This window comes from Nomascus leucogenys, chromosome 1a, assembly GCF_006542625.1.
Source record: "Nomascus leucogenys isolate Asia chromosome 1a, Asia_NLE_v1, whole genome shotgun sequence".
NCBI classification, from domain to species: domain Eukaryota; kingdom Metazoa; phylum Chordata; class Mammalia; order Primates; family Hylobatidae; genus Nomascus; species Nomascus leucogenys.
The window spans coordinates 53,627,849-53,772,027 of NC_044381.1; positions in this window are offsets into that span (position 1 = coordinate 53,627,849).

Below are 144,179 nucleotides of genomic sequence, written 5' to 3' on the forward strand. Positions count from 1 at the left end.
ATTGGACTAATGTGACCTGGGATGGCTAGTTCCTCTGTCAAACAATATATATTTTTTTTATTTCCAGATGCAAATGTAATTCTTTTCAGAAGGAAGATGCCTTTAACAAAAGTCAATTTATCTCTTCAATTTTTATATACAATGTCCAGCATTCAATCAAAACTACTCAGTGTATGAGAAGACAAGACAGTGTGATTGAAAATCCAGAAAAAAAGATCCCAGAAGAACAGACCTATAAGGATTCTAATCAAATAGAGATAACAGACAGAAACTTTAAAATAGCTGTGCTTAATATGTTCAAGAATAGCAAAGTAAAGAGAATTTCAGTGGAGAATTAAAAACTATTGAATAAAAAGATTCTCTGTAAAATAAATTGCTTTCTTCTATATTGTGTAATTTTGTATGACTTTCAGAATCCTTGGAATTAATCATGTCAGTGGCTAAGACACCAATTAACCCAAACTTAATGACCTTACTATGTTTTTCATCACAGTATCTGTTTTCCTAGACATTTTAAAATTTGGAGGATCAAAAATTTCTTTAACAATATTAATTTCATAGTTTCCAAAGATTATGGTTTTTTCTGATCACATTATAGTTTGGAAACACTGTTTTACTCTTCTTGATAAGTGACTCATTTCATCCAATTTTTGGTCTCTCCCTTCTTATAGCTACATAATTTTCAACTTGATTCCCTTCATACTGAAAACATCTTCTAACAATTTCCTAATTATAAGTATTATGAATATAGATGAATAGCTACAGAAAAAGAGCTATATAATGCCTGAACTACAGAGAATATACCATTAAACTATAAAAACTGAGAATTTAATGACAGAATAAGGAAGTGTTGAAAGCCATAAAATTACATGAAAATAAATTAAAAATTAAAATCAAGCTTACTGTTTCTTTTATTTAGAGAACAGCAGCTGCTTCTGCGTTATTTTTATTTGAAAAGTTTTATTCTGTATTGATATATCAGCTGTCTCTATATATGTATGCATACATACACATTCATCATATTTACAAACCATGGAATATATAAAAAATAGCAGGCTAAATTGACATAAATTTTGTGTTCTAAAATATCTCCCTTGGCCCAAAATTAAAAATGGAGAATTTCCTCCAAGAAAAACAAATTCTAAAATTATGAAGTTATGACATGTTTGAAAGTACAAGTTTTCTTTTTTGAAACAACTTAAATGGGTACCCTTTAGTCATAATCATATTTGAAAGAAAGCAACCTTTGATAAGAATTGTATGTTAAAAGGTTGACCAGGAGAATTCTGCTGCTTCTTGATGCTGTAGCTTATAGCATACCAGTTCTCCCACTGAGAAAAACTTTTAAAGCCCTCAAAATACAAAACATCTGTTTGTAGACATCAGCATGCTACTGTGACAAAAAGGACTGAAGGACCCAGATTATATACCAAAGGAAAGCTCGTTGAAATGAGCTCAAATTCTGCCTGTTGATATATCCTACAGCACTTGTTGAGCCCTGGCATGGGATTATGGCCTAGGAAGGAAGGCAAAGTTTAGTTGCTAAGACATGGGAGTGCTTTAGGCAGTCTCATGAGCATGGGAAGACAGAACTTGAAGTTCAAGGCTGCCAAAGCAGCCAGATATTAAGGATCCGAAATGTAGGACAGAGAGGCTGAGCAGGGAGGCTCACGCCTGTAATCCCAGCACTTTGGTAGTCCGAGGTGGGCAAATCACTCAAGGCCAGGAGTTTGAGCCCAGCCTGGGCAACATGGGGAAACCCTGTCTCTGCTAAAAATACAAAAATTAGCCAGGTGTGGTGGCACAAGCCTATAATCCCAGCTGCATGGGAGGCTGAGGCACGAAAATTGCTTGAACCTGTGAGACAGAGGTTGCAGTGAGCCGAGATAGCACCACTGCACTCCAGCCTGGGTAACAGAGCAAGACTCTGTCTCAAAAAAAAAAAAAAAGGATAGAATTGAGGTATAGAGAACTAAGATTAATATACTAATATTTGGGACTCATTTTCTTCTTGAGTCACTTGCTTAATCTAAGAAAGACAAAAGGCTAAAATGTTAAGATTAAGATGGCTGAAAGGCATAAGAAAACATTATCCCTTTTTGCTAGGGAGGAAAAATTAAAGTTCATGACATGCAAAGTTGGAAAGGGCTTAGGAAGCTCCAGGCTGTGAATTGAATCCACTGAAGGTGGATGAGTGGAAGAAAACCAGAAGTAGAATGATCCTTACAAAGATTGCAAACCAGCTTTGAGTCAGGACAGTCTGAAACTTAGATTGAGTTGATCTGACTTTCTGCTGTCTGCCACAAGAAAGGATGAATCCACTCTGGAGGAAGACATTATTCAAAGCCTCTACAATTTTTCATTATAATGTTCAATATTTAATCAGAATTACCAGCATACCAAGAAATAAGATGAAGAGACAATAGAAACAACACAAACAAATCCAAAGGAGACCTAGATATTGATATAATCAGAAATGGATTTTTAAATAAGTAAGTTATACATTTCAGAAAATAGAGAATAATGTGAAATACCTCAGAAAAGAACTTTAATATAAGAAAAAGAGTTTAATGGATGTTAAAGAAATGAAAAATATGGTAACAGCAAATAGGAACTCAATACAGTTGGCCCACCATATCCATGGATTCTGCATCATGAATCCAACCAACCACAGATCAAAAATATTTGAAAAAAATAAAAAATAACAATACAACAACATAATCCAAATAAAATATGCAGCATATCAACTATTTACATGGCATTTACATTTGATTAGGTATTATAAGTAATCGAGAGATAATTTAAAGTATGCAAGAGGATGTGCATAGTCTATAGGCAAATACTGTGCCATTTTATATAAGGGACTTAAACATCTGTGGATTTTGGTATCCACGGGAGGTCCTGTAAGCAATTTCCTGTGGATACTTAGGGATGACTGTACATGGTTATAAAAGGAAATTGATCAGAGTTAAAGAGGGATTTAGTGAGCTGAAGAAAGTCAGTAGAAAATATCTAGACTGAAGCACGGAAACAAAATATATGGAAAGTACAGAAAATAGCATTAGAGATGTATAGAACCTTATGCAAAGGGTGAATATGAAGGAACTTGGAGACCCAGAATGGAAAGAGAAAGACAACAAGTTAGAAGAGGTAGCTCAAGTGGTGGTGGCTGAAAATTTCCAAATAGGTAGGAAACATCAAACCCTAGATTCTAAAAGTTCTATAAATATTAATCACCGAGAAAATCACACCTGGGCATACTGAAGCTGCTGAAAACTGGACACATGCAAAAATCTCAAAGGCACCCAGAAGAAAAAAAAACTGTATCACCATCAAAGGAGCAAAAATACAACAACAACAACAACAAAAAAGGAGCTAACTTGTATTTATTTATTTATTTATTTTATTATTATTATACTTTAAGTTTTAGGGTACATGTGCACAATGTACAGGTTTGTTACATATGTATCCATGTGCCATGCTGGTGTGCTGCACCTATTAACTCGTCATTCAGCATTAGGTATGTCTCCTAATGCTGACCCTCCCCCCTCCCCCACCCCACAACAGTCCCTGGAGTGTGATGTTCCCCTTCCTGTGTCCATGTGTTCTCATTGTTCAATTCCCACCTATGAGTGAGAACATGCAGTGTTTGGCTTTTTGTCCTTGCGATAGTTTACTGAGAATGATGGTTTCCAGTTTCATCCATGTCCCTACAAAGGACATGAACTCATCATTTTTTATGGCTGCATAGTATTCCATGGTGAATATGTGCCACATTTTCTTAATCCAGTCTATCGTTGTTGGACATTTGGGTTGGTTCCAAGTCTTTGCTATTGTGAATGGTGCCGCAATAAACACACGTGTGCATGTGTCTTTATAGCAGCATGATTTATAGTCCTTTGGGTATATCCCCAGTAATGGGATGGCTGGGTCAAATGGTATTTCTAGTTCTAGATCCCTAAGGAATCGCCACACTGACTTCCACAATGGTTGAACTAGTTTACAGTCCCACCAACAGTGTAAAAGTGTTCCTACTTCTCCACATCCTCTCCAGCACCTGTTGTTTCCTGACTTTTTAATGATTGCCATTCTAACTGGTGTGAGATGGTATCTCATTGTGATTTTGATTTGCATTTCTCTGATGGCCAGTGATGATGAGCATTTTTTCATGTGTTTTTTGGCTGCATACATGTCTTCTTTTGAGAAGTGTCTGTTCATGTCCTTCGCCCACTTTTTGATGGGGTTGTTTGTTTGTTTCTTGTAAATTTGTTTGAGTTCATTGTAGATTCTGGATATTAGCCCTTTGTCAGATGTAAAGGAGCTAAATTTTAAATGGTAGAACTCAGAATAAAAAGGAATGATATCTTTAATGTGCTAAATGAAAATAACTACCAACCCCAAATTTCACATGCATCTAGTGAAATGTCATTTAAAAGTACAGGCCAGAAGGACATTTGGCATGTGAAGTAAGTAAAGGACCTCCAAAAATCCTTTCCTTCATAAAACCAACAAGAACATTGGCAAAAAAAAAAAAAAAAGTCAAAATCAACTTTTTCAGAACTCTAGAAATTAACTTCAGACTTACAAAAATTGAGGAATGTTTACTCAAAAAACAAAGCTGAATGTTAGTAAAAATAACTACTTTTTGGTATTTAATTTGACCTATTCTCAACTGCCCACTTCTGTGATAGCCTTGAAAATCAACAGCTGGCAATTACTGTGAAAACCAACATTCTAGCAGCCAATGGAGGGGTTGGAATGGGGTGGAAGCTCTTTCACTGCCCTGTTCTCAGGGAATTGTCATTATTTGACATGTATGGCAATCCTATGGAAAACTTTACTTGCAAGGCTTATCTTTAACCTAATTAAGAGCTTACTTAGTGTAAACACACCCCCACACCCTCTGTACCCACAATCTAAACACTTGTTAAAAACAATCAGTGGCAGCTGCCTGTAGCTGTAACAATTGGGCAAACAACAAGCAAAACAAAAACCTTAAAAAAAAAGAAAAGAAAAATCTGGGGTAAATATGTCCATAGAGAACTTTAAAAAGATCTGACATATTCCTGGTAATTGAGAAGGCTACATGCATACTTAGGGCAGTGTGTATACACAGAGCTATGCATGGGTACAGGAAATGCCAGTGAAGACCCTAAGCTCTCACGTGTAGCTAATCTTGAGTTTCTGCACAAACAGGAAATGAAGGCTAAAGAAGAATTGTAAATTGCCTAGTTGAGTGTGAAGTTATGCCCCAACGTAGACATAGAGCCCATCAGCAAAGATTGGGAGACATTTTGGTTTCAGGCATTTAAGGATATCTCTGTCCAGTCATTACCTGATTATTAAGCTAACTCAACAGAGATATCAGTGGCCACACATGACTGATGATACAGACTTAACAGACTTAGTTTAGGAAAGTTACTAAAGAAAAAAGCAGCAGAAACAAAAATAAACAATAGCAATGAACTCCAGAGATGGAGGAAAAATTTTATTTTCAGAGTTACATTAACTTATGTTAATATTAAAATATTAATAGAATTATAGTAATTAGAATGAGCAATTTTTGACAAAATTAAGAGAGATACAAAAGTAAGAAAGTAAGAAAGTATGGCTTATACAGAGAAGGAAAAAATTAATCAATAGAAACTGTCCCTGAGGAAGAACAAACATTAGACTTACTAGGCAAATACTTTAATTCAGCTACTTTAAATATGTTAAAAGAATTAAATAAGACCATTTTATGAACTAAAGAAGAGTATTAAAATAATTTCTCACCAAAGAGAATATTAGTAAATAAGGAGAAATTACAAAAATAGAACAGAATAGAAATTCTGGAGTTAAAAAGAATAATAACCAAAATAAAAATTTTACTAGATGGGCTCAATAGCAAATTTGAGCCAGCAGAAGAAAGAATGAGCATACACAAAAACAAACCAATTGAAATTATCCAGTTTGAAGAACAAAAAGAAAAGGAAAGATGGAAAATGAACAGAGCCTCAGGGACCTGTGGGATATCACTAAGGATATCAACATACACAAAATGGGAGTCCCAATAAGAGGGGAGAGAGAAAGGGGGCAGAAAAGTGTTTGAAGAAATAGTGTCCAAAAACTTCTCAAATTTCTTATAAGACACAAATCTTCATATCTAAGAAATTCCACAAATTTCAAGTAGGATAAATTCAAAGACATTCACCCCTGGACACATCATTTGAACTGTCAAAAGAAAAAGACAAATAGAGAATCTTGAGCAGCCAAAGGGAAGTGACACATCATGTACAGTTAACTTCATAATGATTTACAGCTGATTTTTCATGAGAAACCATGAAGATCAGCAGTCAACAGCAAGGCAAATTGAAAGTGCTGAAATAAGTCAGCTCTTAATCAAGAACTCTACATCCAGAAAAATACTCTTTAAAAATGACAGAGACATTAAGAGAGTCTTGCATAAACAAAAACTGAGGTATTCTTCATTGGGATGCCTATCCTACAAGAAATCCTAAAGAGAGAATTTGAGGGTGAAATGAGAAAATACTGGAGAAAAACTCAAATACACATGAAGAATTAAGAGGACTCGTAAAGGTAACTGCATTGGTAAATGTAAAAGACAGGATACATCTTTTTTTTTTATTTGTCAATATTTTGGTCCCCTTTGATTTAAAAGACAACTACATAAAGAAAAATAGAATAAATCTGTGTGAATGGGCATATACAAAGATTTAGTTAGTATCATAATAGCATAAAGAAAATGAGAAACAAGGAAGCTACCTACATAGGAACAAAAACTGAATAATATTGGAATTAAGTTGATAATATTTCACACTAGATTTGTGTAAGTTGATAATTGGAAACCACAGTGTGACTATTAAAAATATATTTCAAAAATGCGTAGAAAACCCAAGAAAATCAAAATTATACACTAGAAAATATCTATTGACAAAACAGATGGCAATAATGGAGAGATTGAGAACCAAAGTAAGTATAAAGAATGTGGAAAACAAGTAGCAAAATGGCAGATGTAAATTCTACTTATCAATATTTACTTTAAATATAAATGAATACTTCAATAACAAGGAAGATACTAGACAAAAAGATAAAAGAATGACATGATACCTTTATATGCTGTCTATAGGAGATACACCTTAATTTTAAAAAGCACAAATAGATTGAAATTAAAGGATGGAAAAGGGTATGCCAAGCAAATAGTAGCAAAAACAGAGTTGAAATGGCTACAGTAACATAAAACAAAATAGACTATAAGGAAAAAGTTGTTACTAGGGACGAGGAAGGATATATTACAATGAGAAAAGAATCATTCCATCAAGAAGCTATAACAAGTATAAGTATGTATGGGACTTACTTGCCATTTGGGATTAACAACATAGTTCCAAAATACATGTAGCAAAACATGACAGAACTGAAGAGAGAGATAGATGAAGATTTCAATACTCCATTTTCAATAATGGATAGAACAACCACACAGATGATCAGTAAGGACACAAAGGACTTGAACAACATCATAAACTAATTTGGACTAACAAATGTCTATAGAACATTCTACCCAATAAGAGCAGAATATGCATTCCTTTTAAGTGCACATGGAACATTCTCTAGAATAGATCATATGTTATATGGTCCCAATATATAATAAAACAATATCAATATTTTTAATTGAAATGATACAAAATATATTTCCTAAAATATATTTCATAACCACAATGGAGTGAAATTAGAAAGTGATAACACAAGGAAATTTAGGAAATACATAAATATATGTATTTTCAATGACACACTCCTAAATAGCCAATGAGTGAAAGAAGCTATTATAAAGAAAATTAGAGAATACTTTGAGATGAATGGAAACGAAAGTACACCATACCAAATTTATAGGATGCAGTGTAAAGAGTGAAAAGAGAGAAATGTATGTCTATGAACACCTACATTAAAAAGGAGAATAATTTTAAATCAATATGTATGTATATATCCATCTTAATAAACTAGAAAAAGAAGAGTAAATTAAACTCAAAACAAGCAGAAGGATGAAAATAAAGATTTGAGGGAAATAAATGATTAGAGAATACAAAGACAACAGAAAAAAACAAATATAACCAAAATTGGTTATTGAAAACATAGACAAAAATTGACAAAATTTTAGCTAGACCAACCAAAAAGGGTATGGGGAAGAGAGGAAATTAAAATTACTAAAATCAGAAATGAAAGAGGAGGCAACACTATTAAGCTTACAGAACATATTTCAAAAGCTTATAGAGAAATACTGTGAACAATGATATGCCAACAAATTAGATAACCTAGAGGAAATAGACAAACTCATAGAAAACAAATTATTGAAGCTGATTCAAAAGGACAGAAAATCTGAATGGACAGTGATATTTAGTTTTATGTGTCAACTTGACTGGGCCACGGGGTGCCTAGATATTTGGTCAAACATTATTCTGGGTGTTTCTGTGAGGATAGCCTTGGATGAGATTAATATTTAAATTGTAGACTGAGTAAAGCCGACTACCCTTCCTAATGTAAATGGCCCTCATCCAATAAGTTGAAGGCCTGAAGAGAACAAATGAACAAAATACTAACGCTCTCCTGAGTAAGAAAGAATTCTCCTGCCTGATGGCCTTTAAGGTAGTATATCAGCTTTTCCTGGTTCTATAGCAGCTTCCAGACTTTGGACATGAACTGGGACATCTGCTCTGCAGATTTTGGACCTGCCAGCCTCCATAATCATGTGAGCCAATTTCTTATAATAAATTACACACACACACACACACACACACACACACACGATGGAGATATATATATATCCATCTTGTTTCTGCTACTGCAGAAAACCCTTACTAATGCATAGGCCTATAACAAATAAAGATATTTAGTTAGTAATAAAAAAAACTTCCCACGAAAAAAATCTGAGGTTCAGATGGCTTCACTGGTGAATTCTACCAAATGTTTGCATCAAAGGGCACTATCAAAAGTGTGATAAGACAATGAATAGAATAGAAAAAGAAATTGCAAATTATATGTCCAATAAGACTAGTAGTCAGAATATCTAAAGAACTCTCACAACTCAACAATAAGAAAATAACCTAATTTAAAAATGAGCAAAAGACCTGCGCAGATACATCACCAAAGAAGATACACAAATGGGCAAAATGGAGATAGAAATACTCTGAACATTATTAGTCTTTAGGGAATGCAAATCAAAGTCACAAAGAGATACCACTTCACAGCACTAGGAGGGCCATAATTTAAATAAAAAGGAAAAGAGTAAGTGTTCACTAGAATGTAGAGAAATTAGAATATTTGTAAATTACTAGTGAGAATTTAAAATGGTAAAGCTTGGCTGGGTGTGGTGGCTCAGGCCTGTAATCCCAGCACTTTGGGAAGATGAGGTGGGCAGATCGCTTGACGTCAGGAGTTCAAGACCAGCCTGGCCAACATGATAAAACCCTCTGTCTACTAAAAATACAAATATTAGCCAGCATGGCGGTGCATGCCTGTAGTCCCAGCTACTCAGGAGGTTGAGGCAGGAAAATTGCTTGAACCTGGGAGGCGGAGGTTGCAGTAAGCCAAGATCATACCACTGCACTCTAGCGTGGGTGACAGAACAAGACTCCATCTCAAAAAATAAAAATAAAAATAAAAATAAAATAACGAGGTATAGCTGCTGTGGAAAACAATTTGGAGGTTCCTCAAAAACCTCAATATAAAATTAACATATGACTCAGCAATTCCACTCTTAGCTATATATTCTAAAGAAGTAAAAACAGGTACTCAAACAAATACTTGTACACAAATGTTCATAGCAGCATTGTTTATAACAGGCAAAGTGTGAAAACAACCTAAATACCTATCAGCTGATGAATAGATAACCAAAGATGATATATCCATATATATACATATAATGATATATTATTCAGCCATCAAAAGAAGTGAAGTACTACATCCAAAAGAAAGGAAATCAACATATCAAAGCAATACCTGCACTTCTGTGTTTGTTGCAGTACTATTCACAATAGCCAAGATATGAATTCAACCGAAGTGTCCATCACAGATGAATGAATAAATAAAATGTGGTGTATATATACACAATGGGATATTATTCAGCCATGAAAAGAATGAAAGACCGTCATTTGCAGCAACAGGGATAGAACTGGAGGTCATTATGTTAAGTGAAATAAGTCAAACACAGAAAGAAATATAGCAAGTTCTCACTCATACATGGAGCTAAAAATGTGGATCTCCTGCTAGTAGAGAGTAGAATGGTGGTTACCAGAGGCTGGGAAGGAAAGGAGGAAGGGGAATGAAAAGAGCTTGGTTAAGGGTACAAAAATGCAAGAAGTTCTAGTATTTGACAGTACAGCAGGAAAATTATAATTAACAATAATTTATTGCATATTTCATAATAGCTAGAAGAGAAGAATTATAAGGTGTCCAACACAAAGAAAAGATAAGTGTTTGATGTAATAGAGATCCCAATTACCATGATTTGATCATTACATATTGTACACAGATATGAAAATATCACATGTACCCCCAAAATATGTACAACTATTGTACATCAATTTAAAAAATAAAACAAAAAATGAACAAAATGCCTGAAACGGTGGTTTAAAAGACACTGTTTATCAACCAGTGAAGGACAGTAATACCCAAGACATGTTAAAAAAAATGACATGAGCCCAACTATTGCCTCATGTTACTGCTTTGAGGGAGCTTCTCAGCTGTGTTGTGGTAAGGACTTGGGAAAATCTTCTGAATTAAAAAGGCAGAACTAAGAGTCTGAAGAACAAAGTGGTTCAATATCATTAAGTCATTCTCCACACTCAGTGATGAGAAAGAGAGAGCAGCATGCCAGTCCCATCCAGACATAATTGCTTTGTTTTGTCATTAGTCCATGGAGACATGGCTCATAAAACTACAGGAACAATCCAGAAGAAAAAAAAAAAAGACACAAGGAGAAGACCTTCAACTCTTTCATTGTATTCCTGACTGCAAAAACACAAGGTACTTTGCATGACATGGCCATCTTACAACAAGTTCAAGAATGAAGGGCTACTCATTAGAGATGAAGGAGATAATGTGTACAAGTAGTTTGAACCACCCCATGTGGACCATAATCTGCACTTCCTGTGATTTCTTCTTATGTGTGGCTGATAAACTTATGACATTATGAAATGGTTTTGAAAAAGAAAGAAATGAAGTACTGATACTTGCTACAACGTGGGTGAATCTTAAAAACATTATGCTAAGTGAAAGAGCCAGCCACATAGGACCACTTACTGTATGACTCCTTTAATATGAAACATCTAGAAGAGACAAGTCTATAGAGAGAGGAGATTTCTGGTTTTCTAGGGCTGGAGACTATGAGAAGATTTGGAAGTGACATCTAAAGTTTTGTGGGGCTTCTTCTCATGGTAATGAAATAACTCTAACATTTATTGTGATGATGGATGCAAAGCTGTGTCAATCCACTAAAAGCCCCTGAGTTGTATATAATATAAATGGGGGATTTGTATGGTATGTGAATTATATCTCAATAAAGCTGTTTTTAAAAACTTGTGAGATTCTATTAAAGCTGTAATAGCTTTATATGCATATATGAAAAATAAGTTAAATGATTTAAGATCATCTTCACAAAATGGTCTAAAAATTCACTTCATAAAAGGGAATAGGCAAATGGATAATAACTATGATAAATTTCTCAAAATAATTAGAGAAATGCAAATTTAAAATGCAAGCTATTACTACATACCCATCATAATAGCTAAAATGTTAAAAACACTGTCAAGTCAAAATTCTGGCCAAGTCCTATGATTACTTCATAATAACTAGAACGCTGATATAATGCTGGAGGGATTATAAACTGAACATTTTTCTTTGGAAAACTCTTTGGCAATAACTAATAGAGCTGAATCTGTGCAGACTTCTGATGTAAAAATTCCACTACTTAGAGGTATTGTGAACAGAAATGTATACATATAAAATAATTAGACCAGTCCAAAGTGAGGAACATTATGCTAAGTAAATACCCGGGACTCTTCAAAAATATTAACGTCAAAAAAGACAAGAAAAGGTTAAGGAATTTCTTTTGATTAGAGGAGATTAAAATAACCTGGCACCTGAATACAAGATTCTTAACTCTAGATCTTAAAATAATAACCATTGCTTTTAAAATGGCAGCCATAAAACACATTATTAGTATAAACAGAGAAGTCTCAATATTGATGATATATTATTAAATAATAGTATTCTATCAAAGTTACATTTCCTGAGTGTGATAATTGTACTTATATAGAAAAAAAATGCCCTTGTTTTTAAGAGATAACTCAATAAAGTACTCAGAGGTGAAAGAAATAGAAACAAAGAGAAAATGTGATAAAATGTTAATAATTGGTAAAAGTATATGAATGGCATAGGGTATACATTGTACCATTTCTCAACGTTTTTTTTAACTTTTATTCTTTCCAAAATAAAAGACTGAGGAAAAATTTTAAAACTCCATATACATGTACACCAAAAAATGCCTGCACAATATTCATAGTAGTAATATTTTAATAGTCAAAAATGTAAAAGTCCCTGACATTCACTGTTAGTAGAATGAATAAATAAATTGTTACAATGAAATATTTTACAGCAATGGGAATGGATGAATTTGTGCTAGAGAACATAACATGAATATTTTTCATGAACATAATAGAGACAGTAAGAAGCCAGACACAACAAATGGAATAGAGAATTTGATTACATAAAGTTCATAAACAGGAAACACTGATGCAGACAGACATTAGGACTGTGGCTACCTTTGCAGGTATAGTGGCTGGGATGGTGCAAGAGGAGGCTTCTGGGGTGTTGATAATATTTTTAATCTGAGTCATATTTATAAAGTTATATGCACTTTATAAAGTTATACTCACTTTATAAAGTTGTATTCATCAATCCATACATTTACGAGTTATGCATCTTTCTACATGTAGGTTATTCTTCAATAGATTTTTTTTTAATTCGATGGTTTAAAAATTATGAGTAAGAATCCAATATAAAGTTGTTGATGTTTCCCCAAAATATCTTCAAATCTCAATTGAAAAGTACTGTAATTTGTCAGGCACTGTGCTAGTTATATTCACATATTATCATTTACATTTTTATCCCAGTTCTGTGAAGAAATCAGTCTGGATGCTTTATGCCAATGAGAAAACAGAAACTCACAAAGGTATTGGCTCAAGATTCATCCCCAAGTCATAGAGCTTTAATTTCAATGACTTCTATTCCTCTTTACAGAGCCTTACATATTATAAGTTACAATTAACTTTGAAAATTACCGTAACAATAAAACATAAAATTTATTCTCACCACTTATCTAAAACCACCCTGCTAGCAACTCTCTACTAACTAGGTCTTCTGTCTATTGTGACAAAGCCAACAAGCTGTCACCTAAATCACTTTGCTTATTTGTGTTATTATTTAGTCTGTGCTTGTCAGTGACAGCAACTAAATACATCACCAGCTTGGAAGAACAAGTTAAAGAAATTATGGAGATTATTGACTAACCAGAGACAAAATGAAAATTGGTCGATGCAGAAAGAGACTTAAACTATGGATTCTAAGGTTAAATGTTTCCTTAAAAAGCCTTGGCCACAGCACTGCAAAGTTAATCAGAAAAGTTTTACACTTTGCAATCAATAGTGCTTCCTAGTTAAAAGGAGTATTAAAGAAAGAAAGAAAAAGGTGCTCAAATTTGTCCAGGTAAAATAACACAAACTTCAAAATGCTGAGTGGGATCTTTTCTCTTCAGGTGGAACATTGCCATATTATAAAAGGCTTCTGCCTCACATCTGACATTCTACTTGTTAATATTCAAAATAAGTATCAAATAAAATGTGTTAAATGGGCAAAGCAAACTTCTCCACACTACTCCTTTCCTCTAACATAATAGCTTTTACTCCAAATAGCCAGTATTCTTTCCTCTTCTCTATCTCCTTGTGCTCTTGAAAATGATCTGAAATTAGGCATTTATACCTCAGAAAGAGCACATTTACGCTTTTGGAGTCAGATGCCCCGACATACAGCCTTTTTTCCCCTCAGTGAAAACATCTTCCAGCAGCTCTTTGTGTAGACAGAAATAGAACGCTGCCTTAATGCATATCATAAGTAGCACCATTTGACAAAGGTGAGCAGAACAGCCCCTGGCCTGGAGAGGAGCAACATTAGTTTGAATTACCAAACAAAAGCATGCATTGTGAAATGATGGCATCTGAGGAAGGGAAAAAAATGTCAAAGGAGCTCAGTGGTGCTTCCAGGACAGAAGAGAGTTATATTCAGCAAATCTCTCTTCTCTCTAGGATGTAGAGTGAAGGAGATAGCGTAGGACTGTCAAAGCTCAACAAATCTCCAGTGGAAAGGCATGAGAACATCAAAATGAAGCCACTAAGTAAATTGCATGTATTGAGAAACATGATCCCAATGGCCTTCTTCCTCATCATTGCTGCAACCTGAACATTCTACATCTGCTAGAAGAAGCTACCTATGACAGTGACTAGTCAATTCCAGACATGACATGTGGACATGACCTTCAGAGACCAGCTCCACAATTGTGAACAGTGCTGACTTGCCAAGACTCTAATTCAGGATCCAGAGAGTGTGGCTGCTCTTCTAGTCACTGCGTAGCTTCACTGCAGAGGCCCTGCTATCTGCCGTAGGTAACTCAGTCTCCTTTCCACCCCATCCAGTTGCCTCTTCCCGAGGCACGGGCATACCCAGTGTGTTTGCTGAACATGAAGGACAAGCAGTAGAGAGGGACGATAAGAGATGACAAAAGCAACAAGTAAGAGCCAGATCTTGTATGACTTTGTAGTTACAGTATGAATTTCAGCTTTTATTTTGAGTGAGGTGGGAAGCCACTGGCAGTCTGTGTATAGAAGTGACATCATCTAATTTATATTTTAACAGGATTATTCTAGCAGCTGGGCTGAGAATAAATGACAGAGGAAATAGTGGAAGCAGAAATACCAGTTTAAAAAGTAATGACTAATAGAGGGAAAATATGATGGTAGTTTGGAATAAAGTGCATGCACTGAAGGTGCCAAAACCAATATTTATATACTTCAATGACTGCAGCTTTTTTAGTATATTATAATATCTGCTCTCTATTCTTACTTTAAATTCTTTCTAGATTTCTGCTGATGCTTTTTTCTTTCAGATAAACTTAGAAGTTCACCAAGCAATTTCAAACACACAAAAAAATCGTATCTGTACTTCAATTAGAATGATCATAAATTTGATCCATTTGGGAAGAACATTCATCTTTACAATACTGAGGCATCTTATTCAAAACAATTTTCCATCTTAATTTGTGTCAATAAAAATTATATTTTAAAACAAGTCATACATATTTTAGTTGAGTTTATACATGAAGCATATTGATTATTGTATAGTGCATTACATACACAGCTCACTAAATTTTTCTTACTAGTTTTAATAGTTTTAAGGTCAATTCTCTAGGCAAATATGGATTATCTGAAAATAGTAATGCTTTCAACTGTTTTTACAACACGAAGGTGACTCCTACTATTGACTAATAGACAAAGAGCATTTAAAAGTTACGATAAGTATGTTTAAGGACTGGAAAAGTGATCTTAACAAATGAAAAGATGGAAGATATCAGCAGAGAATTAAATACTGTTAAAAACAACTAAATGCAATCTGGAACTAAAATGTGTAATCTTAAAACGAAAAACTTATTGGATAGGCAAAGCACATTGAAAACAGAAGAATGGATCAGTGAACTTAAAGGCAAAACAGTAAAAACTATCCTAGCCAAAGGAAAGAAGAAAGGTGAATTAAATAAAATAAACATAGTTTAACGACTTATGAGCTAGTATTAAGTAGTATAAGACATGTGTAATTGAAGTCCCAAAAGGAGAGAAGAGAGAAAACATGAAAAAAAATTGGAACATTGCTTTAAAAATGTCAAATTTTGTTCCAAAAATATAAACAAAAAGATTTAACAATCTCAGACATCCCAAAGAAGGATAAAACAAAGAAAATCATAACCAAGCACAGCAAAGTCAAACTGAAAAAAATCAAAGAAAAGTCCTGGTGTAGTGACTCACGCCTATAATCCCAGCACTTTAGGAGGACGAGGTGGGTGGATCACGAGGTCAGGAGTTCAAGACCAGCCCAGCAAACATGCTGAAACCCCATCTCTACTAAAGATACCAAAAATCAGCCAGAGCCAGGCTTGGTGGTGCACGCCTGTAATGCCAGCTACTAGGGAGGCTGAGACAGGAGAATCGCTTGAGCCTGGGAGGCGGAGGTTGCAGTGAGCCAAGTTCACGCCATTGCACTCCAGCCTGGGTGACAGGGTGAGACTCTGTCTAAAAAAAAAAAAAAATCAAAGAAAACAAATCTTGAAAGCAACCATAGGAAAAAGACAGATTCTGTACATGGAACTATATGAAGAACTGCTAATGTCTCATTAGAAGCAATGGAAGCCAGAATATGGTGAAACAATGTCTTCAAAATGCTGGAATTAGAAAAAAAAAAACTGTCTCAAGAAAACAAGAAGGCTGGGAAAAAATATTTGCAAAAGACATATCTAATAAAGCACTGTTATCCAAAATATACAATGAACTCTTATAACTCAGCAATAAGAAAATAATCACCCCAATTTAAAAATGGGCAAAAGACCTGCACAACTCATTGACAATGATAAACAGATAGCAAATAAGCATATGAAAAGATGCTCAACATTATGTCATTAGGGAACTGCAAATTAAAACAACAGTAAGATACTACTACACACTTATTATGATGGCCAAAACTTAAAACACTGACAACACCAAATGCTAGAAAGGATATGGAACAATGGGGACTCTCATTAATTGCTGGTGGGAATGCAAAGTGGTAAGCTGCTTTGAAAGCTAGTTTGGAAGTCTCCTACAAAACTGAACATACTTTTAAAATATGACTCAGCAATCACATTCCTTGGTTTACCCATAGGAGTTGATCAATCGAATGGAAAGCTGTTTTTAGACAGTTTTAAAGATGAATAAAATACAGAAAATACTGATAAACAAAGTCAACCTTGGAGACTGAAAGTTCCAAAGTCTGCTCAATGCATGAAGGATGCTGACAGGGAAGGCAGAAGAAAAATAATGAGCCGTGATCTTTTTATTTATGCATTATGTTTTATAGGCAACTTGTTTGTGTCATGGTTTGTCTTCAGAGGCTGTTAGCATAGCGTCTTTATCTTTGGAAGTCTGAAATTTTACCACAAGGTATACCTAGATGCAGATTTTTCTTTGTTTTCATTGATTTTGGTAGGCACTTGGGAAGCACTTTTATCCCAAAGTTCTATGTTTTATTTTATCTTTATCAAGTTTTTTCAATATTATGTGTTTATTTCCTGTCTTCCAGTTACTGTTCTCTCCTTTTGTAATTCTTATGAAAAGAATATTCTAAATTCTATATCTATGATTCCTATATTTTAACTATGTTTTCAAAGTTCTTATTCTTTTGCTCTTTGGTGATCAGTGTTGGACAATTCTCTGGCTCAATATTTCTGTTCAACGATTTACTCCTCTGCTGCCTCCATTCTGCTACTGAGAATTGAGCTTCTGTTTACATCCATAATTATATTTTTTACATTCTAGTTTTTCCTTTTTCATGAAAAATTATTCTTTCCTCCAGATGAAATATGCTTTATTTTATCTATGTATATTAGTTATATTTATTTTATGTTTACTATACTACTTTCTATTTTATGGTATTCATTTTCCCTAAATATGAGTGGTGTGAATGTGTGTGTGCACATGGGGGTCTTTGCTAATTTTCAATCTGATATTCCATGTTCACCTGTTGATGGGGGTGTGTGTGTGTGTGTCTTTGTGTTTTAAGGTATTCTTCAGCCAGTGTTAGGGGAGTGAGTGATTTATTCAAATAGTCATACCCACTTGACTTTGTCACTTCATTATTCTTTAAATTACCTAATCCACTGATGACTCTTCTGTGTTTCCCATAGCTACATATTATTGTAATTCTAAAATATCCCTCTTTCACAATTTCTAGAGATGTTTTTGAAAATGAGTATGCAGATACACATACCTAGTCTTGCAGTTTAATCCATTTCTTGTATATAATGTTGTAACAGTAAATTTATTCCAATATGCAAGACTCATATTTATTAAGTGTGTATAATGCATAGAGAGTTTTTTGCTGGTTAGTAGGAAATATAAAATATAGAAAGAATTCAGAAAAAAAGAATTCACAGTGTAGGGAGATGGACAAACATGTAAACAGATCATTATAACATAAAATGGCATGTATGAAGATAATAGAAATATGTAGAAAGCATATCGTGTGGGCCAACCGTGTGTCAAGGGAAGGGGTGGGAACAGTTTGGTGGCAAGGAGTATTTTATTACTAACATTGCTTAATGGTGATGATTAAAGCAAACCAACAGTTTTATTATTTTTAAAAACTTTTCACAAACAGTAACAAAAACAAGACTTCTAGCCTGCACAGGTGACAGATCACTCCCACTGTTCCTCCTTGTTGTGCCAACTGTGGAGGCTCAAAAAGGCCAGTGATGTGCTGCTCTGCTGGGCCTCATCACTTTAGAATTGAAAATCTTTATAAGTTGGCATGTTAGAAAACATGAGGTTTGAGAGGAGGTGATAAGACACAAGAATCTTTGTAAAAGCTAGACACGAAAGCTCTTATTGGTGTTTTGGGTACTGAGGATGACGGTGTGGACAGAGTCTAGAGTGACTCTTAGGCTTTTGATTGGCAAGACAAGTAAAAAAGGAAGGGGAGGTTTAGTGGGATGAAGCATGCAATGAATACGAGATACCCACAGAGCACTCAAGAAAGTAAACTAATAGCTCCTTCTAGAAACAGATTCTGAATTTCAAGAAGGAGATCTGGGTTAAAACACAAATGTTGTTTTAGTAACATGTTAACAAGTGATGCCCAGGTGTTCTAATGCGAGGGGAATAACATGAATTGCTTGTTTAAAATGTGGATTCTAAGGCCCTCTCCATTTAGAAACTTTCATTCAGTCAGACACAGATGGGACACAAATATCTGCAATTTTTAAAAGGCGAGTTGATCCTGTAAAGGTGGCCCTCTGACAACACTTTAGAAAATTCTGCTATAAATACATCAAATCAATGGCCTTGTCTAAAAAGACCCTCTTCTACATGGCACCAGAAATGCAATAAAATTTGTCAACCCCATGAATAGTTATCAACTTAATCTAGCTCCCACAAATTTTCGCCAATCCATTAGTTGTCTCCTTTTTTATACCAGTATTTATAACATTTTGGTACTATTTTAGAAAAAAAAATAGTGAATATGCTTATCACATGGTATCTTTTCAAGAAAATAGAATGTGCAAATACATATTTACATAATTGATATTATTCACGGGCTAAATATTTGCACACTTTAAATAAGGTCAAAGTGAAAAATGCAAGTTATCGACAGTTAGAGAGACCAGTATAGTTACCTTACTTTTATACAAACAGAAAAGAGCTGAGCTCACAAGGATATATTTGAAAACGTGAAGGAAACACTTTGGAAAATTTGGGAGAGGAAATGAGGATTTTAGGGACAGTGACTTAAAAGGATGGGCAGGATTGGAAGTGAGAATGCCAGTATTTTAGCTTTTCTATGTGTTGCTATAAATTCTTTGCAGGAAGAATTTGAATTGCCTATAAATAAAATAACTTATGCCCTCTCATTTCCCTCTGCAAATATCTATAATGTCTCTATGATGAGTGATCCCAGAGTTGCTGCTACACAGAAGGAAAGAGATGAATATTGCCACTGACAAGAATTGATACACTGTTTTTATTTTCTCAGACATCTATTAAAATTATCAATGGATCAATTTATTTTCTGTAGATTCAAAAAAGTAATGTTAAGTAGCAGGCTCTGGAAGCTGTGGGAATCTTTTCCATTTATTATTTCTGCATTACCTGGGAAAATATATTCCTTTGTTGTATTAAATTGTGGTACTGGAGTTAAGTCTTTCAATTGAAAAGAAAACAAGAATGCTGGAGAAGGAGCTTGGGAAAGTATTTCAACAAGTTATTTACATATTTTTCAAAGCAATTGCCAATGTCTGGCAAAGGAGGGCAAAAGTATTTTTATGTATTCTGGAGGGATTAATGGGAGGCTTTATATGTTACATATCAAACCTATCTCATATAAAATACATAGCACTATTTTAAGAAGTTCAAAAGGGTTCTTTCTGGCTGCATAAATAAAACTAGAACTTGCAGGAAATACAATATGCTCATCCATTATCTGAATGTTGCTTTGTTTTGTTTTTGTTTTGTTTTGTTTACAAGACAACTGTTTCTGCTTCTTGTCTCTTCAACTAAAATAATTTATAGGCAAATTGAAGTTGGACAAATGGAACCATATCACTGAAGTTGATGTACAGTGTCCATGAGGAAAACTTCACAAAACTAGAAAATGTAGTTCTGAGAATAGAAGACTACAAAGGTTGTCTCTCAAATACTTTTAGGGAGCGGAATAGAGGTAATGCCTTAGTGATTTATCTATTCTTGATTTAAATTCAAGGAAATGGACCAAATAGAAATGAGGGCCCACAGTTATGCATGTGGAATGATTTAGTAATAAAATGATTGATAGATATTCAAATATTTTATCAAGGGAAGTTATTAAAAATAGGACAAATCACAAACTCTGCATTACCCATTGTTAAAGCCTAAGGAGTAATTTTTTAGAGGCAGAAAAAAACTCGATTACCTGCTATATTTTTCCTAGACCTAAAATTTTATTATTATTTATAGCAGTTTTTCATGTACAGAAAATATTAATGTTTGTTCCAGAGGTCTTTCCTGACTCCAACCCTATAGCAGGTCGCAGGCCACATGCCCTTCCATCACCATGATTTTTAAATTCGTTTGGCCTCATTCATTATGTACAGTCCATAGTCAGGTGCCATTGATTCACCCTGCAGAGACTTTGTCTTTTCCAGTTCTCCCTCTCTACTCTACAGACAATTTCTCATCCCACCTTCTGTGTTCTCCCCTTTGGAGACATCAACATTGCTTTCCTACTCTACAGGCTACTTCCAGCTGGCAATGGTATTAACATTCTTCCAGTCACTTGAAAATGAAATACGAATTAGTTTTGACATCTTCCTTCCTTTCTTTCCACCTCCATATATCACCAGAGGCCAGGTCAATTCTTTCTTCCTCATGTGCCTTCAATCTTCTATTTGCCATTTTCTCTGTGTACAAGCTGAACTTCTGTTCCTCTAACATGGACTTTCTTAAAATTGTTTTATGGTTCACAGCTTTCTTAAAATTGTTTAATGGTTCATGACTTAAGTCTCATTAAAATAAGCACCATTAAAATCTATCTTATATCACGTAAACAATGGTCTACTTACTTCAAACTGTGTGTGATGGTTAAAAAAAAATCACAGGATCCCTAAATAATTTAAATAATAAAATAGTCAAAAATGAGCTTAAGGTCAGGCTTTCTAGCTTCCAGTCTTGTTTCTGCCACAAACCTGCATTGTGATCTTGGATTTTGTGTACTAATTTGTGCTATGAGCAGGTTAATAAGCTTCAAGGACCCCCTTTCTCTTAAAGTCTAGAATCCTCTGATAAATTTCTTTGAAATGAGATCCATTAACTACTGAGACTTGCTCTTCCTGGCTCTTTTTGTGTGGCAACTATCTTAGTCCATGTGTATTGCTATAAAGAAATACCTGAGACTGGTTTTTACAAAGAAAAAAGATTTATTTGGCTCATAATTCGGCTTGCTGGGCGATTGGCCATCTGGTGAAAGCCTCAGGCTGCTTCCACTCATGGCAGATGGTGAAGGGAAAGCCAGCATGTGCAGAGATCACATGGCCAGAGAGAGAATAAGAGATGGGAGAGGTGCCAGGCTCTTTTTCGTAATCAGCTCTCACAGAAACTAATAGAGCAAGAACTCTTTACCACCAGGACAGCAGGACAGCACCAAGCAATTCGTGAAGGATCCGTCCTTGTGGCCCAAACACCTCCCATTAGGCTCCACCTCTAACATTGGGGATCAACTTTCAACATGAGGTTTTGGGGGGATAAATATCCAAACCATAGCAGCAACTATGTCCCATGTCTTCTGGCCCCATTTCCTTCTAGGACCAATAATTTTTCTCAGCTTCCACCTTAGAGGTCTTCCTTCATTTACTTTGGTGTTCTTGTTGTATTGTATTTCTCTTGTATTTTCTCTTCCTAGATTATGCATACTCACACTGGATTTGGATTTTTCTAATATCCTGCACATTTACCCATCAGAACATTTATCATGGGGTGTTGGGACTATGTTTTTCTCATGCATATTTCCAGTGCCTGACCTAGGGCCTGACACATAAAGATGGCTCATTAATTTCTTCATGGCAACTAAGCCGAGAAGGTAAACACTATGGCACCACAAATGATTGCATCACTTGGGCATTGTCAGTTCAAATGGATCCATGGCAATTCTACTACAATACAAGCAGAAAGCTGGTGCTTCTTTCTCATGGTCCTTTTTTTCCAATGAAACTGTCCCCAAGGTTTGATTTTAAGTGATTGTTCTTCTTCTCTTTCCTCTCCAAAGCGACATGATAGCAAAAATATTATTTGGGGCACCAAAGGAGGACATCAAATCTAACAAGCAGAAAACAGTAAATATTCTCAGGCTTATCACTTACTTTGGTCTTTCTGCATGTTTTATGTAATCAGATTTTTTAAACAAGCCTTAAGTAGATGTAAATTCTAGGCCTCTAGATTTTTGGTTGACATGGGTAATAAGAGAAAGTTCTACATTTTATTGACTGATTATATTACATTATGAGAATAAATACAGGGTAATTCTGAAAGTTTGGTCTCTTGCTTCCTCTGAGCTATTAGTTTTATCATTTTGATATAAAGAAATATAGACGGTTGGGGTTTGAAAGAACCTTAAGAATCCTGTAGTATGACCTCACCTAAGCTGGGTTACCCAGAACACTTGATTTGCAAGATTTGATAGGTGTTCTGAGAAAAATTTTTAAAGATTCGAGAAGAAACAAAAAGAAATGAAAGTTCTGTGAGTAACAATATTTGGGAAATGCCAAGTTTTTAACATCAGACTTGTTTTTCTTGTATTTTTAATGCTTTAATATGATAATATTCCTAATGAATTTTCAAGACTATACCAGGATATTATATAACATATCCCCAATGTTTTGATTATTGAAATATTTCTTAGTGAAATGCATATGAATATCCTTCAGATGAGTTTACTGAAAAACATGTTTGGAAATTCTGAGACCCAAAAGATTATAGCTTATCTATAAATACAGATGATTAGTGAGTCCTAGAACCAGAAGCAGAACACTTAGAACCTCTCTTTCATTCTCTTTCCATGACATCATGTATTCTGATACCAATCTATACTGCTTTCCCACATTTTATGCTACTTTAGATAAAAGGACAGCACCTAAGAACAAAAATTACTCAGTAACAATAATCATATTTAGACAGTATTTTAAAAATTTTGACCCATTCCTAGTGCCAGTACTATTACCTAAAAAAGCAAAAATTGCTACTCATTTAAAAGTCTTAAAGATTTCTGGCAAATTATTTATAACATTGGGAAAAAACATAAAAATAAGTCTGAGTAATATTTTATATGTGTGTATATATATGTACTTATACATGGTGTTTATAAACTGCCCCATTTTTAGTTTTTAAATAGATACAAATTATTGATTTTTAAATAAATATGTCAATTAAAATAGTTTCCATTATATAAGCAAATCAGAATCTGTGGTAGACTCTAATCTCACACAGATTTATCATTTTTATTGTGCTGTGCAGAATAAATCAATTAATTTACATTTTTAAAAATATTCTTTGGAGACAAAATATCAGACTAGTCAACTTTTCAGTTCAACAATGACATGTGGTTTGATGTATCTTGCTAGTCTAAATTTGAATTTGCATTAAATTTTCCAAATAGGAATGTTTTTTTAAATGGAGTTATGATGGCTTATCACCAGGAATTAAATAAATAAATAAAACTACACATTGTTTTAGCAATGGCAAAATGCTTAAAGGTCACCATTAACAAATAGGAAAAACATGTCGCATAGTTCAAGAGAAATGGAAACAAATTTGACCATAAAAATGACTTCTGCTCTTGTATGTCTGCAGAAATCTGGAAGACAAGTCAAGTCAAGACACCCGCTTAGCTTTTGACTCCACTAAGTATAGAAGACAGTTTATGTGAACACTGTTGGTAACTCCTCCATATTTAAGTAAAGAAAATACAATGTAAGAAAAATAGACTTATAGAATCCTATGCCTGAAATAAATGTAGAAAGGACATTTTCTGTTCTGAAAATAATTCTCTCCAATAAAGTAAAAATACCAATACCTATCGAAATACGTTTGGACAAATATTTGATTTAGAAAAAAAAAAAGAAAATACCCCTTTCTTGCTTTGGAATCTTACTAGGCCCAGATATATATATATATATTCTGGCATATAAAATCCCAAACAGACAAACTCATCCAAATAGAGTGGGGTGGATTTGGGGTATGGAGGAGAAGAGTCCTTTCTAGGAGTGGTATCATCAAATGTCATGCATCACTCATATGTTCACTCACCTGAGGATTAGGCTTTGAACATCTAGGTGCCCAGTCTGAAATCTTACATTGAACAGATATTTACTGAAAAAGCAGTGCCAAACATTATTCTAGGTATTGGAGATTCAGTAGAGAAGTAAACAAGTATGGTCCCTGTTTCAGAAGCTCACAATTTACCAGGAGAGATATTCCATAAACAATATCACACAATGGAAGTGCCATGAAGAAAATAAAAAAGAATGATGCAATTGGTGGTTGGAAAGGGACAGTCTGAAGAGACAGCATCTGAAATGACAACTAGATGACAAGAAAAATCCATCCATAAAAGGTTCTGAAGGAAAGATATTCCAGGCAAAAAAGGATGGCAGATGCAAAAGATCTAAGGCAGGAGCGAACTTGATGTGCTTGTTGGAGAGATAAAGGGCTATGGGTTGGAAACACTCAGGAGGCAAGAGGGGCTGTAGGATCAGCGGGTGAGACAGGCAGGACCAGATCATGCAGGGCTTTAAGCAATGAGATTTTATTCTATGTGTCTGAGAAGGTATTGGATGGTTTTATGCAGAGGAGTGGCATGATCAGATTTACATTCTAAAGAAGACTGCTTCCACTCCTGTTTGGGGAATCACCTGTAGTGAGAAAAAGAAGGAAGGAAAACAGTTAGCAAGCCAGTGGCTTAATCCATTTGCAATGGTGGCTTACAGACTTAGACTAAGGTGTTAATAGTAAAAATGGGGGAGAATAAGATAGATTCCAGATATGTTTTAGAGATTGAATTGCCTTGACATGCTGATAGAATCCATTTTGGAGAAAGTAAAAGAGAAAAATAAGAAACGTCTTCTAGCTATTTGGCTTGAACAATTGAGTAAAAGCGGGTGGGAGGGTGCCTTTACTGATACAGGAAGTCCTGGAAAAGGAACGGATGTGTGTGCGTTCGCACATGTGTGTGCGCGCGCGCGTTGATGGAGATGGGCCGTTTATCAAGACTTTTGAAAATATGTTTAAGATGCCTATCAACATTTAAAAGAAGATGTCAAGTAGCACGTAGATCTAGGAGCCCAGAATTTATGAGAGAAATCTGGTTTGGAGATATGAATTTGGAAGTTATTATCATATAGATAGATATTTAAAGTTACAGACCTAAAAGCATTCATCCAAGGAAAGCACGAAGGCAAGAGGGCTCACTCCAAAGTCCTAGAGCACCAAAACATTTGAGCAGTCAGGAAGGTGAGGAGAAACCAACACCGAAGTCTAAGAAAAAAATAGCACTGTGTGCCCATCTGTGATCACGAATGGAAAGTGTGACCAGTCAACAGAGAGGGTATTTCTCTTCAGCGGTGTTCACAACATGAGTTTTTGTCTTTTGAATGCAGTCCCCTAGGTCCTCTGTGGGGTAAATGATCTAGGATTTCAGCTTAATACACAGCTCTGGAATAAAGAGGCCCTATGGCTAGAAATCTATGGACCAGTCTAACAAGACTAGATGATTTGGACCCATTTTTATGTTCACTTGAGGAAAAACACCAAGAGTGGCTGATCCCCATGAAGGGGAGGAGAAGGGAGAGAAAGAAAGGGAGAAAGGATGAAGCTCAAGGTTAGAAGGCCTTGCTGGACTGACATTTTTAATGACACTTGGCTTTTCCCCTCCTGTGCCTTACTCTATAGCTTCCCTTCAGCAGATTGCCTTCAGACATAGTAAGCCATGCAAAGGACCCTTTCTGTTACAAAGGTAATAGCCATTTTCATGTGATCTGTTGTTGTGTTTTTAAGTTCTCGTGTCCTTGAATCAATTTTCTAATAACTAATTAGCATCCCTTTCAAAGTTCAGAAGCCTTGGAAAGGGCAGGCTATAGTGAAGTAGCTAATTTCTGTCTTCTGATTTTCAGTCCACACATCTGCTACTTTGCAATCTATAAGATTTCATGCAGTCCAGCTAAGACGTGATTTAACTAACAAGTATTCAAGCATAAAGTATGGTTTACTTCTGTTCTCAGCTATGACATTTGAGGAAGAGTGTATGATTAGAATCTTATGATCATACTGATGCTGGATTAATTCTCTACAACTATTTATTGAGGTAAAGGTTTATGAAAATAATCCATTAGCTTTGGCTGTCTCCCTTTTCTTTAAGGTTCTTTGGAGGGCTGTCATGAATATTAATGCTTGTTGTTACCACTCAATTCTTCTTCCTGTACCATTTCCTTCTCTGCAGCACCCTTTTTGAAATTCACAAGGCAGCCGCCTCTCACCAAATTCACCTAGAAAAACTGTAATTCTCAGAGCAACATAAATGTTCTGTTTAATTAAATGTTCTTATTAACAAGGGGTTAACCCAAAACAAAGCAAATAAAATGATGAAATGCTCACCATTCCTATTTAAAACAATAATCCACACAGTGATAGTACTGGCTACCTGAGGAAAGCCTTGGTGTTTGACACTAAACAACACAGAGGGCAGAGGAAGAAAAGCTCAGTCTCCAGACAAGCCAGCCTTTGGTGTTGGAGCAGACAGGAATGATAACATAACTCCACCTAACAGAATACCCCGCCAGAATAGTTTGAATATTTAGGAGTTTGTTTTTCTCACATCACAGGAGGCCAAGCGATAGGTACTTGCTGTTCTCAGTTCTGGATCCAGGTCTGCAGAGATCTTGCAGCTTCCATTTTGCCCTTTGGACCCTGGCCATCATGTAAAGACCTGCTATCCTGCTGGAGGAGAGGCCATGTGAAGAGAGTCCCCTGGAGGATGAGAGAGAAGCCAGGTAGAGAAGACTGAAGAGCCGCAGCCAGCAACCAGCACTGAATCCTAGACATGTGAGTGAGGCCATCTTGGATCTTCAAGCCCAGGTGAGCTGCTTTGGTTCACACCATGTGAAGCAGAAATGAGCCAGCCCCCACTGCTCCCAGCCATGATTCCTCACTCAGAATTATAGCAATAAAATAGTTATTGTTTTAGGCTACTAAATTTTCGGGTAGTTCATTATGCAGTAATAGAAAACAGAAACAGAACGTTAAGCAAGTTCTTATAGTGATATATTTCCCCTAGTAGAGCTCAGTCCTTTATAGAACTCTTTTTCTAACTTTTTACATCAATGATGTCCCTTTAGATTGTTGTATTTAGTGTTATCAGGCTCTACCAGTTGCTAGAAAATCAATGTGTATGTGTAAGTTTGCACACAATGCATATATATTCTTTGAATAAAGACCAAATACCTACTGATCTACCAATGAATGTTAATAGTAAGGAAAGAAAAATGACAAAATCCATGTATTTATTTCATTTTTATCTATTTTCCTAGTCTTGGAAACAAATTATTTACTTAAGAATTACAATCTTGTTTATATTAATAGTAACATTTGGCATGTTTCTTTGAAACTCCCCTTCCTAACCTCTGTTCGGCATGACATAGCACTCTATAAATAACACTAATGTTCACAATCAGGTTTTCATCCTCTACTTGAACTTTTTCAACCTGTTTTCAAGCCACTGGTTAATGTCATTTAATTTTTTTGAATAATATCAGGTAGATAGTACAGGTTTTATTAGCTCTATTTCACATATAAAACAACTAAGACATTGACCATTGCATAAAAAATCTAAGCATATGTAGCAATATAGCAACAAGACTCACTAGAGAAAAGTTAGTCAAAACTTTCCTTCAGATATTCCTCTTTTAGTGTGATGTTCTTTGCAAACCATAATTAAGAAACTTATGACATCTAAGAGTGCTGATATTTCATGGTGCTCTCTGTGCGTCCATGAGAATTTAATTTTTTAAAGAACCTTCAAAAAGAAGTATACGATTAATTTACCTCAATGGGAAATACTATAAAAGCAGGTATCTTACAGCTCAACACTCAGGGCCTATCATTGTTTTAGAAGCAAACAAAATCAGCTCAGCCTTACAAAAAGCTTTCCAAAACCATTAGGCCTGCCAAAATGCTCAGCAGCCTTCTATCAGCAAATTCCTATTTTACCGATTTATACTTATCTAATCTACACTTTCATTTTGTCCCACCACATATTCATAAACTGAGAGAGAACACTCTGACCCCAAGACAAATACAACTCTGACAAAGATTTCCACCTCCCCCGGCCCACCCCCAACAAATAAAGAAAGAGAAACAGGGTCTCTATTAAATTTCCGGTTGGCCCATTGCCTTCTTCTTATGAGGCCCACCCTGGTCACATGATGCAGAAGAAGGAATACATAAACGTTCAGCTTTCATTTTACAACTATGGAGAAGAACCATAGCCTTGCATTTTGTAACCAGATGTAATTAAGAAGATTGCTGCTCAAATGTAAAACTGAAGCTTGTTTTTTCACATCTTTATTAGTCATATGAAAGAAAATGATTAGGTTTGCTTTGATTTCATTTAGGCGCTGGGAACACCGACTAGTGTTTTTTTCAAGGCTGCCAACGTTTAAACCTTCCAAGCAATTTTGGATTCAACAACTGAACACATTAAACAGCTAATGTATAACACACTATGTCCTCAGTCGAAAACCCACAGCAACTCTAAAACATTTTAAGCCATAGCTTTTGTCATGAAACTATTGTAAATCTATGTTCAAAATCTTGTTTAAATTTTGTTTAAACCTTTCTGCAAGAGGATGCCCTTTGAGAAATAATTTCTGGAAGTGTTTATATCAGAGGCACTTATTAAAGTCTGAACTGCAGTTATTGCTAGGGATTTAGTGAGGCTAATCACTTTATTTCAGTTTTGGAGTCAATATTCCTTGATTCACTAACTAGAGTGCTAAGTGGAGAAATAAGTCATCTGATTAAAGAGAATGAAAAAAGAGATTCTTAAGTTTTCAGTAGAATGACTTTTCTCCTTTTCTCCTTCCTCTTTTCTTCTTTTCCTTGTTCTCTGCCAATTTGTGCCACGCGGTTCAGACAAAAGTGCCTAGGAGGAAATCTACATGAAAAGGATGATCATAAGATTGATTTCTCAGAAGAATGACAGAATGTTGATCATTGATGTCGACTGAAGCGTTCGTGGTGGGGGGGTTCCTTATACTAATTTCCTATCTTGTATATTTTTGAAAAATTGTATAATGAAAAGTAAAAAATATTTTCTTAAGCAAAAATCAGTAACCAATTAACCAAAGCAGTTAACATAGTTAATGATTTCTGAGTAACAGAATTAATGCTAAATTTTCTACTGCCTACTTCAAAAAGCAGACACTAAATTTTAACGTTCCCTGCTCTGTACTGTCAAAAGCCCTAAGATGTTTTAATGTGAAAAGGACTTTAAGATTTGGTAAACTTAGGCTATTTAAAGGATAATTTGGCTCCAAAAGCATAAGTTAAAGCTTTTTCATATAGGTGATAAAGAACATTTGTGTTTGTTTTTTTAGATTACCTTTTTAGTTTTATCGGCAAATAAAATGCTAATTTCTGTGTTTCAGTTATCTATTGCTGCATAACAAACTACCCCCAAACTTAATGATTTAAAATAACAGCCCTTTCATTTGCTTGTGCATCTGTAGAGCAGGAATTTGCATAGCAAGAGTGTCTCTGCTCCACGAAAGCTGGAGTCTTAGCTGGGATGACGCAGATGGCTGGGAACCTGGTGGACAGCTCCGCTGGGGTCACAGGTCTGGGGCGTTTCTTCTTCCTGTTGGCAGGGCTTTAAGTACTTCTCCCCATGGCCTTGCCAAATATATAACTGGACATAGCCATAGCCCGGTGGTCTCAGGAGTGGTTGGATTTCTTACATGGCAGCAGACTTCCCAAGGGAAAAAGAGGAAGCTGTCAGGCTTCAAACAGACAGCTCAGGACTGTTACACTATGGATTCCTGCTGCATTGTATCGATCAAAGCAAATCACAAGGGCCTACCCAGTTTTCATGGAAGGAGAACTAGATGAATCAGGACTCCTTACCTTAGTGGGGGTAAGGAAGGTATAGGATTGTGGGCAGCCATTTTTGAAGACTATCACGTAGTGGCTTTAAAAGAGCTTTATATTTGGATGTATCTTGGACGTTGAATTTAAAGCACATTGGAAAATACCATCACCTAGTGGCAAAATGTCCTTAGTTTTGGCAGATATCGAAAAGGGGAAAAGGACTTTAGGATAGTGAAATGGAAAATATCTTCAGTACCCTTTCTCACAAATTAAATAAAAATTACTAGTACAGTAAAGGCACAGAATTTAAGTCACATTACAATGCAGATGTGGGGGGAAATGTGATTTCTTTATTCAGTCTCTAACCTGGATTTGTTCCCCCAAATGACTATACACTGGTGAGTAGGAGAAAAAATATATTGAGTATGCATTGTAGCTTAAAGCAATGATCTGTAACCTAAACAGTCCACTAGGTAATGTTCAGCCTTTCCTTGGGAAAGGTTCTGGATGGTATTCCCTGGACAACTTGGTCCCCCCCTTACTCCTGCTGGCTACAGATCCTAACTGCTGAGTTGTCCACGTGGACCAGTGATCCCCACCCATCCCAGCCTGTCTTGCACAATCAATCCCATTGCACAGCAAACTCCACAGCAATCCCATGATCATTTAATACAGCACTCATGCCACTTGAGAACTGATGGCTGCCAGGAAAGCCTATCCCAGAGCCTCTCTGCCTGATTACCCTCTATGCAGAAAAGAGTCACAGCAAGCCTGAGACTGCTATCCTTAGGCCTGCTTACAAGGCTATCCCATGGCTAGTGTCTAGGACTTGGATTTTGGGAGGATTTCCACCATATTAACTAATAAGAATGGATCACTGTCTCTCAACTATTGTGCAAACAGTGTGGTTTTTGCTGAAGACCTGTTTTCCTTCTGGGAGCCTGGAATTTGGCACCTGCCAGGAAGACGATACCTTCATGATCAGCTCCCAGTAAAAACTCAGGGTACTGAGTTTCTAATGAGCTTCCTGGTAAACAACATTTTACACGTGTTGTCACACCTCGTTGCCATGAGAATCAAGTACATCCAATGAGAGTCCACCAAGAGAGATTCTTGGAAGCTTGGGTCTGGTTCCACCAAACTTTGTTCCAGGCCCTTTTTCTCTTTGCTGATTTTACTCTGTATCCTTTCACTGTAATAAACCATAACCATGAGTACAACCACAAGCTGAGCCCTGTGAGTCCTCCTAGCAAATCCCTGAACCTGGAAGTGGTCTTGGGGACCCTCAGCACATTCTCTGCCACCATGAGACTTTGATATGGTGGCATCTCAGATTCAGAATGCATGGTATAGCCTACAAGATAAGGTTGGAGGAAAGCCAGAAAAGATGAAACTCAGAACTCATTATCTTCACTTCTTTCTTCTTTCTCTCTTTCTTCTCCTTCCTACCATTGCCTGAGTCTGGAAGGGGGATCACATTATTTACACCGCCACTATATCAAAATTTACTCCCTAAGGCAGGTAAGCCTGTCAACGACATCAGGGGCTAGAGAAGTAGCTTCTCTAGGCTGGAATAGAAAGTCTTCTTTCAGGTCAATAGCCTGTCTTACAGGTTTTTTTCTCACTGCATAGTCGTCATAGGTTGCATATTGAATATCATCCGTCATGTTCTATCCACAGTCCCTGTGCAGACGCATGCTTTGGGTGGAATGAATTAAGAGCTTATAACTGCAAAAGTAAAGGACTAAAGCACAATAAAACATTTCAAAATATGACCTCCATTATATTAACTTAAAGTTAATTGCTTTTGTTCATATTAAGGTAAATAAAACTTTAGTATGAACAAAAAAAAACTAAATGTGTGTGCATATACTATATATATATGTGTGTGCATATGTATGTATATGTATGTATATATATATATATATATGCATACACACATTTCACCTTAAGTTAATAATATATGGTTTTCTTCAGTTTTCATGTGTTTGTTTGCAAAACTAATTGAGGTTTTGCCATTATTTTAATGTCAAAAACCACAATTGCTTTTGCACCAGCCTAATAATTTTACTTCATAAATTTTATCTTTTGTTTTTCAATATAGAAAAGAGATTCACCTAATCAGAGCAAACCCACTGGCAAATTTTCTCTTGTAAAGCAATTTTAAATAAAATACTAAATTTAGAATATCACTAAAAGGCAATGTTTAATATTATACGCAATCCAACAAGTTTTTAATATATTGAGTCAAAAGTAAATTTTACCGATGATCCAAAAATAATCATCAGGCTGAGTCATCCGTTTTACCTGGGACAGCCATGAACATGAAGAAAAGGACATTAAAATAAAGCAACTAGTGATGAGAACATTCCCGTAATGGCGAGTGCCATGTCCCCGGGAGAGCACATATCCTTGTAATAACCCCTTCTTCAAACTCAGTCTCTCCTTACCTTCTTTGCTTCCAAAACAACCTTCTCCCCTGCATACTAAATAAGGAGATAAATGCACTCAAGCAAGCAAGAATTACCTGGATTCCACGAGGTGAAAAATAGCGTGATGAGGGTCTTTTGGAAGAGGGTAGTTGTTCTCATGCAGCATAGTCTGATTTTAGTATCACCTGCTTTCATTTGGAATTAAGGAGAATCCAAAAATAAATGAACTGGCTCAGAACCACTTGATGAAAATAGTGTTGAAAGGCCCTGTCTCCAGCTGGCCACCACGCTGCAGAACCATGGCTGGGGTCCCCACCTCCCTCCTATTTCCCTTCCTATGTGAGAGCAGCTCATTCCTGCTGCCAGTGCATATTTAACATGAAATTCCTCAAGTACCACTGCAAAGCATCCAGCAAACACATCACCTCTAAAGTTAGTCTTACATATGTAGCCAGAGACATGGATAAATATAGAGACCTAGAAATACATACAGAATGCCAGAAAAGCGTGCTCTGGGCCAGAAACATATTGTGAATATGCAAATATCTCAGTGTCTGATACTGACGCTCTGCCCTTTAGCACTTGCCTAACTCCATCTTTCTCTCTTTTTCTCTTTGCACCATGTCCCCCCTCCACCAGTATCTTCCCATCTGTTTATTTTTTCCAAAGTTTCGTTTTAAAAAATATGGTATCACCGCTTAAAAATAAGAAAAATATGGTGCCACAAATACGGCTGCCAGGTGTAACATATGATGCTGCTTCTGGGAGTTGGGGAACAAAATGTATAAAGGAGGCTGCATTCAAATTTTCTTCCAAAGGTTACCGGAAATGGATTTTATCCATTTTATCTGAACTCTGTTCGTTCCTGGTTAGATTTCAGGTCTGCTTTGTACTTTAAAGAAATTGTATAATCCAGGCCTTGTCATCAGCTTTCTTAATTTATTTCCCTGAAATGACAGGCCTGGCAGAGGCAAGCCTGCCTCTCAAATGTCTGGATTACAGTGTAGCTATGGAAACAGGTGTTAAAGGGGCATGGATGTTAAGTTATGCTGGTACTTTGCACATCGCGTTCTATGCGGACAGCATGTTATTTTACATGCTGACCCATGCAACTGCATCCCTGTGCTTGATTTACAGGAGACCATCACAAAGGAGATCTGCCTCGAGGAAACTATCAGACTGGCCCAGGATGGAGAATGACGACAGCAATTTGCTCTGTTCTCTAAAGCTCTGATTCAAGTTCTCTAGTCTGCCGAAAATAAATAAATAAAAATTTTGACATGAAAGAGATGAACAAATAAATAAAATTAAAGGAGAGGTAGGGAAATCAGAATCCATTTTTATTCTATGGGGTAATTTTCCTTTTCTTGTCTAAAAGGAAGAAAAATGAGAAGAATATTTTAAGAAACAATCCTGCTCTAATTCATATACCCTCTCTATAACTTTCATGAGTATCCCTGTTCACGGTATTAAAGACCTCGTGAATCTCGGCATCATTATATAGAAGTAGCTGTTTTCAATAACTTGCTAAAAACAATGCTCTGCATTAATCTGATCTACTCAGAAAGAAAAAGAAGCAAAGGAACGAATAGGTCTGGAGGAGCCACTGTGTGCTGGCCTAGTGATCAGACATGAGTTATTGTATTTCATTTCATCTTTACAAACAGCACTGCAGGGGAGGTATAATCCTTGTTTTATGGGAAAGGAAACTGAGACTCAGAGAGGTTAAGTAATATGCTCAAGGCCTCAAGGTTACAAGTGCAACAGCCAGAATTCAATCTGAGGTTTGTCGACAAAGCCCATGTTCTTTCCGCTAATCAACCTAGGCAGCAAGTTTAGGGCATGTAAGGGCAAACTGGCATGCCCTCTCCCTGGCATGCTTCCCCTCACTTCAGCTGGTTTCAGAAGACAAGGCGTCACATCTCAGGCTGGGTAACGATAATTAGGTGTGGTCCCTTGGCACTCAAATTATGTTGGCCTGGCTCCAACTTCTATCCATATTAGCATTACTCAATTGAAATTGTATCCAACCCTCAATGAGTTATTAAATCAAAGTCCAATTTAAATTGATATTGACAAACTATACTTTCAAAAAGCAGGGGCATAAAACCTAATGGATCCTATCTGTTTTCTTTATAAATACTTGTTGTGATTTTTGATGCATCATTGATCTTCTGACAGGCAAAAACAAGAATAAGAGCAGAGGTATTCATAAACCCACATGTATATGAAATTAAAAAAAATTAAATTTATGCTTCTGAAAAGGTGTGGTGAGATACATTTGCATTCACCTTAATGTGATCATTTACATGCAAAAAAATGTCTAATATAGATGAAGCTAACTGATTTACAGGTGTCTATCCATGTCTATCTGATAAGCAGATAAAAAGAGGCTCAAATAAAACAACCCAAAAGAATAAAGAAAGTTGTTGTGAACTGGCTATTGAAACTAGCAGCAACTGGAAAGTTAGAGCAAATTCTGCTTTGCTACCATTGGTGTACTTTTAGTTTCTTTTGAAAATCTATAATAATTCATAGGAAAGATGTAAAGCAACATTACCAATAATAGATTTTGGCCTCAAGTTCCAATATTCAAATTGTGCATCTCTCAATCTTGAGGAGTTGTTGCCACAATCTAGGCAATGACAAACCAGTTCAAAGATGCAGCTGTACGTCTTCAGTGAGATCAATCTTCCCCTTCCCCGGAGTAGGGGTGTTTTTAAAGAGGCTAACCAGCAAAACTGAAAGAGTGGTGTTGATCAAAGTCAGAGGAAATGCATCTCAGTTTTCTAAATAGGGAGCCTCCTTCAGTGTATTATTTGAGATTCAGTTTCTATTGATTGGGATACAGGGGAACATTTAAGAAGCATATGCGTTATACGTTGAAGGAGAAATGGAAATTCATTTCATTGTAATGACGTGGCTGGTGTTGAAGGACTAGTTCTTACAGGGTCTGCTTTGTAGAATAGGAACTTGGTGGAACAGAGAAGGAGAATTTGGGCAGGACTCACAGCACCTGACACAATTCAAACCACCTTCTGAGACACAGAGGAAGAGTAACTAATACTCTGTATATGCATTATCCTCTTGGACATTTAAAATACCATGGAAAATTGGTCTTATTATTCCTATTGTTAAGTGGTGATGTCAGGATTTGAACCCAGGGATACCTGCTACCCCCTGGGCTCCTGCTTTGCTTTAAGACTATAGGGATTATCTCTCCTGCCTTGCCTGAATTGTGGTCATGCCAAGCCTTTCCTTGAGAGTTTAATTAGTCAAATGCAACAATTAGCCCAGATTCTAAGTCCACAGCACTCAAAATTAGCAGAAATCTATAGTCGGTCACTCCTTGGGTAGCCTATTTTCTACCATTCATCAACTAGAAATATATTCCAACTTGATAAATAGGATTTTCTTTTCCTTTTCACCTCTGCTTTGAAATAGCCCTTTTACATCCATTTAGGAAACAATGATCTTGGAGGCAGTGGACACAACAAGCTTTTCCTTTGAGGTTCAGAGGGATTTATTTGTAAACATCCATTCATTCAACATTATTTGAACACCTACCAATATGGTTTGGCTGTGTCCTCACCCAAATCTCATCTTGAATTCCCACCTGTTGTGGGAGGGACCCCGTGGGAGGTAATTTAATCATGGGGGCAGGTCTTTCCTGTGCTGGTCTCATGATAGTGAATAAGTCTCATGAGATCTGATGGTTTTGTAAAGAGGAGTTCCCCTGCACAAGTTCTCTCTTTGCCTCCTGCCATCCATGTAAGAAATGACTTGCTCCACCTTGTCTTCTGCCATGATTGTGAAGCCTCTCCAGCCATGTGGAACTGTAAGTCCATTAAACCTCTTTCTTTTGTAAATTGCCCAGTCTTGGGTATGTCTTTATCAGCAGTGTGAAAATGGACTAATACACCTACTATGTGTTCAGTATGTCTAGTATTGTGGAATGCAAATGATTTTAAGTAATTTACAGTCTAGTTGAAAAGGCAAGCCAGTTATTATCTGGACAGTACAATAACAGAGGCATGCACAGAATATTTTGACAATAGGAGAAAGGGGCAGATAAGTCAATATTCAAAGATGGGGAAAGGTGGATGAGAGCATTAAAGAAGGTTTCTTGGGGGAAGTCACATGTAATTCATAAGTAGGGGTTCTTTCTGTAGGTTAATAATTGCATAAACTGTGTTCACGATTCAGCTCCAAATTATACTGTCCCATCATATTAGCATAAGAACAAGTACTCCGAGGTTGTATTCTTTTTTTTTTCAGTCTCCAGTTTATGGGAAAATAAGTTAGATTTATAGGAAACTTTACTTGTACACACTCACAGTCACATGCACACGCACACACCCTAGGTGGAACAATGTGCTGTTGCAATTGCTTCAGTCCCACACCAGCTTACATAGGGTACTGGGTGGATGAGCATCCACTTCACCCAATGTTGCTTACAGTAAGGATCAAGTGGTGTATGTTTAAATTAGGCAAGGGAACATGGGTCTGCAACTGACCAAAGTCAGAGAAACCATAGATAAGCATCATACCTAGAAGTTCTGTTGAATGCAGAGTTAAATTAACTCTTGTGTACATAACTTCAAGTCTTTTTCCCCAAGTCCTAACCTTTGGTCTGTTAACTTTCTAACATTTCTCTCCAGACCATCCCTGCAAAATACAGCTGGCTGGACCATGGTTGGGCTTCACCTGTAAATTAGCATTCATTCAGATATCGTTTTATCTGAGTAAGCTTTTTGTTTTGTCTCATAATAACAGCTTTTTCATAAAGTATGGCCCCAATGCCCAGACAACCAGAAAAGGTACAGTTTGGCATGTATGGACTTTCTCTGCAGTTTGATTAAATCCCGAGTGAATTCTTGGCTTACCTCATTTCCTTGCTAACAAGAATGCAAACATTCTCTGGTCTTTCCTCCTTATTTTATCTGTTTCCCCAAAGGTCCTGGTGACTAGCACATGTTCCCGAGAGGTACTGATTTCACACATTCCACTGGGCTGTATTACCCTGAAATATTTCCCCCTTTTCATGCTACAAATACTCCACCCCATCCGTACAAGCCACTCAACATATGTAGGTGTTCATATATCAGTAAGTAATGGATACAGGATATATATGCCTCTGTATACTAGGTTATGACAAACCTATTTACAATTATAATCCCCTTGCCATTTGGTATCTGAAAATCTGTTGGTGTCTAGAATAAATTTTCATTCAATGCACTGATACATATAATTGGTATACGGGCCAACAAGTTGTGTCTTTTTCACATATCTTAAAAAGTAAATATCTTGTGATACTTTTGATAGCATTTAAATTTATATGCTCCCTCTTTTTTATTCTTAAAAATAATGTTCTCTGGAATGATTTCCACTGACTGAAGATGTGAGTTCACAGGAAAAGATGATCTTAAACTCAGCCAGGACACAGAACTGTTAGGTTCTGTTCCCTGGATTCTTTTTCGTATTTTAAATTGGCTGCACTGGATTTAGTAGCCTGACTTATGGAGTGCTTTCTATTTATCCCCTACCTTTCAATCCCCCTAAGGTGCAACCGTGCAAACCTTGTCCTTTATACGGAAAAACACTTTGCTGTCCTGGTCAAATGGAAGGCTGCAGTGCATACTTTGGATGGCTGAAATTTTCTCTTAAATGAAATATAGGAGCCATAACTCAGTTTCTGTGGCAATGAACCATAGAGGCCATTCATCAGGATGTGGCAGACATTTATCTCCTCAAATACTCCAAGGCAGATGGAAATAGCATCTAGCCTCCTGTCAGAATAAATAACCCAAACATTGCCCCCTTCCCGAAAAGACCCAAACAGATCAGCAGCCATAGATCAGCAGGAGGCAAAACCAAACCAGTCAGCTGTAAACCTTTGCTCCACTCCCACCTCTTCTTCACGGACATGGCAGTCTCATTTCACAATGGGTGGGCGTTTTACAGCCAAGGCCTTTGTTCTGACCCTCTTAGTAAGAAGTCCAAAGCTAATGTGTTGTTTTTTACTGTGAAGTTCCCATCTTTCCCTCTTTTGACTTTATTGGAAAGAAAGGACTTTTTTCATTTTCCAACCTAAATACAAACATTTAAAAATGATCTCCTCCAGGGAATAGTTTGGCACAGCAAGCTTTTTTCCCCTATTTTGAAGCAAATTAGGCCTGTAGACTTAAAAATGTTTAAGTAATAAATCCCATGTTATGAGTATTTTACCACAATTTTTAGAAATTAAAAATTTTAAACAAAGATATTAAATTAGTCTTAAAGAAACTCAAGAATAGATAAAATTAATAAGGTTTTAAAATACTCATTTTTCTTAATTTTATCATATTTATAATATATTTAAGTCTTCTGGAAGACAAGCAGAATGTTAACTAGCTTTTTCCCCTGTAATGCTGGCCTTACATTAAAATTGTTTATTAAATTTCTGAGACACTCAAAGCTCCATGGTGAGGCTTTCATTTACAAAGTTTACGAGCAGGGCCAACCCCATACCCTGAAAAGCCTAACCTCAGCCTAAACACACTAGCCTAAGAATTCTACCCAGTTTTTCCTTGCTCCACTCACAAAGAGAATTTCTGACTTAAATGTTGTACTTTTTAACTTTTTTTTTTACAAAAGTTAAAAAGAACTGATTGGATTTCTAATGTCTTAGCTGATACATTTTTAAAACTGAAAAGTCTCAAGCAACGAAGACACTTGTTTTGCTTTGTTTTTTGTAAAAATATGGCTTTTTCCCCAAAAGTTCTCCCTACCCCTTTTTAAGTAGCCCCATCATTGTTCCTGAGGGATTATAAACTTTTTAAGAAAAGAACTCGATGGCATAGCCTCTGTAAGTCCACCTTACATAGCACACTGCCATGTCTTCATTTAGACATTCAAAGTGCTAATTGCATTGACTTGAACTGGCAGGACAATACAACGCTCCTTAACACAAATATTTTGGAAATGACAAAAGTAAAAACATTGTCTTCAATGAACTGGTGGTGTCCATTCAATAGCCAAACACCATTCCTGAAAAGGGAAGCATGCAGAAAGATAGGCAGAGGGTTTTGTCTGTTCTAGGCTCAGCTGCTTGGCCAGTAGTAGAAAATTTTTGGCTTTAATGTCAAGCCACACTTGAGCATCTCCTTGTAAAGGGAATTTAGGAGTACAAAAAACAGCTTAAGCACATTTTCTACAAGTGAAGTGGAAGAACATCTGTAGGTACCCAACTATGAAATTAAGGAACCTCAGATTGTTCCCTTGGAGAGTAGACCCTAGGACATTCACTGAATATTCTCAGCAATCTGTGATTTTTACCCAATGTTAAATACACACATGCAGACACAAAGGTTCTGAGAAAAGCAGAACCTTTAATTAGAGTTTGAAATCTAAATAAGCGTTAGCAGCTGGATTTCTTCTGAAGAGCTAAATAATTCCTGAATATGATATGAAAATGGAAAACCCTTCAATGGTTCTCCAATACCTGTAAGATGAGGTCCAAACTTAAGGCTTTAATTAGTGTCCACCTCTCTAGCCTCTTAATTGCAATTCCTTCAATCTATAGCCAGGCTTGTTACTTTCCATGGAAGCCATATTCTCACACTCTATGCCTTTGCCTAAGCTGCCCTATCTATATTGAGTATTTTTCTCAATACTGTCCTCCTGGCAAATGCCTATACACAACTTCACACACTCAGGCCGCTGGTGATTCCTTCCCTGGCACTACCTGGGGAGACTCACAGGACCCCTGCTTTCTCCCTCTGGCCTCTGTCATGTTGCAGCCAGAGCACCTGCCATGTTACAATGTTTGAATCACTCTCTCTATATTATATTGGGTCTACAATGCAGAGAGTCTATTTCTTGCTTATCTGTATATATGCAGAAAAAAAAAGGGAGGACAGAAGCTGCAAAGCAAGGAAGGAAGGAGGAAAAAGAAGATTCACACACACTGGTGCTAAAAAACAGTAGGGCATTCATTCATTCACTCACTCATTCTTTCATTCACCCGAGGGACCTGGATGTAGGATGGTGATCAGAGGAATTGAGAGAAAATGCTAGCTGGTGTCTTAAAGCCTAAAGATAAGATAAAGTCAGTGAACCAGTAGTATGAAAGTCAAAATCAAGCTCAAAATCCAGAAGCCAGGAAGATGGTAAAGTTGAGACAGAGCAGAGGGGTTGAAGAGCAGAGCATCCTGCCCTCTTCGGAGGGGACAGGTGTGGTTTCTAGTCTGTGACAGTCTCCACCATTCCTTAATACTTCATTTAGCTAGACTCATTCCATTATATTACCAATCTAGATTCTGTAGGTATTTTGGTTGTGGACCTGTGACCTAGCTTATTACTGACAATGTTTTTAAACTACAGAGCCATAAAGCCTTTAGTAATATCTCTAGCTTCATTAATCAAACCAGGCTTTCTAATAGTTGCTTGAGGGCAAGGAGCACTTGATGGCAAATGAGTAACAAAATACACAAACATACAACACACACACACACACACACATCCCCACCCTCACCATCACCACCCACCGCGACCACAAGAACAAAACACACCAGCCCTTTTCTCTCATGATGCTAATTTTCCTCAACCTGCTTCCTCCAAAGAAAACTTTCTAATTTTGTAGGCTTTACAAAGCTCCTGTACAATACTAGAAATAACTTTTTTTTTTCCGTTCTCTCCTAATAAGAATTATGACCTCATGATTCAACACTAAAGTACAGCTGCTATCACAGGAGGGTTGTTCATTTTCCAGCAAAGCTGAAAGGTGGCTGTGTTTAGTTCATAATATTTTTTTTTTAATGAGGTGGTGTCTATGTTTGCTCCTTGAGAGGCAGGGCTGGAGGAGAGGTGGCAGGGAGCAGGAAGTCCTTGAAATCAATTGGCTCTGTGGAAAACTAAGGGTCTAAGATATCCTTCATTTGCTCTAACCATAATCCATTGGACTTGCATTTCATGCTCTATCAAATCAAACCTTCCCCAAGGAAAACCTGATTCTTTTAGGCTCAGCCTGTGCTCTGAGAGCACAAGCCACATGGCCTTCTTCAATAAGTCCCCATTACGCCGACTGCATTGGTTTCGGAGCCAAATCTCAAGGGCTCCAAAGATGGATCATTCAATCTTCTGAGTAATCAATCCCAAGAGCTTGCTGCTCCGGCCCGCTTGGCTCAGCTACAGGAGCAGCCGGCCTCGTGGCCAGTGCAGTATCGGGCCTGGGGAAGTGGCAGCAAATGCATAGCCTCCTCTTTAAAAAGCCTATACACGAATACTTGGAAAGGGCAGGAGGAAGGTGCGAAAACAGAAGCAGGGATAGGTGTAGGAGGGTGGGAGATTCGATCCTAAACAGACTTAACTTAAGAAGAAAAAAAAAGGTTTACCTGATCCTGTGCAAAAACCTCACGCCCCGCAGTGCCCTTCGGGAAACTCGAACCACCCAACTCTGTTGTCACATACTGAACCCACACCCAGAGTGTTAAGTATCACTGGCGCTCAGACAGAAAAATATCATCATTCCTCCTCCTGGCTGGTGTCTTTAAATAGCTCCTCTTATTTACGGTGTACTTAGTGTTAATGTCCTTCAGTTGCTCTATTTTCAAGGATGGAAAAGCTGTTGCTAAGCATTTCTAAATGACAGCCCCAGGGTTCATTAAAAATATGGCAAACATTTGCTAAGCTCATTAAGTGCAATTTTTTTGTGTGTGTATCAGATTCCTCCTCTGCATGTTCTGCGTGACCAAACATCTATTAACCCTAATCCCATTGATGAGTCTGATACATTCAAACCGGCAATTAGACAAAACAAAAGGGATATTTATGGAGAGACTCCTAAATGGGCTTTCATACTGGTCTAAGCTGTTTCAAAACGACAGTTTAATTCCCCTCTGTTAATCCCTCGCTTCCAGAGCACTCCCTTTGTTTGATTATAGGCTGTCAGGTTTAGGAATTCTGATTGAATCAAAATTCGAAGCAAACTAGAAACACATAATAATTACACTATTTAAGCACTGTTGCCTACTGTATAAGCAAATGAAATGCTCCACAAATGAAGACTCCTCGGCACAAAGGGTTTCTAAAATGTACTGCTTGCACAATTAGAGGCCATAGAATGTGAATTAGGTGGTTGTTTTCCACGATCCTTTTAAAAATGCTCTAGTTGATGAATCTGGTGGTAAAAACACCATGCATTATACCTGTTGACTAGGCAAAAATATTTTAAGACAGGCTCCCTCTGCCCTTCCTCCACGCCACCCCTTCACCTCTCTCCCGCCTCCCCCGCCGCAGCTGTGGACTGGTCTGACCCACAGTGGTTAATCTGAGCACCAGCTCTCATTTGGCCATTCCAGCTTTCCATTAACTCAGGGCCACGGTGGTGTTATTATTAGAGGCGGAAAGGATTCCGCATCACTTACATGGTGTAAAGCTGGACAAATAAACAAGTACTGACTGTGGATGTCTCCCAGTCGCACCGGGCCTCAAATTTTGAATGCACTCTTTCAAATAGCAAAATGACCCTTCTCTAGCTTGTAAAACCTCTCTTTGTTTTCCCTTAAAGAAAAGGAAACTCACCAAGAGGAGTGGACTTTTGACAGAGTTCCCCCGCAGTAACATCATTTTCAAGTGGCTCTTGACCAGCTGAGCTTTTTTCAAAGTGTAACTTTTATAGCCACAAAGGATCATGTCTTATTTAGGTTCATTAAATTTCCTCTTACTTTGCAAAGGGCTGACCAAACTCACAGCTGCCGAGAGAGAGAAGCCAACCCTTCATCATTCTTCAAGTTGATTCAGCACTGATCAGGGCTCTATTTTGAAAGCCCTACCCAGAATTGGAAATCATAATTTAGTCTCTGTTGGATGAAACAAACAAACAAACAAAAATAATTTTCCTGTTTGGGTTAGAAATGCATCTTTTGTGTTTTGTTACTGGCAAAAGTTCGGGTGTTGCCATTGTTAGCATGGCAACAAGATACAAAGTGATTTACAAAAGTACTGCCTGAGTGAGGCAAGGGTGCCGGGACTCGCAGGGCTGGGTGAGAAACATTACCTAAGAAATAAAGATAGGATGAATAAGAGTTCAACTGCCAGATTGTCTGTTGTCGACAGAGGCATTCCCCCCGCCCCCGCTCCCTGCCCCCGCCGCTCCCTGCCCAGGAGCTACACTTCCCAGCATTCCTTACCACTAGGATTCCAGGTCAGATGCTTCCAAGGAAGGGATCTTACCAGGATTTGGAAGGGGAAGAGAAAGAGAAGCCACTCTTCTCCAGCAGTAGCTGGGACAGGACTTGCAAGTCCCAGTATACTATCGAAAATTACTATGAGGCTGCCCAAGATTCCCTCTGCTTCCTGCACTTCCAGATTCTTGAACAGGCAGTTTCTGCCTGACCTTGGCTCCTAACCCTCCTCATGGATGTGCGAGCCTCTAATTACCCACGTTAAAATACTTCCAGCTTCACATACCTGGCTGAAACCTGACTGATGCAGGTAATAGGTGCCTGGAACCGGGGAAGACAGCAGAGTTGACTAAAGCCAGACCACTTTGAAAACGGGATCTGAAGCTTAGTGTGGGGAGCATGCCATTTCATTCGTGCATGCAAGCCTCTTTTCAACAAATTTTTACAGGGGGCACCTACAGTATCCTAAACCTTCTGGTAGAAACTAGTGATAGAGCTATGTACCCTAATCCAGAGATCTTATAGTGTAATACAATAAGGGAGTGAGAAAAGGAGCCGCAGCTGCCATTTATGGGGAGATTGATAAAGAAAAACAATACTAATGAATTTAGCAATAACAACAACAACAACAACAAAAGGCTAGTTGGGAACCAAGCTATGTAATCTTTCTAACCTTGTAGCTTTGAGGCAATCAAATCAGTTTACTCTCTGAGTGTCCACTTCCCAGTTCCTGTCTTCTTTCATACATGATTGTTATGAAATTAGAGATAACAAAGGTAAAGTATCCAGCACAGTAGCCAAAGCACAGTAGTCAGCCAGCAAATGGTCCTTGTACCTTTTTTTCCTCACTAGGTACTAAGCTTCTAAAGGCAGTTGCCAGGTTTTACTGTCTTGGTGTCCCAAGTATTTACTTTGCACAGTGTCTTAGGTTTAAAAGATGTTCAATAACTCATGAGTGAATGATGAATGTTGGAATAAATGAATACTTGAATAAACTGTGTGGTACATAATACATGCTTGGTAATTGAGCTGTTCATGTTATAATTGAGTATAATTAGTATCCTGTAAATATGTACAAAGCCCAGTGGGAACAAAGGAGAAAGAAGTCTTGGATGAGTCAGGAAAGGAAAGGAGTATTAAAAGCTGAGACTTGACCCAAAAGTCCTATCATTTGGACAAATGATGGCACAATACAGCCAGTTGAAAAGGGTGCCCAGTGTGCTGACACAATCGTCTTACCTAGGCATCTCCGGGACTCTCGCTCTGAATGATGGCCAAGGCTTCCCCACTGCAGCCAGGGTGAGCCTTCTGTGACCTGTTGAGTTAACTCTGAGCTCTGTGATTCTATGAGTTCTTGGGTAGGGAAACCCACACATCGCCCAAGAATGCCCCATGAGTGACACAGGCTCTCATTTCTGCTGAAGGAAACGAATTCAGAAAGAAAATGATAATCTACAAGGAGTAACACCCACACAGTTATCACTCAAATGATCCCAAAAGGCTCTGAATCTGATTGGAGCAGTGCTTCATAAACTTCCTTTCAAGGGGTTTCTTTGTCATCTTAGTAATTATGAAAGACTTTTATAGTCTGATTAAATATGCTCAATCTCCGTTCAATTTTATACTTATTTTTAAACTTTACCCATTGTTTCTTTTTTTCTAACGTTTTTGCCTATGCATTTTTAATTTAATGTAGTTTCTCCTTTTGCCTCCTTGCTACCTCCTTCTCCCCATGTCCCCTCCCCAAATGTCAATAGCAATGTTCCAGAATCATTTCTGGGTGGCCTCATTCTTTATTCGTGATACATTTTTCCTGATCTTCTTGTAGAAGAGTCTCAGATCAGTGATGGCTGTAGGCCTTGCTACTTTCTCTGCTCATTCAATCATTTAGTCATTTATTCATTCATTCATAAATAGCTACGGAGCATCTACTATGTGCCCAGCAGTGCTCTGGGCACTGAGAACAGGTCAGACAGGTTCATGCTCATGGAATTTAGCTTCTGGTAGGAGAACACAGGTGCCCCCTGGATATATGGTAAAATAAGTAAAGGGAATAAATAAAATCTGACACTGAGGACCCTCACTTTCCCTTTTCAACAACCATTTTGTCCTGTGTTGCTTCTTTTACTCTGCTCACTGACAAAACTTCTTTCTGCTGGATTTCCCACAGCTGCCTGGTCTTCATTGGAGGCCCCCAGTCAAGCAGACTCACTCTGTGTTTAGACCTAAACCATTTTACTCAAACAAAGTCAATCTATCTTATATCCTAATGCTTCTCAAATTAGGATATGAGCATGGTAAACCAGGAATTTGCAAAACCACTGGAAAAATCCAATGCAGCTTCCTGGAACATCAAGTCTGCTGGAGGATAAAGAGGAATATAACAGAGCATAGAATATATAATTTACATGAGAGTTTTAGATAAAACAGAAGGAAAGAGGGACTTGCTTATGGTCAATTGCCTTTTACTGTTCTTCAGAGTTCTAAGAGACAGACAAACGAGAAGAGAAAGGGAAAACAAGGCAGAGACAGGAGTGAGTTGAGTCGGAGGTGCACATTCAGAAGTATGACGTCAGGAAACCCCTGAGAATGGTGCTGGATGCTGCTTCCATAGGGCCCAGGTCTCCAGCTGCTCTCCTGCTGAAAACTCTGCAAAGCCTTACCCTGGCAATCAGGAAGACACCCCTACCCAACCCCCACCTGGCACCATCTGTCCTTGCCCAGCTCTCAAAGATCACCCAATACCTTTTTTCTCTTCCTTCCTATGTACAATCATTTGGTTCCTTCTTGAGGGTTTTTGCACTAGCTGCCACCTTTGCTTGCAATGCTCCTACACTCCACCCTCTCCCATATCTTATCTTCACAGGGTTAGAAGCTTCTTTCCTTCTTGTCATTGTCTCTTTACTAAATGGCACCTTCTCAGAGAAGTCTTCTTTGACAACATGTGATCCAAGTAGAAGGGGCCTTCCTGTCAATTGTTCCAATGTCCCCGTTTCTATTCTCTGTATAGTACTTCTCACTATTTAAAATGACCTTATTTGTGTATTTGTATGCTTAATGTCTGTCTTGCCCAACCTGGATCACAAGTCCCCTGAAAGCAGAGATCTTGCCTGTCTTATTTCCTGACGTATCAATTCTCAAAGGTGTCAGGGATATAGTAGACATGCCATTAATACTTGTTTTGTGATTGAAGATTGAAATAACACCTTGCATAAGCCTTTTCTGAAAGAAAATGATGGGAGTGGTGTTTTAAGGAGAGGAGAAAGGCCGGGAGTGGTGGCTCACACCTGTGATCCCAACACTTTGGGACGCCAAGGCAGGCGGATCACCTGAGGTCAGGAATTTGAGACCAGCCCGGCCAATGTGGTGAAACTCCGTCTCTACTAAAAATACAAAAATTAGCTATGCATGGTGGTAGGTGCCTGTAATCCCAGCTACTCAGGAGGCTGAGGTAGGAGAATTGCTTGAACTGGGAGGTGGAGGTTTTAGTGAGCAGAGATTGTGCCATTGCACTTCAGACTGGGCAACAAGAGTGAAACTCTATCTCAAAATAAAAAAGGAGAAAAAATTGTACAAACGAGAGTGGTCTCTCTTTATAGTTTGTCATAGAGCTACATCAACAGAGCCACTGAAATGGGCAACTGATCATACCCACTAATTCCCAAGAATGGTTTATGTATTCAGCCAGTTTTTTCATTTAGATTTATTATTCCAGACATTGTGTAAGCACTGAAGACCTAGAGATGAATGCTGCATTACTGATATCTTTGAGAAAGTAGGGAGAGGGTTACTAAGAGGATAGAAAGTGCTTTGATGGAGGTGTGTACAAATTATTTTGAGCAGAAGAGACCAACCAAGTCTTATCTAGAAGAGTTACAGAAACAGTACTCACATACGATCTGGGTTTTGGAACGTAAGAAGAAACTTTACAAGCAGAGAGAAAAGGAAAGTTCAGGCTAGGTAGAGGGGCAGCAGCATACACAGTAAGTTGAAGCTGTAAAACGTTCTTCTTTACAATCAGGAAAAAGGTGGTGCCCATATGGTGGGAAGTCAGGGAATTAGAGACAGGTAGAAGGAGACGGGCCTGTGAACAGCTTTTGCTATCGAACTACACGATTGAGACCATCCTGTGGCCGCTAAGGAGTTAGGGAGAGATTTAAGGATAATGGAGGCAGTGCAAAGAATGCATGTCCAGTAGCCATGGCAGAAGACCATAAGGCTACTGCATGAACACAGGCAAGAGATCATCAAGGCAGTGCACTGGGGTGAAGAATATTAAGCCAGAGGTAGGAGCGACAAGACTCACTTACAAATTAGATGTGTGTGGTGAGGAAGTGAGAGAAACCATGGACAAATAAGGAAATTCTTAACAAGTGCATGGCAGGAACAGTAGGAGAGAGACAGGTTTGAAGGGAAGTCTCTCAAATCTTCATACGGTTTAATGCGCAACTCAGTCCAGCAGCCCTGGCATTTTATTGGTTGTTAAAGACCGCTAAGCCTTAGCCAGTGGGAATTTAAAGGCCGAGATAAAAGCATTGTGACAGGCCAGCAGGAGAGGTGTTTTTAAGAAGAGTGTCTGTCCCAGAGTCCTCTCTCTGGTCACCCACAAAGACCACTGCCTTCATTAACGGAACATGGGCCATGCCTGCTGCCAGCCACCACTAACAACCCCCTACATCCCCATTGTCATACATTATAAGTTATTTCAATCCATCTAACATAATGAGACCACTTTGCAATTCCATTACGATTTGCTCTCAAGTTTAAAAGCTATAGCCAAACCACAATGAAGGAAAAGCATTAAGGAAGTGCTGTGCCATCCTTTGGGGTTCCACATGCTTCCTGGGCAGCCAAGCCAACATTTTGAGCATATAGAACTCTTAGAGGGTATTTGCCAATCTCTTTTTCCAAGAGTATTAGTAAATATCTATAGCTCCCTGTTGGATACCAAATGCAGCTGCCACACTCCGTGTTGGTGCCAGCAAAGTACTTCACATAGATAGACAGCTTTCTGAGGCTGCTTTATTTCTTGTCAGCTTTTCAAAACTCACTCCAACAGAAATCTTTTGTATTTAAGCTAGTGGCCACAAAACCAGAATGTGTCTTCTGGTCAAATGTGCTTTTTATACGTCATGCCACGTTTCTTCTCCCTAATTTTTTTTCTTTTTTAAGATGGAAAAAAATCGCAGTGGACTCTTTCAGATACTACTTTCATTATGGCCACAAACTTCCTCACAGAAGCATATCTGTTCACATGGAGCCTCCTTGTGCCCAGAGAAATGCCATTCACAATTCAATAAATGTATCAGCCTCATCGCCTTTGAATACAGGCTTCCTTGGTTTAAATTTTCTGTGAAACCACTGACACATTGTCAGAGTCTGATTAGTTAAATGAACCAATAAATTTCTTCTTTTTTTTCAGCAACACTTTGTGTAGTCCAGTTCTCAGCCTCTCCAGGGTAATGTTTGTACAGTTGTGAAAGCGGAGCCTAGAGCATTAGCCCCACACCTTCTTCCACCACCATATTGAAACTAAAGGTTATAGGTTTCCAGATCAAAGCTCTGAATTGGCATGAAGCCTAGCTAATTACTCTGCTGGCACTGAGCCCCTTGGGAGATCAGATAGGCCTCCCTCACCTTCAATACAGCTCAGTAATGGGGAATTAAATACTGGATAAGAAACTGAGAGGAATAATTCACTGCAGACAGAGCTCAACAGAAGTATCTGTTGGAGGACAAGGGCCCCTTGGCACCATATCTGAGGCTCACAAATGACAAAGCAGATGTGAAACACTATTGGGGGCAAATGGATTGGGAAAGACCTAAGAGAACTTTCCCATCAGGCTAACCCTCCCTGAGAGATGGTATAATCCAGAGAATGGAGAAAATATCCTCCAGCCAGAAAACTAGCAAATCAAAATATGCAAATCTGTGTGTTTGAGTCATAACATTCCCTTTAAAAAATGATTTTGAAGAGCATCTCTATAACTTGTTTGGCTAGTCCTTAAAGAAAAACCTCAAATATACAATAAAATAAATATCTGCTCACATTTTCTAACAAACAACACATTGTGTTAAGCACCATGAAGTCTTGAAAAATCAAAAACTTGTGGTCCCTGCCCATCAGAGCTTCACAGTCTGTGGAGACAGTCACTCCATGAATGTATGCAGAGGTCTTTAGAAGGAAAAGAGATAGTAAAAATAGGTGAGGACAGCAGGGATCTAGGTGTTATGGAAGAGGAGAGACTGGACTTGAGCCCTGAATAACAATTTGAACTTCAATTAACAAGGTAGGGAAATGGAAGGAAATTGTCCCTTCTTTACTGAAGGAACAGTAAAAGCAGAAGAAGACATTTGTAAAAGTTCAGGGCATGTTGAAGGAATAGCAAGTAGAGTTGATATATGGAATACATGATGTATGGTTGAACCCTGTGGAGGGGTGAAAAATGAGAAATATGAAAGGTCAGCATTAAAGTCTGAGGTTTGAGGGTTTACTCCTCTGTTCGGTGAACAACCATTGAATGATGTGGATGAAGGGAGATGTGTGGCCACATTCCAGTCATAGGATAATAATGGGAAGCAGTGTGCATGTTGGATTGGAGGAGTGAGGTATTAGAGACAGGGAATCTTGTTATGAGGCTACTATAATATTCCAAGCATGAGGCAACAGAAGTAGCTGATGGTAATGGGAGAGGGGAATGGTGGTATATGTGGTAGGCTAAACAATGGCCCTCCAGAGATGTTCATATTCTAATCTCCAGAACCTGTTACTTTTCATGGCAAATAGGACTTTGCATATGTGATTAAATTAAGGACCTTGAGAAGCAAGGGTTACTCTGGATTATCAGGGTGGGTATAATCTAAACACAAGAGTCCTTATAGGAGGGACCCCGAAGGAACAGAGTGAGAAAGCGAGAATGCAAAGATGGAAGCAGAGGTCAGAGAGGAGAGAAGATGTTACCCTGATAGCTTTGAAGATGGAGGAAGGGGCCATGAGCCAAGGAAGGCAAGTGGTCTCTGGAAGCTATGAGGCAAGGAAATGGATTCTCTCCTAGAGGTTCCAGAAGGAACTCAGCCCTGCCGATACCTTGATTTGAGACGAGTGCCTATTTTGCACTGTGACCTTCAGAAATGGAAGATAATAAACTGGGGTATTTTTAAGCTACTAAGTTTGTGGTAATTAGTACAGCAGTAATAGGAAACTAATACAATGTGACACACATTTCCCAGGTAGTATTGATATTACACACCCACTGATTAAATTGGGAGAAGAAGAAGAAAAAATTGCAAGTGGCGGCCAGGCTCGGTGGCTCACACCTATAATTCCAGTACTTTGGGAGGCCGAGACGGGTGGATCACGAGGTCAGGAGATCGAGACCATCCTGGCTAACACGGTGAAACCCCGTCTCTACTAAAAATGCAAAAAAATTAGCCGGGTGTAGTGGCGGGCCCCTGTAGTCCCAGCTACTTGAGAGGCTGAGGCAGGAGAATGGCGTGAACCTGGGAGGTAGAGCTTGCAGTGAGCCGAGATTGCACCACTGCACTTCAACCTGGGTGACAGAGCGAGACTCCGTCTCAAAAAAAAAAAAAAAATTGCAAGTGACTTAGTGAAATCATTGATAAATTAATTCACCATTAACAGAAACATTGGGCAGAAGACAGCATGTTGAAAGAGGATGAAATTCAAAGGGGAAGAAGATAGATAAAACAAGGGAGTTAGAATAGGACCTTTGAGAAGGGGACATCAGTCCTTTAGATGTCCTTTAGAATGAGGTTGACAGATGTCTCAAAGAAAGGGAGGTAAGGGAACATTATAATGTCCTGGATGTCACTCTATGCCTTACTATAATAGGCAATTCACATTATTCATCTTATTAAAGAGCTTATAATTAGGCACTTCTGGATCTTATAAAACTTATGCCAGGACCATTCATAGCTTGATTTTAGGTAGGTCTCTCCTCATACCATGTGTCCCTTTGCTAGAAGACCTGTTCTGATTTATATTAACCCTGTTATATGTATTACTTAGAGTTTAATTTCCCCTTGGTTGTGAGTGAATCAAGTTCACCAGAAAGAACTCACGACAACCACTTGGTAGTTCTATTTAAATCCATCTTCTCTCCAAACTCTCCACTATGCCAGGTCCAGCCCTCCTGACACCTGTTCCTTCTTACTTGGATGTTCCCATAGGAATTTTCAATACCTCTCCCTTTCATTAGGTACAGCAGCATCCCAACTCTGAGACCTGGGCATCAGTTGGCACTCAGGGCTGTGGACTCTCTGCCTCATTTCCAATAGCTTTCCCAAGAACTTCTCAAACAAAGACATTCTCTTATTCTAATGAAGTGTAAGAAAATAATGTTTACTTCATAGTGTTACACATGTATTTGTAATACATGACTTCAAATTTTTGTGCAACAAGGTAACATGCAAATAAATAAACACTGTCCTGCCTTGACAAGTCAGTGCCCAGAACTTTCAAGTGTCTCTTAGAGCAAAAATTACTTGCCCAGTGATCAGAAAATATTCAACTCTTTCCTTTCTCTTCAGTTGGGAATGCAATTAAGCAAACTTTAGAAACCGCACACCATTCCAAAATTGAAGATAATAGGTCATTTGTTCATATCTTTGAAAAACCTTCCTTCCAAATTTTACCCAACTGTCTACACTGGCTTAGCAACTGTCTTCCTTGTGGTGGACTAGCTGGGAACAGCTGCCTTATCCAACTGGCATGCTAAGCACAATGACAAGAGCTTGGGAGCTATTTGGGAACCTATGAAAATGATAGACACTTGAGAAAAAGTTATTGCTTCTAAAATAGAAAAAAAAGACTGAAATTCAAAATTAATAAAGGTTTAATTAAATGTCTATATTACACTCTTCAGATTTACCAACCATTAAATTTGATACTGATAAAATTTCACTACAACTTGAAAACAATCAGCATACATTTTCTCACATAGGGAGAATTTTGAATGCACAATGATTTCAGAGAAGTCACAGCAAATCGTAAAATAAATGAGTTATTTGATGTCAAATAATTTTGAAAGTCAGTTATAAAAATCTTGTCACTTTACAAGAAAATTTATATTTCATTTTGGATGTGGGTATATATTAATATTTGATGTTGTGTGATATAGAAACTCCAAAATACCATTTCTAGTGGTTTATGAAGACTAAAATGGCCCTGACTGAAGGTATTCTATGAAAGATCCTCTCTACTTCATCCTCTCTGCTAGTGATGTTTCTAAGCATTGCGCACCATTCATTCGCTCACTCAGACTTGCCGATGCCTTATTGAAAACTCTTGAATCTTTCGCTTGCCCTCTGCCTGCTCCTAAGAATATATCTCTTCATTCATTTATTCAGCCTTGCTCTGATCTTCTGAGGCATCTTGAAGTCTTTTTTGAAAGTGCCTGCGATACATAACAGGCTGTACTCTGGACTCTTCAAAAGAACTTGACAAAGGCTTTGTGGTTGCTGTAGAGTTCCAGAACTATTCTCCTGTTATCTTCTCTCTCAAGCTATAGATGCAGTCTGTACGTAGTGACACAAAGGTACAATGTCATTTATAATCTGAACTCAGAATCTAGCACATTCCATTATCATCAGCACCAGCAGAACTACTCAAGGAAGAATTCATCTCTAGCCCTAAGCTTCCATTGAGTGGCTCCATGCTCCAAATCCCCTGTCCTTTTGGAATCTTGTGGCTTCTCTCTATGCCAATTCCCTATTCTGTGTGACTTTCTAAATCTCTCCACTCTTCCTGGGTTCCAGCAGAGTGGCCCAACCAGAGTTGGGAAGCCAGACTCTTTCTACATGTATAGCTGTACGCCAAGTAGTTCTTGAACTAACTGCCCCAGTTCCCTAGAAAAAAGGCAGGCTTCAGGCAACACCAAAATAACCTATCTCCTATATTTAGAAAAATCCTGAGAAGACTACAACTTTCCACAAGAAACTCTGAGGAAAACTCCTGCCCTTTAAACAGAGGGAGAAAAAGAGAGATGCCCAGGATTCAGAAAGTCTACACCCTCACTCCACCATTTAGCTTTGGATACTACAATCATCAAATTCTCCTAAATATATTGAAACTTTCTTTTGTCTAAAAGCCCACAGAGGAGCAGAATGTATGGTTTGTAAATGGACCCATTTAGTGCAGTTTAGGCTTTTGAACAATCCCTCACATCCTAGGGCCTCCACAAGTAAGTAAAGCACCTAGTATATTACTTGCTCCCATTCCAGACATCCTGGAACCCAGAAATGCATTTCATTTGGGATTTATTGGTAAGCTTTGCAGCATCCCTGAATCAGCCTTAGTTTTGTTGCTGCTTTTATTCTGCTGGCTTGCTGGCCTCAAGCACTTGAGAGAGGAAAGGTTAAGTCACAGTATCACAGCAGCCTGGGCATTTGGCTTTCTAGTCTAGTCACTCATTTGCACCGGTTTCTATAAGGTGACTGGCAAGTCTTCTTATAACTCCATCTAATTTCTCTTCCTTCCCAGATTCTCAACATCAAAAACAACAGAACCTTTCCCCTTCTAAATCGATCTTCATTTTCATAACCTGCGCTACATTCCTAAGGTGGTTAGAAATGTCTGTTTCTATCAGAGGTTTAATATTACAGTTGAGGGCTTGTCAGGTTGTTAAAATGCAGAGCGTTTGTTCACTAATTCAGCTGGGGAACCCTTGCCAACAGGACTGAGGAGACAGTCGCCTTCGGACTCCTGGACTAGCATCGCAGGTCTTTCTGTCTGTGAAGGGGTTTGAATTAGCAGGCCTCGTGCGTAGTTATTTCTGTGCAGAATGCCTACTCTAGAGATGTTAAACTCATGTGAGATGGAAGAAAGAGTCGCTCTCCTAGTCTTTCCTTCTCCTCCCTTTGGTCTCCACTTCGCATACTGGGGAAAGAGAAAAGGGGAAAGGAGGCGGCTCTGTTGATCTCCTAAGGCTGATCAATTTGCACAGAGAAACATCAAACAGCTGTTACACGTGACTCACTCATTTAAAGGCAGTAATTTATAAATTAGGTAAAAATATATGTGTGAAGAAAGGGAGTGGTATACTATGGAACATTTTACCATGAATGAGGCAATTATCAGCACCTCTAGAAATGACCTCCAGTGTTCCTCACTTATATGGCAAGACTGCTGAAGCAACCACTGCCTCCCGGTTGCATAATCTTGGCGAACCACAGGAGAAGTAATTACTTAGGGTACTTAGGGGTCTCATTCTTCCACCACTATTGATATGGATGCTTGTATCAAGCTTGAGGAATGTTTTCATGAGCATTCTATATTCTTTATAGTCTCATCTCTTCTTTAAACATTTGAAAGCTTATGCACCCACTTTGTGCAGGCAATCTATTCATCCCTATAAGGCTTTTTTCAGAGTGAGAGTAGTATAAGTGAGTGGATAATACAAAATATGCCACTAATTTTATGCGATGTTATATTTAGAAATATAGGCAGACTCTCCAAATTATAGTAATTTGCATTAAAATGTGAAATGGGTCTTTGTTTAAAGAGTTTTTGTGCTCTTTTCACAGAAAATCTTTAGTGCTTATTTAAATAGTTAAATTGCAAAACTTTTAGAGATTCCTCCTAATATCACCAAAAGATTTTAACAACATCTTAAAGCATCCTAAAACCATCACCAAACTGTTAATGTAGTGCCCCAAGGCCTAAGCCAATAGTGTGCTTTTTTAACTCATTTTGTAAATTCTGATATTATAGACTAAAAAGAAAAGAAGATGCATTTAGAACTTGAATTACACAACAAAACAATTGACGTTTTCAACTTGTGAATTTCATAATAAAGGAATTCTTATGGGAAAATAAAATTACAGCATTGTGGCAGGTGTTGTAAAAGAAATTTTAGCTTTATACCCAAAGTTTGGAAATAACATCTTTCTAAAATCATAAGTGCAGAAATAACATGCTACAAAGGAAGAGAAAAAATAGTAGAATTTATTTGGGATGTTTTTCTCCCAGTGGTGGAGCAGAAACAAAATAGCTACATTAAAAGCAAGCTGGTCCTAGCCAGTCGTGCCTCCAGTCCCAGAGGCCTTCAGGCTCAGCAATTCCAGAGGACTTGGTAGATTTTCCCACTGGCTTGCTGAGTCTAACACTAGCATGAGTATCCTTCAACTTGCATAACTCTCATTTAAATGCATATCCTATTACAATGGAACAGCAAGTTTCTACATCTTGACCAGGCTGGCATTTTGTTCCTAAGAAAAACAGAACAAAACAGTTTACAAAGGGGCCACTGCTGTTAAACTGACTCTGGCTAAAACCACAAGCAGCTTGTGAAGAACCAAGCAGATGATTTGCCTGGGTTTCTTAAGCGTGTGTCAGCACCAATCTGTAAAGAACTTGGGGCCAAAATGAAGGAGGGATGAATGTCAGCCCCTTGTCCATGACACCTTATACAAAAGAGGAGCCCCTGTATCAACCTTTGCTGTTGCCTTGAGAAAAATTAAATTGCTCTGAAGAATTCTTTCAAAATTAGTCTTCAAATTTTCAGGTTCATTGCAAACATTGAATAACATTTTCTGTAGCATTTGTTTTTTGCTATTTGCCAAGCATTCAGGTTGAACTAGCATTTATTGAGCACTGTTATGTGCTAGCAGCTTCGCAAATATTATCTTGTGTCATCAGCAAATAAAACTATAAAATAGGTACTCATATTCCTGCTGTGTACATGAAATATAGAATTTCAAAAAGATTAAATGACCTGCCCAAAGTTCACTACCAGTAAATGATGGGAGCAGGGTGGATCCCTTGTCCTTAAGGTCAAGTCTTATGTCCTTTCATCTACAGCCCCACTAACTACCTCTGGAAATCAGTGTACCATAACATATTAAGCTGCATCAGCAATATTTGAGTCCCAACAGCCCTGCAGGCTATAAAATGTCTTGAATTTTTACAAGATTTTTTTCCCCAGAGCTTCCATGGATCTCTTGTGCTGTCACAGAAAACATGAAAAAGCCTCAGATTAGAATTCCAGCTGTGGCACTAACCATCCATGGGACCTTGCACAAGTACTTATCTTTTACGTACTTCAGTTCAGTCATCTGCAAATTGGGCATAATGATTGTGACTCGATGGGATTCTCGATTCTCTTCGCCTGTCTGTTCTTTTCCATTCTGTACGTATCCATGTTAGGCTGTGTAAGGCAGCAAATATTACTCAGAAAGAGATTTGTTTGATTTGTGCTTAAGAAAGCAAGGATCCCTCTTATTATAACAAATCATCTGGGAAAATATTATGAGACAATACAGAAATTTGGGCAGTAACTTCATTTTTAATAATATGAAAAGAATTATAGTTAAAATTTTTAGTATGTGATGGATTGCATCAGTGTCAATTTCCTTGTTGTGATATTGGACCACAGTTAAGCAAAATGCTCTCACTGGGAAAAGCTGGGAAAAAGAAATCCAAAGAGGATTTAAAGAAATAATCAGTATAAATGTCTATTAAACTACTGAACCCTGTACCATAATCCTAAAAATAATTCATCTTTGATCTGTGTTCCCATTTTTGTGAATCAATTACAAGCAAACCATTATTACATATATACACATATACATTTATGAGAAATGTATATAATACAAATATACAATCTGTAAGCACTTGCAAGTGTGTCAAAATGAAAAGAAAAATAAGTGGTATGAAAATAAAAACATATCCAAAATCTTATTGGTAGTACAATTAGAAATGTTGAAAGGTGGGCATATAAAAGTATTTCAACAACTTATTGCAAAGAATTCAGGGAAAATGAAATGAGACCTGCAGGCTCAGTCATGAAGTAATGCTGACCCTTCAGTCCCAAGAGAAAGAAAACAAAAAAAGTTTAAAGACCAGGCTCGAACTAAATGCTTTCTCAGTCCTTTCATGTAAAATATTTTTTCTTACATGGAATTTCATTTACATAAAATTATCCTCATTTTATCCTCACAACACCATAAGGTAAATACTATTAGAGCTACACTCATTTCACAGATGAATAAACTGAGGCATCAAAAGGAGAATCAGCTGGCCCAACATTACAAAGATAGTAAGTGATCGAGAAAGGATTCAAATCCAGGCAGTCTGATTTCAGAACCTGCACTACCAGTCAAGGCAGCCAATATAGGTAAAAGATTTGCTTGTTTCGTAAACACTCCTCTCTTGTATTTGAAAGACCTAAAGCCTCCTCCTACAATGCACACAAGGATGTTGCACTGTAATTTAAACTAGAATCCATTTATCAAATGAAGTAGAAATTTCCAACGGGAAGATGAAGCACACGTACAATTAAGGACTGTGTCTCCCAAATCAATAAGAATTGATTGAAAAATAAGCAATTGCCCTTTATCTGTTACAGTCAACTGCCATCCCTCTTTTTCTAAATGGTAAGAAGAAATGTAGATTGAGCTCAGTGGTTTCTCAGAAAATAGACACATTTCCAATGTGGATTGGGATGATGAAAATTCGGGCAACCTACTTTATTTGAATGCTGAAGGTCTCTAAGTTTCCATTGCAGAGAAAGTTAGATAAAGCCTTTCCAGAGGGAGGGAGAGAAAAAATTCCTAGCTTCTAACATTGACTCACCCCATTTCCTCTGCCTAGATCCTAAACAGGAGGGTGAAGTATGTTGAGTCTGCATCCAAAAATGGTAGAGAACTAAGTCCTCTATCTTTTCTGCAGTGCCTCACATGGGGCCCTGACTATTTATGTGTTGTAGGAATACTTGGTTTTGCTATATTTCTTGTTCCAGAGCTCTCCTTTTTTAGGAGGCTATAGGAGAAATCATGCCTTACTCAGGTAGAAAGTTCCCCAGCTGGATATTCTCTCCTCCTTCCCGTCATTAAAAACCTGCTCACAGGAAATTTTCTGATTGAGCCATTTATCCTAGACTATAACCAACCAATCACCTTTATTATTGCCTTGTTCACAGTGTTTACACTTTTCAGTCATTCATCAGTCAACAAACCTTTATCAAGTATATACTCTATGCTAGGCTCTGTTATGTATACAGACTGGAATTTAGACCAAACAACAAATCTATAATTGTGGTATTTTGTTTTCAGTGATTTAGTCAAGATTTTCAGTAGGAAATATCCAAAATATATTGAGCTAACTTGAATAAATAATAATAGAATTTATTAGAGAATGTATTATTATATAGAAAAAAATGTTATGAAACCTGAGAAAGGAAATGCGACCAAGGCCTTGGAGAGTCCAAAATGAGGAAACTATCAACAATAGGCAGCCATTTTCTCCATTCTCCCTCTTTAGGACAGGCTATCCTGCCCCTTGTTTCTGTCCCCCTAAGTCTGCATTCTTCTTTTGGCAAATTGGCTTTCTCTATTTCTCCATGCCTACGTTTGTCCATAGCTCCAGAAGTTTAGGTTCTTAGAAAAAATAATCTGCTTTCTCCAAACGGGTTAGGTGTATACACCCAATGAGCAGGGTCAGGGGTGTGGAATCATTGGTACAAACAGGGCCACAAGGTCTCACATGGGTGAGGCTGGTGGCAAGCAAGCTGTAAGAGAAGGAGGTATGGCTCACATCTGTGATGTACATTCAGGGAGCAAAACCCTTCCTAGAGTCCACAGAAAGACTTGTATGAGAAGATTCATAGCAGCTTTACTCATAATAGGCAACAATTAGAAATGTCCTGGTATTCACCAATTGGAAAATGGGTAAACAGTGTTATGTCTGTGCAATGGAATTTTATTCAATAATTAAAGGGAATGAACTACTGATAATAACAATGTGATGAAGCTTGAAAACATGTTGAGTGAAAGGAACCCTACAAAAGAGTATCTAATTTATGATTCTACTTATATCAACTTCTAGTAGAGAGAAATCTAGTCTACAGGGAGGTGGGCACAGTGGTTACTTAGAAAGAAAGAAGAATTAGGTAATTTCTTTTTTTTTTTTTCTTAACCTGCACAGGGGTACCTGAGCAGGTTTGCTATATGGGTAAACTGCATGTCACGGCAGTTTGGTGTATAGATTATTTCATCGTCTAGGTAATACGCATAGTACCTAATAGGTATTTTTTAGCCATTGTGGAAAGCCACGTGGAGATTCCTCAAAGAACCAGAAACAGAATTACCATTTGACCCAATAATTCCATCATTGCATATATACCCAAAAGAATATAAATCTCTGTACTATAAAGATGTATTAGGGAACTTCACAGGCTGATGACGATAATGTTGTATTTCATTAGAGGGATTTGATTTATACAGGTATATGCATTTATCCAAACTCCTTTAATGGCACACTTAAGATTTGTTCATTTCATATTATTTAATTATACCTCAAAAATGAACTATAAACAAATATTGAACTCTAGATAACTATATACAAGCTGAAGTGTTTTGGGGTGTAGTGTACGTATGTCGGCAGCATACTTTGTCATATCAACAAAGGATAAGATGATTGATGGTTAGATAGCTATATTATAAAGGAAATACAGAAAAAATGCAAATTGTAGAATCCATATTAGTGTCTACTGTATAATTCTTTCAACATTTTGTATAATAGTAAACTTGGCAGAAAAAGCTAAAAGATTTCCAATTTAAAATATTATCCAAAACAGGAGACAACTGTAAAGAGCTCTCAATGTTCAAACCTGGGTCAATTTGAGTCACAAAATATTTAATGATTATAAATGAATATTCATGAGTATATACTGACATAAATAAATAGTTTCATAATTAAAGGGAGGAGAAGTGCAAGCTCTTGCCACAGCAAAATACCAATGAACAAAAGTAGATATGGTGATGGAAATAAAAAATTACCAATTTAGTAAACACCACAGTAATAGTTGTGAACAAGAATAATCAACAGGTGTTAAAATTGGTGTCAGTACCATCATCAATGAATGATAAAATTAGTGGGCAAAAATGGGAAACAGGATCAAAGAGAACAGGAAAAAGAAAAATTATCAACCCCTTACACAGCCTACTCCAACAGTTCACCAAAACGCCCAAGAAAATAATAGATAAAAACAGCACACTGAAAACTAAGGCTGACATCCTCCCTAAACGCTTGTTCTGAAGACTGAGTATGATGATGCATGCGAGGTGTTTATCTTAATGTCTGACCAACGGTAATAGAGAAAGTAGTAGTACTCATAATAATCATAAAAAAAAATAAAAGCTAACATGCAGTGCTTACCATGCAGGAGACACCAGACATGGATTATCATGTTTAGTTATGATAACAACTCTATGGAGAAAGGTACACTCCATAAATGCTGACATTCAAAAATGCTAATGTATTTCCAGCAACTGAGCAAAAAAATTAATGGAGGCAGGGAACACGACTTTCTTGTTTAGGTATGTGTTACCAGGATGAAGTACAGTGCCTTGCACATAACAATGATCCAATACATATATACGTGTTGAATAAACTAATCAATACATAAAGTAAAAAAAAAAATGTGCTCTCCCCACCCTTTGCATCATGGCTAAGCAGTTCTGCTCACCCCTCAAAATATAGGGGGATAATTTTCACCCTCCCACAATTGACTGGCAATGTGTATTAATCTTTTAAAGAATGTAGTCATCTCTGTGTTGTTAGCAGTTTGCTTTTCTCCTTGCCTCATTTTTTTTTAATATCTACCCAGAAACCACTGGTCTCAGAAAACAAGAGCTAGAGAAACATGGAGGAGAATAATGCCATATTGCTCTGTGGGAAGTATAGCCACCCAAAGTAAATTGTTGTGAATAGAAATAGGAAGAAATCTGGATGCAGTTCATCTTAAGGAAGTCTATTTTGTATACACCGTATTACCTGGAATCTCAAGAAACTGAGCAGTGATCCAGAACAGGAGAGCATTTCACTTTTTTCAACAGAGCAACACCAGATTAGAGCATGCTCAGCTTTATAATTTAAGCTAGAATTCTACAGGTATTTCCATCTGTGGATGTAGAAAGGGGTCACAATCAGTGCCCAAGGAAGGCAGAAGTAAATCAAAGTAATTTCAAATGGACTGAAGGCTGGTTAACTGTGTGGATCAAACACACCACACTTGAGGATATGTAAGGAGAGGAAAGACAAAATTGGGCCTATTCAAAACAAAAAGTACTGAAAAATAAGGAAAAGGTAATTTTGTACTAAACAAATTTCTGAAAATGATTCACTATAGGAACCAGAAGAAAATGCTGCAAAGCGTTTGGCAATGTAATGTAGTCAGGCCTCAGAAGAGATTTGAATTGCAAATCCTCAAAACCAAAGCAGTTGGTCTCTGCCTCTCTCTCTATGCAGCAGCATATACTTCTTTCCACTTTTCTTTTTATACCTACTTTATTTTCTTTTTCCCTTGTTACTTTCTGCTCTATGAAACTTGGGCATATAATGAAAAGGCACCAATGGGCTGAAATGTAATTATAGTAGATGAAATGCATAGATTACAAGCTAAGATAAAATGTTACATAAGAAAGTGTTGCATGTAAACACACTTTAGACCAGAAAAATTTTTAATGTTGATGATAAAGAGAATGGCATTATAGATAATCAAAAAAATCAAGGTAGAAGAAAAACATAAGAAACACTCTAAAGTTATAGGGTGTAAAAGAGAAGAAAATCTTTGAAAGAACATGACAGATAAGGAAATAAGACAATGGGGATCAAACCTATTAATTATGTATGTTCCCAAGGGGAAAAAAGTGAATGACTGGAATAGAAGCAGAAATAATAGATGAAGAATGTGTTCCATCACTAACCATCATTGAAAAAATGGTTGAATATACTTATCAAAAGTGTCAAGATCATAAGACACAGTAACAAAGTGGAGGATATTAAGACAGCATGAAAATTAAATGCACTGGATACTGAAAGAGGAAAAAAAATGGAACAACTGATGAAATCCAAATAAAGTGTATAGTTAATTAATAATACTGCATTAATGATAATTTTTAAATTTTGACAAATATATCATGGTTGTATAAGATGTCAACATTAGGTAAATTTGAATAAAGAGGATATAGGACCTCTCTGTACTACTTTTGCAATGCTTCTGTAAATCTAATATTATTTCAAAATAAACTTTGGGTTTTTTTTGAGACAGAGTCTCACTCTGTTTCCCAGGCTGGAGTACAGTGGTGCAATCATAGCTCACTGAACTCTTGGGCTCAAGCCATCCTCCTGCCTCAGCCTACTGGGTAGTTGGGACTACAGGAGTGCATACCACATTTGGCTGATTTTTCTTACGTTTAGTGGAGATGAGGTCTTGCTATGTTGCCAAGTTGGTACTAAAAATAAATTTTTTTAAATAACCGAGTTATCAAAGAAAAGGGGTTGTCGTGGACAGCTCCGCCCCTGAGGCTTTGCAGGGTACAGCCTCCCTCTCAGCTGCTTTCACAGGCATCTGTGGCTTTTCCAGGCACATGGTCTAAGCTGTTGGTGGATCTACCATTCTGGGCTCTGGAGGACAGTGGCCCTCTTCTCACATCTCCACTAGGTGGTGCCCCAGTAGGGACTCTGTGTGGAGGCTCTGACCCCATATTTCCCTTCTGCATTCCCCTAACAGAGGTTCTCCATGAGGGCCCCACCCCTGCAGCAAATTTCTGCCTGGGCATCCAGCCACTTTCCAAACATCTTCTGAAATCTAGGCAGAGGTTCTCAAACCTCAATTCTTGACTTCTGTGCACCCAAAGGCTCAACACCACATGGAAGCTGCCAAAGCTTGGGGCTTGCACCCTCTGAAGCCACAGTTGAGCTCTACATTGGCCCCTTTCAGCCATAGTTGGAGTAGCTGGGATGCAGAGCACCAAGTCCCTAGACTGTACACAGCAGAGGACCCTGGGCCCAGCCCATGAAACCACTTTTTCCTCCTGACCTCTGGGCCTGTGATGGAAGGGGCTTCCATGAAGACCTCTGACATGCCCTGGAGACATTTTCTTCATTGTCTTGGGGATTAACATTTGGCTCCTTATTACTTATGCAAATATGTGTAGCTGGCTTGAATTTCATTTCTATTGCATTGTCAGGCTGCAAATTTTCTGAACTTTTATGCTCTGCTTCCCTTATAAAACTGAATGCCTTTGAAGCACCCAAGTCACATCTTGAATGCTTTGCTGCTTAGAAATTTCATCCACCAGATACCCTAAATCCTCTCTCTCAAATTCAAAGTTCCACAGATCTCTAGGGCAGAGTCAGGATGCAGCCAGTCTTTTTGTTAAAACATAAGAAGTTTGCTCCAGTTCCCAAAATTTCCTCATCTCCATTGGAGACCATCTCAGCCTGGACCTTATTGTTCATATCACTATCAGCATTTTTGTCAAAGCTATTCAACAAGTCTCTAGGAAGTTCCAAACTTTCCCACGTTTTCCTGTCTTCTTCTGAGCTCTCCAAACTGTTCCAACCTCTGCCCATTACCCAGTTCCAAAGACGTTTCCATATTTTGGGGTATCTTTTTGGCAACACCCCATTCTACTGTTACCAGTTTACTGTAGTAGTCCATTTTCACACTGCTGATAAATACATACTCGAGACTGGGCAATTTACAAAAGAAAGACGTTTAATTGGACTTACAGTTCCACATGACTGGGGAAGCCTTATAATCATGGCAGAAGGTAAGGAGGAGCAAGTCATGTCTTACATGGATGGCAGCAGGCAAAGAGAGAGAGCTTGTGCAGAGAAATTCCTGCTTTTAAAACCATCAGATCTCATGAGACCCACTCTCCTTCATGAGAACAGCACAGGAAAGACCCATCCCCATGATTTGATCATCTCCAACCAGATCCCTCCCACAACACATGGGAACCATGAGAGCCACAAGATAAGATTTGGGTGGGAAGACAAGGCCAAATCACATCACAAATATTAATTTTTTGGGGAAAAATGAAATAAAATGTAAATAAAAATAAATAAAATAATGACTGTAATAAATAATAAAGTATATATTTGTATAATAAATATTAAAATAGAGACTAAGAAAATAAAAAAATTGTATAATTATAAAAATTAAAACATCTTGATAGAATGTTTGGGTTTATGGGAAAATAAGATATTATCTAAAATGATTCCATTAAGAAGTATAAAATATGAAAAGACTCACAGGGAAATTAAATAAAAGTTTATCTAAAAATTACCTTTAAAAGTAGCTTACAAATTATATAGACTTTCAAAAACCAGAGTATTCTTGTGCTACAAAAGCTACTGAATTTTCTTTTTTTTTTTTTTGAGACAGAGTCTCACTCTGTCGCCCAGGCTGGAGTGCAGTGGCGCAATCTCGGCTCACTGCAAGCTCCGCCTCCCGGGTTCACACCATTCTCCTGCCTCAGCCTCTCCGAGTAGCTGGGACTACAGGCACCCGCCACCACGCCCGGCTAATTTTTTGTATTGTTTTTAGTAGAGACGGGGTTTCACCGTGGTCTCGATCTCCTGACCTCGTGATCCACCCGCCTCGGGCTCCCAAAGTGCTGGGATTACAAGCGTGAGCCACCGTGCCTGGCCCTGAATTTTCTCATAAGCTAACAAACCCTAAGGCCAACATTAGACATAAAGAGCACACACACACACATAAAATCTCATTTATTAATATGAATATTTCAAACTGAATTCATTAATACAAAAGAATTAGCTACCATGACTAAGTAGGGTTTATCCCAAGAATTCAGGCCTAGGATTGGGAAATCTCTTAATATAATTATTCAAAAAATAGGCCTAATAAGAAAAAAGAAGAATAATTTAATCATTCTGCTGTTTCAAAGGCATTCAACAGCATTCACTATCTATTCCTCATTTAATTTTTATAAACTATAGAAAATTAAAAATGAATCTTTTTCAACATTATAAACTTGTAGAGACAATTCAATAGTATAAGAAGCAGACAAAGAGAGCTGACTATTAGAGAGAAATTTTTATCATTAATAAAAGCATATGTATGTATTCATTCAGAAAGCCCAGTAAATATACTCTACAATTCTTGGGATTAATAAAGCACATAAAGTGACCAGATATAAGATAAATATACATGGCTCAATTGTTTTTCAAACAAAATGTCAACAATAACACATCAATAACACACACACACATAATTTTGGAAAAGCTTTAATTAGAAACTTGGGGTTTTAATGTGATGAAAATATTAAATTTTCTCGAGAAATATGAAACTACTTGTGTAGCCAGCAGACTGGGTATTGAGAAAGTTTTAATTCTTATTTCTATTAGTTGGGCTCTTTTCATCTAAGTCTAGTCACACTATGGTGACACATAGCAGATAGTAAGTACATAGTACAGACCTTAAGGAGGTATCATGACTAAGGGAGGATATTTTATGCCCATGGTCATGGAAAGGTAAATGCTCTCTGAGATTTAAACTACAAACTTGACCACCAATACCATTCTTCTCAAACTGTAGAGCACAGCAATTTGCCAAGAACTATGCAGGAAAATGTAGTACATTGTTTCTAGAGTACAAGTATTTATTCATTATTTTGAAACATTATTATTAGTATAGTGGACTGTAGAGAGCTGCCGTTATTTAAGAAATACCATACTAAACCACTCTGATTTTAACAGTCAGGCATTGAGGAAGTGATATGGACACAGATGGGGAAAAGGAGAGAGCTAGACTGTTCCAAGACTCAGAATGTTCCTACTGACTCAAAGATGAGTCATTAGGAAAAATCCAAGAAGAAGTAGCATGATACAGCAGTTTGAGTCTATGGGGGGTGGAAAATGTCCCATGAGAAATTCAATTTAACATAAGATTCTGAAGCATATTTAGGACACAAATGTCTAATATTCCATTCCAAAGGCTTTGCTAAATAATGCTGTGTGTTAAACACCATGCCTCCTGCCCTCCCATCTACTCCCAATACTCTTACCCCATCATCACCCTAAACTTTCAGTAAAAACCCCACTACAAAGAAACATTTTGGGTCAGCAAAGTGAAGAAAATCAAGAATGTCTTTGCTCCACGTGCAGATCAGGGTGGAGCAGAGGGATTCTCTCAGAAAAGGAGAAATCCTTCAGAAAAAAAAAAAAAAAACAAAAATAAATTAGAACCACTATTAAATAGAAAAATATAAGCCTCCCAGCATCATATAATTCTTAAGGCAACCTTACTTAGACTTCTGTGTGGTCCAGGGAATTCAATTTCATACAAACCTCAGTGGACAAGGGTTCAAGAGGGTTCAAGAATCGATAGCAGACTGCATTCTTCTAAGGACAAAGATCTAAGGTTTTAGAATTATGAAGAATAAAGAATTAAATTCAAATAAATTATGAACTTCTCACATATTCCTTTAGGTCTTCTCATCATATCCACAGAGGAAAGTTAACTTCCTTTTCCTATTAAGTTAGGTAGACATTAATGTGATATCTCGAAATAGATCAGTAGAGCTATTTGTACAAAATCACACAACAGAATGACTCAATGTCCAGAGCAAGATGTGCTTGCAACTTGTCTCAATATCTTAATATATTCTGGAAGCCATTTGGTCAATTTGGTTTTCAGAAAAACAGGTAAATCAAGCAGATTATGTCTAGGACTTCTTAGAGCTCTAAGAGGACTAGTGAAAGGGTAGCAGTACTCATGTCCCTTAAGGAAAGCTATCTTCAAATGAAGGTGAGTGCATCGCACCAACCTATAGCCAATATTCCTCAAATTAGACTAATGCCTCTTATTCTGGGGCCACACTCCCTAAGCAACATTCTGGTGTAAGCCGACAGTATTTTGTTTTTTATAGCAGTTTGCTTACTGTAAAAGAAACTGTTGTCTACTGATATGGAATAATATTTCTACCTGTTGTATTTATCACTGTGCACTAATAAATTTGCATTCAGACTTATTTAACAGTCTCCTGTTTATTCACACCATCCCTGAAAGACTGACCTCCACTCAGTGAAATAAAAAAGTTAAATTTCTAGGCCTAGAAAACTAAGCGTCAAAATGAAATTAATCACGATTACATGTCTCTTTGTTTTCTTACTTGTAAATGACACATCCCACTGCCACAGGCATTCCTTCAAATATTTTAAAAGGACTCTATTAGCATAACCCTTGGTTTGAAGGGTTAATAAAGGAAAATGTGACAATTATGGGAAATAGCAAGGGTGGCATTTGGAACAACTTCCTTTCTTCTTTCTATCACAAACTCAAAAAGTTAATCTCGACTATGAATCTTTGTTAGTATCTCTCACCAATTCCCCATTTCTCTTGGATTCTTCTTGATCTAGAGCAGCAGTTCTCAAAGTGTGGCCCGCAGACCTTCAAGATCAGTATCATCTTGGAAACTGTTAGAAACACAAATTCTTGGGCCCTACCGAAGACATATTGAATCCAGTACTCTGGAGACAGGGCCCAGCGGTCTCTGTTTTCACTAGAATGTGTGAAGTTGTGATGGCCTTTGAATTTTTTCATTAACTTTACTAATTGAAAGTGGCAAGAATACCACTGTCTCCACAATATCAGAGTGAACTTCCCCTCCCTGAGGTATTTTGCAAGTGTAGGGTCATTAATTTAAACTGATTTGTCTCTTAATGTCATTTGTCACCATTAGCAAACCAAGTTGTGTGCCCCAATGGGAGACAAAAAAATCAATCACCACTGTTTGGTCTTAAGCCAAGTAAGCATTGTAATAAACTATAATCTAGACACCTAACTGATTCCTAAGGCTCAATAGCTTATCAAAATCTAGCTAAAGATGAAAATGAGGGGTTCTAGTTTGGAGGGGTTGAGAAGTATAATGAAAAGGCCACTGGACAAAAGTCCAGAGAACCAGACGAATTTTACCTTATCTCTGTTGACTTCAGTGCCCTCAGTTAACATTAAAAATTGAACAGAAAATTAGTCTGAAATTAACGTTAAAAAAAAAAAATCAAGCACAGCCTCTTGGTTCCTAAATAACTTTTAACTCATGATTTCTGTCAAATGCACTTTAGTGATTCAATGACTGAGCTGTTATGTGGTGCTGATGAATATCAGAGACAGTAGAATGAAGAAACACTGTGCTAGGAAGTGTAGATCTAGCTTTACTCTATACACTTCATTAAAGTTGTGTGACCAGGAACAAGTGTCAACTTCCATGGGCTTTAGGCTTCTCATATTTAAGCCCAGAATTCTTTCAGTTGTAAACAAACAGAAACCTAAGTCAAACTGGCATGAAAATAAAGGAAAGGGGTGTGTGTGGATGGGTGCGTGTGAAGAGTTATGTATTATGTGCTCCTAAATCTAGGTGAAATCAGTCACAACTGAAGAGACCAGGCAATATGTAATTGTTTGCCTTCAAACAATTCATTTGAAGGCAGCCCTTCTCCACCCCTGGGTCTGCTTGCCTCTGCTGTGGCTCCATTGTCCTGTAGGCTGCTCCACATGGTGGCCCCAGAATTTCTAGACTTTCATCTTCCCTGTTTCAACTGTAGCGAAAAGAGAGACTGCTTTCCCAAGAAAAGTCCCAGAATAGAATCTTATTGGCTATGATGGTACCACACGACTGTGGCTAGATCAGTCACTGTGGCCAGGGGCAGGAAAGGTCTTTGGCCAGGCTTGTGTCAAACCTCATCCCTGATGACAGGGATTCAGTCAGCCCTTCTTGTTTTGAACAAGGGTGGTACAAGGGTGAGGCAAGCAAGGCACCTAGGGGACAACCTTTAAGAAGGCACTATTTTGGTTGCCAACCTTGTACTTGTACAAACCTGGAAGTGAGCACCTCCTTAAATTTCACACCCTAAGTACCTTACTTGCCTCATTCTACTCACAACAGCCCTGCTAATGAGAGTTAGGTGAGACCAATTTCCTCAAAGGAAAATCAGGGTGCAACTTACCCAAAGAAAAGGAATTAATGATGTGGAGCCCAAAGCAGATGTCCACTATAGGATTATTTACATGAGTGAAGGCAGGGGACCTGACTAGGTAATCACTCTAGGTTCTTGCTCTATATGGTTTCGTGTTCTGTTCTCCAACCCCACTATCTACATTCAAGAAAGAAACAAGAACAAATAGGGTCCTCCAAAAAAGAAAGAAAAAAGAACAGCAAATGCCTGCAGATGAGAATCCTTTCAGCTCTGAGCTGCTTATAAAACACACTATATCTTCTAACCTTTCTACTTATATGGAAATGAAATAAGACTCACCAATTTCCTTAACTGGCAGTCATGAATATAACAGAAATGGATAGTCTGGCCATTGGAAGATACAAGGATGATCCTTGGTCCAATGGGGACATAAACCACATCTAACTTCAACATAAGGCACAAATGTAATTAAGTTTTATAATTAGCATGACCATTATAAAATAATAATGAAGCTGAGACCACAGACATAAACAGTGACTGTCCAGAACAAACTGGGATGTATGTTATCCTAGCTTAACAAAGGTTTACATAAAGTGTCAGGAGAGCACAGAGCAAGGGGCTTTGAATGGAGTTTCTAGAGCTCGGTACGAACAGTCTTAATCAAGGCCTTGACCAAAAAGAAAAGTGTCCACAAAGACAGGGAAAAGATGTGGTACCAACAAAAGCACATGGATGAGAAAAAAGAAAAGAGTAGGGTACGTTTAAGAAAATATGAGTGCTGGGTGCCTTGGCTCAGGCCTAAATCTCAGCACTTTGGGAGGCTGAGGCTGGCAGATGGCTTGAGCTGAAGAGTTCAAGACAAGACTGGACAACGTGACAGCACCCCATCTCTACCAAAAGTACAAAAAATTACCCAGGCATGGTGGGGCACACCTTACGGTCCCAACTACCCAGGAGGCTGAGGTGGGAGGATTGCTTGAGCCTGGGAGCGAAGGTTGCAGTGAGCTGAGATTGCGCTGCTGCACTCCAGCCCGAGTGACAGATTGAGATCCTACTCCAAAAAAAGAAAATATGAGTAAATGAGGTTATCATAAATTTAAAGAGGACAGAGAAAAATAAATGAACATAAAAGCAGTTGGGGCCAGATCAGGAAGAACATTAAATGCCATGGAAATGTTCCCTTCATTCAAAAAACAGTGAGGAGCCCTGGAGAGTGACATGACCAACACGGTGGTAAGGGTCACCATAATCTTAAGTAAGTTATTCTAGGACAAGCATCAGCTTCACCAGAGAAATGGAATAAAATAGAAGTGATGATTACTTAAGGCAGTGTTACTGCCCTGGCATCCAGTTAAGTCAAAAAAGTTATTTTGAGTGGCTAATGCGATGGGGAAAAAAAAAAAAGTAAATTTGAATGATTTTAGGCATGACATTCTAGTTCGGCCACAGACTTCACTATTCCCAATTGCCTCACACTGAATAAACACATTTACTTGAAAGCTTTGAAGCCATTTGTGTTTGAGAGAATTACTCAAAACAGATATTTCTTGGTTTATCCTCAGGTTATTGCTAAGATTTTCTGCAGATAAAATAGTTTATTTTCATCTGTCACAGATTAAAAAAATTCACAATGCCTCTCTTCTTTAATGAGAAACTTAATTAAATATAATATGATAGCAATAAGGAAATATGCATTTGTGAAATTTATTTCTGCTGATGTGTTTACTGTGCTCTACTCTCACAAAGTATGATACAAAGGAAAAGAAATTGAATGAAACAAAGAAGAAAAAGAGGTGAGAGGAAGATATGAGGAAGAGAAAAAAAGATATGGAAAAATAAGAGAAAAAGAAATTTGAAAGTAAATTTACTGATCTGAATTGGCTATATTGTATTTTCCAGGATCAAATCTCTACACAGATGGAGATTGGATGTCCCTAAATACACAATATTTGTATCACAACATCCCTATACAACATGTAAAAACAGACACAAGTATGAGCATGAATAAAGAGAGGTGGGGGTGGAAAGCAATCCTGTCTCCCAGATTGAGGAATAGAGTGAAAATAAGTTTTTTATCCAATATTTTCAATCTAGGAAAAATAAAAAGATGTCAATGCCACAGTGTAGTGTACAGATGCAGAGAGTAATTGGTCAAGGAAATAAACATATGTCATCAAAAAGACCCTGTGAGCTTGAGAACACACTTCTGTAAGTCAAGAAAAGTGTGAGCACAGCACTGTGAGCAGATGGTATGGGTAGCAAGAGCTCAAAAATCATCCTTAATGTGCTTGGTGGGTTGCAGAAAGTCCTCTGTAGCAGCAGAAATCCTACCCTCACTGGTGGTGTTCCGAAGGGCCCAAGATCCATGGGCTGAGGGGCAGATGATTGACAAAACACTCCCAGGCCACTGTGCCCAGGCATTTGGGGTCAGGAAATGGTAGGTCCCTCTAGTTCAGACATATTCCAATGCTCCAGTTGAAATGGACATAAAGGAAGCCTGCTGCTGCACTGAAACAGCTACTGAGTTCTTGACTTTGCTCGACATTTATTTTTCTTTCCCTAGCCATCTGACAATTGTTTGGTTTTGGATGCTGGCTGCTGGCCATTTTCCTAGTCAAAGCACTACTCAGAGAAAGCTCCACACTAGCCACCTTCTTGGCTGGGCCCCACGATGGCTGCCTACACAGGTAAAGACATCTCACAGGGGCCACTCTTAAGCCCCTAGAGGATGGTCAATGGATATGAAAACCAATGGTTGTAGAAAGAGCTAGGTTTAGGAATAATAATAATGATAAATTTTAAAAATACTTACAATTGGGTCACTGCACGTTAACGAGCAAAGAAACTTTAGAAATCTAATACCTAGGCATGTGGATAAACTAATTTTCCCAATGTGGCACAATCAATCAGCAACAGGTCTGACATTAAAACTGAAGACCTTTGTCTCCATATTTAATGGGGCAGGTCATTTGGGGAAAGGGATAATTCTAGGCATCAGGGTGGGTCACTCAACAGTTGCGTGAGCCTGGTCAAGTCACTAAGACCTCCAGGGCTTCTGTTTCCAGGTTTTGAAAATAAGAGTCTTCAGTTAGATGATTTCCAAGGCTGCTTTTAGCCTCCAAATTCCAGTGCATGTTACTGGATGCACTGTGCTCCTCACAACGTTTCCCCAGGCCCTGCCACAGACATACACACACTTTCATCTGGGTATTTTCAAATAGAGTCCCCTGCTTGATTTTTCGTTGGACTGAGTTTTATCAGAGGCATGTGACATTTGCTCAGTGGATCGTGGGGAACCATGAACTTTGTACACTTTTAAAGGGAGGTCAACAGGGACCTGCTTCCCGAGAAAACGGCCTTCTGTGAGCCTCATCAGTTTATTCTGAAGCTAAAGGGCTTGAATTATCTCAAGCCTCTTGCGGGTTGAGTTGTTGTAGAATTTGCCCAATGGCATTAAGCTCCTCTATTATATTTCTGAGTAGGTAAGCTCAGTGCCCTCCCTTATTAAAAAGATAGGAATGGGATGTTTGCTCCAAATGATAAGTGCACATTTGCTAGATTTTGCTTCCTTTATCTCCACCTCCTTTTCCTTGTCCACCTGCCTCTAAAAACACTACTAATAGTAGAAATAGTAATTTAGTGATACGAATAGTAATTAGTATCAAATTCATTCAGTTTTGAAAATAAAAAAAATAAGTTCACAGGTTTAAAGAGCTGAGAAAAGTGCCCTGCCTTTAGTAAGCACTCAGATCAATGTTATGGTTATATGTATTGTGCAACAACCTAGAAGGGTAATGGCATTCTAAGAAGAAAGTAAATGGTAAGTGTTTTTAAAAAGAAATGGGCTATGTGGTCACAGAAATTCCCCTAGGCATTAGGAATGCTGGTGGAGCTGTGACTCTGACTCACAAGTTTCATAGAAAAATATGAATTACTTCTTCCTGTCTAGAAGGTGACAAAAGGGCACCAACCAGTTCACTGAAGGAGTCAAGTTTGAAGACAGATGAAATGAGCCAGAAAGGAAAAACCAAGACAGCCCAAGGGATTTAGGGAAAAAAGAGGGGTGGGGTAGGGCAGGGGACTATGTCCTAGACTCAGTCAGAGAGCTAAGGCACAAGGAACGAAAGCTAGAGAGGTCAAGATGACAACAGCTATCTTGGCTGAGAATCAGAAACTAAGCCTGAATATTAGCAGGGCTGTCTCATACAGATGTGTGGGTTGAGCACTGCACAACTCTACAGAGCCCCATTAATCACTCACAACTATAATCATCCCTGATTTGTTTATCTATAATAGCAATTTTCTGGTAGATGGCAGTAAAGTGTCATGAGGAAGGGATACCTTTTTCTAATCTGTTCAAGAGGTACTATGTGCTGGTGGCAGCCCTTCATATGAGACATTAAATAGGTGAGAATTCCTACCCTCAATTAATAATTAGCAACTTTCCCACAGTCAATGGCCAATAAGCATAGGAAGAAATATTCAACCTCACTAAAAATAAAAGAAATGCAAATTATAGTAATGAGAAGATGTAATTTTTATTTATCATCTGGCAAAGATGTAAATGACTGTTCATTCCTTAATATTGGTGAGAGTATGAGAAAACAGGAACTCTCATAAAGTGTGGCAGGAATCTAAATTAGCATAACCTTTTGTAAGGCACTTCAGCAATGTATATCGTAATTAGAAAAGTGCATTCCATTTGACCTATCATTCCCACTTGAGGATTAGCAAGAGACACGTGCACTGGTATACTTACACACATATATATATATTAAATATATATCAGGATATTTATCACAGTATTGCTTTTAATAGTAAAGAACTGGAACTACAAAATTTGTTTACCAAAGACCGGTTGAATCAGTCTGGACACATCCGTACCATAGCACACTTATCATAGAATGAGGTTGCTCTGCAAGTGACTATGCTAAAATGAAAGATCTTGAAGAAAAGCCAATACAAAATTGTTAAAACACTACAAAGAAGTGGGTATGGTACCTTCTAGAAAGAGAAATGAAGGAAACAAGGGAGAGAGAAAATGTAGAAAGGAAGGAGGGAAAAAGAAAGGAGAAAGTAAAGACAGGTATAGGGTTTTATATGTACAGGAAAATGTCTAGAAGGAAACATAAGGAACTGCTTCAAGTGTCTACCCCTGATGAGTGGGAATATAGGAAGCTTTTGTTTTCTTTGCTTTCTATTTTCTTATTTGGATCTTTCACAACATAAATGTGATAATTTGCCTAACACATGTTACCTGTGCACTTGCTATATTGCTTTTGCGGGAAATTGTCTTTCACTTCAGATGTTTGCAAAGCAATTGTTTCACCCCATTCAAGTCCCCACTCAAATGTCACTTCTCTTAGAAGACGGTCCTGACCACCCTAAGTAATATAACACCTTTCATCCAGCCCTATCCCTCCATGCTGCTTCATTTTTCTTTACTGCTCTTATCAGTACCTGATGTTAGAATATTGTAACATATGTTTGTCTGTTTTTCCATGAACGCTCTTCCCTGCTAAACGTTCACTCTGTGAGGATGAGGGCTTTGTTGTGCTTCTCACACTATCCCAGAGCCCAGTTTCTTAAGTTGCTTTAAGGCACTCCCGCAAATATAGTGAGACATGGTCACTAGGGTTAGCTGAAGCCTAGATGCTAATCGGGAATGTGCAAAGGGTAGGCTACCCAGAACACACAGATGGGGTAGTCAGATGGCAATCCGATGAGGAAGAGTCACACAGCAGAGGAGGCCACCACGTGCACAGCTGTAACTTCTCACCCTTCCTCAAAGTGAACGTCAGGAATGGGCTCTTATTGTGAAGTTAGCAGAGTGAGAAACAAGGTCTCTAGCTATTCCAGATACACAGAGTAATAACCAGGCACACGTTGTCGACACTTTCTAATCTCGTGCATAAAGAAGGTCCAAGAATCCAGTGAGTGTCCTCACCTGCACCCTCAAAAATGGCACCCAAGCTTGAGCCCTACTCAGCCTGCTACCCAGGAGGATTTCTGTTTGACACCAGCCAGAATGCAAAGTACTGACTCTGGAAGCCTGGGTCAACCTATCATGAGAAGAATGCTGGGACCATCTCAAAGAATGCAGAACCGGGATTTCTTGGGCTAACAAAAGATGATTTTCAACCCTTTGCGGTATCATGCAAAACCATTTTGAAGTCTGAGGCAGAAGATAAAATCAGTGATATTGATCCCATCTTTATTTAAAATTTGTACGTTTTTTCATCATGTGTCTATTGCATTGATTTTGGTTTTAAAAAATAATATATTAAAATATTAGTTATTTTGATGACTGAATTTTTTGGCACCCCCTTATATTTTGTGCCCTAGGCAAGGGTCTCACTCATCTCACACTAGTCCTGCCCTCCTTTTTGGTTCCTGCTTTGCTGGCAAATATCTGTTTAATAACTGTCCATGTCTGTGACAGAATGTAGTCTGAGACTTCCTTTCATTGTACCAGGTAGTGGCATTGTAGGGGAGCTGCTAACCCTCTCCACCACAAACTTCTTGGATGGCTCACCTAACTTCCTACCATCATCTATCCAAAAGAATCATCAAATTTTCCACAACCAAATTGGCAGATGTCAGTTCACAAGAGCCTACCAAGTAGCTGGCAGGCAGGAAGCATGCATCAAGAGTGGAGACACATTTGCTGAAAAGCCAAGGAAACTCAATTTCTAGGGCAACTCTTTCACTTGCTTGGCCTGCTACCAATGCCCTTGCAGAAGACCTAGCAATTGACAGTTGTAATTCTGTCATGCTTTTAAAAAGGGCCCCCCATTTGTATAAACTTCAGGCCCCTCCAAGCTTGGATTCATCCCTGAGCCATGGACATACCCATTCTTAAGCAAACCAATAGTTGAACATTTAGGTTTACAAACATAATAATTTGTAGAGAGTATTTACTTTACTTACTTCTCATGGTGACAGGTGTTATTGGATTCTCATAGTACTCCTTTCACCTTTGCCCCTGTAGCACCAAAGGCTTTTTAGCTGCTGCTACTCCCTGGGTGCCTTAACATGCATCCTACAATGAAAGTTCCAAATCTTTCTTACGCCTCTGTTAAGTAGTCCCATCTTTTGAGTTTTCTTGTTTAAACCATCCAAATGGATTCTGTTTTACCCAAAGAATACATTATAATAAATTGCTTTAAAAAGTTTAAACAAATACAAAGTGTAGGGGGACAGTTAAAATAAATAACACAGATAAGTTAGGCTTATATGGAAAGTACTAAGAAAACAACTGTCACAACAGAGTGTTATTTGTGAACCCTTTTACTGCTTATTCCATTTAAGAGCTGACATTCCACACTTGGAGGCCTCTTCTTAGCTCCAACTGTGTTGTTACTATGATTTGAGCTTAATTGTCAACATTCACTATGGGCTGAATTCTGGCAATGCCAAATCTAACATTTATCTCTCATTTAATTTACCCTTCAAAGAACATTGAAAAAATTATTTTAGGAAGTTGTAATATGTACGTTAGACCAATATCTACCAATTTTAACACAATTATGCCCGTTTTTACTAATATATCTTAATAATCTGTCATATGTGAGAAGAGGAATATTTACAAATTACGAAACTTGATTAAAGTACTTAATATTTATAATTGGCACTTCTGCAAAAGCATTGACTAGACGTCCTTGAAAGTGTTTTCTTTTCTGATATTCTTGGTCTCACAATATTAAATAACCAAATGAGAAGAAAAGTCCTACACAAGGAACCTTTCTTCAATCCAACAAGGTATAATGGTGAATTCTTCATTTTAAAAACTAATAATAATTTTCAGTAGCATACTTACTTTCGACTCAGAATTTATTACATGATGAGAATGTCTTTATTTGGGATATTAATGTTTCTCTGATTATTTTAATGAAATCTATAGTATTGCCACTAATTTGCCTTTAAGGATTTGTGGAATATTTCCTCATCTATGAGTATGAGCTATAAACAGCCCTGCATATGTATTATATTTATATTTTTAAAATTATACAAAGGAAATTATACAATTATGCACGGGGAAACTCCCATTTCCACCTGCGTGGCTGTTGGGTCTGGACAAAATGTATTGCTGAGAGGGTAAGTCAATAATGTGTAAAGTGCTTGCAACAGTGGTCCATGCAAAATTAGTGTTCAATAGTGTCAGTTGTGATTGCTTTCTGTTGGCAAAATTTATTCATTCACTAGACCAGAGGCAAATTTGCCCTGAAGTTAATGAGCTTAAGCTTCAAGGCGTCTCTGACACTCAAAACTGAGCATGTCGAATCCGCGGGAGCTGCTGGATGTTCTAGGCGACAGGAAATGCCCGGCTGTGGGAGGAAGCATTCTATGAGGTCATTTCTGGCCAGTTGCTTGAAAGGATGTCAAAACAAAGGGGCCTGAATCTCAGACTCCAATAGTTTATTGTGGTTTCCTTTCTCACTCTAAAATAAATATTAATTTTCTTACCTGCTTTCATCTGGAATTCTGCATTATTTTTCTTAAAATGTCCACTAAGTTAAAGAAACTTCAGATCGGACATTGTCCAGGCTGGTCCAGAAATGTGGGTCTTAGGCCGGGCGCGGTGGCTCACGCCTGTAATCCCAGCACTTTGGGAGGCCAAGGCGGGTGGATCACGAGGTCAGGAGATCGAGACCACAGTGAAACCCCGTCTCTACTAAAAATACAAAAAATTAGCTGGGCGCGGTGGCGGGCGCCTGTAGTCCCAGCTACTCGAGAGAGGCTGAGGCAGGAGAATGGCGTGAACCCGGGAGGCGGAGCTTGCAGTGAGCCGAGATCGCGCCACTGCAATCCAGCCTGGGCGACAGCGAGACTCCGTCTCAAAAAAAAAAAGAAATGTGGGTCTTACAGATGACTTGTGTGAATGCAGAAAGAGTCTTATTGCTGAGAAGTAATGACTTAATGACTTTATCATTATTCAACAAAGAAAGCACATTTGCCAGTCAAAGAAATGTGATGCAGGAGGCTTCAGCTTTTCAGAAAAGCACTGTTTGCAATAAAGGGAACATCAGCTAAAGCCGGAGGGCAGTGTGACGATCAGACCTGTGAGAAGCCAGGGGCAACAGCAATGGCCACCAAGAGAAAATGAGAATTTTAAACAAAATATTCCTTAAAAAATACATCTCTCCATTTATGATTCACTTTTCCATTACATCCAATTGATGATAGGGCTGCAAGTCAACAGCATTTTACAATTTCTAATTTCCTTCCTGAGGCAAGGAAAGGTAGTATGATGTTCTTGAAGAACCAACAAATACGGTGAAATTTTAACTCACTTTTCTCCTCTACTTCATTATTTCGGACACGCATTAAATTAAGAAAGGCAAACATTTCATTCCTTTTGTAAAATATTGTAGATCTGTCAAAACTTTGTTAGCCATTTATTCTGTGTACATATTCTGAAATATTGATTTCTTTGTGTCACTTTATTCTTAGAATTTAAAAAATAATTGTGATGAAAATGATTTTGTTTATTTCCAAATAAATATTCAAGCATATGCATGTACTTCAAAAATAATGAACATATGTGTTTAAATTAAAACAGGATATAGGGGGAGTCCATGAAAATACATACACTAGCAGCCATTGTAAGGTCTATCTCATTATGTTTGCCAAACTTTGAAGTCTGGGCAAGCGTCCCATTTCTGTGCCCGCTGGAAATCCTGCAAGTAGCTGATTTGTGAGACAATGCCAAGTCATCCAAAAATGGAGAGATGCGATTAGGTTCTGTATAACACAAATACTGTGATCCTATCAATATAATCTAGCTGCAATCCCTTTGTTTGTATGTTTAGCAAATGATTAATATTGCATTTCAAATCTGAAAGAGGAGAGAGATAACAATAACATACAAATAAAGAAGCTATTACAGAGAGGAATAGGAAGTCCAAGATTTGTTAATTAATCATCTGGACAAACAAGACGTTGTCTCCTTTCATTTGAACTAGTTTTCCCTTTCAAATGTGTATTTTCAAACAACTATCTTCTGATGAAACAGGGATACACACAGAAGATCCAGAAGGCATCCTGTCTGATGTTTTTAAAGATATGGCTCCTTTCCTAATTTAGAAAAATGAGAAGGAAGAGATTCTTTAACGACACTGCAATTGGAAGGAAAATAAAGAATATACAGTGCTTTTACTTTTAACAAAGAGAATGCATTTGAAAAACCATGTAAATACGTTTCTCTATGTTTTACCTCTGACTTAGTGATATGCAGTGGGTTCTTGTTTTAGCACCACACTTTTCTGCCTTGTATTTTTCACTAACATTGGTTAATAATCTAATGCTCCAGTATTCTTTCGCAGCATAACATATCATCCCAAACTTGGTGGCTAAAAGTGACAACCATTTTATTAGACTCGTGGATTCTCTAGTTCAGAAATTTAGAGCACAGTAGAATAACTTCCCTGCTCCATGACGTCTGGGGCCACATCTGGCAAAACTCCGGGGCTTTGGGAGGCTGCAACCTCTAGGATTAGAGTCATTTGGGGGCTTCTTGACTTGCATGTCTGGTTCCTGAAATGGAATGACTCAAAAGTTGAGCTTAGATGGGACTATCCACTGGAGTGTGGACAGGTGACCTGTCCATGAAGCTTAGGCTTCTTCACAGCATGGAAGGGTAGTTGCTTTTGACCTGGTAGCTCAGGGCTCCAGGAGTGAGCATTTCAACAAATGAAGCCATTCATGGCCTACTTTTAGAAAACATATAGCGTCCTTCCTGCTATACTCCATAGGTTGAAATATTACAAAGCCACATAGATTCAAAAGGAGTGGACATAAACATCACTTCTTAATGAGGTAAATGTCAAAGAATTTGTGGCCATATTTTAAAATTGCCACAACTATATAACTGCCACAATCGACACTGTTAATAGTCAATAAAATAAGGGAAGAAACTACTATGTACTACAGAGGCTTTAAAAACACAGCCTTATCTACTCTTTACAATAGCTCTATGAAGAAATTATTATTATCTCCATTTGACAAGTCAGGCAGCTAAAACTCAGGGTTACTCAAATACACATGGCACTGTACAAAACCCTGGTCTGTTTGATTCCAAAGCCTGGTACTTTCTTACTATTCTTCACTGAGATCACCTTATGTTTACTTGCACTTTAGCAAAAATTCTTTTCTAATAAAAAAATCATTTTTAAAATTAACCTTGAAAAACACAGGGTTTTAGAAATTGTGCTTTAGTTTACACAATAATCAAAAACTCATCAAACACCAAAAACTAAGTAATTTCAATGCATTTAAGATACTAATAAATAAAAAGACTGTATCAGTTTCCTATTACTGCTGTAACAAAGGACCACAAATTTAGTGGTCTAAAACCACACAGATTTTTTTTTAATTATTATTTTTTGAAATAGGGTCTCACTCTGTCTTCCAGGCTGGAGTGCAGTGGCCCCATCATGGCTCACTGCAGCCTCAACCTTCTGGGTTCAAGCGATCTTCCTACCTCAGCCTCCCAGGTAGCTAAGACCAGAGGCATGAGACACGACGCTCCGCTAATTTTTGTATTTTTTGCAGAGACAGGGTCTCTCTATGTCTGTCTCTCTATGTGGCCCAGGCTGGTCTTGAACTTCTGGGCTCAGGTGACCTGCCTGCCTCAGCTTCCAAAGTACAGGCATGAGCCACAGCACCTGGCCAAGATTTATTATTTTATAGTTATAGTGGTTAGAAGTCCAAAGTAGGTGTCACAGGGCTAAACTCAGGGTTGGGCAGGGCTGAGTCCCTTCTGCCCTTCTGCAGGCTCTGGGAGTATGCATTTCCTTTCCTCTTCCAGCCTCTAGACACTGTCCTCACTTCTCAGCCCATGGTCCCTTCTATCTCCAAAGCCAGTCATCACATTACTTCAACCTCTGCTCTGTCCTTGCATCTCCCTCTCTGACTTATTCTCTGTCTCCCTCTCTCACTTATAAGGACCCCTGTGACTACATTGGGCCCACAGATAATACAGGATAATCTCGGCATCTCGAGACTCTTAATCACATCTGCAAAGTCCCTATTGCCATATAAAGTAACCTATTCACAGGTTTGGAGGCTGGGGATGTGGACATCTTCGGGGCCATCACTCTGCCTACCACAGAGAGCATTATACAAATACAGCATCAGAGCAATCAACGCCTACATTCTTCATCCCAACGGCCTCCATATTCTGTCATCCACTCACAGGAATGTGTTATGTTTACCAACTGTCAGGCTGTTAATTGCAACATTTCCTCTCTTACATCTAAATTAACTATCCCATCAAGCTTACTAAAGACCCTCACTCTCTGGTCCTAGAGGCCACAGAGAGTCTCAACCAGCTCCACACATTCAGCACCCCAGAGGGGAACAGTATCCTGTGCTTTGCAGAAGTCAGTATTCTCACTGCCCCTCCCCTTCAAATCCCTTGACAGACAGGCACACCTGAGTGCCCAAACAAACTTATCAACTCACAGAATTCAGCCCAGATTTGAAGACTCACATTAGCACCTTCTCCCACAGTGTAGAGCACGTGTGATTATGCCCAAAAGGCGCTGAGAAAATGTGAGATTACAAGCAGCATGTCATGTCTAAACATGACAGGTAAGTCTGTGCCCTTTCTCCACACTCACTGCCATCCCTTGTCAGGTGTTGTTTTTTACCCCCCCACCCCCACCCCAAGACCCAGTGAGAATAAAAATGTATTAAAAAGTCAAAAGGTAGAATCTTAAAGTCCGTATTTTTATGCAGACATTCTCATTTGTTCAAGCTTAGCATGTAACCATGAGCCATGACTAGAATTTATTAACTTGCTAAAATTGATGCTATGAGGTCTTCAACCATTGTATGGCGATTGTTTGCTTAATTATCCATATCTAAAAAGTGTCCTTGGCTGATTTGTGATTCTTGCCATTTTCTAGGCCCGGGCAGCCCTCTGTTTAGTAATGGTACAGGTCATTGAGTACCTACCGAAAAGTGTCCTCTACAAACACCTGGAGGGCCCACCACCGTAAGCCTGGTGCATCCCACATTCACAGAATCTGTGGCCACTGGTGCAAAAACCAAGAATCCACTCTGGGTGGGCAGTGAAAGGCTCAGAAATGCCAGCAAATGCCAAAGAGACGCTGGGTAATTTTATTCCAATTATACTCTTAGTGCCATGATGTCACAGCATAAATTTGTACTTTTGCATGCAGCTCATGCTGGTGTGATGACAGCTCTTAAAATATTGAGTGATTGTGGGCCCGTCAGCATAAAATTATTCTAACATGGTGCCTTTATTAGTGCTTCAATAAATGCCATTCTTCTTGTGTTCTGAGGTGGCATTTGCAAATGAGCTAATTTCTCCGCAGTAAAATAATTGTGTTGCATTTATTTTGCGGGGGAAAAAACAGTGCTATTACATAAAGGGGGCTCTTTTTCCATCAAAACCGCATACGCAGTAGTTAGTCAAGTTTAAAAAAGAATGCATTAACTAAATGACTAGGTAATTATTTAAATGAACTCGCTGCTTTAAAAAGCTGTGGATGGGATAAACACCTTAAAAATTCCTTGTTATTACAAAAAGATGTGGCAAATTAGTCACGAGGTTATCCACGCTCTAACTCAGGGAAAGAAGGTGTTTGCTGATTGGTGACGGACATTTTAGGGCTTCATTATGGCTCTCTTGACTTCAGGTCACACTGGCTTTATTCTTCAGATATAGTGAAATGGAAAGGGGAGAGAGGAATGGGTACTATCTGAATTTCCTCCTACGTGTTTGCTGCCTGAATCCTTTGGCCTGGAAGTCTAGAATGCGCTTAGAAGTCACCTGGCCAAAGTATCACCAGCACAAGGCCCTTCTGTACATCACTGACAGATGGTGACCATGATAAGCATGCAGCCAGCTCTGCACACAGTGAGGTCTTCTGCAAAGTATGCACCATCTCCTCCTCCCATAATTTAGAGGACTGTGCACCAAGATGAAGAAATGATTAGCTGCCTGCTCAAAGTATTTGTAAGACACTCCATGCTACTTTTCATTCAACTTGCAAAAATAAAAAGAGGGGACGGAAAGAAAGAAAGGAGACGGGGGTTGGGGGGATGAGCAAGTGCAAAAACGAGAGAGAGAATTAATAAGAAAAAAAGGGGAAAATAGGGGGAAAAGAAATACAGAAAAAGTCAACCTGAGAATTCTCTGAAAGATATTGCCAGGACTGAGAAATAGGAAGTTGTGTTTTGAGATAAAAGTCAAGCAAATCTCAGTGCAAGGGTAAACTATGAAATTTATTGAGGCTTATACTTCCTAAATAAACTAATCAGGTTCCTCCTCACTTCCACACTGCTGTGGAGATCTTTGAGCTTTTCCCTCCCTTAGACATCGTTCCTTCTTTGATGTGGCCTGTCAGCTAAATAACAAAAAACTAAAAGGGTATTTAGCTTTAAGAAGAATTTAATATGCTTAGAGAAAAGTAATAAAACATAACAATTTAAATGAGAATAAGGTCATATTGGATATCTCCATGTAACCAGGCACTAGGTTAGGCGATTTGCCCTACTCCTTTTGCTTACCCATCACTACTACTGTGAGCAATAGTTCTAGGCTCTGCTAAGACTCCTGGAGCCCTAAGGAACACTTTCCTTACAATGTGCACTTGGAACTAGCTAAGATCAAAATGTCAGCTCTTCGAGTGGATTGGAGAGCTAGGCTTACTGTTAAGCTTTCACCGGGTTTCCTAATACTTCACCCAAGTCATACCTGGTCACCAGGAAAAAAACCACAGACCTCCAAGTCAGGGGCAGGTGAGGGCAGGGAGACTGGCAAGCAGGCAGTTCTGAAGAAGGAAAGAGCTTGAGCTGGACACACTCAGTTCCATCTCCAAATTCACCAAGCAGCTGAGCTCCCTTTCATCCCTGGGGAGGCATGAGTGAGAGGTGGGGAAAAGCAAAATGTGTTCATTCCGTAATTTCACAATTTTCTCTCTCTGGGAAGTAGAGTGGAATTCTCATCCCTTTTACAGAAGTAGAGAATGTGTTGTCCCAGGAAAAATTCCCATTTTACAAATACAAAAGTGGAGATCTAATTTTGTCTAAGCCTGAAGAGCCAGTAAATAGAAAGTCAATCTCTGGCCTGAGTTTCTGACTAGGACTATGCCATTTTCCACTAGAGTGTGTTACACTTTTAAGAGCAGAAATAATGTTTACGGGAGAGTGGGAGTAGGAAGTCAAGCCACTTAACAACTGAAAAAATTATTCAATTTTCACCATCTACATTTCAGTCAAAGTGTAGGCTTAACAAACTATAGACAAACAATCTAAAAAGTATTAGGAATGGATTCCCATTGTTGAGAAGTAGCGAAGTGTTGCTTATATAACCACTTTAAGCAGAACTTAACTTTTGTGTAGAATGGTGGCTCTCAACCAGGATTGATTTTGCCCCTCAGGGGACATTTAGCAATGCCTGGAGACAAACTGACCTCAAAGAATTATTTGGCTATATATATATATATATATAAAATATATATATAAAATAAATATAATATATAAATATATAATATATAAAATATATAATATATAAAATATACATATAATATATAAAATATACATAATATATAAAATATATATAATATATAAAATATATAATATATAAAATATACATATTATATATAAAATATATAATATATAAAATATACATAATATATAAAATATATATAATATATAAAATATATAAAATATATAAAAATATATAAAATATATAATATATATAATATATAATATAATTTATATGTATATATTTATATAAATATTTATATGTATATATTTATATATATATTTATATAAATATTTATATGTATATATTTATACATACATATTTACAGGTATATAAAATATATAAAATATATTTTATATATATATAAAATATATATTATATATAAATATATATAATAAATATATATAAAATATATTTGATAAATATATAAATATATATAAAATATATATAATATATATAATATATATATAAAATATATATTATATATAAAATATATATTACACATTTTATATATTATATATTATATATATTAAATATTATATATTATATAATACATTTTATATATTATATATAATATATATTTTATATATATAATATATATTATACATACAATATAAATATATAAAATAATAATACATTATAATTATGTATATAATGTATAATATATTAATATAAAATATATAATATATTATATATAATATATAATATATTATATATATAAAATATATAATATATTATATAACATATATTATATATAAAATATACAATATATTATATAAAGTATATATAATATATGATGTTATATATTACATATAAAATATATAATATATATTATATATAAAATATATAATATATGTTATATAACATATATTATATATAAGATAAATATAATATATTATATAACATATATTATATATAAAATATAAAATATATATTATATAAAATATATATAAATATATAATGTATAATATATATTATATAAAAAATATATATTATATATTATATATAAAATATATATTATATATAATATATAAAATGTATTACATATTATATAATATTTAATATATATAATATATAATATATAAAATGTGTAATATATATATTATATATATTATATATATATTATATATATAATATATATTTATATATTTATAAAATATATTTTATATATATTTATTATATATATTTATATATAATATATCTATTTAGATATAAAATATATTTTATATATATTTATAAAATATATTTTATATATTTTATATACATATACATATGTATATATAAATATATACATATACATATGTATATATAAATATATACATATACATATGTATATATAAATATATGCATATACATATTTATATATAAATATATATAAATATTTGTATATAAATATATACATATAGATTTATACATATAAATATATACATATAAATATTTATATATACATATAAATATTTATATAAAAATATATAAAAAATAAAAAAATATAAAAATATATAAAAATGTAATATATATAACATACACAATATATAAAAATATATAATATGTATATTTTTCCAAATATATCGCCAAATATATATTTTATATATATAAAATATATATTTTCTCATACATATTTCTCATATACATATATTTTCTCATACACATATTTTTTCTCATATATATATATATATATATGAGAGAGAGAGAGAGTCTCGCTCTGTTGCCCAGGCTGGAGTGCAGTGGTGTGATCACTGCAACCTCTGCCTCCCAGGTTCAAGTGATTCTCCTGCCTCAGCTTCCCAAGTTAGCTGGGATTACAGGTGCGTGCCACTATCCCCAGCTAATTTTTATTTTAGTAGAGGCTGGGTTTCTTCATGTTGTCCAGGCTGGTCTTAAACTCCTGACCTCAAATGATCTGCCCACCTCTGCCTCCCAAAGTGCTGGGATTATAGGCATGAGCCACCACGCCCAAAATATTAACAGTTTGCTGGCCAAAAATATTATGGTTCTGAGGCTGATAACCCTTGATGCAGCAAAAGTTGGGTCTGATTTGGAGAAGCGGGAAGATCTTTAAGTCAGTCTTCTCCAGTGGTGGACCAGGCCAAAAATTCTACAGTTGAAGAGAATATTTGGGATTGCACTCTAATGTCTTCACAAGCCTATATTTAAAATAACATTTCCAGTAGGAATAAATGCAAGCAGATATTGCTTTTAATGTGATAGCTAGCCGAGAATAGAAAATATGATACCCAAAATATAAGGGGAAGGGTTAAGGGAAAGGCCCAGGCAGGCTCAGGTGGGAGGCTGTCGTGGGTCCATTGAGGAGCAAAGGAGCAAGTGAGAGAGAAATGGGAGAAAATGGTTTAATTCATGATTTCACTCAGGGCTGACCTTAAGCCCCACAACAAAAACAACAAGCACCACCAAACAAAACAAAGCAAAAAAACCTGTCTATGAGGTTTCCAGACAGCTAAAGCTACATTTAGCCAAATGCTGTGAAGCAGGGCATGATGTTTTGGAAACTAGCAGATTTGAGTTTGAATCACAGTGCTGCCATTTTCTATACTGTTTGACGTTAGGGATTTTACTTAAGCTCCCTGGGCTCTACTCTTCTCATCTCTGAATGTACAGGAACAAAGCTAACTGAATCAGATTATTGTACAGATTCATGTGATATGTGGAGCCCCTGGCCCATAACAGAGGCACAGCAAGACAGTTGAAATCTAGAGCAACTGACTAAGGCCCCTGCAAAAAAAGGCATATCAGCGGCCTTAAATTCTCTGTGAAATCAGAGTAGGTATAGATAAGTAAACACAGAAACTGAACTTGTGCTTGGGCAAGTGTCAGATATAAAAACACAAAAACATCATGTGGTTTCTATCAATGACTTTTCTCAAAGGTACTTGAGACATGAGAATAGCATTGCAAATAGCCTCAGTAGAAAAGACCACATGATCCCCAAAGTTGAATCTCTACTTAATGGTTTGTAAATTAAGTTGGTCAAATGGAGAAAAAATATTCTCAAAATAAAAGGCAACTTGAGTGGACTTTACACAGATATGCCTTAATCCAGCTCCATAACACAAATGTTAATCCTCAGCACATGGATTTCTCCAGTCATTGATCTGCATACTATTTAAAGGGGTGACTTTAATGCCAGAGGGGCATTACTAAATTTACTTTATACTCTAGGTATGATACAACTTATTAAATAGGCTTAAAGTAAGTCGTTTTTCTTCCCTGTGTTTCATTTTACTTTATCGTAAGTAGAAGAGTAAAATTTCATGAAGATGTCATGAGGATTAATGAGAGGTGCCTTTTTGAGTGATGTAAAAGTTATATATCTTGTTTTGATCTGCTTTTTTGACATATCTCAATATAAGCATGAGACCATGGGCAAGTTTCTGATCTTTCTTGGCCTCATTGTTTTTATTTGCTCAGTAAAAGAGTTGACACTTACAACTCCAAGGCTTTATGATCCCAAAGCCTGAAGCATCACCTGGGAGCTTGTTAGAAATGCTGCACCCAGATCTACAGGATAAAAATCTTTACCAAGATCCCAGGGCAAATCATATGCAATTTTAGGTTTGAGAAGACTGTAGTAAGCCTTGTTCCAGCTTCATAATTGTAGAAATCCATGACATGGTAAGAGAAGCTAGCAAATGAGAGGCCAAACATTGTTATAGAAAAGTTAAAACATATCCCACCCCCTCCACCCTGCCTCTCTCCAGGATTTCCTTGATATCTCTACCTGATAGTCTCCTTAGGACTGAGGATCCACTGGTAGCTGAGTCAACGGGGATAGGCAAATAGAAAAATCGGTAAGTTGCCGCTCCTTTTACTCTTTTATAGTCAAAGCTACATGTGTCTTCATAAAATGTTCTGCTCAATGGGTCAAGCATTCAAATACTAAGAGAGGCAGCATAGTGTGGGGTTTCCTAGCACTGACCAAGGAGCTCAAGGTCCTGTGTGAGTTCTAGTTCTGCCACTGATGAGCTGTGTGGTTTGGAGTCATTACTTTATCCCCTGTATTTCACTCCCCTCATCTGAACAGAGGGAATGATAAGGACCTCCCCACTCAATTTAAATAAATAACTAAATAATATTTGCAAAATTCTCTGGCCAGAGTCTGACCCACAGTAAGCACTACATAAATCTTTGTCCAATAAAATCCACCAACATGTAAGAAATGCTTCCATTTTCCTATTTTGCCTCTAACAGAGAAATCAAGTTCAACCAACACTATCTTGTGGTAATATCTTTGATCAAGGCAAAAGAAGTTTATAATTGGCATTCTGACAATTTTGATTATGATTTTGCTATTAATTTTTCCCTTCAGATATACTAAATGTATGGGATAGATAAACAATAGAAATAGTTTAAATAACATATGTATGCTATATGTATATGTATTTAATAAGCATGACAAACTTATGAGATAGATATGATTGGCATCCCCATGTTACAGATGAGAAAAATGAAGCTTTAAGTGACTTACCTAAGGTCAGAAAGCTATATGGAGTGGGGCTTTGAAATCAGGCAGACTGGCTTTAGAATCTGTGTTCTTAAATATTATACTAGAGCATAGTTTATACTATATACTAAAAGCTGTGCTATGCTCCCTTTCTTATAGGGCTTCATCCTTTCTGGTTTTATTTAATATTTATGTCAGCGTTATTTGTTTTAAATTTATCTCAGATAACACATCTCTTAGGGGCAGACTATTTCTCTGCTTTTTTCTGTGTAAAGTCAACCAAAGCAACTTGTGTAGTTAATCACTTACTAAATTCCTAGTAATAACAATGACATAATATATTACCAAATTCTAATAACATCACAGAAAATAAAACAACGTTGAAAACATTTCTTCCCTCTGATGTTCCCCTGAATGTGACTGAGGCATTTATGCTACAATTTTTACAAGATATTTTCATTAGGTTTGTACAAAATATTTGGAAATCCACTTGGATAAATTATCCCAAAAGCTAGTAAATGACCCTTTTATGCTTCTTTGACAAGATTAGAGGCAGTAGCCAATCTTTACTATCATAAAGAGAAAGGGAAAAACAACAAACTGAAGTTGAAACTGCACACAGGGCCTCTAAAGTTATATTAGAGATGTTTCCCATCTTGTTATTCCTACTCTGTCATAGGCAAACAGCTTAAAAACAGACAAGGGAGCATTCAGGCTTCTGGCAAACACAGGTGGGTACAGCCTTCATCAACACTGGCTATAAATGGCAGACTGGGGAGAAGTAGGGAAGTGGATGTTCAGGGCATGTGAGAGACAGGGCACTCTAGACTGGCTGCCTAGATGCAACTGTGAGAACAGCCCAACTCCCCAGTGACACACACTATGCCTCCCCTGGCCCAAACACCGCAACTCCCAGTCCAGGTTGCCTTTTCTGTGATGCATCACCCCTCTGAACACACACAACACTTAGAATCTGAATTTCCACTTGGCCTAACCACAGATCAACGATCCTGTCCATTATCTCCTTCTGTGGGAGGAAATAGAATTTATTTAAAATGCAGCCTGGAGGCAAACTTTGCATGCTCAGGTTCTAAGCCCTGCCACTTGCTACCTGTGTGATGCTGACAAGCTTCCTACCTCTTTTAAAACCTCTGTTTTCCTATTCATAGAGGAGGGAAAATAATGGTTTCCCAATCCTGGGGTTATGGGGTTATTGCAAGGATCAATTCCAGCTGATGTGTGTGAAGTGCTAAGGGAAGTGCACTGGATAAATGTTAACTATTTTTGCAAAACCTCTTTTCTGCCTAATTAGGTTGTACATTTCTCCCCCTTGTACTCCTTGCTATCCTACGCAGCAGCACCATCATAGCGGAGCAATTTGCATAAAGTAGGTGCTCAGAAATGTTAGAAAGACACATTGGCACATTTTTTTCAGCTCTTGTTCTCAGGTTCATGATTTGCAAATAAATATCAGAGATCTAAGGACCAGCTGCATTCCAATCACGTCAGAAGCTTTTAAGAAATACAGATTCCTCACTCCTGCTCCAGAGATTATATGACTGAAAGGGTGACACAAAGGAGACACAGGAAAATACCCTGAAGCAAAATCAGCCAACAACCAAGCAAACTCCCCATGTTGTAGAACTCTGGGCCAAGCTACCCCTCTTGGCAGGGTCTTATCCTTTTGGGTTTTATATAACTTAAGTGTCTTCTGGTGTAACTCAGAGAAACAAAGGCTGTGAGGGCTGGGCATGAAGAAGGAGGTGGGATAATAGCGTGCAAGATCACAGAGAGGGCGGGGAGCAGGAAGAAGAAATCCACATCCCACCAGTGACACCTAAAGCACTTCTCATCCTGGAGGCCTTGCCAAGCCTGAAGCCTCTGTGGCAGCTTTCCTCTCAGTTGAAATTTGTCCTGGCAGCCACATTTGGTGAAGGGTAATGGCAAAGATACCATTAGATCTTAAAGGGTGTGACTGTGCCAGACAATAGCAAGGGCCCTGCCCCAGAAAAATCCTGACTGCATGCCAAATGCAAAACAGAAATTTTGGGCAAAGCTCCCAGGTATAACTGCCTCTGATGCTCTTCTCCAACTCTGGCTCTGGCTTCTGCTCTATCCCCATTCCCCATAGGCTAAAGGATCTTTGAACTGGCAAAATGAAACCAAGTACCGTTCTTTACCCCTCATCTGGGTGTAAAAATTTAAAACAAGGCCTCATACTCATGCCTGATAGATCCCTTTTCAATTCCCATTCCCTGACAAGCCTAGCTATTCCTTTGCAAGAGTGAACAACTAAGACAAAAAAAAAGTACAAGGCATATAAAAAAGATATGGTAGTTCAAAAGCAAGGGATCACCATGAGAATTCAGAGCAAATGTCTTCCTATAAAATAACAAATTTACTGCAAGGAAAACAGGAAAGTGCTTTAGAACATCTGTATTATGTGCTTACAATAGGAATCAAAAGGACCTGTTTCTATAAAACTATATCAAACATGGAGGTAAAAAACTTAAATAACAAGCTTAATAAAATTAATGAAGGCTTACTAACCAGTGACTTATCTTAAAAATTCAAATTTGTAACCAGAAATTCTCCCCAAACTCAGGGAAAGCAGATAAAAAGATTAAAATTGTTAAGCTAAGGGACACGGAAGGTTAATGTAGGGAATTCAATAAAGTTGCAAAGAGAGTCTAAGAGGAATAAAATAGAAAGATATGACTGAAGTAATGATTGTAAGAATAATAAAAGAAACTTTTTTACCTGGAAAAGAACTATTTTCAAGATTGAAATATTTTGCCCAAAAAAAAAAAAGAATTTAATGAAAAAACAAAACCTAGACATAAGCCAACATTTTCTTTTCAATTTTTCCACTTAAAATATCCCTCAAGCATAAAATATGCCTTCATGAACACACAGACACATATAAACAACCACCACACACAAACACATCCAAACTCAGGCAGACATTTGGTTTCTCTGTAAAACTTAATACAGAAGACAGTAAAGCAAAGGTTACTAGAAAGAGACTGCAACTCAAGAGATCTTAAGTTTTGTTTGTTTGTTTGTTTGTTTTTGAGTCTCACTCTGTTGCCCAGGCTAAAGTTCAGTAGTGCGATCTTGGCTCACTGCAACCGCCACCTCCTGGGTTCAAGCGATTCTCCTGCCTCAGCCTCCCAAGTAGCTGGGATTACAGGCACGTGCCACCATGCCTGGCTAATTTTTGTATTATTAGCAGAGACAGGGTTTCACCATGTTGGCCAGGCTGGTCTTGAACTCCTGACCTCAGGTGATCTACCCGCTTCAGCCTCCCAAAGTGCTGAGATTACAGGCGTGAGCCACCATGCCCGGCCAAGTTTTTTTTTTTTTTTCCAACAAGTCTTGAAACAGAAGGACATAAACATGCAACAGGTCAGGTAATATAAAACTGTATTGTTCATTTAACTCAAAGATGTATTCCAGCTGCCAATGGGTGAATTACATTAAGCCTATTTGATTAACAATTTCAAAGGGTTAAATCTAGTTAATAGTCCCAGCTATTTTGAATTTTTATGAATACCAAGTTCACATGAGCCGTGAGTTCAGTTCGGGATTCCCAAATTTATGCATCCTAATAATGATAATAATACTAACAAAAACATCTTAATTAAAATAGGCTAGGCATATTACATTCTGTTTGAAATGGGAAAGAAGCAATGTTTTCTTCCTACTCTCATACTCTACCCACCATTCTCAATACAATACTTCACCTCTGGGTACCAAAATGTGTGTGGGGATGTCTCCTCACCAATTACCAGTTCCCCAGTGGACACCAACTGGATGTCCTGTAATTCAATTTAATTAGGAAACTATCTACCTGGAGATAGTGGTGGAACACACAGGCTAAGGGCTCAGTCCCACAAGTCTGCCCCCATTCCAGATGCCAATCGCAAATACATCTGGTACATCTGACCAGCCAGCTATAAATCTGGGATTTCTACAACCCCTTCCTTGAGTTTGATCAATTTGCTAGAGCAGCTCACAGAACTCAGGGAAATATTTTATGTTTACTGGTTTACGATAAAGGATACTATATAGGATACAGATGAACAACCAGATGGAAGAGATGTATAGGGAAGATATGAGCAGGGAACACGGAGCTTCCATGCCCTCTTGGGCTACACCACTGTCCTTGCACCTCCGTGTGTTCAGCAACGCAGAAGCTCTCCAAACCCTGTCCTTTCGAATTCTTAAGGAGGCTTCATTACACAGGAGTGTTTGATTACATCACACCACTGGATTTTGGTGATCAATTCAGCCTTCAGGCCCTCTCTCCTCCCCGGAGGTCTGGAGGTGGGGTGGAAAGTTCCAACCCTGTAATCGCATGGTTGGTTCTCCCACTAAGCAGCCCCCAACCTGAGGCTATCCAGGAGTCCACCAAGAATCACTTCATGAAAAAAAAAAATGCTCCTATCACTCAGGAAATTACAAAGATCTCAGGAGCTCTGTGTCAGGGGTCAAAGATCAAATATTAGAACAGATGAGGTGCAGAAAATCCCAAAATAATGGTACTTTGGCATTTGAGAAGACTGCAAAAGTTCTTTCTGACCTTCTCCCTCCCCCTTTCTCCTGAAGTGGGTAATAAAAACTCAAATTGTCCTCACCTTCTCTTCCTGGAAGCAGACCATAAAACTCTCTGACCTTCCTCCCTTGTCCCCTGAAGGCCCTCAAGAGACACAGACATGGCTTGCCTTATACCCAGAGGGAAAAAAATGTCACACAGGGATACCAAGAAGAAACTGAGTAAACAGGCCTTGCTAAGTTTACCCCCCAGTTTATTACCATTAGATCAGACCTTTTTGTCTGCCAGTCATACTTCTGCATGGCTATCCATAAAAATATAATTTTCCCGTTTCTTTGAGTGTTGATTTCTGAAGGTTCCTGTATCATGTAGAACTTATATTAAACACATTTGTATGATTTTCTCTTTTTAATCTGGCTTTTGTTGTAGAGGTCTCAGTCATGAACCTTGTGATGGGTAAGAAAAAGATATTACTTCTCCTCTACAGAGCAAAAGATTCTCCTAGCACCCTTATCTACAAGGGTTTCAGGAACTCTGTCTAGGAAAAGGCGGGCAGAGACCAAATGTATATTTCTTATTGTATCACAGTATCACACATTCATTACACCAAATATTTACATAACCCTGATACATTTATTCTATTTTCTACCTTTCATAAATAGCAAAATCATGTCTTAAGGAGTTAAATTACCTTCCAAAGAAACTGTTAATAAGTGACAGGGTCAGTATTCAATTACAAGTTTTCTTGTCTCCAAGGCACAGGCATTTCCTGCTATCCTATTTCACTTGCTCCTGGACCCACAAGTCTGTAAGTTGAGAATGGGGATGCCTGTAGTTCAGCTTGGGTTAGAAAAAGAGAACGCATGTGACTAGATGCTAACTCCTACAATAGGAATAAGACAGGCTGTGTACCAGGGGGTGTGTTAACTTTGTTTCTAGCTTCTGTAAACTCCATATTTAACATCTGTTCTACATGCCTTGTTGTGCACAACCTAATAATATGCCTAAGTGACTTGGCTTAGCCTCCTGCCTCCCTTGCTACCTCCCCCTGTGCCCAGGAGGAATCTTCTTCCTGGGTACATTTAACTAAAACCCAACACATTTAGTCTGTACTTCCTACAGTCTTACCTGGCTGTCACATTTTGATCCACTCTACAACTGCCCTAATCACCTTAGGGCCATGTACTTGACAAATAGGGACAACCCTTATGCCCAGAGCCTATTGAAATTATTCCAACTACCCAATCCTAAATTTGTTTACCCTGTATTACCTGTTCCTGCCTGCAGAAACCACAAGGAAAACTTGCCCAGTTTCCCCCCTCCACCCTGCCTTCTGACCAAGCCCAGTACTCCCCCAGGTAGCCCCCCTGTGGTAGCTACTTTTATGTGTCAACTTGACTGAGACATAAGATGCCCAGATATTTGGGCAAGCATTATTCTGGGTGTGTCTGTGAGAGTGTTCTTGGATGAGATTAACATTTGAATTTGTAAACTGAGTAAGGCCAATTTTCCTGCCTAATGTGGGTGGCCTTCATACAATCAGTTGAAAACCTGAATAGAACAGAAAGGTTAACCTTCTTGTGAGTAAGGGGGACTTCCTCCTGCCTGACTGCTTGAGCTGTAATGTGAGTCTTCTGCCTTTGTACTCAAACTGAAACATCTGCTCCTCTTGGGTCTTGAGCATGTTGCTTGCAGACAAACTTTCACCAGCAGTTTTCCTGGTTCTCAGGCCTTTGGACTCATGCTGAAACTACACATCAGTTTGCCTTTCTGGGTCTCCAGCTTGCAAACTAGCGGTTTTGGGATTTCTTAGCCTCCATAATTGTGTGAGCCAGTTCCTTATCTCTCTCTTTCTCTCTCTCTCTCTCTCCCCCACTCTCTCTCTCTCTCTCTCACACACACACACACACACACACACACAAATATGCTTATTGATTCTGCTTCCCTAAAGAACCCTGACTAATACCCCTACCCTACCTCCAGGATGTGGCAGGCCCCTTCCTTTTGGGAAGATAGTTTTAGTACTAAACTAACTTCTCGATAGTGGTTATTTCCTGATCTGTTGGCCTTACTATACTTCAAATTATCTATCAATACGCTATATTTTAAAACAAAGGTTTTAGCAGCATGAGGTACCTACCATTTGTCTACATTAATCTTTTATAGTTAAAGTTTTATAAATTAGAAATCATATGCGACCCCCATCTGCTAACTCTAGCACACTTAGGACATTTAATCAGAAGTCGAGTGTTCTTCTTTATGGCTTCACATTCACAACTGTATCTATGGATTGAATATTAATGAAGCTAATGCTGTGTATGGGCTCACTTTCCTAACTTACCTTGGCACAATCTGTATGTCAGAAGAACTAAAGCTAAAAAGCACTATATCAGCAGTAATTGTCCAAACAACTGAAAAATACTTTCATCAGTGAATGGTTCTGTGACTGGCTTCCTTCACCCAGGTGTATTAGTCAGGGTTCTCCAGATGGACAGAACTAATAGGATATATGTACATATGAAAGGGAGTTTATTAGGGAGAATTGGCTTATATGATCACAAGGCGTAGTCCCACCATAGGCTGTCTGCAAGCTGGGGAAGAAAGAAGCCAGTAGTAGCTCAGTCTCAGACCAAAAGTCTCAAAAGCAGGGAAGCTGACAGTTCAGCATTCAGTCTGTGGCTGAAAGCCCAAGAGCCCCTAGCAAAATACTGGCGTAAGTCCAAGAGTCCAAACACCAAAGAATCTGAAGTCTGAGGGCAGGAGGAACAGATGGAAGCATCCAGCATGAGAGAAAGATGAAAGCCAGAAGACGCAGCAAGTCAGCTTAGCCCACCTTCTTCCACTTGCTTTGTTCTAGCCCCGCTGGCAGCCCATTGAATGGTGCCAACCCACATTGAGGATGGGTCTTCCTCTCCCAGTCCACTGACTCAAATGTCAGTCTCTTCTGGCAACACCCTCACAGACACATACAGAAACAGTACTTCACCAGCTATCTAGGCATCCTTCAATCCAATCAAGTTGACACCTAATATTAACCAAAACATCAGGGAACAAAAACTAGAGGGAAAACTCATATGACCAAAACCAGAAAAGTTAAGGATGCCACTCTACTGAATCAAATTGTTAGTCTTAGAAACCAGAACGGAAAAGGAAAGGACAGGGAGAATTTGTGCAACTGTGCTACTTTCTTGTCACACTGCATGAGTCTTGAGTCTCAAGTCTCATCAGCATCTGCCCGAGTGTTACAAGACACCCAGGAATAGAGAGGTGCCTTGAAAAGCCAAGACTTGGAACAACTGATTCACTTTAAGCCTGCTCCAGCCTCTGAAAGCTCAAGGAAAGACCATTCACTTGACTAAGTCGACATTGAGCTATTAGTTCGAACAACAGTTTTGTTATAGTTTTTGCTATTTTCAAATTCTAAGATTATAGACAAGTATCTTTTTATTGTGTTTATAGTAGAAAGTATCCCATAAATTTAAGATTTTTTAATGAAAAGAAAGTATTAGAATATCAATACCATTGTACCAATTTAGTTTCAATCAGGAAAACAGAAAACGCATCAGTTATTTCAACAAAAAGAAGTAACATAAGGAATTGAAGGAAGAAAAGAGCAAAAAAGGTGACATTGAAATACCTCAGAAGTTATTTCTGAGGATTGAAAACTGGCTCCTTTCTTCATGAATTCTGAGACACTGGGCAAGTTACTTGGCCTCCTTAAGTGGTCTGATACACTCAGAGTTAGTTAAAGTGTGAGGTTGGAGGGCACAGCCGTCAAGACTTTCCCTTCTTCTAACATCAACTGCAAGTCTAGAGGGCTAGCAAAATCACTCTCAGCTTTATAATTCACTATAAGAATACACAGAACTCACTGAAAACTATCGTTCTTCAGTTTATGTTTATTATAGATCAACATCAACCAAAGGAAGAGATACACAGGGCGGAGTCTTGAAGGGTTCCAATGGTGAAGCTTCCATTGTCCTCAGGACACATTAGCCTTTTGGCTCAATGTATGGCAATATGCATGCAGTGCTGACAATCAAGGAAGCTTGCCTATGCGTCAGCGTACAGTTTCTACTGAGGCTTCATTATGTAGGCATGATTTGTTGACTGATTGCCCATATAGCTAAACTCAGTATCTAGGTCAACTGACACCCTGTATTCCAAAGCCCCCACCCTAAATCACATTGTAGGTCTTTCTCGTGTGGCCAGCCCCCACCCTAAGGTTATCAGATATGGCCGTCCTCATCTTAAGAGGCAGGCAGATCATCTGAGGCCAGGAGTTTGAGACCAGCCTGGGCAACATGGTGAAACCCTGTCTCTACTAAAAATACAGAAATTAGCTGGGCATGGTGATGGGTGCTGGTAATCCCAGTTACTCAGGAGGCCGAGGCAGGAGAGTTACTTGAACCCTGGAGGTGGAGGTTGCAGTGAGCCAAGATCATGTCGCTGCACTCCAGCCTGGGTGACAGAGTGACAGAGTAAGACTCTGTCTCAAAAAAAAAAAAAAAAAAATTCTAGTGTGGTCAGCCCTAGCCTAAGCAAAGCATTTCAATCAAGTATGACAGAGATTACCTTCTAGAGCTGATGGCAAAGGCGATACATCTCTTTAACAAAACTAAACTCTCTACTACACGTAATACCTCCTAGGTAGAGTGACGATATGTGTTGATTTGCCCAGAACAGTCCCAGTTTATTCTTTTTTTTTTATTTAATTTTTATACTTTAAGTTTTGGGGTACATGTGCAGAACATGCAGGTTTATTACATAGGTATACAAGTGCCATGGTGGTTTGCTGCACCCATCAACCCATCATATACATTAGGTATTTCTCCTAATGCTATCCCTCCTCTAGCCCTCTGCCCCCGAACAGGCCCTGGTGTGTGATGTTTCCCTCCCTGTGTCCATGTGTTCTCATTGTTCAACTCCCACTTATGAGTGAGAACATGCTGTGTTTGGTTTTCTGTCCTTGTGTTAGTTTACTGAGAATGATGGTTTCCAGTTTCATCCATGTCCCTGCAAAGGACATGAGCTCATCCTTATTTATGGCTGCATAGTATTCCCTGGTGTATATGTGCCACATTTTCTTTATCCAGTCTATCACTGATGGGCATTTGGGTTGGTTCCAAGTCTTTGCTATTGTGAACAGTGCCGCAATAAACATACGTGTGCATGTGTCTTTATAGTAGAATGATTTATTATCCTCCCAGTTTATTCTTGATGCCCTGGAATAATAGCCTTTAAAATGTCACACTTCTTTTGGCTCTCAAAACTGCCTCAATTTGGTTAATAAACTATGAAGTCATTTGACTTATTGGCATGAGTAATATTAGAAATATTTACTATCTAGTATAGCCTAAACATTGGTCAAATTGCATGGGTACTTGCAGCAAACAAGTGGTGGGGCAATAACTATTACACAAGGGTGAATTGTATGCTCTGCTCATAAGGTTGTTGTACTAAATGAACATGTACCTATAAATCTTAAAAAAGGTCACCAGCAAATCTCTTTTAGAGTGAATAACATTTAATGCCTACCAAGCATCTATTCCCCACTGCCATATTTATAACAAAATCTTAATTTTTTATTCCATGACCCTTCTACATCCAGGACTTTTTACCTAGGGTAAGCTGCTCTCATCTCTACATCAATGGATGAATCTTGAGAAGTATAAGCTAGTGCTTCTCAAATTTTAGAATCACCAGGGGAGACCTTGAAACATCCTGATATTCAGGCTCCATGCCCAGAGAGTCTGACTTTCCTGGCCAGGGAAAGGTCCAAGTATTAGTATTTCAAGAGATACCACCCCACCCCAGTTAAAATGGCTTTTATCCAAAAGTCAGGCAATAACAAATGCTGGTAAGGATGTGGAGAAAGGGAAACCCTCATACACTGTTTGTGGGATGTAAATTAGTACAGCCACTATGGAGAACAGCAGACTCCTCAAAAAACTAAAAATAGAACTACCATATAATCCAACAATCCCACTATATAGAAAAGAAAGGATATCAGTATATCAAAGAGATATATGCACTTCTGTGTTTCTTGCAGCACTATTCACAATAGCCAAGATACAAAATCAACCTAAATGTCCATCAACTAATGAATGGATGATGGACATGCAGGATATATACATGATGGAATATTATTCAACCATAAAAAGAATGAAATCCTGTCATTTGCAAAAACTTGGGTGGACCTGGAGAACATTACGTTAAGTCAAATAAGCCAGGCACAGAAAGACAAATCAGTTACATGTTCTCACTCACATGTGGGAGCTAGACAAAAAAAAAAAAAATTAAAGTTATAGAGATCAAGAGTACAATGATGGTTACCAGAGGCTGGGAAGGGTGGCAGGGATTGGGGGCATAGAGTAGTAATGGTTAAGGGGTACAAAAATGCGATTAGATAGAATGAATAAGATCTAGGCTGGGCATGGTGGCTCACGCCTGTAATCCCAGCACTTTGGGAGGCTGAGGTGGGCGGATCACCTGAGCTCAGGAGTTCAAGACCAGCCTGGGGAACATGGCAAAACCCTGTCTTTACTAAAAATATGAAAATCAGCTGGGCATGGTGGTGCATGCCTGTAATCCCAGCTACTTGGGAGGCTGAGGAAGGAGAATCACTTGAACCCAGGAGGCAGAGATTGCAGTGAGCGGAGATCATGCCACTGGACTCCAGCCTGGGTGACTGAGAGAGATTCTATCTCAAAAAAAAAAATGTATATATATAGTTTTCAGCAGCACAATAGAGTGATGTACTTAAAAATAACTTATTCTCAAAAGAAGACATTTATGCAGCCAACAAACATATGAAAAAAAAGCTCATCATCACTGGTCACCAGAGAAATGCAAATCAAAAACAATGAGATATCATCTCACACCAGTTAGAATGGTGATCATTAAAAAGTCAGGAAACAACAGATGCTGGAGAGGATATGGAGAAATAGAAACACTTTTACACTGTTGGCAGGAGTGTAAATTACTTCAACCATTGTGGAAGACAGTGTGGCAATTCCTCAAGGATCTAGAACTAGAAATACCATTTGACCCAGCAATCCCATTACTGGGTATATACCCAAAGGATTATAAATCATTCTACTATAAAGACACATGCACACGTATGTTTATTGTGGCACTATTCACAATAGCAAAGACTTGGAACCAACCCAAATGTCCATCAATGATAGACTGGATAAAGAAAATGTGGCACATATACACTAGGGAATACTATGAAGCCAAAAATAAGGATGAGTTCATGTCCTTTGCAGGGACATGGATGAAGCTGGAAACCGTCATTCTCAGTAAACTAACACAAGGACAGAAAACCAAACACAGCATGTTCTCACTCATAAGTGGGAGCTGAACAATGAGAACGTATGGACACAGGGAGGGGAACATCACACACCGGGCCTGTTGGCAGGGGGGGGGGGCGGGCGGAGCTAGGGGAGGGATTGCATTAGGAGAAATACCTAATGTATATGATGGGTTGATGGGTGCAGCAAACCACCTTGGCACACGTATACCTACGTAACAAACCTGCACATTCTGCAGATGTACCCCAGAACTTAAAGTATAATAAAAAAAAAACACTTATTGTATATTTTAAAATAACTGAAAGAGTAGAATTGGAATGTTTCTAACACAGAGAAACAATATACATTTAAGGTGATGTATACCCCAATTACACTAATTTGATCATTACACATTGTATGTCTGTATCAAAACATCACATGTACCCCACACATATGTACAACTATTTTGTACCCATAATAATTTAAAAAACATTTTAAAGGCCTCCCTTGTGATTCTAATAAGCAGTGAGTGCTGAAAACCAGCAATCTATCCCAATCAGAGTATTCCCATACTCCTCGATGGGAATTGTATGGGAATGGGCTTGCAGCACACCTGCAAGTCAAGGAGATAGAGATGTGACAGAGTTTCTCCTGCCACTTCCAGAAGAGTTTCCTGCAAACATCTGTCTATCACAAGAAAAGAATTAGCAATATTGTAGCCTAACTGCTTCTGACAATCATCTTAAGGCCACACAGAAAATTACTCTCAGGATGAAGCTGATCATTTGGACATCACAGCAGAAAGGGAGAAGCTGGGTCCTTGAGGACATGGTTGAGCTCGTGTATCAGAATGACGCCCACAAGCCCCTCCTGTCTTTGACTGACAGTTACATGAGCCAAGATATTTCCTCACCGAGCTTGCTTTTCTGAGGTTTGCAGCTGAAAGCCTCCCAGCTCCTCACTATCTTGTGTTTTACTCTGTGTCATTGAATTACTCTCTAATTACTCCACTAATAATAAAGGAAGATTAATATCATGACTACAAAACACACTTCATTCTATTTGAAAATATGTTTTGCTTTCCATTTTAAAAAGATTTCATCCCACACCATAGGGTATACTATTCACAATCCCTAAGATAACCAGTATCTATCAATGAGTGAACAAACTCCACAAGCAGGTCCCTGCAAATTGAGAGAACTTCCACAAACCCTTTTGTGGGAGGACTGCTCGCGCTCCTTGGAGTCTCATTTCGGGTTGGCAGATAATCATTTTTCTAATGCTTCTTGAGTCCTCTCCAGCCCACTCTGCCCTTCACTGTAAATGCCTGGCTCTAGTGCTCATTCTCGCTCCAAAGCCTTCATGATTCACTTACCCTCTTTTCATTGCTCTTTGAGCCTTGTCCCCAGGGAACTCTGCCCTGGAATGGACAGAGCTTTCTTGCTCATCATCTTGAAATATCGTTATGTATCAGTAGGCAGGCTCTACCTTCAGCAGGGGGGTGCTGACCTGATCTAGCTAAAAAATAAAAACGTGCTCCATGCACTTCACTTTTTTCTCCCTGAGAAAGCAGTGACATCTGCCAAGTATGCTGCTTGCATTGAAAATGGTTTCCTAATGAGTCTTTCCACTCAGCTTTGCCCATAGAGAAAGGGCACTAGGATTGGAAGCAGAGAGATGCCATAACACCCAACACTATTTAGCCTTCTCTCCTTCAGGATTGCCACAGACCCTCAGAGTCTCCATCTGTAAATGGGAATAATTACACCTACATCTCAAGGTAATTGTAAAGATTACATAAAATAATGTTTATAGCATGATTTGGGGAATTGGCTGGCATTCAATATACATAAAAATTATGTGCATAGATAAAATAAAAATATTTTAGCCAACATGAAAGTCAATTTTGCTGCCACTGACAGACTCTTCTGAGACTGGTGACTCCTGTTAAGTAAGCAGCACCATCCACACCAATTGGTTGTACCAGAGATGGCCTCTTGGCTCCACATGGGCAATTCATATTCTCTCTCCCAGGAATTAGGAGGCAGAATACAGAAGCCAATTCATTTAGTTGTAAGAAGCTGACCTAAAAGATCATAAAAATATGGACACTGAGGTCACTGTCACGGAAACAGAGGAGTGAGCAGGAAAGGCAACAGGTAGAGAGAGAAAAAGGCAAAGCAGAAGCAAAGAGAGGAACAAGAATGAACACTATTTGTAGAGAGAGGAGAGAGAGGCCCCACAAAATCCACCTCCATGGACCCGAATTTATGTAGTTCATGTATTTATATTTGAAGTCTCTTTGAGGGCATTTCTATTGCAACAAAGAAAACTCAGACAAAGATTGAGACAAAGCTTTAGTCACACACTCAAAAGGAAAGGGAGGGAGAGTAAGAAAGAGAGAGAGAGAGAGACTACATATCTACAGTCATACATAGATCCAACTCTCTAGCCCTCCAACTTTTCAAGACTGGTATCTCTTTGCCACCACAGACAGGCATATCACTATTGCCTTAGGGACTGTGAGAGAAGAAATCAAATTGGGTGGTGAAGGAAAGTGGACTATTTTGAGATTTCCCCCAAAGAGCAAAAATAGGAGCTATGGTAAGGACCCACAGGCATTGCAGTCTAAATGCATCACACATATTCTCCTCTGTACAATCACTGCTCTCCAAAGAACAAGCCTTGGGCTCAAAGCCTCAGCTTCTCACGCAGAGGCAGTCAAGTCTCAAGGGCTTGGGGGGAAATACATCAATCAAGCCATTCTTTGGTAAATGTGAGGAACATTAAGATGTTGGTGAGGCCTGTGGCCTGTTATTACCATCAACGGAAATATGTGCTTCTATAGAAGTTCTCAGATTAGGGGAATTTTATAAAAACAGCACCATATTATTATATATTATAATGAGGAAGGAAGTGTTTGGGAGAAGCAATTTTTAGAAAGTAGGATGACAGGGAGATTAAATATTTTCCTTATGGGGTGCCAAAAGGAACGAAATTTATCAGAAATTGGTAAAAGACAGATGAGAATGAAGTGATGTGAAGGTCTCACACCATTTATTAACTGGGTAACCTTAAGCAAGTTCCTTTACTACTCTGTGTCTTGCTTTCCTCACATGTAAAATGGGGATAATAATAATAAAATCTTTACCTCATAGAGTTGTTTTAGCAATTAGGTGAGAATCGCACCTTGCCAGGCATCAAACACATCTCACTACATTCGGCTGTGTTTACTGTTTTTAGCTGGGCTTTCCCAGAAAACAACAATGAGACTAGGATTTATGTGCAAGTAATCTATTTGGGAGGTGATCTGAAGAAGCACCTGCAGGAACTGTGGAAGTGAGATCAAAATGTAAAGAAATTAACTTAGGGAGCACTCCAGAGCAGCTATCACTGCGGGCACTTGGTTCAGTCACACTAACAGGCCAACGAACTCTGCATCATGGCATTCAGACAATGCGAAGGAGACATATTCAAGGGACATTAAGAGTCATCTTGTCATCCCACAAATGTCACCATAGGGCATAGACCAACCTGTATTTGATCAACCTTGGCCAGTACTTTTGTTGGGAGAACTGAAATGCCTAAAATTATAGCTTTTGGGTTTGAAAGTATGCCTGATAAAAATTCCAAGCAACTTAGTCATTTCAGTAAAGCATGTATGTACAATGGGAATGAAATCACTATATGGATTCCCCAAAGAAAATGAATATCCCTTAACTTTCTGAATGCATTCAAGCAAGGGCCTAGCCAATGCAATCTGAGGTTCCACATGGTTTTCACCCAGGCTTCAAGGGAAATAGGATCACCTTAACATTTACTGACTCATATTTCACCTTCATGTCCCCTCTCCAAGTCTGTTCTACTGTTCATCCTGTTATTTCTGGCTGCAGGATGAGAGTCTCACATCTGTTCCTGAATTCGTCTGTCAGTTGACAACCCAAACCTATTAGAGCACCTCTATTCTTACACTGTGGCTCTTCACCACTGTACAAGAGTGGACATCCTTCCCAGGCTAAATGTCTCTGGATGCTCCCAAATGTCCCTTCCTCCAGGCTCCAGGGCAGCACTGTGTCCCCTAAACTCTCCATGCTGTGAAACTCTGTTGTGTTCTGGGGAGGATAAGGTGAGCACCCCTCTCTGCTTCATAGCACTCTCTACTGCCTGAGGCAGAAAAGTCTGGGTCCCTAAATCTCACCAAGCCCCTCTTTCTAAACAGCTCAGTGAGCTTTCTGTCCACAAACACCTTATCCATGGGGCTCAGACACAAGCCATTCAGGCACATAAATCCCTAATGGACCTACTATATCTTATACGACCCTGTATGATTCAGCCCCTGCTTACCTCTCCAACAGCATCTCCTATCAGTCTTCCTCTCATGCACTCAGCTCCAGGCACACTGGCATTCTTGATGTTTTTGGAGAACTCAATATGCTCTTCCCAGCTTCAGCACCTTTGTGCTGGTTACTCTCTCTGGAATGTTCTTCCCTGTGATCTTTGGAAAGCTGACCCCTTCTTGTTATTCAGAGCTCAGCTTAAATGTCTTTCTGATCATTGGTGTTAAATTGTCGGCTATCAGCTCAGCACCAAGCCACCACGCCCATCTAAGGATGAGAACTATGTTTCCAAGAGTCTCCTTTTCTGTATGCTTCTAGATTAGGGTTTGCCAAGGAGAGGAGTTCAAGCAAGATGTGGAAGGCAGAAGTCACTATTATTGGGAGGTCGTGAGTGTAAGACAAGGCCACTCTCATGGACACACTTCACAATCCAACTCAAAGAGCTAGTATTGTGCTATTTCTTGAATTTCGCTTTGAGTTCCAGCTTTTCCAGGTGCAAGTGCAGAGAGTTTCTCTGATTCTAGAGCTGAAGCTTTTCAGGCCTTCACTCTCTGACTCCTCCCACATTCACACCACCCCATATTACTGGAATACTTGAATTGCCTCTGTTTTTCTTCCTGGAACCAGGGTTGCTACACCACCTATCTGAAGTAGCTCCTTATTCTCAACCTTATCACCCTCTTTCAATTCTCTCCTTAGCACATCTCAGTGATAGTTTCTTTCTTCATTTACTTGTTTGCTTTCTATCTGCATTGCTGCCCTACCCCCACCACAGGAACACAATTGGGAACTTCGGCTATTTTGTTCACTTCTGTTTTGTCCAGTGTATGGACCCAGAAAATCTAAGACAGGTGTCAGTTAATTTAGAAAGTTTATTTTGCCAAGGTTGAGGATGCACCTGTGACACAGCCTCAGGAGGTCCTGATGACATGTGCCCGAGGTGGTCCAGGCACAGCTTGGTTTTATACATTTTAGGGAGTCATGAAAACATCAATCAATATTTGTTAAGAAATACATTGATTTAGTATAGAAAGGTGGGACAACTCCAAGCAAAGGCAGAAAGACTCAAAGTGGGGAGGGGGCTTCCAAGTTACAGATAGGTGAGAGACAAATGGTTGCATTCTTTTGAGTTTCTGATTAGCCTTTCCAAAGGAGGCAATCAGATATGCATTTATCTCAGTGAGCAGAGGGGTGACTTTGAATAGAATGGGAGGCAGGTTTGCCCTAAGCAGTTCCCCACATGAATTTTCCCTTTAGCTTTGTGAGTTTGGGGGCCCAAGATATTTTCCTTTCACAAGTGCATGGCTTCAAATAAAATCCTTCTTTTGAATAGAAGTCCTAATAGCTTCATAATTGTACAACTGGTCAGATGGAAATACAGAAGTAGGAAGAATATTGTTACATGAGAATTCCACTAAACAGCATTTACTTACAGAGTACAAACCAGTATAATTTTTACTTCCTTTGCAAAGGAAGTACAGATGCATTTATTGAGCACCTACTATAGTCATGCCAAAAACTGTGCTAGGCTCTTTAACATAAATTATCTCTTTCACTTGCCTATAAAATAAACTTTCTGTATTATGAGTGCCTAGATTAATGTAGGATTCAATAAGCTTCTCAGAAAACTCAGACCAGATGTCTCTATCTTAAATTTCAAGATCTTACTTGGCCCTGGTCCTGTTCCCTCTAGCCAGAACACAACAGCAGGCTCCTAGAAGGAAAAATGAACTATTTAAGGATTTCCTGATGGAAGCAGAGGCTCACAGCTTGATATAAACTCAGAGAGGAGCTCTGTGGTCAGTTCAGAGTCTGATATTTGAGGTTAGAAATTGTGTCTCTGCCAATGCCTCATTTTAAAGCCCAGGATTGTTTCTGGTTGGCCATCTACCAATTAGAAGCAAGACAAGAATGAAATAAACTACAACACTACTGTGATGACATACCTGAGATGAGCAATAAAGGTCACCTTCATCTGTAAATAGCTTCTTTTTGATGAGCTCCTTTGCACATTTCAATCACTGAAATACAGTGGACTGTGGCTAAGAGTACAATGTTCACCTATCTGAGGCTCTCTGCTCCTTACTAGGCACATGGGACTATACTTCCCAGGTGTCTTGCAGGTAGGTGGAGTCACATGACTGTTTCTAACCAATGGAAAGCAAGTGAAAGTGATTTGTGCCACTTCTGGTCAAGGAACTTCAGAGTAGGTCTAAATGCTCTGTGTTCCCTCTTTCTTTCTCAGGTAGACCCTGGAAATCATGTTTGTGAGCTGGCATCAACATGTGATAGTGAGATACAGGACTAGCTGGATTTCCTAGGCTGACTTAAGAATTCCTAAGCCTAGCTGGGAAGGTGACTGCACCAACCTTTAAACACAGGGTTTGTAACTCAGCTCACACCCGACCAATCAGGAAGTAAAGAGGGCTCACTAAAATACAAATTAAGCTAAAAGCAGGAGGTAAAGAAATAGCCAAATAATATATCGCCCGAGAGCACTGTGGGAGGGACAATTTTTGGGATATAAACCCCAGGCATTTGAGCCGGAAGAGGGCATCCTCCTTTGGGTCCCCTCTCATTGTATGGGAGCTCTGTTTTCACTCTATTAAATCTTGCAACTGCATACTGTTCTAGTCCATGTTTGTTATGGCTGGAGCTGAGTTTTCGCTTGCTGTCCACCACTGCTGTTTGCCGCCATAGCAGACCTGCCGCTGACTTCCCCACCTCCGGATCAGGAAGGGTGTCCACTGCACTCCTGAACCAGTGAGGCACCCATTGCCACTCCCTATCAGGCTAAAGGCTCGCCATTGTTCCTGCACGGCTAAGTGCCTGGGTTCGTCCTAACTGAGCTGAACACTAGTCGCTGGGCTCCACAGTTCTCTTCTGTGATCCACGGCTTCTAATAGAGCTATACCACTCACCGCACGGCTCAAGGTTCCATTCCTTGGAATCCGTGAGGCCAAGAACCCCAGGTCAGAGAACAAAAGGCTTGCTGCCATCTTGGGAGAGGCCCGCCCCCATCTTGGGAGCTCTAAGAACAAAAAGCCCCCAGTAACAATAGTAGGGCTTATTCAGGCTGAATCTCAGCATCTGCAGCAAAGCATCCCACTGTAAGATATACTGAATGAATATAAATTAAATCTTTTTTCTGTTAAGCCACTGGGATGTGGGGATTAATTTGTTACTCCAACACAACCTAACCTGTCCTAACTAATATTAACTCCAAGATGCTCTTTCCTCGTGATAATTCCTACTGTATAAGTGAATAACAATTAATGAGATCCTGGGTAATGATTCTGAAGGACACTGTACTTTTCTCTCGGGTATACAAAAGCACTTTGTATATATTGTCTCCTTTATGCATATAGCACTTCTGTAATGAAAACTAGAATGATCATTTCCATGTGAAAACTAAAGTAAAAGAAGTGAATTAATTATCCATAGATAATCACAACTCATTAGAAAGACCCTAAAGAGAAAAATCCATATGGACTTATTACCACCATCAGGCCTCATTCATTCACAAAACAATCTCTTGGGCTTTTCTGGGCTACCATCCATTTCTTGCCTCTCATAAAACCCCTTACCAGAATACAACAGTGCTGAAAGAATGGAAAAAAAAAGTTTAATAGCTTTTTGGATATAAAACCTGAAGTAATTGTATTGTATGGCATGTCTGTGGACTTAATGTAAATTATTTTTTTCTTTTGATTTCTTCCCACTCTGCTAATAGCATGCCCTCTAGAGTAATCAAGTTACCCAGCAAACTAAGCTCTTGCATTACTAAAAAGTATTACCCAAGAACAGCATGGAACCACTAAAGCTTTTTCCCCCATCCTGTGAAAAATGTAACACTGGCTAAAAAGGAAAGCCATTCTTGGAACCAATTTGGCATTTGTTGGGTTTTTTTCTTCCCCTCAGCTCCTACTAACAATTTAAAGACTGAATAAGAGTCAAGGATTATATTCAATACATTGGCAACACTAGTTATTCTACTTATTGTTATACTTATTGATAGATAGATAGATGACAAATATTAAGTGGCTTTAAAATTTCCAACTGGAGCCTTTTCTTTTAAAAAAATCAAATTGAATTTTTAAACGTTGAAGAAAGGTAAGTAATAAATAATAGGACAGTGAAATAAAATAAACTTATTTTCAGTCATTACCATATCCCCTCTATAAGATTTTTGGATTCATCTAATATGGAACAGAGTTATCCAAAAATAATGAAGAGGAGTGGCAATATGAGAAATCATTACTAATAATTTTGGACATAATGATTGAAAGCCTTTGTTTGTTTTTATTTTAATTTTTTATTTGCTCTCAGATCCATTTCTCTTCTTTCCCCCACTCTGCTCTATTTCCAGGCTCCCCGGACAATACATTTTTACCTAGGTCCAGCAAGGTAGTCACTGGCAGGGGATTAAAGGTGGAATTGCAGAGAAGCCAGGGATCTCTCCAACCCCACCCCAACTTTCTTTACTCCCCTCCTCCCCTCCCTTGGGCAGTCTCTGAAACGGATTGCATCTCTTCAGAGAGTTCTGGATATGACAGAGAAATTCCAGCCTCCGTAATCTCCATATTATTTCCTAGAACTTTTGTTGTTTTGCTTTTTATGTTTAGACCTATGATTGGACGCAGAATTTTGTGTGTGTGAGTGTGTGTCTGCGTGTGCGCGCATGCATGCAATGTAGGATGGGAGTAAGATTCTTTTTCTAAATGTGTGTATATGATTAACTCAGCACTATTTATTTCAAAGACCATCTTTTTCCTCACAGAGCTCTTCCCCACAGTACTGCAGCATAATCTTTGTCATAAATTGATTTTATATATGTGAGTCACTTTTTGGACTCTCCCCTGTTTTATTCGCATTTATATCAATATCACACTATATTACTTATAGCAGCTTTATGTTAATCTTCATATTTGAGAATGTTTTCCTCCAACTTGGTTCCTCTTGTTCAAGATCATCTTAGTTATTCTTGCCTCTTTGCATCAAAAATTGTATATTCTTAAATACACGTTTAAGAATCAGCATGCTACTTTTCAAAAGAAAGAGAAAATAAACAAACCTCGAATTGCATGGGACCTATAAGTCCATATAGGAGAACTAATATCTTTTTAATGTTGAGCCTTCCAATCAGTAAATATGATTTATTCCTCCATTATTTTGGTCTTCTTTAACTTTTTTCTGTATAGTTACTTAGTTTTCAGTGAAGATTTACAAATCTTCCATTACATTTATTCTAGAGAGTTGATGTTATTTGATGCTACTGTAAATTTTTTTAATTTAAAATTTTTAATCTCTAATTATTTTGCTAATATATAGAAAATCAGTTGGTATTTGTATATTGACATTTTATCCAGTGTTTGTTAAACTCACTTTTTAAATTTTTGTAATTTTGGGGGGATTTTCTATGTTCTATGTTCACATCACGTCAGCAGTGAACAATGAAAATTTTATTGCATCAATTTCAATTCTTATATACTTTCTTTCTTTTCCTTGCCTACTTGCAGGAGCTAGGACCCTATCTTCTTCCTGATATGAGAGGAAAAGCTTCAATATCTCGCCATTAAGTATGATGTTGGCTGTAAGTATGTTGTAGAATACCCTTCATCAGAAAGAGAATTTCTTCTTTGTTATTCGTTTGCTGGTTGCTATTAAATGTTTCTATGATAAATCATTTTTAATTTTATCAAATATATTTTCTGCTCCTATTAAGATAAATATATGATTTTCTTTTTTATTTTATTAATTTCAATGATTTTTCAAACGCTAATTAATCTTCTATTTTTAGAAAATCCAACTTGATTCTGATGTGTTAGCCTTTCTATATATCATTGGATTTACTATTGACATATTTTTGTTTATGATTTTTATAACTATGTTCAAGATGTTGACTTGTAATTTTTATATATTTTGCTACCTTTGTCCAGTTTGGTGTCAGTATTATGTTGGCCACATGAAAATAGTAGGGAATGTTTCTTTGTCTTTCTTTTGATTTTTAGAAAAGTTTATCTAAAATTAATGTTATATCTTCCTTAAATATTTCGAACAATTTGGAAGTTAAGCCATCTAGAACTAGAGACTTATTTGTGAAAATTTTTAACTGTGGATTCGATTTCCTTAATAGATATAGAACTTTTCAAATATTCTATCTTTCCTTGAATTGACTTTGATAAGCTGATATTTTCTATAAATTTATCTATTTAATCTGAATTTTCATATATAGGCATAAACTTGTTCACAACACCCTATTGTGACTTTCAATGACTGTATGATCTATAATGATGTCTCTCACTTATACCTAATGTTGGTAATTTGAGCTTCTCTCTTATTTATCAATCTGTCCACAAGATTATACATTTTTGGCTTGTCATTGGGTTTTTGGGGAGGTTCGTTTGTTTGTGACAGGTTATCTCTCTGTTACCCAGTCTGAAGTGCAGTGGCACAATCATAGCTCAGCATAACCTCAGACTCCTGGGTTCAAACAATCATTCTGCCTCAGCCTCCCTAGTAGCTAGGACTACAGACACGTGCCACTACACCTGGATAATATTTGTTTATTTATTTATTTTTGTAGAGACAGTGTCTATGTTGCGCAAGCTGGTCTTGAACTTCTGGCCTCAAATGATCCTTCTGCCTCAGCCTTCCAAAGTGCTAGGATTACAGGTATGAGCCACCTTACCTGGTCTGGTCTTTTTAAAGAGCCAAATTTGGCTTTGTTGATATATTCTATTTTAAATATATTTTCTATTTTATTAATGCCCCATCTTTTTATTTCATCCCTTTTATTATCTTTGGTTTTAGCATTCTCTTTATATTTTAATACCTCTTGTCTAATATACACAATGAACATTATAATTTCCTTCTTAATTTCCTTCTTAGCATTAGTGGTATCTCTAAAGTTTTGATATGTGATACTTTTATTAACGAGTTTAAAATATTTTCTAATTTCCATTGTGATAACTTTTTTGACTTTTAAGTTACTTCAAAAGAAAACTGCTATGTTTCCAAATATTTGAGGATTTTCAAGTTACCTTTTTATAGCTAATTTCTATCTTAAATTTTTTGTAACCAAAGAATAAACGCTTGTAATTTCCATCCCTTGATACCTGAGATTTTCTTTATAATCCAGGACATGGTCAGTGTTTGCAAATGTTTCACACACACCAAAAAAGAATGTGTATTCTAAAGTTATTGATTGCAATGTCATATGTATGCTAGTTCTGAATGATGATATCTCTCTTCAGAGATAATTTCCTTTTCTTCAGGAAGGCAGTTAGACAGAGGGCTGATCATCTTTATCCAATCAGGGATTGAGATGATTTGAGGTTTGGTATTTGTTTTAAGAAGATCTGGTCTGTTTTCAGTTTATCCTTATTCTCAGGGTTTAGCCTTTCAGTAGACCCAACTTAAAGCATGGGGTGTTTATCAGAGTCCCTCATCTTTGGATAGCTATGATATCCAATTTATGTGTTCCTAGTGGCATGAAAATGTCAAAAATTCTGTGCCTGTTTCTGATTGGGTTTTTGACCTCTTGGCCCATGGTTTAGGAATCAGCAAATACCTCAGGGGGAAATCTTATTGATCATTGAGCTCATTTCATAGCAATTCTCCATTTTCAAGATTGTGACCCCTAAAATTCTGGATGACTGGGTAAATTTGAGTTCCAATTATATTCTCAGTCTGCTAAGAATGCAGATAGCACCGAGCTGCCACTCAGCTTTTCTATCCTCTGTAGTCCACAATAACCTACAAGTATTAGTGGCAGACAAACCGGAGCTCCTCTTCAACACATTTCTCCTCCCACTGGAATCCTGGCTCCGCAAGTTCTGGCTGCTTAGTTGTACTACAATTCATTCAAACAGTAGGGGTTTTTTAAAAATTCAGATTTAATCATTGTTCTCAATAGAGACATTGTTCTGATACAAAATATTCCATCATAGCCAAAAGTGAAAATTTTGGATTTCTTTTTCTTTATCTTGTTTTTGGATTTATTAATCTTCCCATATTTGTGGATGGTTTTCTTTCATCGGTTCTGGAAATTTTCAGCCATTATCTCTCAGAATATTAACTTGTCACCATTCAGTCTATTCTCTTGCTCTGTCAATCAGATTAGATATATGTCAGAATTTCTTACCTATCCTCAATGGCTAAAACTCTATTTCACAATTCCCATCTCTTGCTCTTTCTGGTTTACACTCTTGGTAATATTGTTTAGATTTCTTTCAGTTCACTAATTTTCATGTCAGCTGTGTCTAATGTACTGTTTAAACTATCCATTGTGTTTCCAATTATAATGAGTCCATTTTTTATTTTTAGAAATCTTACTTGGTTCTGTTTCTTATTTGCCTGCTCAGCTTTTTTGATTTCTGGTTCCTTAATTACACTTTCCTTCCATTTTTATTCCTTTAAAAATTAAACACATTTGAATGTTTACTCTCAAATAATTCCAGTATCTGTATAGTATTTGCTGGTCTGATTGTATCTTATGTTGTTTCTGCTGAAACTCAGAGTCACTTGTTTCTTCATGTTATTAGTGAATTTTGATTATGAACTCATGTTCCTTGAAAGTTCATCTATGAGAATTCCTTAACCTAGTGTTTAACATGCATCACTTCAGATAGAAATTTGTTTGTTTGTTTGTTTTCTGGCATGGGGCTAATAGCATTAACAACCTGAAATTTATCTAATCTGATGTGCTCTTCTGGCCATATTGGTGATTGTGCCTTTTTTTCAAATAATCTGAGAAGACTTCATTTTTCTTGCCAAATCCCAAACAGGCAAGTAGACAAAGTTTTGTGTTTTTGTTTTTTTTTTCTCAAAGTGCCAAATAAGAGTGGACTTCAGCTTTATATGTATGTGTGTTGGGGATGGGGGTATGAGAGGAGTGATCTGCCATCCCATTTTCTTTGGATTACAGACTCTGTCTCCTATCCCTTACATAAGGACCTTTAAAATGAGTCTAGTTTGCAGGGTTCAGCACATGCCCTCAAGGCAAAAAACAATCTTCAGCTCATTCTTACCTCTATTTTTTTTTCTGACTGATTCTGAACTCCAGTTATTTCTTATATTTTAACCCTAGCTCAGACACACAACTTTCAAATACATTTAAAATGATTTTTTGAAGCTTTGTATCTGCCTTTTTAGCACTCTCTACTCTGGAATGGACTAATACACATGAGCTGTTAATATAGGTTATTACATTAACACAGAAGAGAAAAGAGTAAAGAGAAAGATTATAAAATATGTTGTTTTGTATTTTTTCACATACATTTCATAAATTTGGGAGGAAAATTTAATGGGAATTTTGCAAAATAACTGTAACATAGAGAAAACATTTCAAAAAAAAACTCATGCCATCCACAGGGATCTCAAGCATCTCTAGATACTGAGATGAAGTGAGCTGAACTGCCAGAAAGTTACATTTTTGTACACATTAGGGTTATCCCTAAGAGTGTAATGTTTACCTTTAGCTTTTATCAAATGTCATCATATAGTCAAGCCATATGAAATTTAGTATTTTATCAGTTATAAAAATGTGATTGAGGTCAGTTTTTATTACATCACTCACTGCCCTAAAGGAATTATATAATGGCTTAAAGCCAAATTTGAAAGCCAGCTGTGGCAACAAGGTTTAAGCCTTATGATGTGGATAATTATGATCTCCTTTTTATTTGATCCTGATATTTTATATCTTCTTTGTCACTTTCATTTTGGTTTGCTATGTTATAAGCTGCCTCAAATCCTCAAAGGGAAAAAATAGGCAAATAGATTTTTTTAATGAATGTGTGTTGAGCAAAGGAGAATTAACCTATAACCTTTAGTATAATGACAAATTTTGATTGAAGCAATCAGGAGGGATGTAATTATTATTTAATTTGGACTTTGATACAGAATGGTACAAAAAGGCAGTATATACTCATAGAAGCAGTATAATGAAAAATCAATAGACTGAAATTCCAATTTTGAATTAAATGAGCCAATCACATAACTTGATTGTGCCTCAATTTCTTCATTAACATCTGCCTTTTCTACCCCACAGGATTACAGTAAAGGAACACACACACACACACACACACACAAAAAGATTGTTTTGATTCTTCAAAAGATTGTTCTGATGCTCATATGAAGGAAAGGAAAACAGCATTTACTATTAATTTTGCTAGGCGTTCCATCTAAATTATCTTATTTAATCTACAGTACAACCCTCTTTGGTGAATATTATGATCCCCAATTTGCAGACCAGTAAACAAAGGCTCAAACTTACACAGTTATTAATCAACAGTGCAGGATTTCAAACTTACATCTATCATAAATGACTGATACAGTCACCATACCAGGTGAAGCTCCCCATATGGGAAAGGTACTCAATAGATGTTTTGGACATTATTTATTGCTCAATACAAAAGTCAATGCCTTCTGTATTAAGCAATCATATGGAATCAATCATTTATTTTTGAGTATCTACTCCACAACTTGCAAATCTTGAAACTTAAATCCCTTAGTGACAGTTCATGAGGCTAAGACTTTAATGAGGAAGGACCTGAGTTAATGTAATCATTTCTGATTGTTGTAACAGCAACTTAAAGGAAATGAAAACAGACTTGTTGCTAACAGGGTCAGAGATTGAGTTATTTCTCTAGCTATCCCTAATATAAACCAATTTCTAGCAATGCAATTTAGGAAGCCAAGCAAGGGTTTTTAAAATTGGAACATCACCATCATTTCACCTTTAGAAGCAGGCTAGTGAGAGCTAACCAATAGCCTCATGTCAAAATAGTCTGAGAAAACGCTGCATCCACACACTTCCATTGCTTTTTCCCAAAGATGGCATAACAATTAAAAATCCTAAAATGCAAAATGTAAAAGGAAGCTTCATCATTGATAAATGGTAGAAATATCGGCCCGCCACCTTGGAACCCCTTCTGAAGCAATCAGTAGAGAAAAGCAATCAGTACCAACTGGAGAACCTATGCAGTTCCCATCTCCTCCGTCCTCTATGGGAGCACTTCGTTAAATGTTTCTAATAACATAAAGCCTGAGTTTGTATTCTTCCTGTATAAGAGCTTGAAATCAATTCATCATCAGGCAACAGTGATAGTATTTGTCCCTTATATCCCCTGGAAAAATAGTTAATATATAAAAAATGTTGATAGCTTCTATTTTTAATGGAAAGATTTAATAAATATAATTTCATGTACATGGAGGAAGAAGGACTATGAATTCCAAGGCAGGCCAGGCCTGTCAGGAGCAGCATCACTTCTAATCCTGCCCAAGCAGACAACGTGATTGTATATCCTCATTAATGCTATAATTGGTATCTGGAATCTGTTCAAAAATGCCGATTTACTTTGTAACAGAGGATTATGGCTGAATTTGGAGTTCTTTATGGTCTGCAGATGCTTGTGAAATTCAAATATAAAAACTGTCAGTTAAACATCTCGTGAAAAGCCGTACCTTATACTAATCCAAAGGAACATGAACAAGTGCTTGAGGGGATGAAAACCCACAATGTGTTTCGGTAGCTAACCACTTACAGAAACATTAACATTCCTGGACAGGGTTGCTCACTGAGTTTCTAAAGTAACTTAGGAGCTATCAGGATTCAGTTCTTAACAGACTTCAACACAGTAGGGGGAAAATTGTCAGTCACAAGCCTCCAGTATTTATGAATTATTAATGTTGGCTTTCTGGGTATTTTTTTTTCCAGTTTTGCTTTTGTGTGCGTGTTCAGCTGAGTAATTCAATAGACTGATGGAGACATGAATAGATATGCTAACTAGCACCAGGGTTAACCTTTAAAGTTCGTTAAAGCTGTCAGCTTTCAATGAAATATTTTCACGTTCCTTTTTTTTTCTGTGAACTGGAATATAAACATTATTTGTACACTGGGATCAGAGGTGCTTAGGAGAAAAGGAGACTCCACCCTGGCATCAATTATTTTTTTTAAACCAAGACACCACTAATGGATTCATCAAGAAACGCATCTTTAAAAACATTTCTCATTTACAAATCATGCCACCAGAATATATTCAAGGCCTACCTTTATTACAGTATTTTTCAACTGAAAAAAAAAAAGTGATGGCATGTCCCTATTGCTACAAAAACACTGGAAAAAAGGGATAAGATTTAGAGAAGAAATATGGAAAGCTAAGCAGTGTGCTACATCAGTGTGTGGGTTGCAAAAGGAACAAAAAGTACATCTTACGATTGTGGTAAAGATGACATATAAAGCTGGTAACCACCTTTTGTCTAAACAGAGATTCTTTGGAAAAACAGGGAAATAAGGAGGTTCCTAATTAAACCAATTATGAAGTTTTCAAAATCTTCAAGGATTTTGTATCTACATATACTTGCTAAACAAGCCTAAATAATAAAACTCATAATAGAAACCTTCCTGCTTCACAATCTTTCCTGCTACTCTTTAACCATAAAGTACTTCACTGTCTCTTGCTATGGAATCGTCTGTCGCCTGACACACACCCGGGCTATTCCACTGCCGTGTCTAATGACTGCACATTTCTAAGTCCTCCTTTCATCTCAATCTCTATCAAAACAAGAAATAAGGCAATGTGAAATGAAATAGGAAGACATGCTGCTTTTGAAAGTCTTTAACTGCCCACCAGTTTGCAACAATTCCGTTATTAAAGATACAGAATAAGAAAGCTGCCCATTCTTGATGTGTAACAATAAAGATGTAATAAACCTAATAACCTTATTCTAAAGGGAGCTCTATTCTTCAATTTTTTTTTTCCATCACATTCCTTTGAGGTCAGCAAGACAGATAAGAGAATGGTCTGATCAGGTTCATAAAAGTAAAGAAAAAAATTGAAGCAAAGACAATTTGGATTACTCGCCATCGTCCCAATGCTCTTAGAAATACTTCAGCTTAACCCTTTAATCCTTTATCAGATCAAGGACAACTAGCCCCACATCTAATTTTCAAAGTAATTTTTGTCTACCAATAGATGCTCCAAATTAGGGGCCCTAAAATATGGCCCAGACCCCATCTCTTCTTTCTCGGTATCTATGCCTTTAAAACTGCTCTCTCTCACCAGGATTGAAAAAAAAAAAAATGAGCTCTCGGAGTTTATTATTTATTCTTCCTCCTTTCCTTCAAAACAATTTTTTCTTTTCCGATATCTCTCTTTTATTATTATTTATAATATAGAGGCATATGTCGGAGACAGTATTTTAAATTATTAATGCACTTTATTTGTTTTGCATTTCCAAGTACATGTCCTAGAGCATCCATATGCCTGGGGAGATGTGTTGGGGAAAGAAAAAGAAAAATAAAGACTGATGTAATATTCAGCATCTGACATATAAAATAGGATATAACAGAAAGTCAATAAGCTTAAGAGCCATGCATTTTTTAGAGAGAAAGGATTTCCCAAATGCTTTTATTTACTCTTTTAGGACATCAACAGCCTATCCTGAAGGACCCACGGCCATTGAGTTCTTCTTAGAGCTAAGAAAATTTTATTTCCCCCCAAGAAGGCAATGGCAGGAAAGCTCTTGCTCAATTGTAGGAAAACAAAATGCAGGTAAAGAAAAATAAAAGATTCCCCATTTCTGGCTTGGGGAATTACAGAGAGCAGAAAGGGAAGAAAGAAATGAAGATTCAAATGTAGAGTCTTGGGTGTCCTGATTTTCCCCTCAGACTTTTGCCCAGAGGGTGATTTGTGCTGAATAAGCAAAGAAATCTCCAAGAAAGGTAGCTCTTGCCCCTTCTTCTCCATTTGGGATTGAAGGAGGAGATGACTATGAGGAGGGCCTCACACCAACATAAAGCCACTCAGCCCAACTAAGAAAGCAACCCATGTTGCTAAACAGAGGTTGATCTGGGTTAAAACTTCTCCCTCTCCTTCAAGGTCTGTGGGTTGTGGATGTCTGAGTTGCGAGTCAGCCACCCTCACATGGAGCTTGCTGTCCTGGGCAAGATGACACCACAGGAGAAGGTGGAACTGAGCAGACTGGTCCAAGGGCTGGGTGGGAGGCATGGCAGAGAACACTCGAGAGCCAGAAAAGAACAGGGACCCCCCCAACCCACTAACATGGAGACACCTCATATACCCAGGTGCCATCCTGGAAAGCAAAATAAGGAGGGACAGGACTTAAGTAATTCTACCTAATAGGAGTGGAACAAGACCTAAAGAAACAGCTTCAATGTTTTGATTGGACCAAAGTAGGTATTATATTACATTTTCCCTATACTCCAGAAGAGTTTCAGAGTTAGCTCCTCAGGTGATTCTTCTGCACATTAAGTTTAAGAACCATTACCCAACTTTCTAGCTATCCTTGCAAAAATAAAAACTATGTGAATCTCTGGATTAATTGATCATGAGAAGAGCAGATATTCTTGGTACTTGAGTTAGAAATTTCTCCCTAGGGCCCTCCTGGCAAAAATCCCATGCAATGTTCTTAGTAGTTACCTTTCAGGAGACACACAGATGGGCTTCTTGAGGTTCTTCAAGAATGTTCTTTGTGCAATGCTGATGACACCTCAACAAAAAACAATTTGTTATACATAAGCTAATGCCAAAATAACACTCGACGGCCAAGGGATTCAGCTTACTGATTGAGCCTGGTAGAGAGGTAAGCTTTCAAATAGCTGGCAGAATTGATGAAACACATACACTTTAAGCAAACTTCCCTTCACAAAGGTTGTTTCAGCTTGATTTTTGCTAAATGGTGGGTTGGCCCCAAGCTAAAAGGGTGCTCATTTTGGGGCTATTTTATGTCACTTTTTAAATAGGCATGTATCTAGGCAAACAATAAAGATTAGTTTGGTATCTTTTTATAAAAATGGAGTCATTTAGTAAGAGCTAACAATGCTGTATAAGTTTGGTAGAGCTGACTTAACAAAGTACCATAGACTGGGTAACTTAATGAACAATCATTTATTTTCTCACAATTCTGGAGCCTGGAAGTCTGAGAACAAGGTGTCAGCAGGGTTCATTTCGTCGGAACCCTTCTTCTTGGCTTGTGGATGGCCCTCTTCTTCCTCTCTTTTTCCTTGGCCTTCCTTCGGTGCACGTCTGTGTCCTAATCTCCTATACAGAAAGTGGTCATACTGCATCAGGGCCCACTCATAAGACCTCATTTTACCTTAATTAGCTCTTTAATTATCCTATCTTCAAATACAGTCACATTCTGAGACACTGGAGATTAGGACTTCAGCATGTCAATTTTAGGGGACACAGTTCAGCCCAAAACAAACATCTAAGTAGGAGATCATATGGCTAACCATAGAGATAGGTTCAGGAGTGAACACATTCCTCAAAGTCACACCAAGATTCTGTTTCTCTGGGGAAAATGAGGTTCTCTTCATCCATGGGGATTATTGGCTATGGGAATATAGCCAGGAGTCGGTCAAATGCCCATTCCTGTGCCTAAGGTGGGCTGGAGCCCCTCCACCTGAAACACATGAACTGTGTGGGGAGGTATGGCACACAGTCAAGCATGTTCATGGCTCAGAGTTACCAGCAGAATGTTAAGGTGGGCAAATGAATCTAGGCTCTGCTCCAGTCTCCAGGCCAGGTGCCCCAATCTAGGGCATCTGCCTGGAGGGATCATCCTTTGTAAATTCACAGAGAATCACTGTATACATTAACAACCCTGGTATTCTTGTCAGGAGGTTAGGGATGTTTGCTAGGCAGGCAAAACTACCAGAGGTCCACTACTCCTTTCCACAATGCTTCCATCCCAGTCCCATATTCTTTTCTGCATTTTCTTATATGTACTTTCTATGTTTTCTATGGGCCCCAGGTCCATGAACTTTGGTTCACTAAATGCACATATCTATGTTAAACTCTCCAGAGCTCTTGTGTCTGGAATTGTGTCCCATGTTCCCAGGCCTATGTGGTCATTCCCCATCAAGCCTGAGGATACTCCCGTCATCACTCTCAGATCTTTCACATCTCATACATCTCTCACACGCAACTCCCTATACTAAAGAGTCTTTCAATCTCCACCCCAATCCTATCCCTCAGTGCCTGAGGAGGCCTAGCTGCTATGTGCATCTACCTTTCAGGTTCAATGTGTGTGCTTGTCTGTATGTGTATGAATACTTTTTCTTTTTTTTCCTTATTGTAACAGAATTTGATCAAAGAAGTAGAACTGGTATGAGTGGTCTCAGATAAGGAATTTCTTGTAGTGGTTACACTGTAGGTAATTGTGGGAACTGAAGAAGCAGTCTGTGCAATTTCCATAGATCAGCCAGGTTGCAGTAGGGCAGGAAGCTGGATGAAAATAAGAGCAAGAACAAACTGGAACCTGGGAGATCACACTGGAACTTGCATCTGCTTTGCACCACTTCAACCGTGTTGCCACGGATGATCTGCAGGAAGAGCTGCACACTACATTAAGGAGCAACACGCATATGGGACCCAGAGTTCACAGAACCTGAAGGAGTAGCCCTGCTGGGAGGTGCAGGTGGATGGGTGTGGGTCCTGCCCCACAACAACGAGGTGAGCTTGCAGAAGAGTTACAGCGTGCATGAGCTGCCTCCGTGCCTGGCATCCTGTGCCAACCTTCCAAAAATAACAAGATGGCTGTGGCTTGGCTTTGGCCTTCCAAAACTTGTGTGAATTTTTCTAGTGGCCAACTTTAACCGGGTACCAAATAGCAAAGAGTATCCTGGGACATGTAGTTCCAGGTAGCTACGTTCACACAATACAAGTCAGCAGACTTAATACATCTAAAATTATTAATTCACTTATAAAGCCGTTGTCCACTTTTTAAACTGCACTATACTTAAGTCCATATTAAGACTCTTCTAAGAGGCTAGGCATTGTGGCTCACGCCTGTAATCCCAGCACTTTGGGAGGCTGCGGCAGGCGGATCACAAGGTCAGGAGATCGAGACCACACCGGCCAACATAGTGAAACCCTGTCTCTACTAAAAATACAAAAATTAGCTGAGTGTGGTGGCATGTGCCTATAATCCCGTCTACTAGGGAGGCTGAGGCATGAGAGTCACTTGAACCCAGGAGGCAGTGGTTGCAGTGAGCCAAGGTCACACCACTGCACTCCAGCCTGGTGACAGAGTGAGACTCCGTCTCAAAAAAAAAAAAAAAACTCTTCTCAGAAAGATGCACCCCACATTAAACTGTATAAACCATGGCTGATAATTAAATATAGGCCAATATCTTCAGCAGGAAATGACCATGGAAAGATTATGTTGAAAGATAGTCATTTCTGAGCCTTAATATGTCATATTTTGTGCATTTGCCCCAGTTTATGTAATGATTTTACATAAATTATTACTCAAGCATCTAGTTGTCCCCCAGATTCTGTAGGGTGCAAGCCCTGGTGACCCAATATGTAACAATATGTAATAGCTCACAGGGCTCTGAGTCCTACTCTCTTGGGTCTCCCGTCAGTTTTATTTTTACTAAAAGTTTTGGAAACCTTAAAACGTCAAATTGAGGCTTTCTCCGCATTGTAAGTCACCAACAGTGGAGATTCCTGATATGTAAATATAGGGGATTGATTAAGTATATTTTCATTTCATCTATATAATGGAGAACTATTTTGCTATTACAGCTGATATTGTAGAAAAGCATATTTAATTACTCAGTACTATGTTAATTAAAATGAAGCAAGTTACATAAGAAGATAGTCTCATTTTTGGAATCCATAGCCCATATATGTGATAGAATTGTCCACATGGAGATAGGCCAACTCTAGGTGCTTGGCTGTAATATTTGTTGCTGGCAGCAGGGATTCATATGAAGGAGAGACATTAAGTACATATAGGATATGAACTAACTTAGGAACTTGGTTTGTCTTTTATCCTTCCACTCTATTTGGCTTTAGAAACTTCAAGTGCTGCAAGATGCGTAAAGTTTATCTGGATTATCTTGTCATTTGGAGCACTCAAGTGTCTGCTTCAATATGTCTTCGAATCACGATTGCCAAATGAGAGCGATACTTTGTGCTTCTCACATAAGCTTCTTACCAAGGATCCCAAAGCACCAGCAAAATGTTAGTTTTGCCTCCCATTGCTTCTCTGTAGAAACTCAGGAAAAAGCCTGGGGCAATTTGACTCATAAAACTTATCAATTAATCCATAGATAAACTGTCAAGGGCATGCTTTTACAAATAGATGTGGCTATTCCCAGAGTCCATTCTCCCAAAAGATGTGAATCCCACAGAGTTATGAAAAGGATATGGAAATTAATAAAACCTGCATCCTCAGTCTAACAAGTACAGATATACATAGAAGAATATTACGTGTATCTGAGAAAATACCAAACTTCTTGGCCTCCTATGGAACACACAGGACTTTTTTTTTCTTTCTGTATCTTTGTGCTGGCCTTTCAACTTTTAAAATCAAATAACGATCGGTTACTATGTAAACTGATCATAGGAATGCAACTAGAGATAAAAATTTTTTTTAAATATAGGTCTGTAGCCATGTGATGCTGATTTACATTGGCTTTAGTGATTTCTGGGTGGAAGCTACTCTTTTTAGGCCCCATCTTCCTTTTACCAGCATAAGGCATCCATACGGTACACGTCTTACCCAAGCTGGTTCCATAATCAGTGTCAGCAACTGACACAAAGACCTTGGTCTCCTCACCTCACTTCATACTCCTATATACCAAACTATTTTTTTCTCCATTATTTTAATTCCAACATTATGATGAGGTCGCACAGGTCTCATAACTATAAACTTATTTTATGTCAAAATCCAGGATGTTTTGAAAGAATGAATCATCTTCATTAATAGGCCAATATTTTAAAGCCATTTATGTGGTAATTGCTGAAATGTATCTATTTTTGGTTAATTTTGGCTTCCTTGAAAAATTTTCTTTCAATGTTTGTTTATTCATATGAACAATTTTAAGAGCCTAGGAGTTCTAAAAAGCCAAGAGTTACTAACTGTTCTCTGGACGTGGTTAAGAGACCTAGCCACTAATTTAGTGAAATAAGTTAGAATAGGACTTACACATACATGAATGAATGTGGGTTATATTTTAAAAACTGGGATTTTTGCCCCCGAGAATGTGGAATTTTTGGTTTTATTTTTATACCACACATTTAACTTTGAAATAAATAGGTTGCTACATACCATAGTAATTGTGGATGGACAGGGGTCACCAGGAAACAATAAAACTGTCAACACGAACTAATGACAACTGAGCACAGGGTAGCAAATAGGACATGAGTGTTTTATGAGAAAAGGTCAGGAGGTTCAAGTCACGGGGAAGAAAGATGGGTTATGCCATCCAAACCAAACGCGCTTTACAAGTTAATTAGGCTTCTAGAACTTGTTCCAGATGGCGAAGAAATAGCGTGGGAGACAGATATACACCAGCAATAGAGGAGTCAGGGATGAAACACAAAGCAAAGTCTGGTATTGAGATTGGGGAACAGGTAGACTTGGGACTTGGGACAGTAAGAAGAGATCAGGGCAACATAAAGCCAGAGATGAGGGGCTGAGCAATCCCATGGAGGATCGTGAAGTGGGAAAATAACAGTGGCCTCAGGGCAAGGCATGTAGCTACAGGGCATTCAGTCAGCAGTCTTCACTGGCTCTTTTTTTTTTTTATACAGGGTCTCACTCCATCACCCAGGCTGGAATGCAGTGGCACAATTATGGTTCATTGTAGCCTCAACCTCCCAGGCTCAGGTGATCCTCCCACCTAAGCCTCCTGAGTAGCTGGGACTATAGGCACAGGCCACCAGGCTGAGCTCATTTTTGTATTTTTGGTAGAGGCAGGGTTTCGCCATGTTGTCCAGACTGGTCTCCAACTCCTGAGTTCTAGTGATCCACCCACCTCGGCCTCCCAAAGTGCTGAGATTACAGGTATGAACCACCATGCCCAGCCTCCACCAGCTCTTTATGACCACGTAGGACAGATGTAGACAACAGCTAAACCTCAGAAGCAGATGTGGTGCTGTGCAGCAGGATTTCCAAGCTAAACTAAGAGGTGTTGAGTCAAAAATGATGCATGTATGTTCTCTCTGTGTCTCAATCTGCTGACCCTTAAACACTTACTGTAAATTTTTTAAGGATCTCATGAAGTCAGATTAGTTACATACAAACACACATACACAGACACACACACACACACAGAATCCCAAATATTTAACAATATGCATCCTATATACACTAAATTATAAAATGATCAATTGCAAATATTTCTAAACCATGTGCTGTGACTTGTCACTGCAGTGTGAGGCGGGGCTGGGACTAGGGTGAGATGAGCAAGACACTCCAGGCACAAAATTTAAGGGAGCATAAAAAATCTCAGTGACGGAGAGATAACATTTTCATGAAATACTTTTAAAAGATCAAAATTAATTTTTCCATGATGGGCAAAATATCAACATTTTGATATCTATTTATCAAAAAGATTTTAGAGTCTCCATAAATTTTTCACTCAAGAGCCAAGTGCCTCACTGAACTTATCCCGGAGTGAAGTGTTTGATAATAGGATAGGGCATGCTTAACAGTCCTCAGTCTTTCTTAGTCTCTCTTTCTGTGAAGCCTCCAGCATTTCTGCAAAGCTGCAACAGTTGTAGGGGCAGACTTTACACAGTCTTAGGTGCAAGAGTCCCCTCCAAACTCCAGTCCTCTGCTGCTCTGAGTCCCACCGATCTAATGCCCTTGTTCTAGAGATAGAGCTGACATTATAAGAGTCTGCTGACTTCACGTCACCTAAGTCCTATGTTTTCCCACAGGACCAGAAGTTCCAAGGCAACTGAGACCCTCTATCTTCACTTTCATGATATCGCACATACATGTTCCCAATAAATATTTGTTAAGTAAATAAGGAACTCTTCCTTAGATTATACTCAGAGGTGAACCAAATCAGAGACAAAGCAACTCACAAAATAAAAGAAAAAGGTAATGGCAGTTGACAAAATGAATTAGCAGAGTTGCTTAAACTATGATTTAAAGAATTTGGATTTAGAAAGATCCCAGTGGCTTAAAAAATAAATCAGCAAATGCATGTGTGACACATGTGTCCAGAGCAGGAGCGCTTTGCCTGAGGTCCGGTACAGAAATGGCTTTGAAAGGACAGAATCCTTGAAATTGATTGCAAACTGAATGTACACATTTGAGAGAGATGAGGGATTGAAGGCTCACGTATTTTTCAAAGTTTTCTTCAGATTTGGTGAAAAATCACTGTGCTAAAGATTATTATAAATGGCAAAACTCATCCCAGATGGGGCTCAGTAAAACATTTTCTATAAAAGTACTACTAATTATGGTACATTCAAGTTGAACCTGGTGGGCTTCTCACCCATCTACGGAAGTTTTTAGTGGCTCCAGTGACATTGCTCTTTAAGTTCTGTTGCTACCATGAGGACCAAGTATACCTCTCTCCATAAATGTTCTCAAGTCAATTATTCAGCATGTGCTTGACAGCCTGGAGCCCTGCCCAAGACAGATAGAAAAATCACATAGAGTATCCCAATATTAAAGCACTTTACAAGCAGCCCTCATCTCTGGTCATTTGGCAACTTCACCAGCATTAGGGGGAGAAAATGCCTGTGTGTGACCTCTGACTGTGTTTTCTTTACCTGTTAGTGCTCTCTTCTCCTCACTCTGCTATCCCCTTTGCCCCTGAAATTCCTACCCACCGAGTGCAACAAATGTTCATAAGTACAGAAAACTTAATAATTCTAAGGATTGGCAGGAAACTTTGAATCATCTAACCCAGAGGTTTCCACACAGAACCAGGGCATTAGAGGAATGTCAAAGGAGTCAGGTTTTATTTCCCACCCTCACTCCTGCCTCCTCTCACATACACAGCAGTATTTGTGTTCTATATAATATTTAATTGGGAAAAAATAGTTTCAATTATAAAGGATACACTCATTTTGCAGAGGAAGAGGCAGCATTCAGCCATTCTACAACTCAGGACTCTTTTGGTAGCAATGAGAGGAATGCAAGTCAAACTGCCTTGAGGGGAACAAGTGGAGGGATTTACTAGCTTATTAATGAAAACTAGAGGGCCCCCAAGAATCACTGGCTTCAGGCAAGGCTGGATCGGGGACTCGCAAAGGGTTCTTAGTACTGAATCTCTCTCCATCTTGTGGTTCAGTTTTCTCTGCATTGGCTTCATTCTTGGTCTGACATTTCTCTGTGGTTCCAAGACAGCTAAAGCAAGCCCCAGATATTCATCCTCTCACCTTAGCAGCTTCAGCAAACAGAGATCCTACCTGCACAATAGTTCCAGATTAAGTCCTGAAATGGAACCTCATTGTCCAGGGCTCTGTCATATGTGCATTCTTGAGCCAATCATTGTGAGCATGGAACATACTGATTGGCCAGACCTGAGTAACATGCCCACTGGAGCTGGAGCTGAAGATCAGCTCCACCTGAACTGTGAGAAATACATGTGAAGGATGAGTGTTTTCTCAGAGTAAAGTCAGGGTGCGGTTAGCAAAGACTATGAAACTGAGTGGTTTGAATAAACAAGTATACAAGAACTGGACCACACTGCAAATGGGAAGGCTGAGTGATATGCCCAAGTTCAAATATAAGTCAGGAGTGACAGAAACAAGACAAAACCCTGTATTTCTTTATTTCCAATCCAGGTGAGTATATGAGTTTGTTAGGACTGCCATAACAAAGTACGACAGGCTGTGTGGCTTAAACAACAGAAATTTATTTTCCCACAGTTCTGGAGGCCATATATCTGACATGATGATACTGGCAGGGCTGGTTTCTTCAGGAGCCTCTCTCCTTGGCCTGTAGACAGCCATCTTATCCCTGTGTCTTCACATGGTCTTCCCTCTATGTCTCTGTCCTAATTTCTTCTTCTTAGATGGACACCAGTCACATTGGATTAGAGCCGAAATCGTACGGCCTAATTTTAACTTAATCACCTCTTTAAAGGTCCTATCTTCAAATATGGTCACATTCTGAAGAACTAGGAGACTTCAGCATATGAATTTGAGAGAAACACAATGCAACACGTAATGGTGGATTTTATTACACCAAGAGGGTAGTTTACATAAATGAGTAAACATAAACACACAGAAAGAGGCCATGCACACAGATAAGGGTACGAATGCATACACTGCCCTGGCAATATGTGCACGGAGGAACATACATGTGCCGTCCAGATACCTCGGTGCATACACATACCCCAAAGATAACTATAATGGGTCAACTGCCATTTTCCCTCTCAAATTTCACAAATTAAAGATTATATAAACCCAACTTGCAACAAATCTAACATTTTTTTCTAAGTAAACTACTTTACAAAGTAGCAAGTTCTTATATTAAATTTTCATTAAATAAGATAAATTTTTATACCATTTATACAAATGTCAGTTTCAACATTATCTTTTTCACACTCCTTATGCACAGGGCAATAAGGAATGGAAAGTACAGAGATTAATTTAGGTAACAATTACCATAATTCACAATTGCATTAGCGCCTATTAAGGTTCATTGTTCTGTGGAAATTTTAATGATACATTCCTGAGTGAATAAAAGCAGAAGATGATTGGAAATAAAATTGTTTCTATGTATGCTGACAGGACTGCTGAGTGTAATTATACATTTTGGAGGCGACCTGTTTGGAGTTTACTCCATAATTTTATGTAAATGTTAAATAACTTCACGTGTTCTTCCTCCCAGGTTAAATGCTAATTTGTGTTATTTCAACGAGGGGAGTGCTTCAGGGTTATTAACAGACTTACTCTGCTGTTGAAGCCAAAGTAGCTCCACATTCTTTGAAACGATAGAGCTGTCTTTTAATTTTTCTTCATTTTACGTCTTATTAGTGCACTAGCAAACTTTTAGTTCTGAAAACAGATCCCCATTCTTAAAATTGGTAGCAAAAACCCCAAAAGTGAGAATTTTTTCTCCTAAATACAATCAAGCTCATTCACCACGCTGGTTTGCACTGACTGCTTCCATCCAAAAGAAAACAGATAGATAGAAGACCTTGAAATGCTCTTCGGTACAACAATTTTAATATATGTAGATACAGATGGCTCAATATGTCTCCCAGTTCCTAGAGACTAAAATGAAGCCAGCACATAGTAGGTGTTCTTAAGTATGCATTGACTATATGTAGGAAACCCCTCCATCTTTCCAAACCCTCATTAAACAAGTGAGAATTAAACCTGCTGAAGCACAGTAGACCTGCTTTGTTTCTGCAGAAATGTTCACTCTTATTATCCACATGTATATTTCCCCAAGTCAACAAGGAACCAGAACAGGCATAAATGGAGAAGGAAGAGGACAGAAAAAACAACACATCCATTTAAGAGAGATGAAAAACTAATCATAATTTCTTCTAAAATTTCATTATCACATTGTCACTAAAATTTCATTATCATTATCATCAATGCATTGTAGAAATTGCACTGATGCCTTTTCCAACATTATGTGTAAACATAACTATATTGTTCAACATTGGGATCATCTAGACTGATTGGTTTTATTCGTTTGCACAATTTTTAGTCTCATAAATCTCTGGAGATCAATGTCCTACACTTCACTATTGCTTGGTCATATCAAATTATTTTTCTTTCAGATATCTGTCAAATACCTAAGGTGTCAGTGAGAGAATGTTGATTTTTCTATCGGTATAACAGTTTGTCAGGTCAAAGCCCCACTTTGAAAAACATTCCCCAAATAGAATATCATCATGAATGTCGTCATCAAAATCACAATCAACAAACATTAACTGACTTCCTCCATAAGGCAAAGGCTTTATTCCAAAAGGAGCTTAAGTCTAGTTGGTAGAAACCATAAGCCATAGTAGGTCTATAGTTGTCCAAATTGCATAGGTTGCCTAAATTGCATTTAAGTTCTCTACTTGCATTCTACTTTCCTTTGTGAGATCCTATTTCTCCAATATCGCCTTCTCTGTTCTTTCTATTCCAAATGTGCTTATGCCTCCTGTTCTACTAATGCAAAACATGTTTCATAGATAGTTTCCTCTATCTCAAGTTTTGCCAACTTTATCCCAGTTTCACAAACACATATACAGAGATGTCACATGTAGTGATAACATGGCCTAGAGTAAGATAAAACATAAGCCAATAGTGGATAAATTTTAAAACAAGGCACTATTTTGGTGATTCAGATAACAGATGTCAACTCAGAATATATAGTGACACATATCAGGAGGCAACTGCTGCTGAGAATTTAGAAACTACAAATAACTATTGAATCATTTCCCAAACAACTCACCATGCTAAGGGAAAAATCAAAAATAGAAGTACATTCAGTACTTCAGCTTGTCTCCAAAGTTAGGGGTATTGATATATTTTTATTCTTAAACACTCTTTTACTAATAAGAGTTAAGTCTATACTTCCTCGCTACAAGAACTAAAAGTGTCCTTGTAAATATCTGTCTTCTTACACAGTTATATTTTCCAATAAAGTACTTAAATTCTTGAAAATGTAATGTCAAGTTATTTTTTAATATATCTGTCTTTCTCACTAGAACCAAGCTGAATGGCAGCAGGAACTGTATCTTATTTATCACTGTATCTTCAGGACTAGAAGAGTCTCTGGCATAGAGCAGTTGCTTGATAATTTTTTTTGAAAGAGTAACTGAAGTGTGTGTGGTATTTGGTGGCAAGAGGGTTACTTAGATATCTGATCACCTGCAGGCATCTGGAATCAACAGCCTATAGAAGGCAGAGGTTTGGGGGATCAAGTAGTGATACCTTAGAATATTTTGGTAGAAATAAGGACCATAATGGGATTGGTTAGTTGCTTCTAAGTAAAATAGAGAACTTAGGGAAAGAAAACAATGAAGTCGGAGCTTTGAATTCCCAGCTCAAGGTCTGCATAAGGGAGCAGAATGCTTCAATGTCTACCTTTTTTTCTCCTGTAGACATAGGGCCAAGATTTCTGAAAAACAAATTCAAAGTCTGATCTTTCTGGTGGCTGAATTACAAGGCAAATTGAATTCACATTGAAGTTGGTACACTGACTAAGAGTGAGACTCTCTCTAACAATTAAAAGGGGACACATGGACAAATTCCAGTGAAGTTGGAGACCATGAATGTCTAAATTCTTCAGAGCCCCTTTTGCAGATGGAAACCCTTCCTCCAAGATTAAGGTTAGTATTCCTTTGCCTAAAGATTGTAATAACTTCTTTAAAGTAATTGCCTCGCAAAGGATTGCTAACCTTCCTGAAAACCCTCAGTGCCTCTTGTTTCTACATTTGTAACCAGATTGAAGTCTCACCAGGCCCCAGAGTGTGAGTTACAAAGTGTGAACCATGAGAGGCTGCAAGTTACATCTAAATATTGCAAGAGTTTATCAACTTATATAGACAGAAACCCGAGGAACATGCATGGAAATGGATCCTAAGGGTCTGATCAGGAGGAAAGGAATATAATATTGGACAAGGATGAAATCTTGATATAGAAACGTTAAGCCAAGATTCTGGATTCCATGTGTCCGTTTGAGTGGCTCTAAGAATTTGCTTGGTTAATTGACTAAAATCTGGTGGCCTAGACTAAATCCAGGTGAAATGCCAGAACTCCACTGGTATGTTGCAGAAGGTCTACAGGGCCCAGGGAAATTGAAATGCTAGAGTAGGTTTCTCATCGAAGAACCACTCACCTACCCACTAAACTACATCCAAGAGGAGTCCAAAAGACCCTTTACCAAGGCAGTGAGAAATATAATTGTAAAGGGAGTCACAGCATCCTGAAAGGGATCCTCAGTGAAGCTCCTCTCTGTACACCAGTAATGACAGTTAGAACAGTTGCAACAGAACTAAAGCTCCCAGAATCCAATTGGATGCTGGGTTGCAGGGTGGTTAGAGCTATAGGCAGTGAGCTGAGGCAGGAATCAGATGGCTTTACCCATGGAGATTTTTGTTGCTGGCTAATTTACTATATATTCTTAGAACTGGTTTGATTAAGAAAAAAAGCTGTTGGTGTGGTGACTGGAAGTCTAACAACAATCACCACAATAGATATCTGCAGCCCTGAAACCAATTTTCAGGCTTGAATTTCTTTTACTTTTCTTCTTTCTTTTTTTTTTTTTTTTTTTTTTTTTTGAGACGGAGTCTCGCTCTGTCGCCCAGGCTGGAGTGCAGTGGCGCAATCTCGGCTCACTGCAAGCTCCGGCTCCCGGGTTCACGCCATTCTCCTGCCTCAGCCTCTCCGAGTAGCGGGGACTACAGGAGCCCGCCACCACACCCGGCTAATTTTTTGTATTTTTAGTACAGACAGGGTTTCACCGTGGTCTTGATCTCCAGACCTCGTGATCCACCCGCCTCAGCCTCCCAAAGTGCTGGGATTACAAGCGTGAGCCCCTGCGCCCGGCCTCTTCTTTCTTTCTTATTGTGTGTCTCCAAGTCCTGAGTCTACTGGGGTTATGTAGAAAAAAAGTTTTAAACATTTTTTTTGGGAAATAATTGCAAAGTTACAGCTAAATTATAAGAAAAAAAGAAAGTTCTATACCATTTTACCCAGGTTCTCAAATTTTTAACATTTTATCAGATTTGTTTTCTATATATACATATAATTATCAATATTTTTCCTTAAGCTTTGAGAATAAGTTGCATACAACATGGTCCTTTACTTCTCTAAGTACTTCAGAGTATATTCATTCACAAAGTAGATACTTCAGTGCGTACAGAGTTTATCAACGTGAACAAATTTAACATTACTAAAATTTTATCGAATCTTCTTTCTGCATGACAATTCTGTCAATTTACCCAGTAATGTCCTTTATAGCACTGTCTTCCCTGGAGTACTGGTCCACCATAAGACTGCATATCATGTAGTATGTTTCTGTAGTCTCCTTTAACATTTGAAATTTTCCAGCAAATTTTTGCCTTTTAGAATACTGATTTGTTTTTTAGAAATATACTTCAGGCCATTTGTAAACCCTATTTTCTCACCTGGAACTTCTCTCTCTCGATCTTACCTATGTTCAAACTTTGAAGGGTATTTTTAGATCTAAGAGATCTGGGTCTTTAAAGTCAGTCTCGGCCAGAATCAGGCTGCAAATGCCAAAGCAAGAGATGTCAGCAATGAGTTGCAGGTCTTTGCCAAACGGAGCATCATCTGGCAGTGAAAGGAGAGCAGAAGAGGGGATTTTGAAGTGTAAGTCCTTTGATGAGGAGGGATTATGAACAAGCTGTCTTGCCAGAGAAAACAAACAAAAAGGGAGGTATCAACTCTTGTGAGGTTTCATCATATGGGAGGAAAAAGTTTTGGCCGTGGTTGATTTATTAGAATTATCATGAGACTTGAGGAGATTAATGAGGAAATGATACGATGCTTGCTTCCACCAGGGTGGGATCTTAATAATGTAGTAGTGAGCATCACAACTCTGTGAAACAGTGGGTTGCTCACTCTTTTTAAAAGTACCATTGCTGGTATTCCATGGTGTAAATACTCCACCACTCTATCATTTCAATATACCAACATGACAGCACTGCTACAGAGCACTGAGAAGATGTGCGCAGTGGCTTTCAGGACCCTGCACACCAATGAATGGCAATGCTTTTTAAGCTGAGCTAATTGAATCTATTAATATGAGGATATAAAATACAGGAGCAGTCAGGTGCGGTGGCTCATGCCTGTAATCCCAGCACTTTGGGAGGCTGAGGCAGGCAGACGACCTGAGGTCAGGAGTTCGAGACCAGCCTGGCCAACATGATGAAACCCCGTCTCTACTGAAAATACAAAAATTAGCCAGGCATAGTGGTGGGCGCCTGTAATTCCAGCTACTCAGGAGGCTGAGGCAGGGAGAATCACTTGAGCCTGGGAGGTGGAGGTTGCAGTGAACTGAGATCACGCCACTGCACTCCAGCCTGGCAATACAGAGCAAGACTCCATCTCAAAAATAAATAAATAAATAAAATACGGGCGCGTGTGTGTGTGTGTGTGTCATATGTATGTGTGTGTGCATATGTATGTGTATGTGTGTACATATGTACACTCACATACATACACATCATAAAACAACCCTTCATGGGGAAACAACCGCTGGTGTGATTCAAAACAAAACAAAAAGAGAGTGCTTTATATCACTGCAACTTCTCTCTTAAGTTATACCAAATAGAAGGCCTATCTGTACTTCAAATCTATATGGTTTTAGAAGGTGCAGGTAGGAATAGGGACTCCTGGGAGCTGGCTTGCTCTGTATAAAACTGGGAAAATATTTTAGATTGTTGGGAGAGAGGGAGGGACCCTGGGCAAGGGGAGGAGGACGCTGGCAGCTTGGAACTACATGGCTACAAGTGAGAGGCTCAGAGCCCTCAAGGGCCAAGCAGTGCAAAAGGGACTTTCAAAGGAAATTGTCACTAACAGACAGTATTAAATTTGGGGCCACGGGGTGTGCTCACCGCTCCCTCCTCCTCAGTCGCTCTAATAAAGGCCACTTTGCTCACTGATGCTTCTCTGTAGATGCAGATTTGGGGGGAAATTGTGGAAGTAAACTGGGTGGCTGGGTTCAGCTTTGTCAGAACTCGGAAATAGCCCTAGGAGCTTCAACAGAGTGAAAGCTGAAGCAGCACAAAAGCAGCTTAAAAACAACAACAAGGCAGCTTTGCTGTGTGTTTCCTTGCCCTCGCCCCACTCTCCCCCACTTGGTGATGGTCTTGAAGAAGGTGGCCAGGTTCCCAGGATGGGACCCTGGTCCTTGGTTCCCAAGGGAGCAGAGAAGAACCTATTCTCAAAGAATTGTGTATGTTTGTTCTAACCTGTCTGGGGGTTACCTGAAGGACTGACACAAGGCCATTGCCTTTGTTTTACCTAACTCAGAATTCATTCAGGGCAGAAAAGCTGCAGCAATGGTGTAGTCAAGATGTGGGAGGATGCGAACTTTGCCAGCGTCCTGTCCTGGGAGTGCTCCTGGCTGTAGTCAGTACTGCCTGTCTCCTGCAGCCATCTGGGGAAGCTCCCATTGAAAGTAGCCTTGTGCAAACTCCATCAAGATCTCTGCAGACAGGGGTGCCACAGAACAGCTGGGGGAGCAGGACATCCTGTTGTGAGAGCTGGTGGAGAAAGCTACTCCCTCTGTGTCCCCCTGGGATGCCACAGCTTCCCTGCTAGAGTCCTTGCTAACTTTGGCCTTTTCATCTCTTGGTGTCCACCTGCCCACATGACCCAGCCACCCCATCACTGTCCTTTCTTTCCCTTCACCACAGGGTGTCTTTGTGCCACTGGCCCTCAATCTCTTAATGGTCTGGTTCTCACATCAAGGTAGTGATGTTTTCTTTTTAACTCCAAGGCACACTCGGACACTGTATTCTATTACCCATCCAAACCTCTTTTGGTCTCTGACCCAAGCTCCTCTGTCAGAATTTCAATCTTTCACCTACTTTAACTCATCCCAGGAATCACACTGATTCACTGGACTGGGATTTGCACCTACCACCCTCTCTGCTCCTCCTTGGGCAAACTCTGCTTTAACTCTGACTCATGGGACTCAGTTGCAATCTTTTTTTTTTTTTTTTTTGAGAAAGAGTCTCACTCTGTCACCAGGAGGGAGTGCAGTGGCATGATCTCAGCTCATTGCAACCTCTGCCTCCCAGGTTCAAGCGATTCTCCTGTCTCAGCCTCCCGAGTAGCTGGGACTACAGGCGTGCACCACCACACCCAGCTAATTTTTTTTCGTATTTTTAGTAGAGACGGGGTTTCACCAGGTTGGCCAGGATGGTCTCGATCTTGTGATCCACCCGCTGTGCCCTGTCCTGAGTGCTGCTCTCCAGTGACCTCCAGCTGGGTGTTCCCTTCCTTCCTGAAGTCTCAGGCAAAAAGCACCCAGCTTACCCCTTCCCCTGACACAGGTGTGTTCCATCCCCTTCTCCCTGTCCATTCTCTTGCAAGAGCTCATTTCTAGCCACCTGCCAGAAGCCTGTCTCTGGGAGGTCCTGCAAGCAGGCATGTGGAGGCTGCTAGACTCCCCCTCTGTGATGTCCAGGAGTACCTGGGGAGAAGTTATCCAAAAGGGGGATGTCTGGATTTGGGAGGACACATAAAGGGGGGATCATTTCCAAAACTCCTGAGGTCTACCAAATGAAGACTGGAAACACCTGAGAGTCAGTTGTTGGCAAGCAGGACACCACAGGTGTCCAAACTTTCAGGAGCAATGAAGACAATGAAAGCAGCAGCGCAGGCCATAGTGGCCTCTGCATCCCACAACCTTGGGGCACCCTGAGCGGCAGGTGTGGGGCCAGCTGTTCAGGGTGTCCTCTGCCTGCACAGCGAGACTCAGGGCTGATTCTCCCCATCTCTGGTAGCTCTTCCCCACTAGGGTCCCTTCTGTCTTAGGTGGGACAGCTCATGCACCCTCAGTCCTAAAGCAGGCTAAGTGGTCCCCACCTACTCCTTCCTCTCCCCAGAGCCTTCCCCACCCCACAGCTGTGCCACAGCTCTGGGCTGAAGCCCTGCCAGTTACTACCCCACATCCGGCCCTGGTACAACCTCAGGCCCCACTTCCACCCTGATCCTGCCTGGTGCATTGCAGATTAGAGCCTGCACTAGTTTTCAATGCAGAAGTCCTACACATATTTTATGTTTATTACTAGGTATTCAATGTTTTTGATAATGTTTTTAAATTTTATTTTCTACGTATTTATTGCTAACATGTAGAAATAAAAGTTTTATTCGTTCAACATGTGTTCTATAATATTGCTACATCCAGTATTAGTTCTAATAATTTTAGATTCCACAAGAGTTTCTAGCTACAAAATTACGTCATCTGCAGATAGTTTTCCTTTTCCTTTCAAATCTTCACCCTTTTCATTTTAGTTTTTGCACTTGGTAGGCCTTCTAATACAATATTGAATAGAAATGGTGAGAAAAAAACATCCTTTTCTTCAATGTTAGAAGAAAGCATTCAATCTTTCATTATTATGATACTTACCATAGGACTTCTATGGGTGCCATTTAACAGGTTGATTAAGTTTCCTTCTATTCCTAGTTCGCTGACAATTTTTATGAGAAATGAGTTGCGTGTTTTGTCAAATGCTTTTTCTACATATAGTGATTATATAATTCTCCTCTTTTAACCTGTTAGTGTGGTGGATTACATTAATTGATTTTCATATGTTAAATCAACCTTGTATTCTTGGACTAAAACCAATTCGTTCATAAAGTATTGTACTTGTATTATACTATTGTAAGATTTGCTTTGCTAATTTTATGTAATATTATGTTAAAGATTGTTCTTTAATTCCAATAAGACATTAAAGTCTTATTCTATGAAAAGTGTCTTCAATTGAGAAGTATCATTGTAAAAGAGAAATTTTGTATTTATTGACAGTAAAAGTACTCAAAATAGGTACAAGGCAGAAATCAGGCAATTATTGTCCTTCTGATATTATGATTGTTATTCACCTAATGGCTACCAGACATATTTAACGACACTTTAAGAGTTAAATGTGTTCACTTTGAGAGCTTACTGAGCAACAGCATAGTCATAAATACAAGCACAAATTAGATCCCCGAGGTTGAGAGGGGAGTATCCTTTTATAAGGGGATTATTCAGAGAATTAAAAGATAAATATATTAAATTTGTAAGTCCTCATTTAAATAAAAATTAGCATTTTAGATTTCTCATAGAAAACTCTTGGTTCTTTGAGAACCAAGGATCTATAGAACCCAGTTTGAGAAAAGCCAACTTAGAAGAATGTAAGACTTCATGGAAAGTGCTTAACAAATAAAGATTTAAGTGAAGAAAAAAAGTATAGCATATATGAATGTTTGGTTGGCTAATTAACTTATTAACCTATTATTATGGCAAAAGACCATTGAGATTTTGTTAAATAGGCTTTCTTATCTGAAACATAAATTCCATTCAAAGGAATTTGTGGCTATTTATTCCTGCATTGTCCTTAATAGGACACAGTGTTATTGATAGGAAACAGTGTTATTCTCTTAAGCCAAAAGAACAAAGCTGGAGGCATCACGCTACCTGACTTCAAACTATACTACAAGGCTACAGTAACCAAAACAGCATGGTACTGGTACCACAACAGAGACATAGATCAATGGAACAGAACGGAGCCCTCAGAAATGATGCCGCATATCTACAACTATCTGATCTTTGACAAACCTGACAAAAACAAGAAATGGGGAAAGGATTCCCTATTTAATAAATGGTGCTGGGAAAACTGGCTAGCCATACATAGAAAGCTGAAACTGGATCCCTTCCTTAAACCTTATACAAAAATTAATTCAAGATGAATTAAAGACTTAAATGTTAGACCTAAAACCATTAAAATCCTACAAGAAAACCTAGGCAATACCATTCAGGATATAGGCGTGGGCAAGGACTTCATGTCTAAAACACCAAAAGCAATGGCAACAAAAGCCAAAATTGACAAATGGGATCTCATTAAACTAAAGATCTTCTGCACAGCAAAAGAAAATACCATCAGAGTGAACAGGCAACCTACAGGACGGGAGAAAATTTTTGCAACCTACTCATCTGACAAAGGGCTAATATCCAGAATCTACAATGAACTCAAACAAATTTACAAGAAAAAAACAAACAACCCCATCATAAAGTGGGCGAAGGACATGAACAGACACTTCTCAAAAGAAGACATTTATGCAGCCAAAAATTACATGAAAAAATGCTTATCATCACTGGCCATCAGAGAAATGCAAATCAAAACCACAATGAGATACCATCTCACACCAGTTAGAATGGCCATCATTAATAAGTCAGGAAACAACAGGTGCTGGAGAGGATGTGGAGAAATAGGAACACTTTTAGACTGCTGGTGGGACTGTAAACTAGTTCAACCATTGTGGAAATCAGTGTGGCCATTCCTCAGGGATCTAGAACTAGAAATACCATTTGACCCAGCCATCCCATTACTGGGTATATACCCAAAGGACTATAAATCATGCTGCTATAAAGACACATGCACACATATGTTTATTGCGGCACTATTCACAATAGCAAAGAGTTGGAACCAACCCAAATGTCCAATAACGATAGACTGGATTAAGAAAATGTGGCACATATACACCATGGAATACTACGCAGCCATAAAAATGATGAGTTCATGTCCTTTGAAGGGACATGGATGAAACTGGAAACCATCATTCTCAGTAAACTATCACAAGGACAAAAAACCAAACACCGCATGTTCTCACTCATAGGTGGGAATTGAACAATGAGAACTCATGGATGCAGGAAGGGGAACATCACACTCCGGGGACTGTTGTGGGGTGGGGGGAGTGGGGAGGGACAGCATTAGGAGATATACCTAATGCTAAATGACGAGTTAATGGGTGCAGCACACCAACATGGCACATGGATACATATGTAACAAACCTGCACATTGTGCACATGTACTCTAAAACTTAAAGTATAATAAAAAAAAAAGATGATAAGAAAAGTCAGTGTCAACATTTAAAAAGAGAGGACAGAAGATGAGAAGACAGAAAAGAAGAAAAGAGGACAGGGAGAGGAGGGGAAAGGGAGGAGAGGAAGGGAAGAGGAGGTGAAAAGGGGACAGAGGGGAGAGGTGGGGAAGGAGAGGGGAGGGAAGAGGGGAGAAGGGAGAGAAAGGATAGGGGAGGGGAGGGACTGGGAGGAAAGAGGAGAGGAGAGGAGAGGAGAAGAGAGGAGAGGAGAGGAGGAGAGGAGAGGAGAGGCTAGACAGGTAGCTACAGTTTGTATGGGAAACAAAAGGATTGAAAAGACATTCTAGACTTTGAGGCTTGTGGAAAGAGAGATGAGGGAAACCAAAGCCTTCAAGGCAGAAAAGCAGACAAAGATATAAAGAATACTCTTCCATATTTTCAGACAACTAGTCTTTGATGCAATATTTCATGCCTTGCTTACATTTCAGTTGGTAAAAAATGTATATATATTTACCCTCAACACTAGTGAAGAATAAGTTGTTTTCTTAATAACTTGCTCTAGTGCAATTGCCCTACCATCTTAACATTATTCTGTATTCATCTGACTGTACTACTTGAAAAGAATACACAATCAGAATCAAGCATTACGAAGTACTGCAAATTGACATATTTCATAGACTATATGTAAATTGAAATTCCCTAAGATCACCTGCTTGTTTTCCCAAAAAGTCATTTCAGTGGCAATCCCCAAAGTCTAGGAAATTATTCAGTCTCAAAGAATTCAGCCACTACTTCTGTGTCTCTTAAATAGTCCCCGAATTTGGGATCTTGAGGATCAGGGAGTGTCACACACATAACCAGAATTTCTGCAGGTGTCTTTAACTTGCTGATTTGTAGCTCTTCATGTAAGCTGGACATACTGCAAATATCTACTTCAGTTGTGACTTGCTTTCATTTTCTCTTTGGTGTGTTTACATGAAGAGAAATTCTTCTATAAATTAGAACTTACCAATTTCTGTTTGCATGTTTTACATTTGTTTAAGAAAGCCCAGCTTTGCACTTATAATAGTCTATAATTATCCCTACAAATCCAACACTCTCATTTCTCAGATGTCCAGGTTACATTGGTCCGTTCCTATTAGCGATGTATTCTGCGCCATTGGTCAATGTCTCCATCTCTCACAGTACAACAAAATCTTGAGTATTATAGCTTTATAACAACTCTTATTATCTAGTAAGGCAATCCCTCCCCCACTTTATTTTTGTTTAAGGATAATTTTGACCATTCTTGGTATTTATTTCTGCTATGTAAATTTTAGAATCATCTCATCAAGTTCCTAAAAAATATTCTATCAAGATTTTGAGTGGAAGTTCTTGAATGCCCTGTGGATTGCTTAGAGCAAATTATCATCTTTAACAGTCTGAGTCTAAGGAATATGAAATGTCTCACAATTTATTTAGATCTTCTATAATATCTTTCAAGACACATTTTTAATTTTTTCTGTAGAGGTTATGCAACTTTGATTCCAATGTACCCACTTAAAAAAATCAGTATTGCTTATTTCTTTTGGTTATTTGGCTTAGAATAATTTGTCCATCCTTTTATATAAGACTTTCTGTGCCCTTAAGTGTTACACTTGTCTAATACAAATAGCATGTGTCAAGATTTTCTTTTTTTTTAATCTGACAATTTGTTTTCTAGCCATCTAGTTTAGTATATCTAAATTAATTGTGGTTAATAATATATTTAGACTTGCCTACTCTTTTATCCTTGCTATGTGTCCCTTTGCTTCAAGAAATTTCTTTTTTCTTGCTTTCTTGCCTTTCTTTTTTAACTTTAAAAAAAGTTTGTCTTATTTTATTGATTCATAATGGATGCAATTTAGGATTACATGTGATAATTTAATACATTCATATAATTTGTAAAGATAAAATTAGTGTACTTGAGATATTCATCAACTTAAATATTTCTCTTGTCTTTATGGCTAGAAACATTAGAATTATTCTTTTCCAGCTATTTTGAAATTTGTAATAGATTATTGTAAATCATGGTAACCCTACTGGTCTATCAAACACTAGGTCTTGCTTCTCTTTTTAATTTAACTGTTGTTTTGTTTGTTTTTTCATTCCTACATACCCAGAGGCTGAAAAGTTATATATGCTATTTTAATTTTAGTTACTGATCTTAACTTACCATGTATGCTTTTAAAAAGTTAATATCTTAACCTTCCCTCAAAAACAGTATGAGAAATGTAATGCCTTCAACTATTCCCTCCTGGTGTGCATATCATTGCTTGTATCATTTCTGTCATTTTCAACCCTACTAATTAGACAACACTATGATTACTCCATATGACATGGCTTAATTTTATTTAGCCACATGTTTACCTGTTTCTATGCCTTCTTGATCCTACATGTGAGAATTTCCTTCTGATGTTTTTTTTTCTTCTTTCTTAAGTATAACTTTTAGAAGGTGCTTTACATAAAAACTTCTAGTTTTTGAGCGCCTAAAATGAAACATTAATTTTACATTTATTCTAAAATGTATTTTTTCTGAGTGCCCAGTTTGTTGCTGACAGTTAGGTTTTGTCTTCTAATTTCCATTGTTGCTATTGAGATGTTAATTGTCATGTAGCTTTTGTAATTTGCAGGATTATCTATATTTTCTCTCTGGCTGCTTTTAACCTCTTTGTCTTTGTCTTTGATATTTTACAGTTTCTCTACAATGGATCTGGGTCAAGATTTCTTTTCACTTATATCTGTGAGTTCATGTCTTTAATCATTTCTGGAAAAAATGCTCCTCAAATATTGCCTCTCCTCCCTTCTCTCCTTATATAACTCTGATTAGATGTATGGTGAAACTTACGGTTCTGTCCTCCATACCCATTGGCCTCTTTTCATGTTATACATTTTCTTGTCCCTTTGTATTGTCTGATTTCTTCTGATCTAGCTTCCAGTTCACTAATTTTTTTTTCAGTGTGCTAATCTGTTGTTTTTTTTTTTTAATAGCTATTGTTATTTTTTCTTCTTTTTTTTATTTTATTATTATACTTTAGGTTTTAGGGTACATGTGCACAATGTGCAGGTTTGTTACATATGTATCCATGTGCCATGTTGTTTTGCTGCACCCATTAACTCGTCATTTAGCATGAGGTATATCTCCTAATGCTGTCCCTCCCCGCTCCCCCCACCCTACAACAGTCCCCAGAGTGTGATGTTCCCCTTCCTGTGTCCATGAGTTCTCGTTGTTCATTTCCCACCTATGAGTGAGAACATGCGGTGTTTGGTTTTTTGTCCTTGCGATAGTTTACTGAGAATGATGTTTTCCAGTTTCATCCATGTCCCTACAAAGGACATGAACTCATCATATTTTATGGCTGCATAGTATTCCATGGTGTATATGTGCCACATTTTCTTAATCCAGTCTATCGTTGTCGGACATTTGGGTTGGTTCCAACTCTTTGCTATTAATCTGTTGTTTACATAAGTCCTTGAGGATTTCTTTTTACTTTGACAATACATTTTCATTTCAAAACATAGTACACAATTCCTTTTAATATCTGCACTGTGTTCTTATTGCTTGTTTAAATTTGTGATTACTTCTTTTATTTATTAACATCTAATAAGAGTCATTTTAATACTCCACACTGAAATATTTAATATCAGAAGAATCTGCTTTTTCTCCAAATTTTTACCCTTGGTGGCCTATTTTGGTGGATGACCTTTGGTTGTGAGTTTATATGTGCTTGGTTGACATTATTCTGTGGTTTTGCCTTTGTATCTGCTGGGAACCAGAGGGACTTCCTATCTAGAACTACTTCCCTATTCAGGGTTTCTGGTTTTATACATGCAACTATGG